This window comes from Sciurus carolinensis, chromosome 10 (genome assembly GCF_902686445.1).
Source record: "Sciurus carolinensis chromosome 10, mSciCar1.2, whole genome shotgun sequence".
Lineage (NCBI taxonomy): Eukaryota > Metazoa > Chordata > Mammalia > Rodentia > Sciuridae > Sciurus > Sciurus carolinensis.
The window spans coordinates 98,180,512-98,324,690 of record NC_062222.1 but is presented as its reverse complement, the minus strand read 5'-3'; the positions used below and the strand labels follow the sequence as shown (position 1 = coordinate 98,324,690).

General features: G+C 41.8%; 1 protein-coding gene and 1 non-coding gene across 5 annotated transcripts; one reads left to right on the top strand and one right to left on the bottom strand.

Annotated features, from left to right (window-relative positions):
* The first annotated feature begins 48,502 nt into the window (after nt 1-48,502).
* Kit (KIT proto-oncogene, receptor tyrosine kinase) lies at nt 48,503-129,291 on the top strand. Of its 4 annotated transcripts, none has more exons than XM_047567106.1 (21): nt 48,503-48,626; nt 84,392-84,661; nt 87,468-87,749; nt 88,835-88,971; nt 93,396-93,564; nt 97,712-97,901; nt 99,946-100,061; nt 112,241-112,355; nt 114,024-114,205; nt 115,367-115,473; nt 115,565-115,691; nt 115,965-116,069; nt 116,154-116,264; nt 118,240-118,390; nt 120,278-120,369; nt 120,784-120,911; nt 121,977-122,099; nt 125,070-125,181; nt 125,300-125,399; nt 125,732-125,837; nt 126,985-129,291. In XM_047567106.1, the coding sequence occupies exons 1-21, from the start codon at nt 48,563-48,565 to the stop codon at nt 127,111-127,113; spliced, it is 2,916 nt and encodes a 971-aa protein (XP_047423062.1). In that variant the 5' UTR covers nt 48,503-48,562; the 3' UTR covers nt 127,114-129,291. The 4 variants fall into 4 exon arrangements, with proteins under 4 accessions (XP_047423062.1, XP_047423060.1, XP_047423061.1 ...); XM_047567104.1 differs by having other exon boundaries at nt 114,024-114,217; XM_047567105.1 differs by having other exon boundaries at nt 93,393-93,564.
* Trnam-cau (transfer RNA methionine (anticodon CAU)) lies at nt 83,098-83,173 on the bottom strand. The gene has a single exon. It is a non-coding gene; the product is annotated as a tRNA-Met (tRNA).
* Nucleotides 129,292-144,179: the final 14,888 nt, after the last annotated feature.

Sequence of the window (144,179 nt, the reverse complement as noted above, 5' to 3'; positions counted from 1 at the left end):
CCAGCATGTCGCACAACAGGAAAAATATCATTCATGGCAGGCTCATGAGTCCTATCTGCATAAAACTGATGAGCCCAAAAGCACACACTTTCCAGGCAGTGAAAATCATAAAGGCTTCTCCCGGTTTTTGTTTTCTCTGGATGTGGCAACCTTTCAGGTGAATAGTCTTCATGATGAGATATTTCTGGAAAGCCAAAGGAGGCTACTTAAAATGGATTCCTAAATACATAAATGCAATCATTCAGACTTTGACTTTATTGCTATGTTATAGAAGACGAAGTCTTTTGACTTAAACTGTTTCACAACCCTTAAATACCTGAGAACTCACTAATACACATTCCACACCCCTACTTCTTGTCTACCCACCCAGGTACAAAGTGTGTGCATGCACACGTGGACCAGTGTATTGGTGCACATCTGCAGAGGCCTTGCTACAGTGCTACAAGTTTTCTAAAGCTTGCATCCTCTCTGGCTGATCTTTAAGCTCACAAGGGCATGCTTTGCAGTTCATTTACAGAGGAAAACACCCCTGCCAGAAAGGAAGGCTTTGCCTAAGTAAATAAAGGAAATTAAATTATCTGAAGTTTGAAGTCCCTCTAACATTTTAGACTGCTTGATTTCCTCCTATCTTCTCTTATCTCAATACTTCTTACCAGACAAAATGACATCGAACTGAGCACAGGTTCAGGATTTATGGTGGAAGAGCCTTCCCGAGCTAGAGGGGACACACACCTTCTTCCAGCACCTTCCGGGCTTTGGTGTTCATGGGTACCACTCCTCGATGCATTCATGAAGTTGAATAAATATGAATTGAATTGAAGCCCTGCTCCAAACTCTTTGAATGAAGGCTTTGGTGAGTGTTTCTAGAAGCATCTGTTATCAAGGCTCCTTTTGACTGACTCATGGTGAGGGCTAGAGGCATCCAGTTGGAAGGTAGGGCAACATTTGTGGACATCGGCAACATGCAGGCTTCTTGTGGAAAAATGAAGAAGATGAAGGTGGGTGATCCTGCAGAAGGTAAAGGGGCCTGCAAAGAGCCAAGGACAGAGCCAAAAAGCTGATAATAGAGCAGAGAGGAGCATAAGAGTGTGAACATGATGGGTTCCTCCTATTCCAGGGTGGCACATGCCTCCTGCCCCAGGACGGAGCATGGTTTAAAACTCCTTAACCTGTCGGGGACCAGAGCAAGGGTTGCAGATCCCCAAGCCTACAAAGAACAGTGGCATCATTGGGTGAAACATTGTTTCTCAGTGTTGGAAAGAGAGCAAGGAAGGAAGGCGATTGCTTGGAGAGCAGGTACCCAACCCTAGTCCACGGTAAATTGTCAAGTCCAGGGACTCAGTTTTGATAGATCTGAAATTTTATGTGAAACACGCACATTTTAAGTATTAGGTATTTAATCAAATTGAGAATATTGCATTCCAAGCAAAGCACCTGGGTGGGCTAAATTTAGATCTCCCATGGGATTAGTGCACAGTGCTGGGGTGAGCAAAGACATTCCCCAGAGAGGGGACTTGAGAACCTGCCATGGGGAAGGATGTCTTTCTCAACCCAGAGAGACTGAGCCTATTTGGAATAATGGAAAGACTTGGTTTCTTGAGGACAATTGTGTGATCAGGGTCAGGGGACACATGTGGCAGGGTATATATGCCTATGGTTGAGACTGGTACACCCCTGGCCACTTAAGATAAAAAAAAAAAAAATTCCTTCCTCAGAAATGCATGAAGCTTAAGAGAAATTGCTTCTGGCTTGTACCAGAAGAGGGAAATGAGGTCAGAAAAAGGTGAGAATAAATAAAAATTCTGGGTTATAGAAAGCAGGTTAAACCCACCTGCTTCAGGACTGCAAGATGTTAAGCAATGCTTTCAGGAGGCCAGGCTGAAAAATGCCAGCCTGGTTAGCCTCAGCCTGATTACATGCAATTCATGCTCCAAGATCTGTCTCGCTGTCATTGAAAACTTGTCATTTCTATGGTGGCCTGATGTTGGTGTTTTCCCATGAATAGGGATGGGAATATTATGAATGGAGTCGAATTAGAGGATCAATGTATTTTGAGTGCCTACTATGTGTCAGGCCCTGTGTGGATACACATGTGATGACTGCTTTTGCTACTCTCAGCATCCTTATGAGACAAGTTTTTCTTTTCATTCTCATTTTGCAGCAAGGAAATGGAGGCCAAGAGTGTTCGCAAGACGTGCAATGTCAGAGCACAAATAAGGGAAAGAACTGAAATTTAAACTGATTAAGTAGAAAAATAATAGCAGTAAGCATTTCTTCTTCCAGGGATCATTGTGTGACCTCTGGGCTGTGACTTTCCATTATTAAGTCCAGCCTGTTTTTGGAAGATTGTGAGGATTAAATGAGATAGTGCATGCAAGCTTAACACACTGACCTTCCCAAGCAATGCAATTAATTTTTATTAACACTAGTAGCTGGATCTGACATTCAGAAAGTTCTGGTGACTACCAGGCTAACAGACAGGAAGGATAGGCACAAAATGAGAAGTGACTGACAGATGTAAAAGAGGGAACAGAGAGAGTATAGACTAATCTTCAGAAAAGTTTGGTGTTTGAAGTTCGTTTCTTTTTTTTTTGGTACCAGGGATTGAACTCAGGGGCACTCAACCACTGAGCCATCTCCCTAGTCCTATTTAATATTTTATTTAGAGACAGGGTCTCACTGAGTTGCTTAGCACCTCGCTGTTGCTGAGGCTGACTGAACTCGCAATCCTCCTGCCTCAGCCTCCCGAGCCACTGGGATTACAGCTGATCACCCCACCCAGTTCAAGTTTATTTTTTCAAAGATGGTTTACTATGACTGCTGTGAACACAATTTTATCCTCTTCCAAATTATGTCAAAGCACTGACCCCTAATGTTACTAGGAGGCAGGATCTTTGAGAGTTGATTAAGTCCTTAGAGTTCTCTTGGGATGGGATGAGTACTCTTGTAAGTGACATCAGACAGCTCTCTCTTCCCACCACATGCAGACACAGCCAGAAAACAGTCCATCTGCAAGCTAAGAAGTGAGCCCTCACTGGACGCCAAATTTGCTGGCACCTCAGTCTTGGTGTTCCCAGCCTCCAGAACCAGAAGAGACAAATGTCACGTGTTTAAGTCACTCGGTGTATGCATTTTGCTATATGCAGCAGCTTGAGCTAAGACAACGACCGTAAGTGGAAGAGAAGAGGCTGAAGGTGAATAGAAGAGTTGCTACTGAGTGAACAGTCCCCCCGGCCAGGAGAGGAAGGTGTCAGGAGCCCAGACAAGAAACTCATCCCTGCAAAGGGATAAGGAGATTTTTTTTTCCCATGAAAGGAGGGAAACAAGAGAAGGGCAAGAGGAAAACCTCCGTATGTTCTAATGTAAAGGAAGAAAATTGAGGACTACAGATTTGACATCATCTAGGCTGGGTGCGTAACTCACTGCCCAAGCATGTGCTTAGCATGCCCGAGGCCCTGGGTTGTGGACCACCAGCACCACGCAGAAAAAACGACATCATCCCAGTAAAAATGGAGAAAACGTTGCTTCTGACAGTAAAGAAAGAAGGAGAAGTGGTACCAGAGGTAGAGGAGACGAAGGTGGGCCAAGGCTTGGGGATCTATGATGTGACAAGCAGTTATCCCAGATTTTCTAGTACAGTCTTGATTTCTCTTCCATAAAAACACATATATGACTGAATATTTGACCATACGAACAATTTGGTGTTAAACAAAAATAGTTTAATCGATGTCATGATTACTGAGTCAATGTAGTTATGAGTAGCCTAAAACAGAGGTGAGATTGGGCCAAGTGGATGTGTGCTAAATTCTATCAACAACTCTAGTTCCCCAGAACTGCCAAGAGAAGCAGACCAGGCAAAGTTTGGGAAGGAGGCCGTGGTGGGAGACCGAGCGATGGAAGTTGGAAGGCAGATGGGGCGGGGGCGGTCGGAAGCATCTCTACTTCCTTCCCTGATCCAAAGCAAAGAAAGTTAACTTATACCCAGTATTTCTCAAGATGTATTCCAAAGAACATTCATTCTCCATGGCCGGATAAACTTAGGAATATTGCATGCTGTATTCTCCATTGAGGATTTAGATTTCAAGTCAGCATCTTAGAGACTCTGAGAAGTCCTATAGTAAAGAATCTTTCCATCAGATAAAGAAAAATGCAGTTTAATATAACTACTCTGAAAAAATAAACAGGTAACTGAAATGACTACATCCATCATCTACTGATTACTGAGATGGTGTTGAATGTGCATGATGCCTGCGTGAGAAATAACAGATGGTTCCTGAACGTCCTCTATGAAGAGGGGGTCAGCTGACTGCTGGGTATTCAACCGACTGACCACACTGTACAAGTTGGGGGTCAACCTGAAAATTTTCTGGACAATAAACAAGCTGGATGTGAATAAAGAAAGGATAGTGAAAGAAAGAAATTAAAGAAAACCTTAGAAGATGGAAAGATCTCCCATGTTCTTGGATAGGAAGAATTAATATTGTCAAAATGGCCATACTACCAAAAGTGCTATACAGATTCAATGCAATTCCAATTAAAATCCCAATGATGTACCTTACAGAAATAGAGCAAGCAATTATGAAATTCATCTGGAAGAATAAAAAACCCAGAATAGCAAAAGCAATCCTTGGCAGAAAGAGTGAAGCAGGGGGTATTGCAATACCAGATCTTCAACTCCACTACAAAGCAATAGTAACAAAACCGGCATGGTATTGGTACCAAAATAGAAAGGTGGATCAATGGTACAGAATAGAGGACACGGACACAAACCCAAATAAATACAATTTTCTCATACTAGACAAAGGGGCCAAAAATATGCAATGGAGAAAAGATAGCCTCTTCAACAAATGGTGCTGGGAAAATTGGAAATCCATATGCAACAGAATGAAATTAAACCCATAACTCTCACCATGCACGAAACTAAACTCAAAATGGATAAAGGACCTTGGAATCAGACCAGAGACCTTGCATCTTATAGAAGAAAAAGTAGGTCCAGAGCTTCAACATGTCGGCTTAGGACCAGACTTCCTCAACAGGACTCCCATAGCACAAGAAATAAGAGCAAGAATCAATAACTGGGATAGATTCAAACTAAAAAGCTTTCTCTCAGCAAAGGAAACTATCAGCAATGCAAAGAAAGAGCCTACAGAGTGGGAGAAAATCTTTGCCAATCATACTTCAGGTAGAGCACTAATCTCCAGAATCTATAAAGAACTCAAAAAACTCTACACCAAGAATGCAAATAATCCAATCAACAAATGGACTAAGGAAATGAATAGACACTTCACAGAAGAAGATCTACAAGCAATCAACAAACATATGGAAAAATGTTCAACATCTCTAGTAATAAGAGAAATGCAAATCAAAACCACCCTAAGATTCCATCTCACCCCAATTAGAATGGCTATTATAAAGAATACAAGCAACAACAGGTGTTGGCGAGGATGTGGGGAGAAAGGTACATCATATATTGCTGGTGGGGCTACAAATTAGTGCAGCCACTCTGGAAAGCAGTGTGGAGACTCCTCAGAAAACTTGGAATGGAACCACCATTTGACCCAGCTATCCCACTCCTTGGCCTATACCCAAAGGACTTAAAATCAGCATATTACAGAGATACAGCCACATCAATGTTCATAGCTGCTCAGTTCACAATAGCCAGATTGTGGAACCAACCTAGATGTCCTTCAATTGATGAATGGATAAAGAAAATGTGGTATATATATATACAATGGAATATTACTCATCCATAAAGAATGATAAAATTATGGCATTTGCAGGCAAATGGATGAAATTGGAGAATATCATGCTAAGTGAGATAAGCCAATCTCAAAAAACCAAAGGACGAATGATATCGCTAATAAGTGGATGATGACACATAATGGGGGGTGGGAGGGGTTAGTGTTAGGGTTAGAGTTAGGGTTAGGGAGGGGGGCAAGAATGGAGGAAGGAAGGACTGTATAGAGGGAAAAGAGGGGTGGGAGGGGTGGGAGGGGTGGGGGGGGGAGGGAAAAAATAACAGAATGAATCAAACAATATTACCCTATGTAAATTTATGATTACACAAATGGTATGCCTTTACGCCATGTACAAACAGAGAAACAACATGTATCCCATTTGTTTACAATTAAAAAAAAAAAAGGATAGTGAAAAAGAACTTCCATGTGAACCAGGAAAGAGGGATCTTGGATAAGCCATATACCTAATGAGAATAGGTAAGAATCTGTCTTCATTTTTTAGCAAGAAAATTTTAGCAAACACAAAAAAAAATTACAAAATGATTGTAATTGATATTTCTTTTTCTTTCTGTGCTCCCAAACACACACAGATATTCTATACATTATTTTTATGTGACAAATTCTTATAATATTTTGTAAATGACAAAAATGCTAGTTTCACAAAATAGAAATAAACACTTGCAAAGATGAAGTTTAAGGAAAAAAATTACCAGCCACAAGCCCCCGAACCAACGGAGAGCCTCCATCCGCAAACAGCCTCTGGGATCAGGGCAGGGCAGCCAGACACCTCTTCAGGCGGCTCTGCCCACTCCGGCTGCAGGCTCTCTTCTCGGGACGATCCAAGATGGCGGCCTAGAGGGAGACTGCACCCCCTGTCGCTCCAGAACCCAGGAGTTAAGAAGGGGAGGCATTGAGAGACTCGGACTGAAATAGAGCCACGGGTGAGTCTGCCCACTGGGTAAAGCTCGGCCCGGGGGGCAGTCCCAGACAGAGGTGGCTTATCGGAGCCGGGCAGGGCAGCTAGAGTCTTCCCAAGGTAGCCTTCCACACTCGGCAGTGAGCTCCTCCCACACGGCCAGCTGCACGGTGCAGGCCCACAGTGAGAGCATTTCAGCACAGAGCCAGTTCCAAATCGTGGAACCAGTAGGGGGCTAGGGGCAGTTTTCTTCGGATACGCTGCTATATCAGATTCCTGCAAGACATCAGGCTACTGAAGGCTGGGAGGTGATACACTGGAAATCTACGGGACACTATAAGCCAATAGCGGAAAACTGCAATATCTCAGGGTCCCACTGACAACTGACCAATATGAGAAAACAAGGGAAGAAAATGTCCCAAACAAACCTAGATACTACATCAATAAAACCCAATGACAGCACAGCAGAAGAAATGTCAGAAAGGGAGTTCAGAATGTACGTAATTAAAACGATCAGGGAAGCAAATGAGGAGATGAAAGAGCAAATGCAGGCATTGAAGGAGGAGATGAAAGAGCAAATGCAGGCATTAAATGATTGCACCAATCAACAGTTAAAAGAGCAAATACGGGAAGCAAGAGATCATTTCAATAAAGAGTTAGAGATACTGAAAAAAAAACCAAACTGAAATACTTGAAATGAAGGAAACAATAAACCAAGTTAAAAACTCCATAGAAAGCATAACCAATAGAATGGAGCACCTGGAAGACAGAACCTCAGACATTGAAGACAAATTATTTAATCTCGAAAGCAAAGTTGGCCAAACAGAAAAGATGGTAAGAAATCATGAACAGAATCTACAAGAATTATAGGATATCATGAAAAGGCCAAATTTAAGAATTATTGGGATTGAGGAAGGCTTAGAGAAACAAACCAAAGGAATGAACAATCTATTCAATGAAATAATATCAGAAAATTTCCCAAATCTGAAGAATGAAATGGAAAACCAAATACAAGAGGCTTATAGAACTCCAAACATACAAAATTACAACAGACCCACACCAAGACACATTATTATGAAAATACCTAACATACAAAATAAAGACAGAATTTTAAAGGCCGCGAGAGAAAGAATCAAATTACATTCAGAGGGAAACCAATAAGAATATCAGCAGATTTTTCAATCCAGACCCTAAAAGCCAGAAGGGCCTGGAACAACATTTACCAAGCCCTGAAAGAAAACGGATGCCAACTAAGAATCTTATACCCAGCAAAACTTACCTTCAAATTTGACGATGAAATAAGATCCTTCCATGATAAACAAAAGCTAAAGGAATTTACAAAAAGAAAGCCAGCATTACAGAACATTCTCAGCAAAATATTCCATGAGGAAGAGATGAAAAACAACGATGCAAATCAGCAACAGGAGGCGCTAGCCTAAAGGAATAGCCAAATAAAGGAGAAACCAAATCATGTCAAAAACAAATATGAGTCAATTGACTGGGAATACAAATCATATCACAATAATAACCCTGAATGTTAATGGCCTGAATTCATCAATCAAAAGACACAGACTGGCAGATTGGATTAAAAAGAAAAATCCAACAATATGCTGCCTGCAAGAGACTCACCTCATAGAAAGAGACACCCATAGACTAAAGGTGAAAGGATGGGGAAAAACATACCATGCACACGGACACAGCAAAAAAGCTGGAGTATCCATCCTCATCTCAGATAATGTGGACTTCAAACCAAAACTAGTCAGAAGGGATAAAGAAGGACATTACATGCTGCTTAAGGGAAGCATAAATCAGCAAGACATAACAATCATAAATATCTATGCCCCGAACATTGGCTCATCCACGTACGTCAAACAAATCCTTCTCAATTACAGAATTCAAATAGACCACAACACAATCATACTAGGCGATTTTAACACACCTCTCTCACCACTGGATAGATCGTCCAAACAAAAATTGAATAAAGAAACTATAGATCTCAACAACACAATCAGCAATTTAGACTTAACAGACATATATAGAATATACCATCCAACAAAGAACGAATACACTTTCTTCTCAACAGCACATGGATCCTTCTCTAAAATAGACCATATTTTATGCCACAAAGCTACTGTTAGCAATACAAGAAGATAGAGATACTACCTTGTACTCTATCAGATCATAATGGATTGAAATTAGAAATAAATGACAGAATAAAAAACAGAAACTTCTCCAATACTTGGAGACTAAATAATACATTATTATACGATGAATGGATAACAGAAGACATCAGGAGGGAAATAAAAAAATTCTTAGAAGTAAACGAGAACAAAGGCACATCATATCAAAATCTCTGGGACACTATGAAAGCAGTACTTAGAGGAAGATTTATTTCATGGGGTGCATTCAAAAAAAGAAGTAGAAATCAACAAATAAACGACTTAACACTACAGCTCAAAGCGCTAGAAAAAGAAGAGCAGACCAATACCAAAAGTAGTAGAAGACAGGAAATAGTTAAAATCAGAGCCGAAATCAACGAAATCGAAACAAAAGAAACAATTGGAAAAATTAACAAAATAAATAGTTGGTTCTTTGAAAAAATAAATAAAATTGATAAACCCTTAGCCACACTAACAAAGAGAAAGAGGGAGAAAACTCAAATTACTAAAATTCCGAATGAACAAGGAAACATCACAACAGACACGAGTGAAATACAAAACATAATTAGAAACTATTTCGAAAATCTATACTCCAACAAAACAGAAAACCTCGAAGACATCAACAAATTTCTAGAGACATATGAATTACCTAAACTGAACGAGGAGGACATACACAACCTAAATAAACCAATTTCAAGCAATGAAATAGAAGAGGTCATCAAAAGCCTACCAACAAAGAAAAGTCCAGGACCAGATGGGTTCTCAGCCGAGTTCTACAAAACCTTTAAAGAAGAGCTCATTCCAATACTCCTCAAACTATTCCATGAAATAGAAGAGGAGGGAACCCTCCCAAACTCGTTCTATGAAGCCAATATCACCCTGATACCTAAACCAGACAGAGACACATCGAGGAAGGAAAATTTCAGACCAATATCCTTAATGAAAATTCTCAACAAAAATTTTAGCAAATCGCATACAAATATATGTTAAAAAGATAGTGCACCACGATCAAGTGGGTTTTATCCCAGGGATGCAAGGTTGGTTCAACATTCGGAAATCAATAAATGTCATTCACCATATCAACAGACTTAAAGTTAAGAATCACATGATTATTTCAATAGATGCAGAAAAAGCATTCGATAAAATACAGCATCCCTTCATGCTCAAAACACTAGAAAAAATTGGGGTAGTGGGAACATTCCTAAACATTATAAAGGTAATCTACGCTAAGCCCATGGCTAATATCATTCTAAATGGTGAAAAACTGAAAGCATTCCCCCTAAAAACTGGAACAAGGCAGGGATGCCCTCTTTCACCACTTCTATTCAACATCGTCCTTGAGACTCTAGCCAGAGCAATCAGACAAACCAAAGAAATTAAAGGGATACGAATAGGAAAAGAAGAACTCAAACTATCCCTGTTCGCTGATGACATGATTATATATTTAGAGGAACCTGGAAATTCCACCAGAAAACTTTTAGAACTCATAAGTGAATTCAGTAAAGTAGCAGGTTACAAGATCAATGCTCATAAATCCAATGCATTTTTATACATTAGTGATGAATCTTCAGAAAGAGAAATTAGGAAAACTACCCCATTCACAATAGCATCGAAAAAAATAAAATACTTGGGAATCAATCTCACAAAAGAGGTGAAAGACCTCTACAATGAGAACTAAAGAACACTAAAGAAAGAAATTCAAGAAAACCTTAGAAGATGGAAAGATCTCCCATGTTCCTGGATAGGCAGAATTAATATCGTCAAAATGGCTATACTACCTAAAGTGCTATACAGATTCAATGCAATTCCAATTAAAATCCCAATGATGTACCTTGCAGAAATAGAGCAAGCAATTATGAAATTCATCTGGAAGAATAAAAAACCTAGAATAGCTAAAGCAATCCTCAGTAGCAAGAGCGAAGCAGGGGGTATTGCAATACCAGATCTTCAACTCTACTACAAAGCAATAGTAACAAAAACGGCATGGTATTGGTACCAAAATAGACAGGTAGATCAATGGTACAGAATAGAGGACATGGACACAAACCCAAATAAATACAATTTTCTCATACTAGACAAAGGTTCCAAAAATATGCAATGGAGAAAAGATAGCCTCTTCAACAAATGGTGCTGGGAAAACTGGAAAACCATATGCAATAGAATGAAATTAAACCCCTATCTCTCACCCTACACAAAACTCAACTCAAAATGGATCAAGGACCTTGGAATCAGACCAGAGACCCTGCATCTTATAGAAGAAAAAGTAGGTACAAATCTTCAACTTGTTGGCTTAGGATCAGACTTCCTTAACAGGACTCCCATAGCACAAGAAATAAAAGCAAGAATCAACAACTGGGATAGATTCAAACTAAAAAGCTTTCTCTCAGCAAAGGAAACTATCAGAGCCTACAGAGTGGGAGAAAATCTTTGCCAATCATACTTCAGATAGAGCACTAATCTCCAGAATCTATAAAGAACTCAAAAAACTCTACACCAAGAATGCAAATAATCCAATCAACAAATGGACTAAGGAAATGAATAGACACTTCACAGAAGAAGATCTACAAGCAATCAACAAACATATGGAAAAATGTTCAACATCTCTAGTAATAAGAGAAATGCAAATCAAAACCACCCTAAGATTCCATCTCACCCCAATTAGAATGGCGATTATCAAGAACACAAGCAACAATCGGTGTTGGCGAGGATGTGGTGAAAAAGGAACACTCATACATTGCTGGTGGGGTTGCAAATTAGTGCAGCCACTCTGGAAAGCAGTGTGGAGATTCCTCAGAAAGCTTGGAATGGAAACACCATTTGACCCAGCTATCCCACTCCTTGGTCTATACCCAAAGGACTTAAAATCAGCATACTACAGAGATACAGCCACATCAATGTTCATTGCTGCTCAATTCACCATAGCCAGATTGTGGAACCAACCTAGATGCCCTTCAGTTGATGAATGGATAAAGAAACTGTGGCATATTTATACAATGGAATATTACTCCGCAATGAAGAATGATAAAATTATGGCATTTGTAGGCAAATGGTCGAAATTGGAGAATATCATGCTAAGTGAGATAAGCCAATCTCAAAAAACTAAAGGACGAATGATCTCGCTGATAAGCGGATGAGGACATATAATGGGGGTGGGAGGGGTTAGCATTAGGTTTAGGGTTAGGTTTAGAGTTAGGCTAAGGAGAGCGGTAAGAATGAAGGAAAGAAGGACTGTATAAAGGGAAAAGGGTGGGAGGGGTGGGGGGGGAAGGGGAAAAAAAAGAAACATCATTACCCTATGTAAACGTAAAAAAATAAATAAAAAAAAAAAAGGAAAAAAATTAAATTTTGGATTTGTAACATTAACTGAGTATTCATTTTGGAACCAAAGCAAACCTCTGAATACTCCACAAGAAAACTACCCAGTAGCCAGGACAGTGATACATGCTGTAATCCCAGCAACTTGAGAGACTGAGGTAGGAGGATCTCAAGTTTGAGGTCAGCCTCCGCAACTTAGCAAGACCATGTCTCAAAATTTAAAAAAGGCTGGGATGTAGCTCAGTAGAAGAGGGCCCCTGGGTTCAATCTCCTGTAATTGATATTTCTTATAGGAAATATCAATTGAAAATCACTGGGTATGGACATGGGGTGGGCTGAATATCTGTCCAACTGGGTTATGTCTGTTCAACTATTTCCCAGACTTATTGGTCCAAGAAACTTTTTTTTTTAACCCAGAGGCACTTAACCATTGAGTCACCTCCCCAGCCCTTTTTAATATTTTATTTAGAGACAGGGTCTCACTGAGTTGCTTAGCACCTCACTTTTTGCTAAGGCTGGCCCATTTTATAACCATAAAATAGTATTCCTCCTATCTAAATTTTTGGGGTCATATTTATCCCCTTTTGCATAGTCTGACTAAAGTGAGGAGCTAGAGAAATATTTAAACTTGACAACCGTTAGCAGTATCCAAGGATGATAGTCAAAATGCCTAATAAGAAGTCTGGCAAAAGTTCCAGGAGATGGGAGTGCAAAATTGTCAACATGGAGCCACGTTCAAAGCAAATTGTTAGCCCTGCAAAATCCTACTCTCTTCTACATTTAATTCTAATGCTGAAACTTAGATTCATACTTAGAATGGGAAGTGACCTTGGACAACTTATTCTTCACCTTCCTCTTTGAATAAACTTGGTGGCCATTCACTAAAACATCTTTCTTCACCTTCCCTAAGATACAACTGAACTATGTTTCCCATCTCACTTGGGGTGGAGCACACCAACATTTACTCTGTGAAATTCAGTGAATAAATCACTAGATATCCAAGACCAAAATCCTCAAGTGCTGCCCTCTTACTCCTTGCTCCCCCAACCTATCTACCATCTGTTTGGGGTCTCTAGTTGTGCATAAACACTATGCTTAGGAACAAGACCATATTGCTTGGGTATGGGAGAAGGAACTCTCTGGACTCGTATTAGTTAGGATAGGCTAGGATGGGCTGCAATAATGAATAGACTCAAATGGGTTATGGCTCAACACCACAGAAGGTTATTTCTTGCTTGCATGACATATGGAGTGGTTCTAGGTCTTGGAAGCGTGGGGTAGGGAAACCTTCAGTTATTCAGGAGCTAGGAGGATGGCAGTTCTGCTACCTCAGCATCTAGCTTCCAAGGTTATAAACTAGACCAGAAGAAACAACATCACTTCCACTTCTCTCATCGTCTAGAACTCAGTTATATGGTCACAAGTGAGAATGGAAAATGTAGTCAGTTGTGTCTTAGGGAAGGTGAAGAAAGACACTTGTGAACAACTAGTTGTCTCTGCCACAGATACTTTGTCCCCATTTCCCTATTAAATATGAAGCAAGATGATTTTTTTTTACCTCAGTTTCCTCATCTGGCTGTGTGAATAAATAGAAAGAATGGCAATTGGGTACATTGGCATCTTTTTTCTTTTTCTATTTCACTTCTGGTGGCCTGATTTGTATGTAGGATAAAAATTGGTAAATGCAAAGAATAAATGAAGAGGTCTTCTAAAAACCTTTGTAGGCTCGAATAACCTACAAAACGCCTCCAATTCGCTCCTTAAATGAAAGACAAGGGCTAGACAGTGGAGACCCCACTGGTCTCACAGATGGAGGACTGGGGCTCAGACACATCCACTTACTGGCTGTATGACCTAGGGCAAGTCAATTAACCTCTGGACCTCCAGTGTCCCTTAATTATGAGTTAAAAATGCATGTACCAGTTCCACGAGGACACCTGGTCCCAGATAACTTAAGGGTCTCCTTCTCGGTTTCCCACGTGCATTCATGCTAGGATCTGTCCTGGAGGGTTCATTGCAGGGATGGATTGCCATTGCTCAGACAGAGTGAAGGGGTCTGTGTTTGGGGACTGGAGTCGACAGGGAAGAAGACCTAACTCAAACACTCCATCAAAGCTTCACACTTGAATGAAGCATTTCAGTGAGTCATCTATCTCTTTTGAAAGTTAACAGAAAGAGAAATTTTTCTACAAACTTAGTATTTTTTGTCATGTTCAAAACACTTTAGACAGTCTACCTAAATTTATACTCATTTTTGTCTTTGAGTCAGTTGTTAAACCAAAGTACAATGTAAGGCATCGACTTGGAGAATTATATTAAGCACCAAAAATCAGTGAAATTAGTGATATGTCATGAGCCCCGGCTTTATTTTTATTGTCCAAGATATTTTCAAGGTTCAGTATCATATACTTACACTTGTTTAGAATAGGTGATTATTGTTTGCATTAGGATATAATACTAAATAAAAAATAATTAAATTTTTAAATATTATTTCCATGTCCTCACCATGGGTATGGTAAAATTATTGCATTTACTACAGTTCTTCTCTCCTGAGAAATTCTAAGCATACTGATAATAATGCAATTTGTTGTGGACAAAGTGAAATGACCTAAAATGTTTCAAATTAATAAATGGAAAAAAGACCAGAGGTGTATTCACCACTTGTTAAATATGATGTCCAGAAAAGCCATTGTATAGACTCAGATTTTCTGACTTCCATCCTGTAGTTTTCTGCACACTTTCATTCATTCATTTGCTTAATCAATCATTTATCCAATGGGGTGCACACAGCAGTAATAGGAACTGTGAAGGAGACCAAAGAAATAAGAGAGTCCTGGGAGTCAAAGATTATAATCTAGTTGAAGAGATAAGAACAACACAGCAAACAGCAACAAAACAGCTGGCGTGGTGGCACACGCCTGTAATCCCAGCAGCTTGGGAGGCTGAGGCAGGAGGATCTCAAATTCAAAGCCAACTTCAGCAAAGACAAGGTGCTAAGCAACTCAATGAGACCCTGTCTCTAAATAAAATACAAAATAGGGTTGGGGATGTGGTTCAGTGGTTGAGTGCCCCTGAGTTCAATCCCCAGTACAAAAAAAAAAAAAAAAAAAAAAAAAAAAAAGCCAGAATGATTACCCAGCCGGATGGAGGTGTGTTTTTCCAGTTCTGGGAGGGGCTGCTACAGTGTGAGTCACTGTCAAGGTTCTGAAAAGATCTTTTTGGAAATCGGTCTCAGAAGTGATGACAAGAGCGGTTATTTTTTGAGGAAGGAATGAGGGAGCAGACTTAGACTTGCAAAGAGGATGCTATGGTCTGAATGTTTGTGTCCCCCGAAATTCACTGGTTGAAACCTGCACCCCCCAGGGGATAGTGTTAGAAGATGAGACCTTTGGAAGGTGATTAAGTCTTGAGGAATTAATGCCCTTTTTCAAAAGACCCCAAAGAGATCTTCGTCCTTTCTGCCAAGAGGGTTTCAGTGAGAAGAGAACTTCTCTGAGGAGCAAGTCCACGCCAGCCCCCAAGGCTGCTGGCTCCTCCCTGTTGAACTTGGCAGCTTCCAGAATGGTGAGAAGCAGACCTCTGTTGTTTATAGGTCACACAGCCTGTGGTATTTTGTGATAGCAGCCTGAACGGAACGAGGCAGAGGCACCTTATGAGCAAACAGGTAGAAGGCAGAAAGGAATGTGGTTTATCAAAAGAGCGCCGTGATTGGTTTGAAATGAACATTCCTTTTGGAAAGAGCTCATGAGAGGAGGAAAGAAGGTCAAGAGAGAAACCTAGAAGGGGAAAGGAAAGGAAGTGAGGATCCGCTGCATATTTAGATCACCATTCAAAATCGACGTCGGTCACCTCCTAGTTTCCACATGTCCTGAAGAAGCTAGAAAGCAAAACAAAAACAAAAATTTCCAGGCCCTCTTGACGTTGGGATGCTGGGTGTTAATGAGGCTCCTCCAGCAGGGACAGCTTCTGAACAAGCACTGGTGCGGTCGCTCAGGTCCCCTTGCTCAGAAGGGCCTCAGGTGTGGTTTAGTGTTTGGATGCTACAGTCTAGAAATCCTGAATAATTTTAGCTTTGAATTAGTATTTTAAGTGAAGTCCAAGGGAACAACAGTGCTTGGCAAGAGCAGAGGTGATGTATACACCAGGCCTGTCCTCGGCTGTTCCCTGCGGCCAAACCCACATGGTGCCCCTACAAGCACGGAATCTGGTAGATCCATGAGGCACCAGTGGTGAGTGAGGCTCAGGAGGACAGAGTTAAGCGTATCATACATAGAACTGCATAGGCAGGCTGTGGACTGCCCGAGAGGCCACACTCTCCATGGAGACAGAGGCTACCTGGAACACAAAAAGGAGGCAAAGACATTCTGGGAAACCCAGTGCCCAGGTCCCTTTATCACATCTCCTTCCTTGCATATTGCTGACCCCGTTAGCCACCAGTCACTGGTACTGAAAATGAAGGCATGAAATGAAATGAACGAGAAAAATGGGGTGAGCCACCTTTTCGTTTTTGTTCTTCCTTCCTGTCAGTAAAACCAAAGGTAGAGAACACGGGTGGGAAGTGTGCACATTAAAAAATAAATAAGAATAGCTGGGTGCGGTGGTGCACACCTGTAATCTCAGTGGCTCCGGAGGCCGAGGCAGGAGGACTGCAAGTCCCAGGCCAGCCTCAGCAACTTAGCAAGTCCCTAGGCAACTGTACTACATGTCCCAAAATAAATAAAAAGAGCAGACTACTTTTGAGTAGCATTTCCACTGTTCTGTAAGGACAAACTACGTGGGCACACATACGTGCTACGAAATACAAATTGTAAGGTGTGGGTGACTCTGCAAGGTAGCTAAATGATGCTCCTTGGTTTATGATGGGATGTTCGGAGTCGAACACACCCTAAGTGGAAACTGCATTTAATACACCTGGTCTACCAAGACTGTCGCTGAGTGTCACCGCGTGCCATGAAGCACTGGCTGTTTTCCTCATGCTCTCGAGACCGACTGGGGGAGCTGCGGTGCCCTGTGCATAGTGTTGCCTGGAAAAAGATCAGAATTCAAACTTCCCTGAAGTATGGTTTCTACGAATGCAGATCACTTTTGCACCACCACAAAGTCAAAAGGTAAGTCCAATCCTCCAAAGTCAGGGATGGCTCCTCTCCTGGCATTTACCTCTGTTTTTCTAGGTACATCTTTATACTTCTATTTTATTGATAAGTTTTAGATTTTATATTCCTATTTGACAGACGATCATGTGTCAATTTTATTCCCTCACACATACCTGTTCTTCCTTCTTCCTTTCGCTTAATAGGATAACACAGACAATTTTTGGTTAAATCACCATTTTGCAAGTTAGACGATTGTGACCATGGAAAATAGTACTCACCCACGGCTGAGCCCAGCATCCTGTTGCTATGCTTTTGCCTTTTGGAACCAGGAGAATCGAGTCTCCTCTTGATCACCACGTGCTGGCAGGTCACAGACCCAGGCTTGGGCCACCTCTTTTGCCAGCTCTACTTACAGCCTGGCCATCCCCATGACATTGCACATTAACCTACGTCCGTCATTGCTCAGCGTGCGCTGCCAGCCTGGTCTCACCTGATCTCCCCTCGGGTGGTGTCGTGTGCTGCTGGCTTGACATTTGCACTTGGATGTCAAGCAGGCACCACATACTTAACTTGTCCAGAACAGAGTCCCTACTTCCCTCCTCCGGGGCCACAGCCTTCCCCAGCTCAGGAAATAGCGCTTCCTTTCTTCCGGTTGGTTAGGACCTGAGACTGGGAGTTCAGACGCTCTCATTCCCTCCCCCACTCCCTCCCTCCTTCCATAACCTAGATCCAATCCACAGAAAATTTTGCCAATTTAATCATCAAAATAAATCCAAACTCCCGTGGCTCCATCACCCCACCCCTCTCTCCCAAGCCCAGGACGTCCCTCGCCACAATACTGGCAAGACCTCCTCACTGGTCTGGCTCCTGCCGTCCTTTCCCCCCAATAGTTAATTCTCTACCCAGCAGCCAGAGTTGTCTTTTGAAAACATGAGTCATATCCTGCCACTCCCCTGCTCAAATATCTCCAGTGGTTTTTCCATCTCCTCCATATAAAAGGTACTGGAAGGCCTGGTTCTACTGTGTCATTGACCTCATTCTCTTTCACTCTCACCCTTTCAACTCTGATCTGCCAACGGTGGCTTCCTTGCCATACCAGAAACACTCTCGGTGCACTCAACCTCGGGGCCTTTGCACTTGCTAGTCCCTCTTGGGGAGTGTTCACTCCCATAGGGCAGCATGACCAGCTTCTGACTTCTCAAATGTCTTACCTGCTCAAATGTCACCTGATTGTGCTGACTGTCCCTGATCAGTCTGTATAAATCAATACCCTATTATCACTCTCTGTATATCACTTATCCTACTTTATTTCTCCCCACAAAACTTACCACCACCTGACCCATTACATACTTATTTTGTCTGCTTTCTTCCCAAGAAAGGCAGGGAGTGTGTCGTTGTATGGACTATCACATCCTAGAACATGCCTGGATATAGCAAGCAATCAATAAATATTTGATGACCAAATGAATTAATAAGAGTGTCAATAAATGCATGTAGTCAATCTACAGATAGAATTTGGAAACTGAATTCATACTCTCCATTAATTCTATATAGCTTCCCCTCCTAAATGCCTCCTTAGTCAGTAGGACTCCGTGTTTAAGTATTTTTCTCTTCCACTAACCTGGAGCTCCTCAGAGGAATTCTCAGTGCCTGGCACAGTGGCCACTCTCAATAAAATATTTGTCAGATTGTAACCCTTTAGGGATCTCAAGAATTAATGAGCATAACTGCTCATTCAGGTCACATGTCATCGGGATATGTTTGGGGGTGAACTTAACTAAGACAGAAGATTCCACAACCTCAAGCATCCACCCATCGATCTGAGCATTTATTGATGTGATAGGTACTGAGTATCTTCACCAAGTTTCTAGGCCCTCAATGCTTCCTATTCTTAGATCTAAATTAGCACTCTGCCCACCCCATCCCACGGATAGAACACATTTTTCTTGTTCTGACCTCAGTGGAATCCGAGAACAGCTGGGTACCAGCATCTGTCTAATCACCCTTCATCCCTTGGCAACTGTTAAGACATGCCAGGATGCTCTTTGCTGATGTCTCTTAAATTTTAAATGGGAACACTGGGTATTCAAATAAAGGGCCTTGATATTTAGAATACCTGCTGCTCTGCTTTTGGCCTGAGAAATACCTGGTTGTTGCGGGTCAGTGTCCAGCACAAGCAGACCATCCTTTCTTTTTGTGTGTGCACGCGCCAGGGATTGAACCCAGGGCACTTAACCACTGAGCCACATCCCCACCCCTACTTTGTATTTTATTTAGAGACAGGGTCTCACTGAGTTGCTTAATGCCTCACTTTTGCTGAGGCTGGCTTTGAACTCGTGATCCTCCTGCCTCAGCCTCTTGAGCCGCTGGGATTACAGGCATGTGCCACCGTACCCAATTAGGCCATCCTTTCTTAGGACTGGTGTTGAGTTTGGTGGGTTGAGTCTGTGGACAAGGAGCCCATTTTCCTAAGTAATTCCAGTAAAAGGAAGTCATGTTCTTGGAAACGTGGTAAAAGGGGGACAATGTTTTATGTATGGGACTTGAATCCTATTCAGTTGGTATGGAGCAATTTCATTCATGGAAGGAAAGAAATGAGGTCAAATTGGTTTCAAATCTCCAGAGTCATACAGGAGGGCTATTTCATAATCAGGTCTTTGCAATTTCTCTGCAAAATCCTGGGGCCCCTTGTACTTCCTTCCAAATTCCTTGCTTTCGTTGGTATGAAAGGTGTCCTTGGAGTGAGTTTCCTGAAACTCTGCTCACTATGTTATGTAAATAAATCTGTTTAATAAAAAAGTCCCATGGGGTCTACACCAGTAGGGCCTTGCTTTTAGGTCAGAAGCCAATAGGAGGGCCTTTACCAATTGATACTGTTTTGCAACAATTATTCACTGTTTTTGTTAGAAGCATTTTAAAAAGCTGAACACTTGCAGGTTAAATTTTACTTCAAGAAACAAGAGGCAAATTTCTTTCTTTCCAAATAAAACAACAGCAACAACAAAACCCTCAGAACCTAACTCATTTGCCCCAGGAGGGGAGTTTTTGTAAAAGCCAGATCCCCCATTACATTCAAAGCAACGGAGTTTGCTTCTACTTTGCAAACACATATTCAGACGAATTTATACCTAGCTGTCTATCTGGGTTTTTTGGTACAGAACAATTGTATTCAAGGAAGTTCTAGCCAGCTTTTTGTCTGTGGGACCTTCATTAGTGGGGGAAATGGACTCATCTGCTGGAAAGGCGAGCAGGGATTTCAGGCTATAAGTGGTTGCACCTGATTCCTATTGACTGCACTTACCTGTGCAGTGACCCCTCCAGCGCTAATGAGGTGGTGTTATTCAGGGGGCTGGATTGCTGGGCCACCCTGAAGTCCCTCAGGGACCTGCAAGTGAGGTGGGTGTTGGTTAGAGTGTCTTTTGTTTTCTCCTGCTGCTTGGCTTCCAGAAACTTCCCTGTGGCTGGCTACCCTTGCCAGGTGACTATCCTTGGGAAGGTGTGGGCTTGGAGCACAGGCACAGAGCAATTAGGACACACAGCTTGTAATTTGGAGGCTAATACTGTGTTTCTCCAGATAGGTACAGTCTTTTGTCAAAGTCATCAACTCTCTTTGACCTCTTCTCCCGGGGTAACTGTCTTTTGCAATTTTAGAAGCATTTTCAGATTCCTGTCCTTTATCCTAACTTTCTGCGTTTTACCCTGCTGCTCATCTTGTCCTTCAGTTGCAGATCAGAACATCCAACCCACCTTAAGCTCCCAGTTTCTACTTGAACCAAATTCTCCTCTTAGTAAGGAGGCAAGCGGGTTTGGGGACTTTTGGACTGAGCCTCGCAAAGAACTTGTGAGGTGAATTCATGCACCATTCATGCATTTCATGCACAAGCACTGTTTATTTGTAATGGTGAAAAGTAATCAAGAATGGACAAAAAAGAAGAAGGCTCAGGGGATTAAGCAACAGAAATGGGTGACTGCAAATTTCTGTTTTAAATTTCTATCATCAACTCCCTGTGTGACCTTGAGTTTTCAAGACTTATCATAAATACAGAGAACCTCAGATAACTCAGATAACTTCCTAGGGCTATTTTGAACAATACATATTAATTGCTTAAATCATGCAGCGATTGCAAATCATTCTGTAAATGCAGAGCTGTATATATACTAAGTGGTTCTGCGTGACTTACTAAATAAATGGAGAGCAAATTATTTTTTCTGTATAAGAACTAATAAATACTAAGCCTTCGTTGTATACCAAATGCTTCACTTAGATTATGTCACTTCATTTCCCCAATGATTCTGAGCTGTTAATACTCTCATTTCCCCCATTTTAGAGATGAGGACGCTGAAACACAAAGAAGTGAAATAACTTCCAAAGTCTTAAAGCTGGAAGGAGCCAGAACGTGACTCTGCTCATCCAGTTTAGTGCTGCTCTTATTCCCTCTGCCACAAAGCCTACCTATGTCTGGTAGTTTCTCAAGCCACATTAGAAAAGTTTTGGTAAGCCAGGTGCAGTGGCACACACCTCTAATCAGGAGCCTGAGGCAGGAGGATCACAAGTTCAATCACAAGTTCAAGGTCAGCCTGGGCAACTTTGCAAGATACTGTCTCAAAATGAAAAAATAAAAAGGATGGGGGATGTAGCTCAGTGGTAGAGCACCCGGTACTGCCAAAAAAAAAAAAAAGTTTTGGTAATTCTCTTCCATTAAAATTCAGTCCATTGGATGAAATAATAATGTATAGCTAAACACATGTCAACCTACGTGTAATTACACCTATTAAACCATTTAATTCTGAAATTGCCCTTAAGTTGGTGGCTCTATTATTCCCAGTTTACGGATAAGCCATAGAGATGTTAGGAGACTTGTATAAGGTGTGCAGCTAGCAGGTAGCAGAAGCCAGCTTTGAGCCCTAGGCAGTCTGGGCCCAGAGTTCATGATCTTTATCAATAGATATGCCCTATCAGTACAGGTGCTCCGCAGGTTAGGGTGGTATTACATCCTGATAAGATCATCATAAATTGAAAATATCACTTAAGGGCTGGGGTTGTGGCTCAGTGGTATAGCTCTTGCCTGGCATGCATGAGGCAGTGGGTTCAATCCTCAGCACCACATAAAGATGAATAAACAAAATAAAGGTATTATATCCATCTACAACTTAAAAAAAATTTTTAAGTGCACTTAATATACCTAACCTACTGAGCATTCTAGCTTAGCCCAGCCTACCTGGAGCATGCTCAGAACACTAGTATTAACCTACAGTCAGGCAAAATTGTCTAATGCAAAGCCTACTTTATAATAAGGTGTTGACTATATCATAATTTATTGGAAATAGTAACTTTCAGTACAAAGCAGAATGGGTCCTCACCATTAGCATATGATTAATGCACATCAAAGTACAGTTGCTATTGAATGCATATCACTTCTGTACCATCATAAAGTAAAAAAATCATTAGTCAAACCATCATAAGTAACGGAAATGACTTGTTACTGAAAATGTAGAACCATATATGGAGTTCTCTGGCAGACTCAAGTATACTTAGCCACTGAATGAACTGTGTAACCTTGGGCCTCAGTTTTTTCATCTGTTAAATGGGACTTCTCCATTGACACCAACAGCTGTATAATTCTGTAATTTAACGTATCGGCATTTCTTGGGAGAACAGTCATTGTTGTTTTAGAAACAAATGAGAAGAAAAGACCATGGTTTTAGGAGTTTGAGAAGAAGCAGGATGGCTGCACAGGTTTGGAATGTCATTCAGTGTCTGGGGATGCTTGAATCTGGAAGTGCTCCTGAGACTTCAGGAGACAGAGCCACTTGGCAGGAGAAGAGAAGGGTTAGGTTCTAGGGAAGTGAGAACTGATGGCAGTACAGGGAGGCCTAAGTGTAGAGGGCCCTGCAGGGTCCGTCTAGAGCAGAAGGTGAGTCTGGAGCAGGGAGAGCACAGATTAACAGACCACACTGGCATGGCGATTTGTGAGTTTGGACCTCTTGCTGGGAAAAGAGTAGTCACAACTCCATCATTCTCAAAACCTCTGTTTTCTACTAAGGCCAGTCTGTAGACCACATAGGTGTTTTAATCTGAGACTCTCATGGGTATGAATATCACCTCTGCCACTTTTAACCTTGTGTCAAGGCCTTAATTTTTCTCTCTGGTAAAATAGGGCTCACATAGACACCAAATATGGAATCAGTAAATGCTGTTTCCTCCCTACAGGCCTGGATTGCTTCTCTTTTCACCCATATCCCAAACCTAAGAAAATCAAAACCTAATTAACTCAGCAGTGATGAAAGTCTTTGACCTCGAAAGGAATGATGGCCCCTGTTGCCCTTAAAGAAGATTGTGAGCAGGGTATGGTGGCACACGCCTGGAATCCTAGCAACTTGGGAGGCTGAGGCAAGAGGATCTTAGGTTCAAGGCCAACCTGGGAAACTTAGAGAGACCCTGTCTCAAAATAAAAAATAAAAAGTACTGGGGAAGTAGCTCAGTTGTAGAATGTCCCTGGGTTCAACCCATAGTGACAAAAACTTTTTTAAAAATGTAAGGGAGATTGTGGTCTCTTCCTCTCTTTTTTGCATCTAGTCATGAGGTTAATGGACTCCTGCCATGCTGAGCTGCCTCACCACAGGCCCAAAAACCAGTGGGGCCAACTGACTAGAAACACCAAGTAGGGACTTGGGAAATGCTATTTTCCATTCTGACAGGCCTGAATTGCTTCTGTTTCCACCATGCCTCCAAACTGAGACAAAATAAACCTTTCCTCTTTTTAAATTGGTTTATCTCTGATATTGGTTATAGAAATGGAAAGTTGTCTAACACAGAAGAGTTCCCCTCCTGTTTCCTCAACTCTGCCCTGAGCAAGGTCAAGTGTTCAAAATGCTGGGCAGAGGCTGGCTAACTTCACTGGAGAGAGGGCAGTGCAGGGGAGGAGTCTCTACTACAAAGCTCCCGGGGTCCCACAGACGGAAGAAGAGCAACTCACATATTACTCCACAGGGATGAGGGAAGAGTGTCACACACAGATGCAAAAGGATAAGTCACAGAGATTGGAAAGAGAGGACCTGTATTAGTTTCCTCTTTTGTTTTAACAAATGGAGACCAACAATGGCTTAAAACAACATGGACTGAAGATTTCACAACTCTGGAGGTTAGAAATCTGAATGGATTAGCAGAGCACCATTCCTTCTGGATGCTCTAGTGGAGAATCTCTTTCTTTGCCTTTTCTAGCTTCCAGAGGTTGCCTTTGTCCCCTGGCTGATGGCTGTCAATCACTCCTACCTCCACTTCTGTCTTCTCCTCTCCCCTGACCAACTCTCCTGCTCCCTCTTAGAAAGCCCTTGTTTGCACTGGGCCCTTGTGAACAATCCAGGCTGTCTCCCCGTCTCAATACCTTTAACTATGACACACAGGTAATTTGTCACATTCACACATTCACAGTTTCCGAGGAAAAGGACATAGACCTCTTCAAGGGATCGTTATTTAACCTACCACACCATCTACATTTTGGTATTCAGAAACCAGGCTCATCTTCTTATTGACTTTGTGACATCAAACAACTCACTTCTGTCAGCTTTGCCCTCGACACCTGGGAGGCGGCACAGCAATATTCTACGTGCTTAGAGGCTTCACCGGAGAACCTCTACCAAACATGTACCACTGTGCACACGATGAACAGGTGCTTGGTGGGGTGGGTGTGGAAGAGGACGCTGGGACTCCAAGCAGCTGTTGAATGCTGAGTTCCTGAAGAAAGAGACTTGGGGGTGGACAGATGTGCACAGGACAATCATTACGCATGCTCTAGGATAGACACCTTTGGGAGCAAAAGGCACGCAGGATTGGGTAGAAGGACCAGTTGATGGTCCATGGAAAGGCAGCAAGGCCCAGAGACCCTCAGAGTTGGCTCAAGTTAGGGTGAGAGGCGAGGTTTCCATACCCCCACATCAGCTAGTCCTTATATGTGAGTTTCCCAGGGGAGAGGTAGGAGGTGGGTCAAGGTGGCTGTCTCATCATGAGACCATCGCTTGGAGATGATGTGACCCACACTCCCAGAAGTTGGGGGAGTGCATGACCCAGTCATGCAGCAGGGATTGGGAGAATCCCATGACATCCCCTATAGCAGCTTGCCATCCTGACTTATTAAGTAAAGACCAGAGAGAAAATAGATGGCAAGCATCCTCCTGGGTGACATACCTCAGAGGCTCAGAGCCTGCACAGGTAAGCTTGACCTCAAATCCCTCTCCCCGTGTGGTGGGGCAGGCCACTCAACTTGGCATCTCTCAACACCTTCATCTCTTGACTAGGGGAAATAATCGTATTTATTTCTTAGCATTCTAGTAAAGTCTAAAAGTGTAGCATGGAGCATGGGGTTGGTTCTTCATCTCATGAATTTGGAGAATAAAATCCACGGATACAAGACTGAGAGCAAAGTAATAGGATTTATTAGAGTAATAGAAAGCAGAGCTCCCAAAGAGGAAGGAGTCCCAAGAGAGGGCTCCCGAAGAGTGGCTCTTGTCTGGGGGTTTATATAGATCTATAGGTTTCAGGGAGTCAGCTCCCTGCCCAACTAGGTAAGGCATTCAGTGTCTGCAGGGTATTCATGCAGGCGTTGGTCCAATCAAACATCAGTCAGGCATTTTTCCTTCTTTGAGAGGCATGGACCCCCGTCATGTAGGTCCTTGTTTTAAAATAACCATTTTATAAGTTTCTTAGCAAAAATCTGCAGGTGCTGTTTGTGCTCTACTGCCTAGGAAGTTACCCAGGGGTCCGTCTCCCTGTCCTTCCAACCTGACTCTTCTGCCTGATGTCAAAAAGATAGTCAATGTAGAATTCTCAGCATAGAATTACCATGTGTGGCAAGTCCAAAAGTGGTTAACACTATTTTCCAATCCCTTGCCTTCTCATCCTTTTGACCCAAACCCAGATGTTTATGATGTGCGCTGGAAAGGAAAGGGAAGAACCTCACAGGAACACGCACCATGGTATAAGACCAAGAACCACGCCAGAGACGGGCATTCAGGGTTGGGATGTGAGAGGAGATGCTAAAGAGCACTCAACCTGGAGCAACACTGCCTAGGTGAGACACCCAGGTACACGCCGACGTGTGGTGACCTCACAGGGACACAGGGAGAACTAAATAGCACAATGAAGCAAATCCCTCAGGACACCATGTAACACCTCCTAGGTGTTCTACAAGTTATTGTATTACTCTTACACCCCATAATATCCACCAGGCAACATCAAGGCAAGAGGTCTGTGCGTCAGACCTCACAGGGTCCCCAAGACAACAAACTGAATGCCTGAAGTTGTACAAAAACCGTTTCATCTGTTTCTAGGTTAATGCTTTGCTAGTACCGATTCCCTGGATTAAGAATTTAATCATTTACAATTATAACCGGGTAGTCAAAGAGGATGGTGTTTCCTTTAGTTTGAGGTAGGACTGGATGAAGGAGACATTTGAGAAAAATGGTTCCGGGATCAGCTGAGGGATCTGGTGTTGAAGCCTGGACTTCCCTTCAAGGTGAAATGAAGGGCGCTGAGGGAGCCTGGTCTTGCCACACTCTGGATGAATTTTTCATCAATCTTCTTCCACATGGCAAGTTTAGAACTTGGACAACTTCTAAACACCCCAACCCTTATAGATCTGCTGCTTTGTCCCCATGTCTCCAGGGTCTTTTTCCTGCCTGTCCCAGTGGCAAACCACGCTGGGAAGGGTTGCAGAAGATATGAGTCATCAGAGTCAGGTTGGGCCTACCCTGTTTGTGTGGGAGGCGTGCAGAGGATTTAGGAGGACATTCTGCCTGCAGAGGCCAGCCTCCAGGAGGAGGGCTTTCACCGCAGTCTCCTCTCTCCTCGTCTTGCTCCTCCCTCTCCAGCAAGTTGAAAAAGCATCTGAGAATGTTTCCTTTGGTTTTCCGTTTCAAAGGTGCATAATTTTCAGGCCCAGCCTGTTAGGGACACTGCTGCACAGGGCCCAGGCTGGCTTCACTGGTGTCCCTACCACAGAGAGTGAAAACATAACCAATCCACAGGAATCCCAAGTCACAGAGCAAGTCAGTCTTTGGACTCAAACTTTCTCCAAGACTAACTCCTCACTAGGTTTTGGAGGGTTAAGGGTCACAGTCAAATTTCCTCGGCAACTACACTGTCAGATTTTCTTTCTTCTTTTTTTTTTTTTTTTTCTTAATTTTCCAATAAGCAATAGAACAAATGTTCAAAATATTTTGATAAGAAGGACCATCGCACTCTTCATATCTTTAAGAATGCAAAGCAGTCCCGGTGACTCAAGTTTCTGGCATTAAGGGAGATACTTAAACAGACAAGATCAGGCCCGACTTTTATCTTTGTGGACTCAAGCTCAGTGAAAGTCAGTTCACAGAGACGTTATTACTAGGCTGGAGTTGATGGTCCATTTCCTGCACTGACTTTTCATATCAGAAGGCAGAGTTGACTTTCAACCTTGTGATTTTTATTTCCCAGAAAAAAGCAAATGAAGAACAAGCAAACGGAGAGTCATGGGACTTGAGGGGAAACCCCCTGAACAAAATGTGTCTGAAATATATCTATGCCCTTCTCACCATCTCCAATGCCACCACCCTAGGGCGGTCAACCACATCGCGGCCTACGCTTGCCTGACTCTTGTATGCGTTCAGTACACATAACGTCCAGGTGATTTTCAAAAAGTGTGAATTAGCCCAAGTCAATTCCCTGATTAAAACTCCACAGTAACTTCCCTTGTGCTTAGGGTAAACCCCAGTGTACTGTTCATGCAGCCCTGCATGGCTGGCCCCTGCATGTCCCTCCAGACTCAACACATTATCCTTTAACCTCACTAGGTTTCTCATCCTTAAGAAAACTCTTTCAGGCCTGAGGGTCCTTGCACATGCTATTGTATCTAGAAATCTCTCACCTTCCCATTCCTTTCTCTCCAGTGATTTCTCTCCTTGCACTTTACACCTCAACTTAAATATCACTTCCCCAGGGAGAACTTTCCTGATAATCCTACTTACAGGAGACTTCTTTCTAGGCATGATGGTGCACTCCTGTAATCCTAGCAACTCAGGAGGCTGAGGCTAGAGGATCACAAATTTGAGGTCAGCCTCAGCAACTTAGTGAGACCCTGTCTCAAAATACAACTAAAATGGGCTGGGGCTATAGTTCAGTGATAGAATGTCCTTGGGTTCAATCCCTAATACCAGGAGGAAAAAACTCAAAAATGAGATTTCTTGTTCTTATCATTAATCTCCATTTCAGTCTTTCTCATAGCATTTTCATTTGCTGTTGTTTTTATTTATCTTTCTCTTTTTCTGATTTATTATCTGCTTTCCACACGGGAGTGCTGCAGGCTGAAATCAGTGTTTCTAGTTTACAGTTGTATCCTTTCTGTCTAGCAAGGCATTTGGCACAAAGTTAGGGACTCAACAAATATTTGTTGAATGAACCAACACTTTCTTCTGATGGGGGTTTTAAACATGGCTGCGCTTTCTGTGAAGTCATCTGCTTTTCAAGTTTTAATTTTATCAAACTCGGTATGACATGCTCAAGAGTCAAAATCATCTACTTGTAAATTTCTTTGAGGTTTTTCCCCATCGGATTCCTCGGGTTTCTTGTCTCGTCCTTTGTGAATTCCATGCATACAAATGGGAGTTTCATTTTGTGTGTTGTGATCGCTGCTGTATCTCCGTATCTACGCGGTGCTCGGCATATAGCAGGCATTATGTATGTATTGTGGTTACATAAAGGCTACCCGGGGTGAAAGCTCTAAATTGATTTATTGCTGTGACTGTAAACCCACAGAGCCGTGGTTCTCAGAGTTTGCAGCCCGTCAGCTGAAAGTGTCCCACAGAAGTATATTGTTTAACCTGATTCATGTTATAAACTGCTTAAATCATTTGCCAATATTTAAAAATTGGGAGATTTCAAATAAAAATCCCAATGCTAACTTTTCCTGAAAAGTCAGAAGTTGTAGCCATATCCGGCCTTCATGCTACCTGGCGCAGTGAGCTGAGCCCGGGTCCAGCTACCCTGTTGCAAGGATACGTTCTTCCATTTGCTTTTTCTCTTTCTTTCCTTTCCTCTCCTTCCCTTCCTTTCCCTCCCTGCCCCTTCTCTTCTTTTTTCCTTCTTCTCCCTTCCTCTTTCCTCCCTTCCTTCCTTTTTTCTGCCTTTTGTGCTGAGATCTAACCCAGAGCTTTAGGCATGCTGAGCACACACCCCACCACTGAATTGCACCCCAGTCTCCATTTGCTTTTTCTGACAGATTGTGTTGATGGAATCCTACTCCATTACAATCATCCCAAAAATAATAGATGGGGGATTTTAAGCTAAGTAAATACAGAATTCCATCCAAAATCCATCAGAAATGAAGAACTCAGAAAACATTTGTGCAAGACTGAGATGGCACAAGGCCTGATGAGTCTTTCAGAAATTTGTTTAAAGTTCTTGCAAGTGATGCAGTAGGTAGTGGCTGGAATAGAAATTACTTGCCATTGAGATCTTCTCTGTTGTTCAATTCTGGACCTGGAGTAAGAAGCTAAATTGATTTCTCCCTCTCAGGATCAAGCTAACTCAATTCATAATTATTCAAAATCATCACACCTCCAATTTAAAAACAAGAAAAGAGGAAACTATGTAAAGGCAATCCTTAAATCTATTCCTAGACCATATGCCTTGAAAATTGGCAACTAGTGCATAGCAAGACAAGTCAAAGTACACATTCCAACGGTTGAGGAAGAGTTGGCAGCAGCACCATATCTCCATCATTACCATCATCACCATCATCGCCACCAACACCACCATCACCACCAACACCAACACCACCACCCTTACCATCATCACCAACCATCATCACCAACACCACCATCACCACCAACACCATCATCACCACCAACACCAACATCACCAACACCACCATCATTACCAACACCACCAAATCACCACCACCACTACCAACACCACCATCACCAAAACCATCACCACCATCATCACCACTACCATCACCACTACCGTCACTACTATCACCACCATCACCACCAACAGCACCATCATCACCACCAACAACATCACTACCATCACTACCAACACTATCACCAACACCATCACCACCAACACCATCACCACTATCATCACTACCATCACCAACACCAACACCACCATCACCACCAACACCAACTTCATCATCACCAACACTATCATCATCTTCACCATCATCACCTGTTTTAATATGGACATTTGAAAACAAGTGAAGCTCCCAAACAGTAAAAGCAACAGTTTGTGACTGCTTGCTCTGAAGTGGGTCAGCCTACATTTGATCTGAAAATACTCTGGCCATGTGGGTAATAGGGTCAAAATAAGAAGTGACTTATGAGACCTAGAAATGAATTTGGCTCAAGTAAATCTGGGCCAATTTCAAAGTGATAATTAAGTTTATTGTAAGCATTTTGTTTCTAGAATTTTATTTTTTTGCCTCTATTCGTTTGTTTTGGTCACCATGGGGAAAAAATAGGCTTGATGAGGGTAAAAACATCCAGAACTGCTGAGTTTGATTTAGACTAGCAATTAGATACATTTTTATAAGTGCTACTAATTGTCCCTTAAAATAAACTGGAATGCTATGAAAATGGATGTCATAGTCTAAAATTACTCATCTATTTTCAAATCTAATTCATAGCTTCCACTTAAATGTTTACAGATTATAGTAAAAACCAAGAACTACGAAAATTATAAAATGTTTAAGTGTAATTTATGAGGAATTTATCATTCATGATTTAATTAAGTAGTTCTTTGCAGCTGTTCAGTTCATTCCTGAATAAAAATATCTAGCTCCAGCAGTATTATTGAAAACCAGAAGTTTTACCACAGTAGTTTGATCCTGTTTTATTTTTCCTTGAAAGCTTGAGAAAATAATACTATAGGAAATAGGAAAAGGATAGTTTTTAAAATGTGAAAAAATTAGGGCCGGAGCTGTAGCTCAGTGGTAGAGCGCTTGCATAGCACATGTGAGGCACGGGGTTTGATCCTTGGCACCACATAAAAATAAATAGGTTAAATAAAAGACCATCTACAACTAAAAAATATTTTTAAAAAACGTGGAAAAGTTGACATATAGTTGCTTGCTGGAACAGTAGCTGTATTCCACATTGAAGGACCACTACCTTGGATTGGCATTTGGAATTTTTGGTCCACACTGACTCCCTAGAGCTTCAGAATCATTGCTGAGTGTTTGCTTGTCTATTTGTTTGTTTTGAAACGGGATCTCACTACATTGCTTGGGCTAGTCCTCAACTCCAGGGCTCCTTCCTCATCCTTCCAAGTAGCTGGGACTGCAGGTATACACCACCCTGCCCAGTTACTGGGAACTTATTTCAAATATACATGTCTCTGGAGTTTCCAGTAGTTTAGCTCTAGGCTGGAACCTGGATATCTATTGCCTATAAAGCTCCTTGGGTGTATCTGATGATCATCCATATTAAGGAAGTACTGGTCCAGTTCCAGAGGGTTGTAGGAACACCATGGATACCTGAAATGGATCTGTTATCCTGTTGGCTTCAAACTCAAGTGAGTCTGGGACCTATGATCGGAACAAGGCAAAAGTCCTCCAGGCTGATACGGTGGTTATATTCCAATTGTCATGGATTGGAATGTCTAATCTGGGGTATATGATTGTAAAGGATTGGCAATCAGAGGACTTGGCTTCTAGTCATCTTGCTTCCATCCAGCTGTATGAAATCAGTCTCATCTTGGGTGTTGCCATCTGTAAAATAAAGGAAGTGGGGGACTGGGAATGAGGCTCAGTGGGAGAGCACTTGCCTAGTATAGATGGGGTAAACAACTAGGATTGCAAACTGGTGACCCCAAGACACATTCAACCAAGAGACTGATTTTACCTGAGTCCATCCACATGGTGTATGAAAACAAATTTCTAATAAGTTCCAGATTGGGAGATTTCACACACACAGAAATCTTCCCTTGAAAAGTTGGAAATTCTGGGCGATACTGGGCTTCTCATTTTTACCCAGTAAGTGTTACCTGGCATTCGTTCCTTTCAGAAGGGCCACAAGTCTTCATATCCCTACAGGAGTCTCCCTCTCACCTACCAGTCTGCTCAACCACTGATGTTTCCAGCGTGGCGCCTGCAGATGGTGGAGCTGTTGACTCTTGTCCCCAGGTCACCTCCTGCTCTCAGGTTGCTTGGTTCTTTAGATTGCATCTAAGAGCCCGGCTCTTTATGGAGGCCCGTGTTTGACTGGCATCCTTGGGGGCTGCTGGTCTCTTCTTCATTTTTGATTCAGGAAAGCCATTTCTGTTCTTCCTTTCTCAAGTCATAGGGTCCTTAAGGAGGAGACAAAAGAACACAGGAATGTGGTGGCTGCTTCTTCAGAAAGGACCCAAAGAACTGAAATTTCTATGTTTACAAATTCCAAAGTGAATTTACCCAAGTGGGTCTTATTTAGGCTGAATGTTTGTCCCACTGGTTCTGTGAAGTTTCAGCAAGAGCAATGACATTACTAAATTGCCAGGTTTATGCAAGTTACAATGAAAATTGTATGGCATGGAGTCCCAAATCCTTGTACCAATATAATAATTATTGTCTGGCTGGAATTCCTGAAAGGAAGTGGCTTTTGGGAGAAAACAGAAAGTGGGAAAATGTTTTCATATTTTTCAGAAGCATCTTAAGGCTCAGGTGGGGCATTAAGGTTGAAGGACCTGTGTTTGGGATGCTCTTGCACTGACACAGATCTGTTTGTGCATTAATCCAGTGTCACAGTTATTGGAGGGACTGACCTAGACAGATGTACCTTTCACACCACTTCCACCTAACTTTCTTCAATATGTGCCAGATGCCAAGAGTGGCCGTGTCCCTATTATTCTCAGCTTCCCAAGGTAGGTAAAAGCACACTCCTCTCCTGGGACCACTAGTTGCAAATCAAGTGTTCTTTTTAAAATTTTGTTCTTTTTAGGTATACATGACAGCAGAGTGTATTTTGACATATTATACATACATAGAGTGCAACTTATTCTATTAGGATCCTTTTCTTGTGATTGAACATGATGTGGAGTTATACTGCTTGTGTATTCATATATGAACATAGGAAAGTTATGTCCAACCCAATTAAATCAAATATTCTTTTTCTTGGGGGTGGAGACTGGGGATTGAACTCAGGGGCACTCAGTCACTGAGCCACTTCCCCAGCCCTATTTTGTATTTTGTTTAGAGGCGGGATCTCACTGAGTTGCTTAGCATCTCACACTTGATCCTCAGTGATAGGCATGATCCTGTTATAAAAGATAAAAATTGATCCCAGAACTACAGCATGTGACAGGTACCTATACCAGTGACTAAAATACCCTTTGGGTGTTTTTAAGGAGACTGTTTAGAGAAAGAAACAATGTGGTATGGAAACAGGGGGAGGATATGGGCCTGGAAGGTTGGGTGGGTTGATAAAGCTACTGGGAGCACTTGGGAAAGGGGTCTAACAATAGCAGCCCCTGTCTGGGGCCTGCTGTGACAGCAGTTACAGCTTCCTGGGTGACGAGAGAAATAAAAAGGAGGGAGAACTGGCAAGAAATGAGGTTAGAAAGCCAAGTTACAGTCCAGTATGGAGGGTCTGAGGCCCTGCTAAAGGCACTGGAACATTCATTTTAGGTCATAGTGAGTCACTGAAGATTTTTTGTTTTGTTTTGTTTTGTTTTGTTGGGTGCTGGGGATCAAACCCAGGGCCTTGTGCTTGCAAGGCAATCACTCTACGGACTGAGCTATCTCCCCAGCCCCAATTGAAGGTTTTTGACGGAGGCATCAGAATTGTCATTTAGAAAAATAACTCCCAGCAGTATGCAGCATGGGGCTGGGAAGGAGGGTATGACGGGAACGGGGAGGGAAGGGAGGGGCAAAGTTATGTTGAGGTTTCTTACTTGGATTCGTCATTATCTTCTACCTTAAAAGTGAAATATCTATTAATTTATATTTTGTTCAGTCATGATTTAATGTTCATTTAAGTTTAGATTTAAGTAACAGCACTCTAAGTACATCAAATTATTTTTTTAAAATAAGTAATAGGTATTATTTTATTCGAATATGCTCCTTCATTAAAAAGTAAAACTAAAACAATAACCACAGTTCAATTACTTAAGGACTTCCCCCACCACCAATTTTATGAATTTATAGGGCCTCCTCTTTTTCTTTTCTTTCTCTTTCACTGTAGTCTAAGTAGTTTTGCAGTACTTCATGAGCCATGCAGCAAAGTTTGGACGTTGAAGAGGAAACAGCAGTTTTATGTACAGTTTGGGGGTGCTGAACGATTCTCTACATGGCCGTTGTCTTTTGCTGCAGAAAGCTGAGCGTATCTTGAGACACATGGAATGGAAACTATTAAGTCAAACGTGGTAACAAGTCAATAAGCAAGAATTCTGATTATAACCAAGAAGTAGAAATACAAAAGAAGCATAACCCAGTGGGAAGGAGACACACACACACACACACACACACACACACACACACACACGAGTATTTCTGGTATGTTTTACATTGGTCTGTTATATATGGTTCCTATTTTGGACTCATGGAAAATGGATGATTTTCAGTAAAGTCTACCAATGACAGTCCTTTGGGGACTTTGAAGGGAAAAGGGAGACCTTCTGCATAAAATACAATTATAGCCATGTGGAATGTCTCATTGCTGGGTCTGCTATTACTGCCCTGCACTGGTAGAAACATACTTAAATGTTCAATTCCTATAAATATGGAAAATGACAGCCGATAAGGACTATAAGGCTATTTCATGAATTTCACATAACTTAGGACACATTCTGCCACAAATATACGTGGCTGCAGAAAAATTCAAAGATGAGAAAAGGCTGAATTCAGCATTTCGTTATTTTGCTAATATTTTTATTATTCTGGAGAACTACTCACAAACTCCTTTATGAATATTTTTATTAAATATTACTATTCCTAATTATATAGCAATATTATATTAATAAAAATACAGTTGCAGAATGTTTTACTTGGAATGATGGCAAAGAGCAGTTGTTACACTCACAGAGTGACATTCTTATTTTAAAAAAGAGAATACTTACTTGTGGGGAATCCACAAATCAGTGATTCAAGAAATATGTGATGTAGTGGGTAATAATACTCATGCTATGACTTTAAAGTGGGAAGTGCCCAGTTCATTTAAATGGTGCACACCTGTGATCCCAGTGACTTGGTAGTCTGAAGCAGGAGGATCATGTTTTATTTTAATGTACAACTTCCATTTTATTATTTATTCCCCAAAGCACTCACATTTTTTGCCTTTTTTTTTTTTTTTTTTTTTTTTTGGTGCTGGGGATTGAACCCAGGGCCTTGTGCTCCACAGGCAAGCACTCCACAAACTGAGGTATTCCCCAGCCCAAGAACTCACATTTTGAATGAAGGTAGTCACACCCCATTTGCCTACAGCCACATCTATACCCATCTCTACCCACAGCCCACCTGCCTACCGCTACCACCCAGTTAGTCAATTCAAACTAGGATGGATTGATTAAGTTACAGCTCTCACAATTCAATAATTCTACTTTTGATTTTTCTTGCATTAATATGGGAGCTGAAGTCATCTGCCTTCAAGTTCCTGAAGGTGACAGTGACGGACACTAGGACCCTATAGCAATGATTCTCTGTTATTTAATCATAAAATTCACAGCTTACTCCACAATTATCTGTCCTTACCCACCAATATACCAAAGTCAAGGCTAAGACCTCCAGAGGACTGGAAAACTCATCTGCTATTTACTAGAGATCTGAGGTATCCATGCCTCAGTTTCCTAAACTAAACCTAAAATGGAGACAATAATCTTTAGTTCTAAGTGAGATAATTCATCAAAACCAGGATTTATCAACTTCAGCACTATTGATATTTTGGGCTGGATAATTCTTTGTTTTGGGAGTGTATTACTCAGCTTTTTGTCTCTGAGACCAAAATATCTGACAAGGACAACTTAGAAGAGAAAAAAAATTATTTTGTCTCATGGTTTCAAAGGTTCAGTCCATGGTGATCTGACTCCCTTTGCTCTGGGACCAAGTTGAGACAGAAGATCATGGTGGAAGGGTGAGGTGGAGAAGAGCTGCTTTGTTCATGTTCATGGTGGCCAGGAAAGAGAGAGAGAAGATAAACTCTTCCAGGGTACCTCCCCAATGACCTACCTCCGCCAGCCATACCCCACCTGCATATAGTTACCACCCATTATGCATTCAAACTAGGATGAACTGATGAGGTTACAGCTCTCATAATCCAATCATTTAACCTCTGATTATTTCTGCATTGACACAGGAGCTTTTGAGGGGCACCTCGTAGTTAAACAATAACAGGGAGGTTGTCCAGTGCATTGTTGGATATTTAACACTCAATGCCAGTATCTCCTCCCCACACTCCCTTCTTCCTGGTTAAAATGTCCAGGCATTGCCAAATGTCCTCTGGGGGACAAAATACCCCCCTGCCTCAACCAATGACTAAGAATGTACCTGGCACATAATAAGTGCTCAGAAAAGATAGGCTATCATTTTTATTTTGTACCGTTGGTAAAAAAGCAGCAATTTTGTGCTCACAAAATCTTTGTTCTTTTTCTTGGCCTTTGTGAGAATGTACAGAAAAATGGTCAAATGCAAGGAGTAGGGAGAGCATGATTCAAAAAACTATAATCAACTCCCAAACAGTTTCATTAAATGTAGTGATTTTCTTTTTTTCTTTCACTAAGGAGAGGAAGGCGACCCAATACCAACACTTTGATACTTCCCAGTATTTCCCAAATTTTACCAGGCTCCACAGATGGCTGAGCAAAGAGACTGTTGTCCCTGTACCAGGCTTGTTGTATGAGCAAAAGGAAAAAGATAACGTGGGTGAAATCACTTGCATGCTATTATATGAGTTGCGCTCTGGTGATCCAAGCCATCCCTGAATGTAATTTCCGTGTATTTCTTCACCTCTCACCTTCTACCACAGCTATTACTTAACCCACTGACCCAGAGAGCTGCTTATTAACATTTAATACATGTTGAAGTGTTAGTGGGCTTTGAACAAAACATGAAGAAGTTTCTGATTTGCTTTTAGCTCATTGCCCTTGAACCATTACATGAGTAATTCTTTAAAGCTTTGTTCGGTCGTTGCTCTAACCATGGCATGTATTTTTTTAAGATAAAATGAACAATTTATGAAAAAGATCCCCCTCCCCCAAGCATGGAGGCTTTCTTTCATTTAATGAATGTTGATGAGCTCTATTATGCTGGACAGTGCCCGCCAGCCAGATCATATGTAGAGACACTGTGTTTATTTTCCGGTTGTTTGTCATGGCAGAAGGCAGGAGGCTGAGAGATCTAAACAAGTCAATAGGAGATTCCAAATCAGTGGGAGAGGTGTTCAGACCCAGAAGGTGTATCAGTGGGTATACAGGGGACAACTGAAACACATCTGAGGGCCTATAGCCCAGTCTTTAGGGGTTAGCAATATCGCAGCACCATTCACATTAACAGATGTGGAGTCAGCCTCAGTGTCCATCAACAGACAAATGGATAAAGACGGTGCATATATACCCAATGGAATATTATTCAACCATAAAGAGGAATGAAATCCTGTCATTTGCAACAAAAGGAACAAAATTGAAGGATAGTGTGTCAAGTTAAATAAATCAGACACAGAAAGACAAGTACCAACTGTCCTTCCTCATATGTGGAAATATAAAAATGTTGACCTGAAAGTAAAATAGTGATTACTAGGGACAATGAAGGTAAGGGGACAACGGGAAGAGGGGTGAAAAGATGCGGAGTTGGAAGAGGGGTGGATGAATTGATGGATGTATGCCAAGTGCATGAATGGAGATATTCCATTGCTATGTACAATTAATATCCACTAAGAAAGTAAGAAAAACCCTGATGAACCATCCCGCCCAAAAAAAAAAAAAAAAATGGAGTTACCCCTTCTACTCTCCCCTTCTCAATAGTCATACTGAGAAAAATACAGGTGGGAACCTGAAAGCCGGTGACATCTGAAGTGCAGAGTCCTCATACATGCAAGAACACTTGAGGATGGGACATTGAATATGACCTAAATTGCTAAGTTCATTCCAGAAAACTCGATGTAGCCAAATTTGGCAAATGGCATCTTATTTTATTTTTAAAATATAAGTGTTTTTTTTAAATGATAAAAGTAAGTTTTAAATGATATAAGCAATGACATATTTGAATATAAGTTCAAACAGCACAGAAACAGAGAAGTGAGCTTCCCTACACAACCCCCATTCCCAATTTTACTCTCCTAGCCAAAGATGAACAATTAATAGTTTGGTGCATGTCCTTTTAGAGTTGTTGTTGTTGTTGTTTTTAATTTACTAGGTAGAGTCATAAAATTGCTTTCTTTTCTTTTTTTTCTTCTTCTTCTTCTTCTTTTTTTTTTTTTTTTTTTTTTTTTTTTTTGTAAAACAGTCAAATTATCCACAACTTTGTAGGATTTAGCCTAACATCTAACCTAATTTGAATCATCCTACACCTTATTCTGTGACCCCCTCCTCTGTGCCTTTAACAACACATCTTTAAATTTTATGTGAACCAACAGAGATCACTCTTATTTCTCTGACAGCTAGCATTTCAAAAAGTATTCATAAAAATAATCTTGAGGGGATGGATTAAGGCTGCAGAGAAGAGATGCTGACGGCAGTAGAGATGCTGGAAAGATTACTCAACATAAGCTATGTTTTGAAAAATAATTCCTGGTCACCTGAGGTCACCTTGCTTGGAAAAGCCAGTTCTTCCTAAGGGGCCTAGAGTGCATGGTTAGGAAGCTTCTCAGTGTGCAAACAAAAGAACACTGGAGTCCCATCCCCTTCTCTGGGCTGGCCTGGCTCTTGCTGGCTAGCGTAATTTACCTTCCGGCCACCCAGCACTCTCCAACGGCTCAGTGCCGGGCTCCAGGCTGTCTGGGAGAGAGGCTGGCTGGCTCCGAGACCCAGGGGCAGTAGTCTGCAACTAAGACTAAGTTTTTGTGTTAATAACAAATGTTAACTTATTTTCTGATGACTGCTGGAGTCTTCGGCTACTACCTGCCCCTCCTAGATTGTTGTCTAGTATAATCTTTCATCATTTGCTATTTTTCATAATAATGCCCTTAGAGGGCAATTTGAGTGGAAGCAGTGCTGGATTTATGGTCAGAAACTTGTGCTTAAATGTCTCCTCCACTGTTTATTAAAACAGATAGATTGGGGCTAAATCACTTCTCCTCACTGAGTCACTATTAGTTTTAATAGCTCTCAAATGGGGATGGTAAAAGATGTGTCTGTCATCTATTGTGTGCTCGGTGTGTGCCGGGCACAGGTCTCACACTTGAGGAACTCACATACTTTGTCATTACAGTCCAAGGAGGTGCGTTTGACCTTATCCTCACCCCATTTTACAGATGAGGAAATGGAGGTGCAGAGATGTTAAATTAAGTGCCCAAGGTCAGGTAGCAAGGGAGGGAGAGGAGTGAAAACCAGATGTGCTGTGCACAAAGAGGGATAAAGACAGAAGCAGGGCTGGGCATGGTGGGGCACACCTGTAATCCCAGCAACTCAGAAGCAGGAGGGTGGCAAGTTCAAGGCCAGCCTCAATAACTTAGTGAAGCCCCAAGCAACTTAGTAAGACCCTGTATCAAAATAAAATATACAAAGGGCTGGGGATGTAGCTCAATAGTAAAGAACTCTTGGGTTCAATCCCTCGTACCAGGAAAAAAAAGAAAGAAAGAAAAAAAAGACAGTAGTAGGAGTGGCTTTGTGTTTGATGACTTTGACAGCTCCTCTCCTGACCAGAGCAAAGAGTTGGTGGACGTTTCTTTCTCCTTTAACTATTGCCCCAGATCAGAGATCATAAAGTTTTACAGCTGGATGGAACCTCGGAGACTATTAGGATCAAACTTCATTTTCAGACAGGAAGACACTGGGCCCAGAGCATCTGAGGGACGTGGGCCAGGTTCGAGCTTGTCAAAGACAGAGCCGGCCATAGATTGTGCTGCCTATGACCCTGTCAATCCTATGGTTTTCTGTCAAATACACAGAAACCACAAACAATTTTTTAAATACCACAAACAATTTTTTAAAACTGTTTCTCATAGAAAAAGTTAAACATCTACAATAGTGTAATAGACCTCTCTGTTTCACCACCCAGCTTCAACACCCACCCCACCCTTAGTTCATCTATATGGCTCCACCCCTCCCTTTTCCATCTCCTCCACCTCCCACTGGAATGTTTTGAAGTGAATCTCAGACACCATAACATCTCATCATAAATACAGTACATCCCTAAACTGTAAGGACTATTGTTCATACTAACACAATGCTATTATCACATCTTAAAAAGAGAACTTGTTACTTAAAAATGATCGAATATTCTGTCCGGGTTCAAATCCTCCCATTTCCTTCACCATTTTTTAAAATGGTTTGTAGTAAGTTTTGAACTTTTATCTAGCATAAGAGACTGGAGATTACAGGGACAGGTAAAAATAATTTCTACTCTTTTGTTCTGAACATTTGGTTAAGTTGGAAACTTAGTACAGTATTGAAATGCAACCAAAGTGTTCATTTGGGGTGCCCGGCTCTACGCCTGCCTCCACCCCTTGCTAACCAGCTGACCTGAAGTGAATGATCTGACCTATCCTTGCCTTCCTTTCCTTATCTGCAAGATGGGCCTAATAATAGACTCACCTCAAAGGGTTGTTTGAAGGAGAAATGCCATAATACAGGCTCTTGGATCAGTACATGAAATCTCATAATTACTCAAAAAACACTCACTAGTATTATATCCTGACATGGTTATGATCCATAAATAAGCCCTAAAGGCATGTACAATAGACAGGTGGGTAGTTATGGCAATTATGCCACAAATAATAATATATAATGATTATTATTATAATGACGATGATGATACTTTGGGCCAGAGATTATTTTATTTTTAATGTGCAACACTATTGATGTCTTTGTATGCTCTGGGGTTCTCACATACACTTTCCCTCCAAGTCCTCCTCCAAGCTGAGGTCAGGAGCACTCAGCCCTACAACCCCATCTCTAAAGTGGTTCTTTCCTAAGGGTCCCAAGGATAGAAAAGAGCTCATTCCTAATTGCAATGGGTAGCAGGAGAGGGGTCACTATTCCCCCATATGCTCAGGAAGCCCATTCATCCTGGAAAGCTGAGTTTCTGCCTACTGTCCCTTTTCACTTCCAGAAGTGTCAGTGTGGATGATAAATCATACAATCACCAGCCTACACCCAACTCACAACATCAGATGTGTTTTTAAAAAGCAAACATTTGAGAGTTCTTCCTCCATTTATTTCCTTCTCTTGCTCTCCCCTCCCCAGGGCCACAAATGCCATGGCCAAAGGCATTTAAACCACTGGAGGCCTGGGAGACAAGCAAGGACCAGGGTCTCTTCTGTGGCTGGAAATGGTTTATGGCCCAGCACAGGTGTAACTAAGTTGGTGGTCCTGTTACCAGCTTTCCATTCTGGAAATACTGTTTATCAGTCAAGGATAAAGGGTGGGCCCTAATCTGAGATCATTTAGTTGCAAATTTTTAAGAACCACACAAAGATTACAAACTTGGTCCCACCAATCAGGAAACCTGACTTATCTCTACTCTTTCTTGTGCTAAACATATATTTACTCCTGGTATTTGCTCAAACGGAGACTTATAGTCTTTCTTACTCCTCCAGCGATACAATGTGACTTCTTTATCAGACCCAAAAGAAAATGAAAAAGATGAAAAGGTCATGGAGTTCACTATGAGATTACCACAAATATGAATTGTAAGAATTTATAGTAATAATAACAACAAAAAAAGACATTGGATTTCCTGGGGCCAAAACAACTCCTGATGAAATTAAAAAAAAAAAAAAATCTAAAAATAAAGCACCCAGACGCATAATTTTTTCAGTAATTCAGTTTTGCAAACATGTGGTGCCTACTGGGTGCATGACTTTTTTGGGCTCAAGACCTGCAGAGAGACCCTTGGTTGAGTTATAGTGTAGTTTCTTCAAAGAATTTATTATTCAGTGGAGAGATTCTGACAAGGTTACAAATAATTCTGATATGAGTCCAAGAAAGATGTATGACTGAAGAGGTGTCTGAACCATGTGCTGGGGGGATTTATGGAACTCCGAACGCGACTCTGAAAGTTTAGAAAGACTTCTAATTCTGGGAGGCGACATGGGTTTAGACTGGAGGGCCTGCTCTTATTTTTCACAGTGCCCTGCTGTAGGACATTCTCGGGAAGCATCCCCCAATGATGCCTGTGACAAAGCAATCTTTCAGTACCATATTTTAAGTGTCCATGAGTGACTGTAGAGCTTGTAAATGGACCCTACACATTTTCCCCATTTCTCACTAGACTTGTCCCCTCTGTTTTCTAACATTCTTTGCTTTAGATGTCTCCTTTTTAAACCTCCTCTCCCTCCAGGTCTTCAAGGTCTCCCTCTTCTGGTGCCTCCATCTCAGGGTGGCTCAGGACTCCTTGATTTCCCCTCTGGCCTCCGGGCCTCCTTCCCCATAACACTGAACAGTTTTTCAAGGAATAAATCCTTGGGTCCATTTTTAAAATTTTATTTCTAATGTAGTCTAAATTCTGGTCCCACAGACTCTGAGTGTGGGGTAGGAAAGCCCATGTTTAAATTCACCAAAGACCTCTAAGTTCAACTAGGGAAGTGAGAGGTCATGATAACTAAGCACAGGGACTTCGAAGTCAGCCTGCTAAGTGTTCTAATCCTGTTTTAAATTTTGTGAAAGCTATGTAATTTCTGTGTGCCTCTGTTTCCTCTGCAATATGGAGAGAACAAGGACGCCTACCTGGTAGAGATATGGTAAGGATCAAATGAATGAATGTACATAAAGAGTCTGGAGTAGTGGCAAGCCTTCACATTGTTGGGGTTTTTTTTTGTTTGTTTGATCCTAGGGATCAAACCCTGGGCCTAGTGCCTATTTATTTATTTATTTATTTATTTTTGTACTGGTGATTGAACCCAGCTCTCTACCATTGAGCTACATCTCCTGCTCATTTTTCATTTTTTTCTTTTTTATTTTGAGACAGGGTCTCACTAAGTTGCCCGGGCTAGTCTCAAACTTGTGGTCCTGCTGCCTCAGCCTCCTGAGTTGTTGCAATTATTGGTATGCCACTATTCTGTGCCAACTTATAGATCTTACTTGGTTTACTTTCTGTTACCGTATCAGGCAACATTTAAGTCCATAAAATAGAATAAGTGTTCCAATAAGCCAAGGAAGAGGAGGTTTGGTTTTACAAACAGAAAAGGGATGAAGTAAACAAAAGCAAAACAAACAAAATAATATAAAAAAATCCCAGAGTGGTCATTTCAGAGTTTCTTTCCTTGCAAGGTAAAACAGGAAGACAGAATGCAGAAAAATAACTGACTGGTTAATATCAGATTAGTTCGTTATTTTTCTGTGCTAAGGATTAAGACAGAGGGAATTTCATTATCACCCTGATTGAAACTGGTCTGTATGGGAAATTTGGCAGTCATGTCTCTACTCTTTTTCTAGATAGATCACATGAGCACCTTAGTTTCAACTTGGGGACATGGAACTTTACCACGAGTAACTCCATTTTGATTTTTAGTCTGGTCTGTTTGGCCCCATACAGGAGCCTGGCCCAAAAATGACTTTCTGTAAATCTTATTTAACTGCCTGACCCCCACATGTGGTGATTCCCCAAGGAGGTGACATCTGTAATACACTTTCCTTGAAATGAGGCTGTAGCCACCTCTCTATGGCTGACCCTGTGCAGATCCATGAGCATCTCAACTCCAAGTCCTTGGCCTCCCACTCCCAACCTACCTCCACATCTTGTGGGGGGTGTGAGGGTTGTGGATCACTGCTTTGGCCTCCTTACCATTTTCTGCCTCCCTCAAGTTTTGCCCCTTTCAACTTCTCCTTCAGTGAGCTTTTCCACCATCTTTCCAAAATATAAATCTTACACCATTCGGCATCAGCTTATTGGGATTGTCGTTAGTGATTCTTCACTGTCCAAGGATGAAGTTCACATTTCTTGGCACATAAAGGTTCTTGCCTCTGTGGTCTCAACCTTCTTCCCCAAGTCCCTGTCCCTACCTTTGACACACTCCTCCTCCTCAGGTTCCTCAGGGGGTCTCTTGCCCCTAGCCATTTCCATGGGTACCTCCACTGCTCTGCTTTCCCTTCCCTTCCACCTGATGCTTCAGAATCCAGTTGCCACCTCTTTGCGGAAGCCTCATGAGACCACTGCACATTGTCTGGTACTGCTTTAGGTTCAAAAAGTACCCCGTGCATAGCTGTTAGAGAACTTGGAACAATGCAATCTTTGCTCTTTCATGTGTCCCTCCTCTTTCTCTGTAAATTCTACAAGGGTAGCATTCCAGGCACTTAATGTAGTACATCTGGCCCATAGAAGATGTTCAATAAAAAACAAATAAAAGCTGGAATGGAGACCATACATTATCTCCTTTCATGCTCACAAACCAAGAAGTGGTTATCATGAGGTCTTACAATGAGAATCATATATTCATTTTAACTTCATGAACAGAAGACTTTCAGATGATTACTGACAAAACAAGGACTACTAAATAGCAAAGTAAGATGGAAAGGATGTGGAAATTTCACCTTCAGTGTAGGAATTTCACCTCTAGCAATCCATTCTAAGTAAATAAGCAGGCAAGTTTTATTCAACCAGGATGCTCATCACCAAATAATTTATGATAGTGAAAAAAAAAAAAAGAAATCAACAGAGAAATGAGTAGACATCCAGAAATATGGTACATCCATACAATTGAACATTATACTGCCATTGTAACTCATGCTTCATAGACATGGGACAATGCTCATGTCATTAGTAAAAAATATGGGTTGAAAACTAGCAAATAGAGTAAGCTCTTACGTTATATAGAGCAAAAATTTCTTACATTTATGTGGAGAAAAGATATTGGAAAGAACATTTCAGTATTTATATCTCAGGTGCTTTCTGTTTTGTTCTTAATAATCTTTGATATTTTCCAAAGTCCTATAATTAGCATCTTAATTTTTACAGTCAGAAATATAATAAATGTTTTTTCAAGCTGAGATTTTGAATGTGTGAGACTATAGTAAACATCACCTTCTCTATTTGTGTAGCATCTTTGCTGCTTCTTCTGGTGAAAGGACCTCTATTTTTCTTTCTCCCCATCTTAGGCCACATGGTATGGATGAAGTGAACCTTTAACCTGGACTCGCCTGGGGTGGGCATATGGCCCAGACCTGGCTTACTATATTCATCACTCAGTGAGTAGTTCTGCATGGGCACATGACTTCAGTCAAGCCAGTAAGACTCAGTTTCAGTACTTTAATTGAAGATGTTTCTAGGGGTAGGAGAGCTTTGCTTCCGTTGTTACTCTGAGCCATAAGCCTGGAGCTGCCTGAATGCACACAAGGACAGCAAAGCAACACAGGAAAGTTAGGTGAAGGATGGAGATAGAGACACACACACACACACACACACACACACACACACATACGCACACGCACGCACGCACCCCACTCTTCAACTCCTGATGTCTTTGAATTCTTGGGTCTAGGAAAGTCTGAAACATGATCATTCCTGGGCTTTCCAGGTATAGGAGCCAATAAATTCTAGGTTTCTTTGCTTGACAAGATGCAGTCAAGAGTCTTCACTAAAACGATTATGAAAACAATAGAATGTATAAGGTACAATGCATGGGTCAAGAGGAGTATCACAGAATACAGTGTAGGACTGATCAATATATCCTACCTAGATAGAAAACATTTCCACCATTGCAAATGCTCTGTTGGACAGCGCTGATCTATAACAAGGTTCTTTCCCATAGCACTGCACTAATAGCACCTTATACACAACTTCTTTAATACAAACTAGGCAGGGGGTATTATTAAAATAGCTAACAACCCTAAAAGTACAGGTACTGGAGGCTGTCTGCTGTGCTCAGCATTAAACCTGTAATTGTTGGATCTAAACGAGACTTGAGGTATCTCAAGAGTGGGCTGGGGTTGGGCAGCACCTAGGAGCGGCTTGGGGATAGTTTTTTAGATATCAGTACAAAAGGATTTCAATATTCTTCTAGCCAATATGGTCAATTTGGTGTGTACTGACTGAACACATGCTCTGTTAGCAGATATTATAGTTTCTTATTTGGGTGTCTGTTTTCCCCACCAGAATGTGAATTTCCCTATGCTGGGACTTAGTCTTATTCATTTTGGTAGGTCTTGGTGCCCACCTGGGTGCTCAATAAATGTTGCAGCATGATAAATAGGAATGACAGCCCAGCATTCTACAATTCCCTATTCTGCTTTTTTATTTTTCCTGATAGAAGTTTCTTGCCTAGAATTAAATTGCAATATGGTTTCTTTTCACCCACTCTTCTGAAGATGTTATCCTCTCCAATATCAGTTGATTGAAGAAGAAAATTGGGATTTCTTTCTCTCTCTGGTATAATGTTGATATTTTAACTCATAGTGATTTTTTTTCTTACTACAAAATGGATTTTAGAAATAAATCAAGATTCCTGAAACTTACAATTTCTTTGATATCTTTAACCCTGTCATCCTAAGAAACAGGTATGGTCTGAGGATCCCCCACAGCTGTATGACTTGAACCATTTTGTAGAGCATTTGGGTGTGGGTTTCCATCTTGGACTCAGGACTGTGAGGGCAGGGCCCATATCTGTCTATTAATAATAGTCCCCAGGTGCCTACCTCCTCCTTGCTGCACAGTACTTGAAAATGCTTGTTGAATGAATAAAATCAACACATTTAAGGAGAGACAATGATACACATTGATCATTCAATCATTCTTTAGTACTGAAAAAGTTTAAGTGATTAGCTTTAAAAATCATTTTTCTTAATCCAGCTTAGATCCTATCAATATCTAAAAGGTCCGTTTTTTAATATTGAACAGAGTGGAAGAGCTAGGAAATTATACATTTTGGACGATACTTTTAGGAAACTAAGTTATTCCATTTTTTTCTGATGAGCATCTCCCTTTTTATTTTTCTTTTCTTAACTCTCTCGGGGGATGTTTTATTGTTTTATCAGAATGTACAGGCAAAACTTAACATACCCTGAATAGATCTTAAAATGAGGGCTCCAACTTGGGATCCTCCCCTTGTTAGCTATGTGACCTTGGGCCTCCTTTAGGCTAATAAACATATTTGCTCTACCTATTCCACAAAACTGTTGTTGGAAGCATTAATAAGAGGGTAAGGAAGAACTATAAACTCCTATACAGATACTGTTATTCCCTTCAACTTGAGGGGTGCCAGCATGAGCAAGTGTGTAAAGCACCTCCTAGGCGGTAAAGCTTGGCTTGAAAGAGTCACTTTACTTCTGTTTCTGAACTAAAGCAGCCAAAAGGAACGCAGCATTCAGGTCTGTAACTGTCTTCTGATACGGAGTCAGAGAAACTGTACAGGAGAGAATGGAAAAAATAAAAATTAAAAATAAAGAAAAGAAAAAGAAAGGCGCCCAGAAGTAAACTGACTTAAAAACCAGGGCTTTCAGTGGAAACTTCACAAGACGCCCCTCCCAACTCCACCGCCCCAGTCTCCAGAAGTCTGGGCAGGAGCTTGTTGGGCGGAGGCCATCCCGACCAATAGAAATCAACTGTGTTCTTACAGGTTACGGAGCAGGTGGAGAAACTGAGCATAAAGAATTACCTAAACCCCGGCTCAGCCTTTTACCGCGGTGCCAGGTGCCACGCTTGGACCACCTCGACTAACTGGAACGGAGGAGAATGTTGGAACCCCATTTCCTAAACCCTCGTTCCCTAATTCCCGTCCTCGCGCCACCTCCACCACCAACAGCGTCCAGCCTCCTCCCTCCCCAGAGTACTCGAGGGGCGGGTGGCCAACCTTTATTGTCTAGGGAGCACCTGCCAGGTGGCGGGCCCTCGCCCTAATGCGCGCGTGGTGCCGGGCTTCACAAAGCGCGCAGGCAACACCGCCCTTGACCCGAGCCACCTCTGGCGGGCGAACCACTTCACAGGGGATGATAGGTAGAGAAGACGCAGGGACGTAGGGGTCGTGAGCGCGCGGGCCCTCCCCACCCGGGAGGGCACAGCCCCTCGGGATTAGCACATCAAAAGAGCAGAGGGCAGACGCCGCCTGGAGGGAGCAGGACCCAGGCGGGGAGGGAGGGGAGCCGAGGAGGGGAGCCGAGGAGGGGCGTGGCCGGCGCGCAGGGGGAGGGCGCTGGAGGAGGGGCTGCTGCTCCGCGCTCGCGGCTCTGGGGGCTCGGCTTTGCCGCGCTTGGTGCACTTGGGCTCGAGCTGGAACGTGGAACAGAGCTCCGATCCCAGCGCAACCACCGCGATGAGAGGCGCTGGCGGCGCCTGGGATTTTCTCTGTGTCCTGCTTCTCCTCCACATCCAGACAGGTGGGAGAGCTCGGGGACATCTGGGCCGCGACCCCCCGGAGGGCACCTCTGTGTCTCGGAGGGATTGAACACGCCGGGGTGCGTCCAGAGAGGTGGCTGCCGGCCTTTCAGTACCCGTGCGTTCTTGTCTCCAGGAAGATTCTAGGTGGACCCTGGACTCTCCTGCGCCTTACCTCGCTCACCTGGGCGAGGAGTCCCCTGCTGCCTGCTGGTTGTGGGGCGCTGAGCTGGGGCTCTTAACCGAGTGGGAGCAACGGAGGGGCTTAGGCGTGAGCGAGGCTGCAGGCTGCGGACGAGTTTGGGGTTGCTTTTGTGCCGACGGTGCGCGGGTGGCAGAGGGGGGCGGTTCAGGGGTTCGCACCGAGCGCGTTATCTTGCCGTGCAAGGCGCGGCCGCAGCTTCCTTTTGTTAAAAGTTGCGTGTGTTTGACCAGCGCACGGTAGGACCGGCCCGCAGCTCCTCCCGCGCACCGAGGGCAAAGTTGGAGAGCCTTTTCTTTGCTATGCGGTTGCTGCTTTCCAACCGCCGGCGCTCTTTGTGCACAGAGCAGGGGACTGACCCGCTGCCGCCCCTGCTTGCGCACGGCGCCACCCGTGGAGACAAGTCGAAGGCTGCGGCGCTTCCCGGCGCCCGGCTATAAATTTACCAGGGAAGAGCGGCGTGCTGCTCTGGGGCGGGACCCGCGAGCCTGGAGGTGGCGGGGAATGGGACAACTTGGGCTGGGCGTGTGGCGAGCAGCCGCTAGGTTGCAGACTTTTTGCTTTTATAAACCCTGCTCTGGAGGCTGGTCCCTTTCTGCAGCGGTGTCGTTTTGTTTCTGCCACGCGCCGAGGAGCGGCTGGAGGCAGCGTTAGCCGACTACTCCTCCGAGGAGGCAGGCACAGAGCGCGGGGACTCTCGAGTCCCCAGACCCCAGCTCCGTGGCGCGCCCGCCAGAGCGCGGTACTAGCCCGACGGATCTGAAAGCCCCTGGTCTCGGTGTGCGCTCACTGTAAACGCAGGTGCCTGATTTCTTCGGAAATTCTGAGATTCACGACACCCCCTCCCACGTGATTGCTGTACTCCGGGCTGCCTGAGGTGGGGGGTGGGAGATGGAGTGGAACTTCCTGCATATTTCACTTGGTTCTTCAAACTGTTAGGAAAATCCAGTTATATCCGCGCGGGAACTTGGATCTGAAGGTGGAGGAGGATCTGCAGGCTCCGAAAGCCCCTTAGTCAGATTCCTGCCTCCCTTCCCATTTTTCCAGGTGTCGCTGGTGGCACGCGCGTGTGCGGGTTGCTTGACTAGTCCCTGAAGCCCTGTTATCTCCCAGGTCATTTAAAAACAAATAAAATAAAAACGTTTAATGTTATCCCGATGATATTAAAGGATAGAAAGTCAGTCTACACTGCAATCAACCCCTGTCGCAATGACCTGTTGTGAGTAGAATACCGGTCAGTTTCTCCCTCAAGTCTCCAAGACCCACTTCCCGCCCTGCTCTCTCGCAAGGCAAGGAGAGGGCTTCCCTGTGGGGGAAGAGAGGCCTTGCATCTGGACCCCTGCGCCTTAAGAGGGATCACCAAGGGTCACCAGTGAGTGTATGAATTCCTTGGTGAATTTGATTGTTTACCTTAAAATGACCCCCTATGGTCTATTTTTTGCCTTGTCCTTTTAATTTCATTAAAGGAATGTGAACTAGACCCTAGTGGTAGTGGGACATCAGAAAAATCATACTGAATGGTTACCTTTTAAAACATTTAGTGGATCTTTGGTTTTCTTCCTCGGCTAAACATAGCCTACTCTATCCAATAGCTTTTTGGCAAAGTGATTTTTTTTTTTTTTTTTTTTTTTTGATACCCTGGATTGAACTCGGGGGCATTTAACCTCTGAGCCACATCACCAGCCCTTTTCTTATTTTTGATGTTAAGACAGGGTCTCACTGAGTTGCTTAGGGGCTCGCTAAGTTGCTGAGGTTGACTTTGAACCCGAGATCCTCCTGCCTCAGCCTCCGGAGCCATTGGGATTACCCGCCTGGGCCACCCTGCCCGATTGGCAAAGGGAATTTTAAGGTCCATCTCCTTGGGCGCAGCAGTGGCATAGCTAAGGGGCTTGCGCTGCCCCTCCAGTTCTTGTCTCCTTTTCTCTGCCTTTCACTGGTCTTGTGCCCTTGGGCAAGTCATTTAAATTCAGGCAAGTTCAGTATCCTCAAGAATACTACTGCAAGGTTTCCTGTCATGAAGGCGCTTTCCCGTCCAGAATGCTCTTCCACTGTTATGAGTATAGACTTGGCATTCTTTCTCAACTGGTTCCCTGATCGCTTCCTGCTTCTGTGAAAGTCCCTGCCTCTCTTGGTCACAGGGACCACTTGGCCCTATGGGGGCATCCTAGGGCTCTGTCTCTGGCTAAGCAGAGAATTGAGATTTTATACTGCCTGCTTTCAATTCCCACAAACTCTCCTACATTGTTCTTTTTTTCTAAAATTATTTTTTTAGTTGTAGGTGAACATAATACCTTTATTTTATTTACTTATTTTTTTTAAATGTGTTGAGGATTGAACCCAGTGCTTCACACGTGCTAGGCAAGCGCTTTACTGAGCTATAACCCCAACCCTCCTACATTGTCCTTAGAGGGCTTGGAGGTGCCAACTCGGTAGTAACCTCCCTTCCTCCCCACCCCCATCAAATTTACAGCTCTCAGCGCCTAACAGGATGAACCTGCAGGCACTAGTGAATCAGGCCTCCCCCTGTTCCTGCAGGTGTGAGCTGGATTCATTCTCCCACCTGGGCGTAAGGCATTCTGGATTATTTTCCTGCTAGCCATAATGTCATTTTGTAAAGGGACCCAGACAATTTACTTCTCCCTGTTTTTGTCTTTCCCATCGATCCACATGATTTTTTTTTTCTTTATAAATCATCGATGCTGTGTTTTTGCAGCATGCTTTCTGATGTGCTTTAAATGTTATATTACCCATGCATTGTACCTAGTTGTTGCTCTGTGATTGGAAACTGCCCCGTGCCCTGTGCAGACAGCTTTGCCTGCTGTTTCTGGTCTGCTCAAGCCCAGGAGGTAGTACCATTACTGGCCCTACTATTTTACAACTGGAGAAACTGACTGAGGATAAGTCAGTTTGCCTAAAATAATCCATCGGTGGAGGAGCCTGAGATCAGCTCCATATGCCAGACTGCATATCCATTTACACGGCTTGCCAGAATCTGTTGTAAACTGAGACTCATGCCAACATATTTAATGAGTGCTTACTATATACCAGGTGTTGTTAGACGTTCTGGGAATACAGGATGACCAGTTCTGCTGAAGAAAGCCTGGGATTACCTGCCCTGTAGCGTTTGAGTTAGTGTTCTCATTTTAAGGGAAATATTTACTCAGGGAGGATTCATTTATAGCTCCCAGCAGGGAAGGTGTTTGACCCTGTGATTTGAGAGCTTTAGGTGTTAACTGATCCATTTTAGTTAGGGTCCCTCAGAATGGAAAATATGCTATCTCTAAAAGGATTTAGTCAGTTGAAATCCATCCCCCACTCCCAAAATAAAAATGCTTGTAGTGTTATATACTCGTGCATACTTGTGAAAGAAAAAGCCCCCAATAATGGCTGATACCACTGTTGTTTACCCTGAATGAGCATGATGAGATAAAATGACAATTTACCACTCGTTGCCTTTCTTCTTCTCCCAGAAGAAGTTCTCACCAGGAGTGTGCCAGGTATTTTCTGGGCTTCCCTTGCAGCACGTTTATGTACAGATGTTGTTGTGGTGATGAATTTTGCTGCTGTTGTTGACAGCCGTTAGAAGTTACCCTTAGGATTTTGACTCATTTCCTCAAGTCTCCTCCAGCTGATTAAAGAAGGACCGGAGGAAATGAGGCAAATGAGCCATGGTGTCCTGAGCGGAATTCGCAGAGCTGGACCGCGGTGCTGGACCCCTTAGAAGTAGCGGTCGGCGCTGCAGCAGAATTTTCTGCAGAATGAATTTAGTTTAAGAGTTGGCAGGCTAGGATGTGGGAAGTGCTTTATTTTGCTGCATTCATGTGTGGTAACTTTTCAAAAGTGGGATTAAAAGACATTTGCAGGAATCCAAATATGCTAAATTTCATATGCAGTTTCAGTAACTCGAATAGATATTTTCACGGCTGCAAATCCAGAGTGAGGAGGGACTCGGAAGGGAATTAGCAGAGGTAAAAGTTTGAATTGAAAGCAAATCCATTGCAAATCTTTGTTGAAAGTAGAGAGGACTTGTAGTGAGCTTGGACTAGCGGCTTTGATTTCTGACATTTTGGGACATGATCATACAGCTCATTTTTTGACTTAAGACTCCACTAAGTAAAGAGCAATTTTAAGCCACAGCCTGTGGGTATATTTGTTTAGCTCACAGGATGTTTTCTAGAAAACATTGAGGTAGCCAGGTGCGGTGGTACATGCCTGTAATTCCATCAATTTAGGAGGCTAAGATAGGAGGATCTCGAGTTTGAGGCCAGCTTCAGCAACTTAGTGAGACACTATCTCAAAATAAAAAGGACTGAGATGTAGCTCAATAGTAAGATGCCCCTGGTCCAATACCCAGTACAAAAACAAAAAACAAAAACCAACATTGAGGCAATATTACCAATCTAGAGAATTTCTTTCAAGGTTTCCATTTCTCTCTCTTTTTGAGGAATGATGAGTGGCCCCTTAGAGTAGGACCTGTACTCTTCTGGTTGCCAACCCTTGGACATTTTGCACTGGGGCTTGGGGAATGTAAGCAGGACCAGGCAGATGCCAGTAGACGAAGGCGCAGGGGCAGCCTGTCTTGCATTAGTCTGGTGACTCAGGGCTGGAGCCTTGGAGCAAGTTGCTTAGCCTTTCTAAATTTCATTGTTTTATCCTAGTTTTGCTACTTATTTGCTGTGTAACTTGAATAAATTACTTAACCTCTCTGTGCCAGTAAGTGTGTTGCTATATATAAAACTTTTAGAGTGGTGGCTCACAGTACATACTAAATATATCTTAGCCATAATAATTATCTGTGAAGAAGCACTTCTTATCTCCAAGATGGCAACAGTGCCTTCTCTTAATATGGCTGCCCTAAAGATGAGAAGGATTCTTATAAAGGTGCCTGGCACTAAATTCTGGAATGGGAGCTGCATCTAATGAATGAATTCCTCCAGTAGATAGAGTTTGATTATTTCCCTTTATGATCCTCCCATATTGGTGTTAATAAGTACTAACCTGACAGCTTTTAAAACGGAATAAACTTTTAATTTTTGTCTTGCATTTTATATAATTTTGATATAACAGTTGAGTTTTATATATATAGCTTTTGATGTTAACAGTTGGCAGTTACTGGTCTCTTAGAGATTGAACAGATCTTAGACTCCCTGCCCCCGTCACCCCCCCCCCCACGCCCCCAGGAAAAATCCCCACAACATCTCAGAAGATTTCACCAACAAAAATACTTGTACCTGATAATTTTCCCATTCATCTTAGGCTTTGTCCTTCAAACTTGCATTTTGGTCTTGACGTACTTTTCATAGATATCTTCTAGTGCATACTTTGACAGCTAGGTTTTCAACAGTTTTGCAAAATCTAAGGTTTAAGATAAATTATTATTCACGGTATGTGGCATCAGAATTAAGAGCTTGGTTTCTGAAATCGGTTTCTGAAATCGACCGCCTGGGTTTTCGATCCCGTTTCTGCCACTTGCCAGCTGGGTAATCTGGGACCAGATGCTTAAACCCCTCCCCCCTTTAGGCTTCATTTTCTCAGCTGTGAAATGGGGATGGTGGCTCCTGCAGGGACTCTGAGATTCTGCAGGTGACATGCTTGGCCTGGAGCTCATTGTAGAGGAAGCGGGTAGACTCCACAGTCAGGCTGATGATCTTAGGTTCCTCTTTCAGCTTTGTCTCTTAGAAAACGTTTGGAAATGGCGTAAAATCAGGTTGCATAGGGCGTTGTTTATTTTTTGATGTTATGATGGAATTTACACCTAGCTTTTCCAGAGTTCAGAGTTAGCAATAATGTGTACTAACTTTATATTTTTAGCTAACTTTCCACCAAAGGGGATAGAGAGCGTGGGAATAAAATTTGGGGGAGGGTGAATCTGTAAATACCATTTTCTCCAGATGGGTTCTGAACCCTGTTCCCTTATGTACAGTGGCTTTGAAGATGTTAGGAGAGTGAGGTGCTTTTCCTCGGCTACTCTCCCAGGAGAGCAGAGACTGAGCTGAACTGGCCCAGGCACACATTGGTGCCCGGTAAATATTGCTTTAATGACTGTCCTGTTCATCAGCAGTTGAACCGCGTATGAGCCTAATAAATGCTCAGTAAACATTTTGAATTCATTTCAATGAAACTTTATCACTCTTGAGCCTGGATCTTTTCCAGGGACTGCAGGTGTGGTCTGGAGTTAGGGGGGCAGGTGCACACGGGCTTGGTGGCATAGGTGGCAAGGGCTTTGGATGGGATTTTAAAGAGAGGTGCTTAAGTCTTGGCAGGTGTTAATAGAGACCATGCATCTGTATAAGTGTCTATGTGGGAGAAAATATTGGAGATTAATTTCTGCACCTTAGAGAAGGAGTAAAGTGTCCATCGTGGAAACTTCAACTGGAAAAAGTCACGGAAACATAGAGCAAATCACATCAAGGTCTTCCTTAAGCGTTTTCATACCTTTGATTTGGTGAGATGGCTGGGGTTCAGGAATTGGAGGGGAAGAGGCTGGAAAGGTCGACTCCTGATTGGCCCGTGGGAGTGGTGGAGTGGGGTATATTTAGTATTGAATTTGGTCCAGATTATGAAGAAGGCTTTGAAGTCCATGCCAAGGTGAACTTGACCCAGGAGCCAGGGTCACTGGTTCATGGCCACCTGCTCTGCTGTTCTGTGTAGTCAAGAACACTCTAGCTGGGGAGTGCAATGCCAAGTACTATCCCCAAACTTGGGACACTCCCTTGCTGCAGGCAGTCAAGACAAAGGATGATTCTTTTTCTTTTTTTAAATTTTAGAAATTTTGGTAAAAGGCACATAACCCCAAATTTGATCTTTCAGCCATTTTAAAGTGTAGAGTTCTGTATCATTAAGTGTAGAGTTCTGTATCATTAGGTACATTTGCACACTTGTGCAACCTGTCTCAGAAAGCTTTTTCTTGCAAAACTGAAACTCTGTTCCCATTAAAGAACAGCTCCTCCTCCCCCGCTACCCCCTGCTGTTACGCTCTGTCTCTGAATTTGGCTCTCCTATGAACCCTAGTGCAAGTGAAATCATACAGTAGTTATCTTTTTCTGACTGGTTTATTTAACTTAGTGTAAGCTCTTCAAGGTTCTCAAGATTCATCCGGATGTGAGGTCAGAATTCCTTCTTTTTAAAGGCTGAGTAGTATTCCACTATAAGTTCATACCACATTTTGCTTCTGTGTTCATCCATTGATAGACACAGGTTAGTTCCACCTACTAGATTGTGAATAATGCTGCAGTGAGCATTGGCATACATGTGTCTAAGAGAGAGTTCTGGAGGGGGCTCTTTTAGGATGGGTACATCAAGGCTGATCGCTTTGTATTGGTGGGGACCTGGGCAAGATGACAGTCAGGCTCTGCAGACTGTTTGATGGAGGGTCTGGGTGTTAAGTACATGCTCTGGAAAAGAAGGGAGATTGCCTAAGAAACTCAAGGGAAATAATGGACTCCTTTGCTGGGTGTATTTCAGTGTGTCAGGCTCTGGTGAGACTGAGGGGAAGGAGCAGAGTTATGGGTGGGAAAGTAATGGGGAGCTGTGGAATAGGTGGAAATAAAGCCAAGAAACTGGCAGCCTGTTCTTGGGAGGAAATGAACTGTTGGACTCTGCTGGGTTTGTTCATTGAACGTTTATGGACTCCACTGATGTAATTTCATCAGACAATATGGGAGATCCAGGTGAAACTCTTAGGGTCAGGTCCATGTGAGAAACAAAACCCCAAAGTCACAGAACCTGGCGCTCTGTAAGATCTGGGGATTATAAATAATGACACATTAAGTGTGTACCAGTCATTTGAAGGCAAGAACCATATTCATGGAAAGAAACGCACGGTGGGAAGGCGATCTTGTATTTTTCTCTCTGCATGAGACATTTTTTGAAAAGGTATTTTGCTTTTCTTAGAAAATAAAGTGGACATTTGGGTGTCAAGGAGGACATAGAGTTGATGAAAGCTTTGGAAAGTAGGTCTTTTGGAGACAACACAAAGGAATGGAATTTATTAAGCGTGGAGAAGAGAAGGTGCAGGAAGGTTTAGGGAATGACAATCTTCAAGTAGTTCTAGTGACTGACGGAAGAGTGGGGCAGAGGCAAGTAAACTGTCCCTGAAGGAAGTCTTGTTTTTTCTCTTCCTCCTAAGAAAAAATTCTTTAATTGGAAGGGTTGGAAATGATTTTGTTGCATTACATTACTAGAGCTGGTTATAGGGTCTTCACTGAGAGATGAGGAAAGCCAAATAATTGTCATTTTGAAACCATGAGGTCCTGCCCAACTCAATTGGTTTGGTGACCTTTCAAGGGCCTGAGATCCTTTCTAAATAATTTGGAAATGAGAAAATAACCAGCTGTTTTTCTTCCCTCACTTCCGTGGCTCATAAATGCTAGGTCGACTCTCACAATTTTTGGCTATATTGAAAATGGCCAAGAAAGAACCTAGGGCCTAAAAATAGGTTATTGATCTTTTGGGGTGGGGAATCTAACCACAGAATAAATTGTGCACTGTAGTAGCTTCAACTGAGTGTCAAAATAGTAGAAGTAAAAGGAAGTTTGAGGCCTAGAGAAATCTATGATCAATTGGTCAGCGCTAACTGGAGAATGGTGTGAATACCACGTGATAACCCAAGGCTGTGTCCAGGTGGGACGGTCTTTAAGGATGAGGAGGATGAAGTATGTGCCATTGTGTCTTTTCCCTTGATTGCTCAGGGCTGGGTCATTCCCTCTGTGGTTTGCCTACCATTCTCTCTTCCTTCCCATCTGTCCTTTTCCTTTGGTCATTTCATGGTCACAGTTCAATGACTTGCATTAGATCAGCCAGCATCCAGTGGGGGAAGATGGTAGAAATGAAATTGCAATTCAGCAGCCTCTGGTTGATGACATGGTTGTACCTGTCTCATCAAAACACAGGGGGATGTCTAAGATGGGCTAGGATCTAGGGGAGGATTAATGCTTGATAGATGCTAATGTGACACCATGGGTAATAAGATTTGGCCAACAGTCTGGTCCTGTTTGTTACCATTGCCCTGGAATGGCTGATTCAAAGGAGGTTGTGGGACCTGAGATAAATCTTGAAGGGTGGAATGGGATTGGGGCAAGGCGATGCTCGAAGACAGGGTGAGAATTAGCAGGAAGGCTCCCAGAGAAGGACTTTGTGGAGAGTGTTATGCAAGGTGAGATGGAATTTTTAGAGCACCTGGATTTTTATTTTTCAATAACTGAGGTATTTCCTGCAGTGCCTTTATGTGATGAGATTTTCGTAAATGTAATCTGGTGGAGAAGTTGCTTATTCAGAGACATAACTTTAAAAAATGGAAAAGCATGCATCTCACTTTTGCATGGGATTTCATATGTTGTATATACAATGCAAATTCTGAATGGATGTGTTCCAACTCGTTCTTAAGTCCAAGACTAATTACGCTCCACCTTCTATCCCCAGCCCTAGCCAAGATTAGAAAATTTCTGTACTTGATACATGATAGTGGTGATAGATCACCTCTGATTCTGTGTTTTATTAATAGATTTTTAAATCTTTAATAAAATGATAAATGTAATATGTAGCAGGCTTTAAAAGTCTTATTTATATCAATTCATTTGTTCAAGCATAGTGACAGGAAAGCACCCAAGCCTTGATGAGGGTCCTGTGTGGACTGGGATACTTTGCATGTCATCCTTGGTTCCCAGTCTCTGCTGCATCAGGGGGTGGTGCTGGGGTCCTAGAGGTTGTCCTCCCCAGAACAGAGTGTTGGGAGGAGAGTTTGTGGCAGGCAGAGAGTTCTGTCCCCTAAGGAAGGGTATAATCAATGACAGTGTCTGGGAATGCCTTATTCTTGACCAAACAGGGGGAAAAAAAGATGGAAATAGAGGAGAGGAGAAACCTGATTCCTTTACTTTTGTTTTTAAATTATTTAGTGAGACTAAAGATCGAGCTTCATTTGGAGTTGTCCCAGGTGACTCAGGTTATTTCAAAGGATGTTAAAAAAAATTCCTAAACAAACTGGGACTTCCAGTAATTTGCATAGAATAGCCCATGGATACTCTTAGGCACGGGAATTGCTTGACAGAGCTGAGAACAAAGAGTGTCATCACAACCAACTTCCAAAGTAAATGTCTCTTTATTGGAAGGAAGTATATATAGACAGGATGCCATCGTAGATACTGGCTTCTGAAAATAGTATTTACTGGAGATTTTAGAGGTGTGACAGGTAGCTGGTGGCGTTGGCTGTTATTCTGTGTGACCAGTAATGTTTGAAAAGAAAATGAGACTGTTAAAAAAAAAATTTGAGAATTTTAGTTGGAATAAAGGCAATATGGGCACTTGTAAAGCAATACAATTTTTAGCTTGTAAGTAATTTTAAATGCATTTCCATCCAAATTTTCACAATGTAGATTCCCCCCCTAATGGCTGATGTACCTTGGAAAGATCTTCCATTTAAGAAATGGGTGATATTTAGTTGGCTGGTAAAACGCTGCGTGACTTGGTTTTCCAGGATTTCTTTTTTGTCATTGTTAAATTAAACCAGTATTTTAAATCCAAAATAGGTCATTAAGATAGCCAATGAGAATGCCTAATTGAGATAACTCAAATGTTTCTCTATTTTGGTAAAGTCTGTATCTATTACGGGGAAATAGTAGATGAGTTTTTAGCTGAATCAAAAGCTTCACTTTGATAAAAGAGAACTCCTCCACCCTCTTTTTTTTTTTTTTTTTAAATAAACTAGCATATGTGGAAGGATTTGTGAGTTTTTTTTTTTTTTTTTTTTTTTTTTGGTAGATCTGAATGTGTTGCCTAATTTACATTCTAGCATTTTAAGGGGATATTATTTAAAATGATCATTCCAGTTTTAGAGCCACTACCTTTCAAAGAGGGAGGCCGACTTTGGGGGTGGATACAGGCTGCTCCCTCCACATAGCACAGGACTCCTGCAATGGCAGATGTAACCCGCGGACAGCTTCATTCTGTGGTGTCTTTAGCTGGACCCCGTGAGGAGCCCGTAGGTGGATCCACACATAATTGTTGACATGTATTGGTGGGGATACAACAGGGAACAGGCCAGGCTCAAATCCTTCTTCCTCCTGGGGCTTATGCTTTAGTGATTTTTTTTTTTTTTTTTCTTTCTTTCTTTCAAGACCTTAGAGCCAAGAAAGGAAAAAGGGGAAAAAACAGAGAAATTTGAGAGTCCCTTAGAGAAGGCAGTTTGATTCCGATTTATTTCAGCTCCCATATTGTGGTCAGTGAAGGGAGAAAGCTGAGGAAGGAGAGGTCCTCAGAAGGGTTGAGGGGCTGGGTGGTGGGGGAGGAGAAGGCAGCCAGAGAGGCAACCAGGAGATCCACTTGGGCATGAGGGGAGACAGGGAGGGGCCAGGCAGTGGGAGCTTTCTTTTTTGCGGTGCTGGGGATTGAACCCAGGGCCTTGTGCTTACAAGGCAAGCACTCTACCAACTGAGCTATATCCCCAGTCCACAGTGGGAACTTTCGGAGTGCTTGTCACTAGTGCCACAGGCCCTGCCCTCGCTGGAGAGCTGAGCATTGACTGATGGCTGTCCCAGCCTTGCACCACTCAGCTTTAGTGACTTCAGAGCGCATCTTGCTCCACAGGTGTTCCTGGTGAAAGGCCTTAGACTGAAGCAGTAGGAAAGTCCCCCCTTTCAGGACTTGGGGGAGCCTCACTGTGCTGAGGTGCATTGCCAGTCTGAGGTTTGGAAACTTTTTCCATGTTTCCAGAAGGTACCTGAATTCTATTTGGCAGCTGAGAGAGATGTGTCAGGGGTCTGAGCTGGGTGCTTTTGTAATCTCTTGAAGGACAGAAAGTTCTTTTCTCTTTATCTTGTTAAGTGAATAAATTGGTTTCAGTAGGCACTGTGGTATGCTGATGGCACTTGGCTTTTGACAGAGCACCGTTTAGCCACCTGCAGTCCTATCTGCACCGAGTTTTAACTCTCCCAGTGCTGTCATTGGTCTGGGTGAGATGCCTGCTGAAAAGGGGACATTAGACAACATCTGGGTTTTACATCTTATGCTTAGGATGTCCTTTAAGAGGCCCATGAAGTGGTAAGCTCTCTAGTTTCCAAAGACGGATTCCCAGGATAAGAACTGACACTGTTGAAGGGCTCAGGACTGGAAGTTTTCCCTGTCAGTTCTTGGGCACAGAGCTCTTGCTGTTCTGGTGGTATTAGTTCAGTCCTTAGGAAGGAATCCAAGATAGAAGCTGTCTAGGGACAGAAAGTGGTAGCACCTTGAGTTAGGGCAAGACAGCATCCTGGGGACCATAATTTTGGTTGCGAGCATACACAAGGAGTCCTAAGGGACTTTGGCAGGTGTCACTTAAACATTTTGATGAAGCTACCAGCTTCAGAGGTGCACAGATGGGAACTTAAGTAATTAATGCGGTCTGGTACTTGCTCCAGGTTTGACAATCCCTTTTATCTAGTGTAATCATCACTGGTCAGTACCTGTTGTTTTGGGTGAGAATTTCAGGACCTACATTTAAATGGTTGATGTTTAAATTTGCTACCAGTTGAGTATGTGAGCGTAAGCAAATTTTAAGAAGCGGTAGGGAGCCTATGATTTAATTTTTTTTTTTTTTTTTTTAGTTGTCACGGACCTTTATTTTATTTATTTATATGCAGTGCTGAGAATCAAACCTAGTGCCTCATACATACATACCACCTGAGCCACAATCCCAGCCCGAGCCTGTGATTTCTAAGCCACTCTCGGGGTAATTTGCAAACCTATTACCAGTCATCGTGTTTCAACACAGAGGAGCTGAACCTCATGTTAACTTTTCTAAAATCACTATTTTGGGAGAGGTGTGAGTACCAGGGATTGAACTCAGGGGCACTTGACCACTGAACCACATTCCCAGCCCTATTTTATATTTTATTTTATTTTATTTTTTGTGGTGTGGGGGATTGAACCCAGGGCCTTGTGCATGCGAGATGAGCACATTACCAACTGAGCCACATCCTCATCCCTATTTTGTATTTTATTTGGAGACAGTGTCTCCCTGAGTTGCTTAGTGCCTCACTTTTGCTGAGGCTGGCTTTGAACTTGCCATCCTCCTGTCTCAGCCTCCCGAACTGCTGGGATTATAGATGTGTGCCACCATGCCCAGATCAAAATCAGTATTTTTATTAGGGGAGCATTTCAAGCAGAGTAGTGCCGTGAACCCTCGTGGCCACAACTCCAGCTTCAACACTGCCAACATGGTGACCTTTCTGCTTTGCCTTGACCCACCACCCTCCCATTGCCTGGCTGCATGTCATCTGTAAATGTTTTCAGCATGTAGTTCTAAAATACTCCCTTTTCTAAACTTAATGATGCTGTCAGATCGCATTCTTCCATATCAATGTAATTCTACTGTCATTGAGGATCTGGGATTCACATTTCCTTTAGGGAAAATAAATACAAAACTGTAAACAAATACATTAATAAAAGAAACCAAGAAAGACGGATGCATTACACTTGATTGGTATGTCCTTGATGCCATTACTTGTCTGTAGGCTTTAGCCCATATTTTTGTTGAAGAAACCATGGATGTATTCTCTGTGGTTTTTCAGTCTGAATTATGCTGATTGCATTCCTGTGGTGATTAACATGTTCTATTCCCTGCATTTCCTGTAAATTGTTGATTTAGAAGTTTGATCATATTGAGTTTTTTTTTAAACAAGAGTCCTGAATAGATGGTATGTTCTAGTATCTCTCTCCGCGCCCCCCCGCCCCCCACATACCTATGGACATTTGCAAAAATTTGTATTTTTGTTCTAAAACTTGTGCTTTTTTTTTTCTTTATAATGATACCTTAATACAATACTCTCGTCAATTGACTTTCTACTGTAATATTTAAATTAGTTGGTGGCCTGATCTTTTCTCCCGAGCTGGGGATTTCAAGAACTGTCTACTTGATTCCAGCTTAAATCTATGAATAGGTGAACACAGCTGTTTTCAGAACTTCACTGCTTTCCCATTTTTGTGGTAGCCCCGTCAAAACTGCTCTGTTGTTGCATGTATCATGTAGTCTTAGTTCTCAGGTAAATATGTACTTAGTGCTGCTCGACAGTTCTGTCTGCCCTTCCTTTCCGAAGGTCTTCCTTTAGCAGATGCCTCAGGAGGCGCCCATAGCTAGTGTTTCCTGAATTACACGTTCACAGCTGCCTGCCTGTCGTCCTTCTGCTCAAAGGTCAGGGTGACTGATATAGAAAGAAAAAAAAAAAGTCCTTCATCCATCTTAACTTTGCTCAGTTATTCTAGTATTTTACTCTAATGTCTTTTGTTGTAAAGTGCCCTCAAAGTCTCATGCTAATCAGTTTTCATGCGTATTTGACTTGGTATGTGTGCCTGGATACCCAAAGGAATCCTTTCTCCCTGAAATTCAGTAGTTTTATAGTACTGGCAGCTCTGGGTTGATCCCCTGCTCCTCCGCCACCTGGGACATGATATGTTGCTTTATTAGGAAATCTCAAGTGTTCTTTTTATTCTCCCTTTTCCACAGTAAGGATATGTCTTAAATAGCATATACTGTTCTTTCTATGTTGGTTTAGGAACTCCCATTATGTGTGTGTTAGATCTTCTTTGCCTGTCTTCTTTATCTGTCACTTTCTCTTAAATTCTTTTAGTCCCTTTATAATTTGTTTGAATTTAAAAATAATCTTTCCCATCTTCTAGTCCACTTAAGGCACTGTTCATTTTTATTCTTATGTTCTGTTTATCCTTCCTTTCTGAAATTATTTTCATTTCCCTTTAATTCGTAATCTTTTGCCTCCATTTTGAAATGTCCATATTTCTTTAGTCAACTTCTTTGAGTTTTTAAAATTCTGATATTTGTTATTTTTTATAGTCTCTTTCATTTGCTTAATTTCTTTTTGCCTGTCTTGAACTATTTAGTCGGAGTTTTATTTTGCATCCTTCTGGTATGATTGTATTGTCCCAATTGGGGATATCATTTGGCTTCTTAGTTTTTATAAATGAACGGAACTGGAGAATATCATGCTAAGTGAAATAAGCCAATCCCAAAACCCAAAGGCTGAATGTTTTCTCTGATAAGTGGATGATGATATATAATGAGGGAGAGGAGTTTGGGGTGAGAGAAGAATGGAGGAACTTTGGATTACATAGAGGGAAATGAGAGGGAGGGGCTATGAAAAATGGTAGAATGAGACAGACATCATTACCCTATGTACATGTATGATTACACGAATGGTGTGAATCTACATCATGCACAACTATAGAAATGAAATGATGTACCCCATCTGTGTATAATGAATCGAAATGCAGTCTGTAAAAATTAAAAAAAAAAAAAAATAACTATTTGGAATTCAACTGTGATTCTTTTCTGTTTTTCACTGAGTTTTCCTATACTTTTGGGAGGGTTGGGCCCGTGTGGCTTTTCTAGCACCATGGTGATCCACTGATATTATTTTCATAAAGCAGTAAAATATGGACTCTGCTTCCTAATCCTACGACCTTACTGTCTTTTGTTCCTACCCTAACTTCCCACCCAGCCAGACCTTTCTTTTCTTCCTTTTGCCCCTGTTGCACTTTTCTTAGATTTCATCCCTGCATTTCTTCTCAGGGAGGGGCTCTGTGTTGGGTTGTTAGTTTGTAGGACCCAGACCTTCCCCACTCCAGAATGTTCCAGCACATTAGACATAAATGCGTCCCAGTGCCCTCTGTACTCACTAGTGAGATTGGAACCTGCAAAGTCCTTTCCCAGTTTCTGGGCATTCTCAGAAGGATCTCTGAGCTTTCCAGGGAATAGCTGATGGTAATCCTTGTAGCTGCAGGTAATTTGTTTCTACCTTCATGCGTGGGGTTCCTGGGATACCTTATCACTTCCTGTCGTCACAGATGTTTTCTCTCAATTTTGATTCTGCTCTATTTGCCCATTTTTTTATGGTTGAGGAGATTCAACAAGTGTGCTCCCATCCCTGCAGACGCTCCCACCTTCCCAGAGTCTATACTGACAGTTTAACCTTTGGGTCTATCAAAGCTTGACCAAAGTGAAATATTAAGATACTGGTAGCTGCTTTAAAAATGATTTTCTTTCAAAATTGAGTTATTAAAAATGTGTTGCATTGACAACAGCTAGTGGTTGTAAACTATCTGGAAACTGATTAGTATGGAAATGAATACTATGCATCTTGACATTGGCTTCCTAAACTTACTGTTTATGCAAACATAAGGTTGAAACAATACAATCACCAGGAAGCTCATTGCTAAGCCGTTGTTTCTGAGCAAAATTTATAAGAAGTTACACCCTTTTGCCATTATTTGTTTGGTATAAGATTCCTTGAGTTCTGAAGGAGGTAGTGCTCTTTTTTTTTTTTAAAGCATTAAACCACATGTATTCTTTTAATACCACCTAATAAAGATAACATCATTACTTAATTAGGTGCATTTTCCTCTCAGCTTTTTTTTCCCCAGTGAAAAATTTGCATATCTCTAATTATAGTCAATGGAAAAAAAAGTACTACCAGGACTTGACATAATATTAATTTAGATTTCCAAAAATATTAAATTCCCTTCTTCCAACTTGAGTTTTTTCCAGTTTTCCACTGATTTTAATTACTATAATGAAAGGTTATAATTTTAGTATCCCCCCACACTTTTAGGGATGCCCATTATTCTAAAACCATGTAAAGAAGCAGTAAACTTTCTCAATGGACATATTTGAAACGTCATCTTCATTTTTTTTTAATTCTGGAAAACACAAAAAGATCATTTTCAAATGTTTCCTCTTGTTTTCTACAAATGGATTGAGAAGATATCATTTTGCGCATGGGGCTGCTCATTAAGAATTCTTTGCAAAAGGGAAGCAGGCTTAATGTATTGCTCTAAGTGAATGTCACCCCAGAAAAATTAAGAGAAAAGTGAGCAGTCATTAAGCAAATTGACCAGCAAGCGTTCTGATGAATGTTGAAACAAATTTGAATAAACCAATTTTGTCCATTAGTGTGCTTTTAAACCAGTGCGATTGTTTTGGTCTAATTATTTTCTATTTTGTTTATTCAAATGTAGAATGGCTTCAGAATTAACTATTGCAGCAATTATCTGATTAGCAATTTAGGAAATTGGTGAATGGTATCTGCCCACGCACCAAGAAATGCCTGGTATTTGACAGGGCCCTGTGCAAGATCATGGCCTGTGCAAGGACACGCCTGTGCTCTTGGCTGTTTTTCACCCACTGTGGGGGGCTCAGAGGCCCCCCATGGATGAACCTGGGTTGTGGATGTGGGTGCTGGGCCCTCAGGCCTGGTGCAGCAGATTGCAGTCTGATGTGCTGCAGAAGTTGTCTTTGCCACCCAGTGTCACTATTCTGGAGTCCTGTAGCTGTGACTGGTGCATTCTGCAACATTTCCCACTTTGAAAGCTTGGGGATTCGAGAAATCTGTGCCCGACTGGCTGCCAAGGCTCGTCAGGGGGACCCAGCGCGAGGCCGATTTCTAGGTGTAAAAGCCAAGCAGATTCGCTCACTCAAGAAAATCTGTTTTTGCAGGTTTGCTTTGAGTTCCAAGATACAGATCCTGGTACAGTTTCTTGCTTAATGCCCTGGCTTTGGGTTTCTTCTGCTAGCTGACTGCCTTGTGGGGCAAGGGGTCACCAGTTCTCAGGAGGGGCCTGGACCAGCCTTGTCAGCAACTCCTGGCCCCTGCTAGAGAAACCCCTTGCCCTGGCCTGCTGCATTGCTGGGAGCAAGCCCAGCAATCTCCTTTAAGAAGCCCCCTGGCAGAAGTCAGCTTCAGCCTGATGTTTGAGAACCACCGGTCTAGGGTGTCACAATTACTGGACTTTGTCACAGCGCCAGACTCGTGGCCTCTTGAATTCCTTTAAGGTCAGAGGAGGGTGCAATTCTCAGTTCTCTTTCTGTCGGACTAAGAAAGATAGATAGGAGTTTCGGTTAGTCCAGACAGGAAAACAGACAATTGCAGTACCATAGGCCAGCGCTGAGGCTTCCAGTGCATGTGGAGTTGGGGAGGGGGTGGGAAGGCCCCTCTGGAGGTGATATTTTACAAGGACGTATGTGATCGTCACCCACCCTGACCAAAACCTTTCAGAGTCTGCCCAGGAATAAATTGTGCCCTCTCAAGTCTACCGGTTTTCATTTTGCACACACCACCACCTGCCTCATCCTTTGCTCTCAGAGCATCTTTGCCTCCTTAAAGAAGCTCCAGCTTCTTCTGCACGGCCCTTCTCCCTAGCCTCCCGTGTGCCTCAGTTCTAGCTCCTGAGTGACCTTAGCAGTCCTCCTGGACTAGGGCAGGTCGGCTCTGACGGTGCTGCTGACTTATTGACACTTATCACATTGTAATTATATAATTGTATAATTATTGGTTTATGGCTCCCCCTGGAGCTAAATATAAACTCCATGCATGGGGGGTGGGGAAGGCCTTGCTTTGTTCACTGTTGTGGGGCCCAGCACAGAGCAGGCCTTCCGTGTGTGTTTTGGGATGCATGAATAGTAGGGGTCGTCCTCGCCTTTATTTTAAGAATATGGGGCCTGGTCAATGTCTAGTTTTGATAGAGGTGTCACCTAATGAGTTTTAGGAAGGCTCATGGAATCCTTCACTGGAAAGGTGGGTCCCTGGCAGGGGGACAGTGGTCTGGCTGTGGAGCACCCCAGAAAGGAAGCTGTTGAGTATTAGTATTCCAGAGCCATGACAGAAGGACAAATCCTTCACTCTTGGAGAGATGGTCATAAGGTCCAAACACCTGGCTCAGAAACCAGCAAGCAGCCTGAATAGTAAAGATGGCATTGGGACGTTTTCAGGGGTGTGACAGTTGTCCATCTCTCCTGGGACTTTCAAGAACCACTGCCTCCTTTCCTCAAAGAAGGGAGTGTTGGGGTGCTGTGCTTATTCCCACACACTTCCAAATCCAGTGAAGAATAGAGATGTAACTAGACACGCACCCCATGCCCCTGTAATCCTAGTGGCTCAGGAGGCTGAGACAGAAGGATCGTGAGTTCAAAGCCAGCCTCGCCAACTTAGTGAGGCCCTAAGCAACTCAGCACGACCCTATCTCTAAATAAAATATGAAAAAGGGCTGGAGATGTGGCTCGGTGGTTAAGCACCCCTGGGTTCCATTCCCAGTACCATACACGCACACAGAAGCTTTAATAGAGATGGACCCCTTCACCTGTGTTAGCCCGGTTTGCCTTGGCCTGGCTAAAGCAAGGCTTCCCTTCCTATCTAGAAGATGAAAGTTTGGGAGTTGCCTCCATAGGCAGCATCTCCAAAGCGGGCATCTCTAAAGTAAGGAATTTATATTTAATGTAAATATTGGCAATAACATGCTTTTGTGTCATTTATAAAAAATACTGTCATAGAGTGCAGACTCAAAAATTTTTCTTAAGATAGGCATCTCAAGACCTAGAGGGTAAAGATGTTCATGTGCTTTGGGAATCTTGATTTTGCTAGAGGAACTGGTTGGTGGTCTGTTGATTTTTGCAAATTCTTTGGGATGCACATGTGTTTACATTGGGGGCTCAACATACTCTATATGAGTATGAGTATATGAGAGTTTGTACCTATATAAACTCTCGCTTGATTCAGTGTAATGGAACTCTGTAAATATGGGAACAAATGTCATGCACACGATTTTGTAAGAATTGTCAGAATAGATACAACCTGCTAAGCTGGCCAGGAGTGTCGGTAGCATAAAGCTGTAGAATTTTGTGTTTCGCTATCTGTGTCCATTATTTTATTATCAGATGCCATTTTTCCATCACTTCAGTTCATTCCACACACCCTCTTCCTCTCCTCTGCCTTCCTGCCCCTTACACCTCCCAGAGGCTGCTTCTCTGATGCTTTCACTGGTACTTCACATGGCCTTACCCTCTGGCCTCTTTTGCTGCTACGTGCAGTAATCTCAGTGGTACTGGTAACAACAGGGACGTTTATGGAGTGTAAAGTACTTAAAGGATTTAGAAATGATGAATTGAACTATTCAGAGATGATCCTGAACCATTTTACTCCCAATTTATAGATGTCACAATGAACTTGGAGAGGTCAAGTTCACTTCCCCAAAGCCTCACAGTTGCTTGGATTGGAATCCCAGCATGTCTGGCTCCAAAACCCACACCTGTTTCATTATATTCCAATTGCTTCAGTTGCTCATCCAAGCTCAAGAAGCAGGATCATTTCCAGCCTCTGCACTTAGCTGAATTAAGTTACCAAGCTGGATCTGCTTTATTCATCAAAGATTTTGTTTTGGAGATAATTTCAAACTTAAAAGTTACAAGATATACAAAGGACTCCACACAATTGTTGACATTTTGATACATTTGCTTTGTCTGTTTATATACATATTATTCTTTCTGAGCCATTTGAGAGTCAGTTGCTAGGAGGGCTCCTAGGGTGGGGAAGCTCCTTTTAAGACCCTTTGTACAACTCTCAGCCTTGGGTTTTCTGAGAGCACTGCACCTGAGAGCCATCTTCACTGCTTCCCGCTGGGGTCACGGAGGGATGCTCTGAGTTTCTCCCATGTGAGCCCCTCAGCTCTTTAAGTTCAACTCAGACCCTAAAACATACGCAGTGTCTTCCGGGAAATCTCTCTCTAGCACCTAGAAAACAGATTCTCTTCTTTGGCAAGATAACACCAATGCAAGTCGAAAGGGGCTCCCTGAATGTTTCTGTGTATTCTGAAATGAAGAGAGGGGATTCGCTGCTTCTGTTACCCAGAGCCGCAGGTGAACTGTTCTTCCCCTACCAATTCAGGTTGGCCTGAAGTCAGTTATCAGTGCCAGCAACTGGCCCAGATAAAATTCCTTTCTGAAAAATTATGGGTATTTTTGTTTTTACTGGCCTAAACCAACCCTGTGGCTCTATGATGACAATTTTGAAAGTGGAAGCAGAAGGAAAAATATTGACTCAATGTGTGATAGAGGGAAGGTCTGACGAGCCCATTAAAAGTGGAATTTTATAAAATTAGGAAAAGAGACCCGGTACATTGGTATACACCTGTAGTCTCAGCTATTTGGAAGCCTGGTACAGGAGGATCTCTTGAGCCCAGGGGTTCAAGGCCAGCCTGGGCGACATAGCGAGACCCCATCTCAATAACAAAAATAAAACAGAAAGAACAAAAGATGCGAATAGATAACTTTACAAAAGAAGACATAGAATGATCAGTAAAGATATGAAGAAATAATCAGTCATTGGGGAAATATAAATTAAAACAAAAGAGAGATACCACTATGCATTCCTTAGAGTGCCTAGGATTAAAAGTACTGGTACTCTCACACATTGCTGTTAAGAATGTAAAATGGTACAACCCTTCCTAAAGGGTTTGGAGTTATCTTGAAGGGTTTAACATATGCTGAGCATAAGACCCAAGGATTTCACCCCGAGGTATTTATCCAGAGATAAATGAAAACATATCACACAAAGACTTACACAAAAATATTTAAGGCACCTTTATTTATAATAGCTCCAACCTGGAAAGAATCCATATATTCATCAGTCAGTGAATAGATAAGTAACTTGTGACATATCATGGAATGCTACTCCGCAAATAAAAAATAGTACACTACATTATGTTGAGTAGAAAAAGCTAAAACACAATACAGTATATATTATGTTTCCACTTGTATGAAAATTCTAGAAAAGACTAATCTATAATCATAGAAATCACAAGTATGTTAGCTAAAGAGGAGATTTGTTGACTGCAAAGAAACCCATGGGAACTTCGCTAATTATGGAAATGTTCTGTGCCTTGCTTGTGGTGGTGGTTACCTGCATCAAACTCTTCACCTAAAATAGGTACATTTTTTTATATGTAGATGACTTCTCAGTAAAGTTTATTTCTGAAGACAAAGCGGAATTTTAGAGGGTATGCAGGAGAAAAATATATTGATTTACCTGTTATGATGAAAATGAGTGTGATTCCCAGCATTTTTCAGAGAGAGAAAATCTGAGAGGCTGTTCCAAAGTGTAGATCATAGCTGAAGAGGGGGTTTAAAAAATTGCCTCAGGGCCAGGCATGGTGGCCCACACCTGTAATCCCAGTGGCTAAGGCAGCTGAGGCAGGAGGATTACAAGTTCAAAGCGAGCCTCAGCAACTTAGTGAGGCCCTAAGTAACTCATTGAGAACCTGTCTCTAAATAAAATACAAAATAGGGTTGGGGATGTGGTTAAGTGCCCCTGGATTCACTCCCCAGTACCAAAAATACAAAATGATCTAGTTGTCAGGATGAATGCAATGGAATATTATTCAGCCTTCAATAGGAAGAAAGTTCTGACACATGATACAACATGGAGAAACCTTGATCACATTATCTGAATTAAATAAGTGAGATGCACAGCAACAAATGGCAAAATGATTCCATTTATATGAGGTACCAAGAGAAATTGAATTCATGGGGACAAATGGTAACCCAGGGGTAAGAGGGAGGAATTACAGAATGGGCATAGTGTTTCTGATTGGGATGATAAAAAGTTGTGGAAATGGATAATAACGATGGGCACACAACAGTGTGACTGTACTTATTGCCACTCAACTGCACAATTAACAAATGGTTAAAATAGTTTGCCATAATAAATTTATCAAATGCCCCATTGCCATATGTGTGTATAAATGCATTTTATATGTACACACTTATACATAACTGAATTAGTTCCTCAGTTAGTTGTTGCCTTTGATACCGTTAGAATTAGATGCCAAAGAATTAGAAAAGTTCAGGGTGTTCACTTTTTAATTTCCTAGAGTTTTCCCCTCCAAGCCCAGAGGGATTGGCATTTTGCAGAATTCTAGACTTCCTGATAGGAGGGAAGGGTTGGTGGATTAGTCTGTCAGCATCGGAGTGCCCTACACCTGCCTGGTCCCCAAGGACAGTGCTAACACGCAGTGCAGGTAGTGGGCTCTGGACAGGGCCTACCACAGAATCTCGCGAGAGTTGGCAGCACCCAGTTGTCCGGAGCATGTATCCATGAGGATGTGCTTGGGGCCAGCCCCTCCTTTGTCCTTGCTGCAGCTCGGAGGGCAAGCTGGCCTGTTACTAGTGTGGCTGACCTTTGCCACGCTCTTTGTGTACTGTTCCCTTTTGCTTTGTTCTTAGTTGTTCTTTAAGTTAAGGAAGTTAATGTTGAAAGGAGTGAGTGCCCCACCCCCACCCCACCGTGAGCGTCACAGATGGTAAGGGCCTTCCTTGCTCTGGTGTTTATTGGATTCTAGCCTTAGTGCGTCTTATCTGGTGCACATTTCAACAAGTGCTTTCCAGAACTCAAAACATGGAAGTCTACATATTTACAACAGGAGCTGTCCTGGACTATCAGGAAAAACCCACTGGAAATGAGAAAGTTCCTCCTTTCAGCTCAAGGATGTATCCTCACACACTATGCTTGTCAAATCCAGACCTTATCTAACTCCCCAAAGACCAACTTGGTAATGGCCTAGGGAGGTTTCCTCTCGAGGTATTTTTATCTAAGATCAGGAAGGGAAGTCTGCTTCCTCAAACCCTGGGTTGTATTTTTCTTAGGATGAGTGAGCAGGGAATATATTAAGTAGTCTTATGAAAGCCTTCAGTGCTGGTAATGTGAGCATATCTAGAAGAAATTACACAAAGTAATTAGCTAAGAAGAACCCTTTTTTGAGACTGGAATGATATGGGCATCTCCCTGGATATTACTGACTTTATAAATTATAAGTGCCAAGGTCCAAATTCCATATAGAGGTCCTTATTCTATGTCCAAACAGTAATTTAAAAACAAAGTAGGTGATCAGTTACTTACCTCATAGAAGAATCACTGCTATTTACTCTTGCCACAAAATTTGAGTACTTCCCTTGTCCTGCCCTGGATCTTTTTAAGGAATTTCTTTATCTTAACTCTTCTATGACCTAACTATCTGGTGGCAGGTCTTTCAGTTTTAGAACTTTTGGTGTCTATTGACTGCCTCTTTAATTTTTCAGATGAGGAAATGGAAGCCTGGAAAACCAGGCTGACTTGCCCAAGACTTTAGAACCCAGAACTTTTATTTGTCTCACTGGTAACATTTTTTTCCCTATTTGCATCCTTCATCAAGAATGTGAAAGCAAAAACAGGCAGTTACACATTTTTTCTAAAATGTACAGATACAGCCTAGTGAACACCAAACTTAATCATTTCGCTCATGTCCTCCAACCTGAGAAAAGCTTTGACAGATGCCATCACTTAAAAGGCACTCAGTGGAAGCTTGAATCCCTGCAGCCTGGTCCTCCTGGTGAGTTTCCTTAGAAGCAGCAGAACATCTGACATCTCTTTGATCTTGGTTATGTTTTTCAAGAAGCAGAAGCAGCTCAAGGGCATCTTCTTGGGGCCACCAGATGGCACGCTTATGAGTTGGGACCCAGTGGAAGGAAGGAGTTGGGCGTTCCATTAGGAGAGCTCCTAGCTAGGCCATGTTGAGGAACCCAAGTGGGGACATACTTTGTAGTAGAGAATGAGGTCGCCTGATTGCCATGAACCAGAAAAGCAGAAAATGCAAATGCTACAGGAAAGGTATGATCGGCACAGGTGATTTATTAGTTCTGGGTTTGTTCATGTGGTTAAGGCAGAAAATAGAGGAGCTCTGTGACCCTGAGGAGGAAGCGGCTCTCAGTAGCAGAGGCAGGAAGGGCCCAAACCACAGGTGGATCCACCCGCTGAATGCCACAGAGGAGAGGGTCAGAAGGTGGGATGGGGCACCCTTACCTTGCCTCATCAGAGCAGGCACCTCTCTTTGCAGTGGTGCATCCCTTCTGGCATTGAGGAGCCTGGGAACCCCACTTCCTCAAATACCCTTGGGAATGTGAGATGCACATGGTCCTTCGCGCTGCAGTTCTGAAATACTATGGGAAGGGACTCGTATAATAGTGTTTTCTCCCTACCTTTGGTGACTTCCAGCACAAAATGAACACATGCATCTCACAGCCCCTGGGGTCAGGCGCAGCCCAGGAGCCTCAGGTCAGCTCAGGAACCCTTCTGTTTGAGTCACTTCTGTCTCTGATCCTGCCCCCCCATTCCTTCTTTCTTCTCCCAAGCCACCTGCCTCTCTGAATACTCGTTCTCCCAACTCTTTCTGAACCCAATGGGAGCACCCAGTGTCTTCCATTCTCCCACTGGCCACTGTCCCTCATAGTCGTTGACTCCCAAGAATTCTCCCTTCCCCTCTCCACCTCCCCAGACACTGGCCCTTGAAGCTCCCGCCTCCCCAGCCTGTGGCTGCAGGGTCCGGCTCACCTCCCTTCTCCCAAGCCTGGTGCCTAGAGATCCTGGTTTGCTCAGCACAGTCGGGCTAGGATGCCAGCATTTGTAGCTAGGCTTTGCTGGCGATTGCAGCGTGCACCTGGGGTTGGGAATGAGAGGTGTCAGTGGAATGACGACCCCTGCTCCTTTCCGTCAGTGGCCACTGCTGCACCTTGAAGACTTGGGGGCTGGTTCTCCGTCCTTGCCTGCTTTCTCACTTGTTGCCATGTCCTCTAAGGTTCCATTGGCCATCTCGAAGGCCCTCTACACCATCTTCTGAGGACCGTACTTGATCGTCGTTACCAGCTGAATTGTCATTTTCTCCCTACTGTAGCCACCTTGGACTCTGCCACTTCCTTCTGTGCCACCTCCGTCCCTTCTACTTCATTCCTTCCCTGGGTGACTCTGGACACCATAGGTTACTACCCACTGTGTGCTAGAAGATTCCATAGTATATGCGTGGCTCTGGGCTCTCCCTACCCCAGATTTTCAGGAACTTTTAGCTGCCACTCGCACATCCAGATGCCCGTACATCCATTTTTCCGGGGCTGATCTCTTGGCCCCATCTCCCATCGTGGAAGCTCCAAACTGGAGTGCCTTCCTGCTCCTTGCTCTTCACTGCCCAAGACTGGCCTCTGGAGGCCCCTACTCACCTGTAAATACCGCCTACCTTGCTGTCCCTGCAATTACTCATTTATGCTCTTGTCCTTGTCTTCTGGAAGACCTTGTCTCCCTCCAGTCCTGCTTCCCCAGAACTCAGCTCTGTACCACAACCCAGGAGGCCCCACAATGGTCCTGTCCTCCCTTGCTCCCTCCGCGCTGCTGAAATTCTCTATGGTTTTGTGACTGCTCTGTATTCACTTCACTGGTTCTCCTGTGACATTCACTCTTGTGTCCCTCCTGGTCTAATAAACCTCTTTCCTACCGCTCAGTCTGACAGGCCACACGTATTCTTCAGTTAGAGTTCTAGGAATTCTTTCCCAGCCTTTCTTCCCCTGCCCACCCACTTGGATTCCCAGCTCAGTTCACCTGAGGGTGGATGCTTTTTTGACTTATGATGGGGCTGTGTCCTGACAAATCCATCCCAAGTTGAAAATATTGGAAGTCACAAGTGCATTTAATACACTGAACCTACTAAACATCCTGGCTTAGCCTCTTAAGTGTGCTCAGAAAACTGCATGAGGTTATAAGTGGGGAAGTCATCTAACACAAAGCCTATTTGATAATAAAGTGTAGTATGGGAGACCTTCTGTGACTGAGTCAAAGCGAGAGAATATCCAGAGACTGGCGAGCCTGGGGAAAGATCAAAATTCAAAATCTGAAGCATGGTTTTTACTGCACCATCTTAAAAGTTAAAAAATTTGGAAGCTGTACCAACCTGAGTCTGAATGTCTGCACTCTGTCCTGTTTTTGCCTACAATGGCTTCATTGTATGGTAATTATCCAGTGGTCTGTCTCCCCCTTTGGGCTATGTATTCTTAACCCCCAGCCCCACCCAGGCCACAAGGCAGGGCGTAGTTACCACTTCTTCAACCTAGATGTTTCAGAAGTGTTGGGTTTGTTACTGATCCACCTTTGTTTGCCATTATTTACTCACATCAGAACTTTGCTTTATTTAGTTTTATTTTTCTGCCCTTGAGTTCCCTTCTGTGAATTGGTTCATCATCTTTAGACCAACCTTGAAATATACTTAAGGAGCTGCTTTCTTAAAAATCATGCTGCAAAGAAGCCTTTTGTGAATTTCAAACCTACTTTCAAAGGACTGATCATTTTACAAAAGAATGTCTCGCTATTACTTGAAATCTTAAACTGACTCAAATATGGAAATGGATTTTGTACAATCACTAAATATCCTGGACCTGATAGATAGAGTACTACAACCTAGCATGCAGATAGAAAAATTCTTTAATTTTTAAAAGCTAACCAGAAATTTGCATTGTACAAAGTAATTGTGTTTTCAGGTCCCAGAGTGCAGTGAAACATTTAAAAGATAGATTATATCAATTACTTGTTATTTATCTCATGTCTAAACCTACAAAGATTCAATGATGATCTCTACCTAGGTAAGTATATATTAGTCTCTGTGTTACTGGATTAAAGATAGACTTGAACACTCTCTTATCCAGAAAATCCTTTGGAAATGGCAGAATAGTGAATCCATGCGTGAGGCACGGGGGGGGGGGTATTTTCAAACTTGTGTGGAGGTCCTAGAAGTTCGTAGTAGTAAGGTAGTTTTACATTTTTTTTTTTTTTTAAGCGCACGTTTCCCCACCTGGAAAGTGCATTTGATTTCACTTACTTTGTATGATCTGTAAAACAATATAGGCGATTACTTAACATGATCTGCCACCAAGTGGAATTGGCCTTCCAGAGAAGGCGTGAGCTCACAGCCTAGATTGGAGAAGCGCTGCTGAGCAGGATAAGTATTTCTATTTCATTCGCATTGTCTGTCTCCGGCATAGGCTGTGGGTTCCCCATCAGCAATCGTTCCAATTATGCACCTGGTGTGTGTTGCAGGAAAAACTTGAGCGGGTAAGGGACAGACCTCTCCCCACTAGAACGGGGACTGTTCTGGGGCCCTGGGATGAATGCTTTCCTTCAGTTGGCGTGGATGATCCCGTGCAAGGGCGTTAGTCAGCCCTCCTTCCCGGCTGTGCAGTCACGTTCCCTACCGCAGTCCTTCTTCGGCTCAGCACTTACTGAGCACCTTCTGTGTGCCTGGCACTCTTGAGGCATCATGCTTCAGACGCAGACCTTACTTTGGATTCTGGAAGTTCATCGATGGGGGCTGGGGCTAGGGGTCTTCGGGACCGGCTTCTCCTGGATCGCTGCGCCCTTCATTCTGCCTTGGCCGCTCCGCTTGAATACACACGCAAGCACACCTGCAAAGTGCCCCTGCCTCAGCTCTCCTGGCCTCACCCCTGGAGCCTTCCACGGTCCTTCCGGCAGCAGGATGGCTGCTTCCCTTGAGTCCTGTGACATGTTCGTCACCTCTTAATATTTCTATTTCATTCGCATTGTCTGTCTCCGGCATAGGCTGTGGGTTCCCCATCAGCAATCGTTCCAATTATGCACCTGGTGTGTGTTGCAGGAAAAACTTGAGCGGGTAAGGGACAGACCTCTCCCCACTAGGACGGGGACTGTTCTGGGGCCCTGGGATGAATGCTTTCCTTCAGTTGGCGTGGATGATCCCGTGCAAGGGCGTTTTTGAGGACTGGGGTGGATTTCACTGAGTTCCTATTCCCCCTTCCCATCTTTATTCTATTTCCAGTATCATCTCTTTGTTTTTAAAGCCTCCAGGGTGTTGTGGGCAATTACTAGAATCCTTCCATCTTGGTTTTCATCCACTGTATTCCTATGGGGATACAAAAGTATGTCAGAAACAATATGACATACACATCATTAGCTTTTTTTTATTTATTATTATTGTGAATTGTGGTTAAACAGTACATGAACTGAGGAGTAGTTGAACTCCAACTTCTCTACCTTGGTCAACAGTAGTTCCTGCTCTACTTCCCTAAAACCAGAATAGGCCTCTCCACGTGGGTTTTCTTCCTCGCCCTTGTTTTGCCTGGTTCCTTATATTTGTGTCCAAAGGAGGAAAGGTTTTGAAATGACTTCCTTACTTTTAGCCCCAGCTATAAATCCAGACCTCACAGCTGTAGACATTTGTGAAGGATGTAAAGACCTGGCTGCGATCGTTAGCTCTACAGGTGGCTCTACAGGTGGCTCAGTCCAGAACTACAGTTTGGACTTTTCAGTTAGTCCGTTAATTGACACATTGTAAAAAAATTCAGGTATGCCTTGAATATTTTATTTTTGCTTAAAAAATGAAAGCTGGACAGCTGGCGTTTCTTTAGATAGAGGGCCAAAGCCTTCTTTGAGCTTTGGTTGATTGATAGGTCCCAAGAGAGTTCCCAGCTGCCATGTTTGCCATACACCACACCCAAGATGCAAGATCTGCAATTTCTAATTCTGATTTCTTTAAATGTTGTCCTTGTGTAAACTTCTGGATGCAGAGTCCCCCTAGGTTTCTGTGAATCGGAAACCCTCCTCTACGAGGGTTTCATCCACTGAATTCAACAGATCTTTTTTCATGGAACCCCTCTTACAGTCATTCTTCGTTATCAAGGAATCATTAGCTCTTCGCCCACATATGCATACACTTATCTTGCATCAGTTTTCATAATATGATGAACTTTGTACATATCATTTCTTCATAATACATCATCAAGCACAACTTCCATAAACAGATTTGGGATTAAAACCAAGTGACTCAGATGGTGTGAGTAGCAGAGCAGAGATAAGGTTAATCGGTTTGAGCTCTAAGTGCTTTGGGCCCTCATCAGTCTGGCTTAAAAACAAGAGCCACCGGGTCATTCGGCTCAGAGTTAAAAGAGCTTCACTCTTGCTGCTCCGCCAAAGGTGTGCGAGGTGGGAGAGGTGTGGCCATGCACAATGATGAGATTTGACATAACCATTAGGGGGACTTGCAGGCTGTACTGGAGGTCAGAGTGAAGAGATAAGAAAGAGGCAGGGCAGCTGGTGAAGTTTAGGCCCTAGCTGGGCCTTGAATTGTTGAATTTTTTAAAATTGTAGTTTTTTAAAAAATTGAGATAAAATATACATAACATAAAATGTGCCATTTTAAATGTTCGGTAACATCGGTTCTATTCACAGTGTTGTGCAGCTATCATCTCTAGCTGCTTCTAGAACTTTCTCATCATTCCAGACAGAAATGCCACTCATTAAACTAACTTGGCATCCTCTTGCTCCTGGTGGCCTCAATTCTGCTTCCTGTCTCTGTGAGTTATCCTAGTCTAGGTGCCACGTGTGTGCAGAATCATGTTCTTTTAGGCCTGGCTTAGTCAACTTGGCATAATGGTTTCAGTCCTTCTGTGTTATAATATGTATCACATTTCATTCCTTTTTATGGCTCAGTAGTATTCCATTGCAGGGATATGCCACATTTTGTTTATTCATTCATCTGTTGAACAACAGTTGGATTGTTTTCCCCTTTTGACTATCGTGAATAATACTGTTATGAACATTGATTTACAAGTATCTCTCTGAGTCCCTGTTTTCAATTCTTTTTGATGTGGTTAAATTTTATACCAGTAGCAGTGTAGACAGCCAGAATACCTTATGAAGCTTTGAGCAGAAGATGTGGTGGTGTTTCTTCTACTTTGTACTGTTGTTAAAATCTGATACTGTTGACGGCTCATAAGTACTTCCTTTGTGGATGGACTGTCTTTTTGGCTCAGCACTTAGCAAGGTACCCAGGATGAGTACTTAGGAATAGCACCTGGATTTCCTAGCCTAGTATTCATGAAAGGAGTTGTTCCCCAGAATGCTGAGTTTTGTCATCTATCATTTTCTTTTTGGTTCATTAATTAACATATGTTGAGGGAACAGAAAACGGTTCTTAATATCAACTTTAGCCAAACATAATTAAGGAAGTACATTTACTACTGCAAAAAGTCCCGATGTAGATAAAACACAATTCAACAAACATTTGTTGAGAACTTACTGTATACCAGACACACTTCAAAATGTGTCATTTCAGAGCAGTTTCAAAGCTCAGTCGTAATACCTTTTTGAAAGATGTTCCTTTAATGTGAATCTGTATTTTTTTTTTTTTTTTTTTTTTTGGTGAAGCCATTATAACAACATTCAAGATAGTTTGGAAACAAGAGAATAAACATTACCCACAGTCCCACCCTAATAAGGGTTGAACTTAAAAATCAGCTATTTTGAAAATAAAATCCCAAATGCCTTTGTTGGTTATTAATTTTTAAATCATTTTATAAAATGAAGTAAAGCAAGGCACTGGTCTCATTTGTAGGCCTGTGTTTTGCACTTGTCTGTAGCTACTTAATCAATGAAATGAGCTGCTCTTTTCTTGGTGGTGCATAGAATTGACATATGACATCTTTTGGGGACAGGGCAGCAGACCGCTGGAATCTGTGAAAGGGACGGGTGTTCAGGAACCTGTCCTCCCTTCAGTCTTTTATATGATCAGGAATTGAAGTGGGGGAAGCTTTTGAGACTGTGCCAGGGGAGAGTACGGTTTGGATGCTCACCTGCCGACTTGGAGACCTGGCATCGGGCGCAGGGGTAAGATATGGACACAGCCCATTGGTGAGCAAGCCCTGTAGGTCATGGGGCCGAGCACGCAGTGGAATTGAGTCAGGGCAGGTTATCCTGAGCAGGAGGGGTCAGGGAAGGACCTGACCTTCAGCTGTCAAGAGCCTGACCTTCAGCTGGGCTTTCCATGTGACCAGAAGCCGGCTGGTAGAGGCGTGTCCTGGGGGAGAGAGGGTCAGAAGAGGGCGAAGGAGTGAAGAGCGCTGTCAGAATCCTTGGCCGGTCAGCCTGGGGGCAGGCCAGCGGGGTTGAGGAAAACAGCTGGAAAGGAACCCCGGAAAGCGCTCCAAGTTACAGGAGGCCAGTCAACTTTGAGGCTGGGCACAGTGGTTAAGAAGGGAGCGTGTGGGGCTGGCAGGACTCGGGCTCTGAGGTGGGTGGAGGTGGAGTCGGTGGCGGGAAGGTGACTGAGGATGGGTGTTCTCCCTGTGAGGTGGCACATGGCTTGTCTGGGCCGGGACAGCAAGTATGGAAAGGGGCCCAGGATGTGTGACGGACACTCCAGAGGAAGGAAGGCTGGGATGTGCTGCTGCAGAGGGAAGTCGGACAGGAGCCCCTCTGGGCCACCGTAGGAGCTGTGCACCTAAACAGGAAGTGGGCAAGATGGGGCCGCCGTGGAGGGGCGATAAGAAGTTCTCTTTCCACAATAAGTGCGCCTGACATTTGTTGTTTCCTGAGTGCCCAAGACAGATCCAAGTGCTCTGCACTATAACCTCACAAATGCTGTCCCCGCTTGGCAGGTGAGGAGCCTGAGGCAGAATTGAGTGACTTGCCTGCAGGTCACGCACTTAGTAGGTGGCACCACCAGGGTGCCCTCCTTGACGTGCTTTTATTTAGTCTGCTAAAATGTTCCACGTGTTGCTGGTACTTACTGAAAACTTGCTGACCCTGTTCAGGCTCCTGGCACATCTCGTCGATTCTCAGAAACCTCTGTGAAATGAGAGTGTTTTTATCCTCGTTTTCTATGTGCACCAGGTGTGAAAACTTGGACAGAGTTCAAATGACTCGCCCTAGGTCCCACAGCCAGGACTCAGACCTTGCCGGGGAAAGTCTAGAGAAGCCAGCCGTCTTAATTTAAGTTGTATTTCTGTAAGCCCTTAACATGGACTCATGAAAAGTTCAAACTGATTGAAGTGTATGGTAGTGTAGATTCTTTTGGAGTTGTTGGATCGAATTTACTACCGATATTATGAGTGTATTGACTTAGAGCTCCTCCTTTTTAACAAGGGATAATTGATTGAAGTAATAGCATCTGCATTTATTGCTGCCCCCATTTTCTTTTTTTTTGTGGGGGGGTTGGTACCAGGGATTGAAGTTGGAGCACTCGGCCAGTGAGCCACATCCCCAGCCCTATTTTGTATTTTATTTATAGAGACAGGGTCTCAGTTACTTAGGGCCTTGCTAAATTGCTGAGGCTGGCTTTGATCTCTCGATCCTCCTGCCTCAGCCTCCCGAGTCACTGGGATTACAGGCGTGCAGCACCGTGTCCACTCCATTTTCATTCTTCTCTGCTCTGTACAACTCTGAAAATCATCCCAGACACCCCGCATCCTTAGCCTGGCTGCTCTGTTTAGACATAGGCCCTGTGCACTCAGGTGGTGTCCCCTGTGGCACCTCTCACATTGTTTGTGCTTAATAACATTTAATGATTATAATCGACCTTACTGTTACCTTCAGCAAACCACGGTGGCTTGGGAGCCTTTTGATCTGGGGTGTCCTCTGCTTGACACAATGGGGCTGCGGTTGTACCTCTGGGTAAAGTATTTGTCAGGATAACAAACAGGAGGGGAGACTGGTCACCTGTACACACACCTGCGGGGACAGTTCGGCCTTTCTGTGGAGCACCTTTGGTGTGTCCCTGTCCCTGCTCTTTTCACATGTGAGTAGGTCTCCTGCTCTCTTTACCTTCTTGCTTTCTTTGGCCACAGCCTGGTCTACTTTTGCAACTTCAGCCCTGGAGCCAAGAGAAATTCCCACTCAGCTGCAGGGTACTCTTGTATTTCCTGTGGTCTCTTTGTAACCAAATCAGGGGACTTTTTTCCCATTTCCTGTAACCTTGCTGTGGCATCTGCCTGGGAGGAGCCCCCAGCCCTAAAACTTTCTGATGCCACTTCTCTCCTTCCTTTGCCGTGGTTCCTTTTGAAAAATCTCTTATGGTTCTTTCCTACTCTCTCTTGGTTGGTAGAGATTGATGCTTGGGTTTTTGTTTGTTTGTTTCCTTTGATAATCTGATAACTTTTTTTTTTTTTTTTTTAACTCCACAACTCCTCTCTATGCCACAACCATCTGAGCTTCAGGTCAGAAGCCACCTTCTGCAGTGAAGTCCATATATGCACCTGTTAGCAGGTGCAGGTGGCTTCTGTTCTCCCGTCCCAGTCCCCATCTGATCATGTGCCTGTCTCCCCACTCCTGCCGTTGTGGGAAGGAGATGCAAGCCCCCAGGGAGTTCTGACTTGTATTTCCCTAGCCCACTCACCCAGGGACCTTTGCTTCTGCACCTGTCAGCAGATGATCGTGATAAGCTGTGACCTCATGTTCTTCTCCTGGTTGCTTCTCCTCCTCTTATTTTTCATTTGTCAGTAGGTTCTTGTCACTTTCGCTCCTTTCTTGGATCTAGTATCTCGCTGCACGTGCCACTTTCCAGTGAAAAACCGACAGTGAGTCATTCCAAGTACTCACACCCAGATGTGCAGGGCTCTCGATGATCTGGTTCCATCCTGCTTATCCTCACCTCTCACCCTTTCCACAGAAACCATGTTTTCCAGCCAGGCCAGTTTCCTTATAGCCTGAAAGGCCTCAGGTGCCAACCTCAGTGCCAGCCAACTCTTCCTCCTCCTCTGCCCCTCCTCTGATATGGTCAGGGCCCAGTCTACTTTTTGGTACCATGGATTGAATCCAGGGTTGCTTAACCACTGAGCCACATCCTCAGTCCTTTTTTTTTTTTTTTGGGGTGGTGCTGGGGATTTGAACCCAGGACCTTGTGCTTATGAGGCAAACACTCTACCAACTGAGCTATCTCCCCAGCCCCCCCCCCTTTTTTTTTCTTTTTGTGTATTCTATTTAGACACAGGGTCATTGAGTTGCTTGGGGCCTCGCTAAGTTGCTGAGGCTGACGTTGAACCCACAATCCTCCTGCCTCAGCCTCTGGAGCTGCTGGGATTACAGGTGTCTACCACCACGCCCGGCCTTTGTCTTCATCTTAAAGCTTAAACTTGTAGCTGTATTTTACTTACTCTGGCACTTAAGCAGTTTGTTCTTTAAGCTCTGAAGTGTGTGTGAAGACCACGTGTCACACTGACGTGTACTTTTCCCCAACCTTAGCATGTCGCTTTTGCAGATCCTAATTAATAGACATACGAATACATAGATGCATGCATGCATGCGTGAATGAATGAATTGTCTATTGTAAATTTTCTAAGATTCAGGTTTCATATTCAGACTAAGGTTTGTGTCTTTATTAAACTAGATAGGTTTCCTCTCGAGGAAACCTAAAGCCAGGAAATAAAGTCCTGGGTCTGGTCCTGGGCATATCAAGACTGGGACTGTCATTTAAAGCAGACCTGAGGGACAAGGCCTTATCCATGATATTGTGGATAAAGAGTGGATACATTTGTCATTAGGTTGGAGAGTGGCTATCTAGTCATTAGGCTGATCAGGTTCAAACCCAATACCTCCCACAACCTTCCCATGGTCTGACTTTAAAAAATGGGATTCTCATTTTTTGCCTTGTTTGGAGATTCTGAATAGTTCTCCTTTTAGTGAATGTTGCCATCTAAGGAGGATTATATAGAAATAAGTGAATTCACAAAGCCTGAAGAGCTAAAGATGTCATTGTCATGTACATTCTGCCAAAAGAGTGATCTGCTGATGGCTTCTCATTACCATAGTGTGAGACTTTGTTTTTGTTGTCTCTAACCCAACTGTCAGCACCATGGCAATGGCCACTAATCAGAATGGAAACCTGACCCAGTCGCGTATTTAACCCAAAGAAGTCTGTGGCATCCAGCAAGCTGGAACACCAAATGTGACCCTTAGGATTAATTGAGGGTTGCAGAAAATAACTTTCTAGATGAACTTAAGAAACCCTCTAGACAGAACTCCCTTTCTAGCCATAAATAGCAGGGCAGCTTTGTCCTATTTTTATTGTGGAGAGCACAGAAGATGGAACTCGGCATAGGAAGAGATGTTTTATTTCGCCAAGGAAGATCATACTCAACATGATTCTTATTTTTCTTGGCAGGCTCTTCCCAACCATCTGTGAGTCCAGAGGAACTGTCTCCACCATCTATCGATCCAGCACAATCAGAGTTAATAGTCAGTGTTGGCGACAGGATCAGGCTGTTATGCACCGATCCAGAGTTTGTCAAATGGACCTTCGAGACCCTGGATAAGAGGAGTGAGAATAAGAACAATGAATGGGTCAGAGAGAAGGCCGAGGCCACCAACACCGGCAAATACACCTGCATCAACAGAGGCGGCCTGAGCAGCTCCATTTATGTGTTTGTTAAAGGTAAATGCCTGGCTCTCTCTGATGCTCCATTTTAGGGAACTTAACATCCTGTTCTTAATTTCAGATGACATCAATGACTAAGCCATACTTAAAAAAATAGATATATTTTTTCCTAGTACTAGGGATTGAATCCAGGTATCCTCTACCATTGAGCTACATTTTTAGCTCCCCCAACCTTTTTTTTATTTTTAATTTTGAGACAAGGTCTTGCTAAGGTCCCAGAGTGGCCTGGAATTTGCAAACCTCCTGCCTCAGGTTCCCGAGTTGGGAGTGAGAGTATAGGCATGAGCCACTGCACCTAGGTATATGTCAGATTATGCTGGCTGGGTCTCAAAAACCTAAAACAAAGATTTTTTTTTCCCCTGGTTCCTCCCTTTTCTTGATACGTGGTGGCTTTGAATGTGACCCCAGCTGGAGATCTGCAAAGCTTGATACTCTTCCTAATGAGATTGTTTAGCCCATTTGTCCCCATGCTCTAAGTAAACCCTGAAAAATAAATTACACCCTTTGGGAAAGCTACATTTTAATGCCTTCAGATACTAGATACTCTCATTTAGTAAAAGCACTTTGGGGAATCAAAGGCCTCTAAGGGCTGATACAGACCAGCCCTTCAAAAGATTTGGCCCACTCCTAGAGAATAAGTGTTGGAAAAACAACTCAGTCAACTAAGCATCCCTTGTCTGTCACAGGTTCTTTGTAAAGTTGTTCCTTTAAAAAATTATAATGTCTTAGCAAAAGGAAAAGAAAGGTGACAGTTGGGTTTCTGTACCTCCTTTCCTGTGAAGAATTCAGTGATGCATCTATTTTACTTTTACTATCTTATTAAGAGTAGGTTTGCTGGGTGGGGCTGTATCTTTTGATTGGTATAAAAACAGATTTATGGGCAGGTTGAGACAAACTCAAGTTACAGGAGGGGAAATAAAGTCCTGGGTCTGATCCTGGGCATACCAAGACTGGGACTGTCATTTAAAACAGGCCTGAAGGACAAGGTCTTATCCATGATATTGTGGATAAAGAGTGGATACATTTGTCATGGATGGGAAATCTGATCTACCTGAAGAGTCTATTTCTCACTGCAGTATTTGGGTAAGATTATCAGTTCTGTCTTCCTTGGGGAATTGTTAGACAGAATTACACAAATGCTGGCATGCTCTATCAAGAGATAATAAAGCTGACTTGGAATATTGCTGGGAAATTGACCGTGTCTCAGCTTAGTTTATCTGCTCTCCTTTCATGAGTGGGGAGCTGAGAAGAAATGTCCACTGAGAAGCCACAGCTAAGCTTCAGGATACGGATCCATAATTGTTGAGCCAATCCATGTACTCTTCTGTGATGTTCGAGAAGGTGCTCATAAGTTCCAACTGGTAATGAAGTATTCTACTTATTAATAGGACCAGTAGACAACTGGATATGAGGAAATGCTGACTTAGTCAAATCACTCACCACACGGCTCACACACTTTCTTTACAGGAAGGTCATTCTCCATAACTTAGAACTACCTTTAATTACAGATTGAAGATGATTGGATCCTTCAGTAATCTATGTCACAGCAGTGGAGAAAAGTGGGGCATCGTTGAGGAGCTAGATGCTGATGACTGAGAGAGAGTAGTCAGAAAAATAACCGGCTGCAGTTCAGGTCATAGTTGTGACCATGACATTTTTTGAAAAATTTTTTTCTTCAAAATTAAATGATAAAATAGATGTCAAATTCATTTTTGTGGGACACCTGGTGTGCAGATGTAAAGGACATCTTGAAAACCTATTTTTAATGTGATCTGTTGATGTACCCATTTATCTGCAGAGTACAGGGTGGCCAGGATTGTGTCCACAGAATACACAGACTTGTTTCTGCTTATGTGAGGTCCCTGGCTGCTGGAGCCCTTCCCCGACTGTCCCCTGTGTCCTGGCAGAATGATTAACAGTGTCCCCTTCTGCTCACAAATGTCCTGGCCTGGGCAGTAAAATATCTCAATGACAGTAATGAAACTTGTAAGCTCTACTTGTGCATTTGAAATTATTTACCTTCCAGAAGTTATGTTTACACACTTCTTTTGAGAAGTACGAATATTGAGGCCCATGTGTTATTTGGACTGCATAGCCTGCCCGGAGTTCTAGATCCTTTTTGGGAGCTAGACCATTCTGAAACCTGGCAGCTCAGGAGAACCTGCCCCTGCCCTATCAGGACTGATTTATTGGCTGCTGCTCCTCGGGCTATTACCTGTTGAAGGAAAGGAATAGCTCTTGTAATGGAATATTCTCAGGCTTTTAAGAACTCAGATTTTGGCAACTTGGTTTTTGCACAGCAGTTTCCTGGGTGGTTCACTTGAGGAGAGTTGCTATCTAGAGACCTGAGTTTTCTTATCCATAAAATGCAGATAATGGTACAAGTTGAGTCAATGCTTATCTGGAAATTTGAAATCCTAAATGCTGTGAAATCTGAACCTTTTTGATCATCAACGGGACACTCAAAATTTTTTGTATTTTGTTTTGGGGATGCTCAACTGGTAATGTCTTTTGCTCGTATTCCAAAATCTAAAAAACTCTGAAATCGGAAACACTCCTGGTCCGAAGCAAGGGATGCTCGATCTGTTGTGCTAATCATAGACATTTTGAAGATTGATGAAGTATGTCATGGTCCAACCTTAGTGCCTCTTACTTGTTAGTGCTGTTTGAATAAATTTTGCTTTTGTTTGCACAGAAAAAGGGGTCACTAAGAATTGCTGTCACAAAAACCAACATCTTAGATCTTGTAAGAATGTTTTCAGTCTGTGACCAGCAATTCATACTAATTTTTATATGTTTATAGATCCTGACAAGCTTTTCCTCGTTGGCCTTCCCCTGTATGGGAAAGAAGACAATGATACGCTGGTCCGCTGTCCAGTGACGGACCCCGAGGTGACCGATTATTCCCTCAAGGAGTGTGAAGGGAAACCTCTCCCCAAGGACCTGATATTTGTCCCTGACCCCAAGGCTGGTATCACAATCAGGAATGTGAAGCGCGCCTACCATCGACTCTGTTTCCGCTGCACAGCCACCTGGAAGGGCAAGTTGGTGCAGTCGGATAGATTGATCCTGAAAGTGAGGGCAGGTATAGCGCCTTCCTTCATTTTTCTAGGCACTTGAGAATCTGTTCACCTAAGGATGGCTTGTCTTTTCACTGTTCCACCATAGTGTAGGTGATCAGGACATGGGCCCTTCATTAGATCCCCCAGCTTCCAATTAATGTCAGCTGTGACTACCTCACTTCACAGTGGCAGCCCTAAGTGACTCATCCGTGACATTTTCTAGTTAAGATGGTGTGTCTGCCATAGATTGGCACTTAGACCACATTGGGATGGTCATTAAACCTACGGGCTTAGGTCATCCCAAAGCTATATAATTGCACTGAGTGTTCACACCAAGAGAAACCTAGTGGGAAACTTTAGTTATACTGTTTGAAAAGATTAACCTCCAAATGATTCATGCTTTTTCTATTGTGAATTGACTTTCTCTTTAGCCAATTAATTTTACTGCCTTCCCAAACTACTCCAGATCTGAGAAGGAAGGTATCAGTTGACTCTGGACCTTGTTATTATTATGGCATTCTGTAGAATATTTGAGAAGCTGGAAGATATTCTAGGTTTTGTATGTGAGATTACCTAATTCAACACTAGTTGGGATTCAGCTGTTGAGTTGTTGTTATTAATGCTTTTTAAAAAGTATGCTCTTTGAAATGAAGGAAACTTTGATTATTTAAAATGTGATTTTTTTTTTTAGAAGCAAGCAGGGTATTATTTGTATAATATGTGGGAAAGATGTTGATTGGTTAAAAGAATATAATTACTTGTAAGTCACATCCCATGAAATCGTGAAGATTGTCAGAAGCCAAGATTAAAAGTGCTGTATGATGCTCAGGGGGCTCCTCTTTTGAAAAACCATTTTCCACTTGCATTAGAATCTCATAGTAGACATTCCTGTGTTTTTCACTCAATAGTAATGAATTTATTTGAAGGATGTATGATGTAATTGTTGATATCCTCAGATATGCATGTAATATAGGTAGGTCAGTGCCATATTTTTCAATTTAAATTATGACCAAAAAAAGCTGTGCACATTTGAGAAAAAAAAGGCAAGTTAAAATTTCATGCTAAAATAGAAAGGCTGATTTGAGGGCCATATTTCTTTTTATTACAGCCATCAAAGCTATACCACTTGTGTCTGTGTCCAAAACAAACTATCTTCTTAGGGAAGGGGAAGAGTTTTCAGTGACATGCACAATAAAAGATGTGTCCACTTCTGTGGGCTCGATGTGGATGAAGGACAACAGTCAGGTGAGTGAATTGTTTCATTCGTTCGTCTCAATATAGTGTTCTGTGTGGGAGATGTTAAAGGTTTTCTTTTTTTAAAAAAAAAAAGTGTCCTGGGCGTGACTCCACCAGCATGCAGTGGCATGGAATTGTCTGGGAGTTTGTTCAGATGCTTATCTGCCCTTTATGTACTGCTGTATATACATTTATTATTAGTGACAATTAACAGTCATATTCTAAATTTATTTGGAGAGAACGTCAGTATCATATTATTAATGTTGTTTCTTTGACTTGAATTTTTTTTTTTTTTTTTAAGAAAAGGAGTGGTTAGCTTCATAAATACCTTGATTTAAAGCTATTGTACTATGCAGGACTGATTACTTAAAATAGAAGGAGTTGCTAATGTTTCCCTTCCATAGTTTCAAAGAGTAAATGGTCTCAAATATGAACTAGAAAGCTCGCCCACAAAATGGCCTAATTAGAGAGCCAGGTTTCTTTTTGTGTGGGTCTGATTTTCTCCTTTGAGGCTGATTACCTGAGTTTAAGTTGCTAATGGTTTTCTATTTGTTTTAGTTGCTATTAATAAAATGGTTCCCTTTAATCTGAAACATTTGGACATGTTTAGGTTCTCATTCATTAAACAGATGCATATTGAATGCCTGCTATATGTCAGATATTGTGTTAGGTATGTCATAAATTTTAGCCAGGTTTTTGTTTGTTTCATTGCTTTTTTGTGGTGCTGGGATTGAACCCAGGTCCTCATGCATGCTAGGCAAGGTCTCTCCCACTGAGCCACATCTCCAGACATATATTTAAAGTTGTTTTCCTCTAATCCCTAATCACTCATATTACTAATAAGGTTTTCAACTGTCTTAATTTCCCGAATATTTTGCTTTAAAATTCTCATTGACCAAGTTGTCAGTAGCTTTTTCTTTCCTTTCTGTTTTTTGAGTGATCGTGGCCATCTAGTTAACTAACCATCACAGTGGTTTCTCCTCATTACACATGTGTGCATTAGATTGGAAAAAAGAAACACCATATTTTATTCCTCTCTCCTCCCCCTCCTCCTCATGCCTTATTTTCAACATTGGCAATTTCATGCCTGTTTAAAGAATTCTTTGCCAAAAACATAACCATGGTAATTAGCATAATGCAGACTTTCTGATGGTATTCATGTAGACCTGTGATAGATATCTTGCTCAATGAAGCCTACCATTGACCTGGACAATGGATTATATTAGAGACTTGTTCTTTCAAACCAGTGGCTCAGAGAAACAAGTTTTAGTTTTCATATCACATAATGTAATAAAAATAATAGCTTATGTATGGATTTTTGGCTAACTTTACAGAACCCGATCCTGTATTAATTGGCTTTCTACAATCCTTGATGTCAGATGAGAGAACAATTTAGACTGTGTGTGTGTGCATTTGAGCCTCTGTAACTTGAAAATTAGCCTTTTTGAGATGAGAAATTAAATTGCCCCAGGTGGTTTTGTTCAGAACCATTTTTCCCAGGAGCCCTGCATGCCATTCCCAATTAATCCACTGGCGTTGGTAGATAAGCCTTCAGTGTTGGGAGCTCCTTGGGGAAATCCCAGGGTGTACCTCCAAGGGTTAAAGAAAACCAAATCACATGCAAACAATATGTAATGTGTGACTTGCAGATGGGGCTCCTGGCTGTCTGCCAAGGTTCACCCATGAATCTTTGATTGATATCCTTTGGCTTGATTTGGAATGCTGTTAGCACTATCAAATTATTCCAAAAATCTATAATATTTGATCCTGACCTTTTAGAATTAAGTTTATCTCAATGAAATTTAGGACAAATAGTTTAAAGTTGCTGAAATTATTTGTTTAAGCATAAGAGAGTCTTGGAGTTTATTCAACACTTGTTAATCTTGGTAACCTTCCAAACTCTAGCATGTTTGCTTGCTTTCAATTCTGAGTTTGACTGTATCCTAAATTATGATTTCTGGATATTGCAAGTTTTCCATCCAGCACCTACCCATTCAGTGTTGCTGCTTGGCTTCCTACTGTGAACTCTGAAGCCCTTGAAAGAAAGAGGTAGAAGATTCTTTGAATCTAGAACTTAGTGTGTTCAACCTAGAACTCTGTGTCACCCTGCCTTTGGAGGAGGGAAATCTGAGAAACAATGACTTGAGAAAGGCATTTGCAAATGTGACTTCACTTTGCTGTGGCATCTTTTTAGTTATTGATCTGATGGAGTGAAATGGCCAAACTCTGCCAATTCGTAGAAGAAATTCTTAGAAGGGGCGATTTCAAATCTATACGGTGTTCTAAACTGCAAAGACCTTTAAAGATGAATTTGTCTCTTCATGCCTCTTTGGAACAAATGCTAGGACTAGTGGTGTCTTTGCCTTGCTGAGGAGTTCACGCTTAGTTAAGAGCAAAGCACATTTCTCTTCTTTCCATTTACCGTCAGCAGTCAACTTTTATGTGTGCTAAATATTAATGTAAAACAAATTTCCAAATTGGGCTGGAGGTATGGTCCTGCCTAGTATATGCAAGGCTCTGGGTTCAATATCCAGCACTAAAAGAGAAAGTTCAAAAGTATAATTAAAAAAGAAAAAAGAAATAGGCACAACCCCATGCTAGTAGAGTATAGTGCTGTGTAATAAAAATGTATTATGAGCCTCAAGTAATTCCAAATTTTCAAGTAGGTATATTATAAAAAGAAATAAAAGAGTTAAAATTCATTTTAATCAAATGTCTTATTTGACCCAGTGTATCTAAAATGTTATCATTTAACAGAAGAGTTATTAATAATATATTGCATTATTTTTTCATACTCAGTTCTCAAAATCTGGAACAAGTTTTACACATACACAAAACATAATTCAGTTTTGTCTACCATGTTACAAGTACACAGTAGTCACAGGTGGCTAGTCCTTAAAATGCAATATAGCCCATATATTTTCTTCGTATTACTTTTGTCTCTTCCTGCATGCATATGTACCAACATATGGCTGCAGTTTTAAAGTATATTCAAATTGTGCTTTTTAAGTAATACAAACATTTGTCTTTTAGAAAAATTTTTAAAAACTATTCATTTTATAAACACACAAAGTTCATCTAACAAACACCTCATACCCACTTCTCAGATTGAATAAACATCACATTTTCCTTTGGATCCTCATTTCTACATAGTCATAATTTTTATTGTTACCCGTATTTGTTAGGTCATTTAGGTTCTTTTGAGTTTTAACTGCAGTCAGCATCTTGGAGCTTTTGACATCTGTTATTTCCTTGAGATAAATTTGCTGAAGTTTTCCAAGGGGTACTGCCAGGCTATTTTCTGGAAGGATCCTTCTGACTTACAGCACTGTCCAGTGTTCTATTACGGTTGCCATAACCTGGCCAGGGAACCACCCTTGATTTCATTTCATGTCAATATCATCTCCTGTTTACTTTCTTTTTTCAGTTCAAATTTTCATTGTAAGAGGAATATGTGTGCACATGACATAAAATTTGGAAAATACAGAAAGCTGTAATTGACACTTTTTTTTTGGTACCAGGAATTGAATCCAAGGGTGCTTAACCACTGAGCAACATCCCCAACCTTTTTTTATATTTTATCTAGAGACAAGGTCTCACCGAGTTGCTTAGAGCCTCGCTAAGTTGCCAAGAGTGACTTTGAATCCTCCTTCTTTAGCCTCCTGAGCTCCTGGGATTACAGGTGTGCGCAGCCGCACCTGGCGATAGTTGACTATTTTTAATTTTTTCAAGGAGCTGCTGTAGTTTCTACTATGGTTTTTCCATGATATTTTAAATCCATTTAGTGTCTCCTTGTCTGTAGACAAATAAGAGTGAGATAATAACCCCACAAGGGTAAATTCACAGCCCTTTCTCTTCAGTTCATGCTTCAAGACTCTCGCTTGGTCTTCATGTCTTGTGTTTCTCAGAACTGTCTTCTGTACCTGCCAGTATTCTTTTGGGTAAGAACTGCAGGATGAATTTCCAAGTTAGTTGTACACGTTTTGATTTTTTTTTTCCTGCAGATAATAAATGTTAATAAACTAGAACATTATTAATGCCAGTGTTTTTTCTTTCAATCATTGGAATATAGAACAGAAAAAGATAACAGGAAATGTTAATATGACATAAGTATGCTGACTCATTATAAAATATCAGTATTCTGTAATAGTTCTTATATAGTCACTTTTAAAATCTAATACTGCAGGGAATTTGAAATGAATTTTCATGTTTCTTCATAATCATTAATAATGAGTATCTTTCAATATAACCCTGTAAGATGTGAAGAGTTCCAATGACAGTCTTGTCATGATGCTTTATTATTCCTACTTAAGTAGTGTATAATGAATGCTAATATGAAGAAGTTAATTGCTGCTATTTTTAATTTAGGAAAGATCCTGAATATAAATTATATGGTAATCTTTGATTTTTTTTTCCCCCTCTGAAACCAGCAGACTAAAGCACAGGTAAAACGTAATAGCTGGCATCAGGGTGACTTCAATTATGAACGTCAGGAAACGTTGACGATCAGCTCAGCAAGAGTTAATGATTCTGGAATGTTCATGTGTTATGCCAATAATACTTTTGGATCAGCAAATGTCACAACAACCTTGAAAGTAGTAGGTAAATATCTCTATGGGAATGTATAAATTACTGGCAATAGTGAAAGAAGAAATTACTAGATAGTTTCCTTTTTATGTAAATGGAATTCTAAGAACAGATTCTTAGAATTTTATTATCACTGAATGAATGAATGAATGAATAATCTCCCTGTAGCCTCTTACAACTACAACACAAGTGAATTCCACCAGTTTCACAGAAGAAAAGTCTGTCTCTGAAGTTTAAACCTGTCATTCCCTGTGCCACCCACCCTCTCTTCCCCGGCAAAGGATAAGTTGAGCTTTTTCTAAAATTCTAGTCTTTGCTGAATGACTCGAGTTTGGAAATGGCTGTAGATTTTATTTTTATCAGAAAGTACAAATGCTTAGAGGCTGGAGTATTTCTGAGTCTTTCGGTAACGTTCCTCTGCCCGTCATTTGATCATTTGTGGTACAGCCTGAGTTGGGCACCACCTGCCCGGAGCTCCCCTTCACCTCAGCCTGTCAGCAACCTTGAAGGTGATGGATGGCATAAGCCTCCAGGAAGGAGGCCCACTGGGTCATGGGGCATTGGTTCTAGAGAATCAACTAGAAGAGGGTCATCTGCCCTGACCCTGTCTTATCTGGTATGCGCAGTTGGTTTAGCTTTGTCCTCTCTGCTCTAGAAATCCCACTAAACTTGTTTCCCAAGCATCTCCTTAAAGAGAGCAGAACGTAATAAGTTGTTTGAAGTTGCTTGATGTTTTAGGGGCTGGGGATGTAGGTCAGTGGTAGAGCGCTTGCCCAGCATCCTGAAGACCCTGAGTTCCATCCTAGCACATACCCCACCCCCAGAGTTATTTGGTGATTTTGATTTACTGAGAACAATAATAATTATCTTAATGCAATCATATTCTTAGTGCTTGGCTTTAATTAAATACTTGTGGGGTGGTGGAATTCATCATCATGAGCAATATTGAAATAATGCAATATTTGTTTCCATCTCTCTCCCCCTCCCCAAATTTTCTTCAATAATTCATGTAGCAGTGATAGAGCTCTGATTCACCCCATCATAATCTCTTAAAATTTTGGTGTTTCTGCCCATGTTCTAATGGAAAGTATCTCACCAGAATGAATACAGAAAAGACACTTCTTGCAATTATAGAGTTAGCACACAGAAAGTATACCAGTTTGTCCCTAAATGTGACTGTGAACCATTTATTAATTTGAATAGAAAGCTATGCTTTTAAAATATTAAACTCCATAAGCACTAATTTGCTAAGTTGATTAGGGAGCATGTTGATATATCAGCTTCAGCTCCAGAAAGCAATTAGTAAGGATGTTTTGAGCATATTGTTATATGTAATCGGATTTTAAAAATCCATTCATCAATTTCCAAGAATTATAAATGTGTGACTGGAAGGACTTGTGGCTGTGAAATTTGAATCTGGTTTTATATTGTGTCAGGAGGGGATCATGGTGGAAGGGGAACAGGAAGAGACAGAGAAAAGTAATTTTTTAGGCATTGGGAATAGAATTGGGATCCAATGTGGAATGGTAGAGAGAAGGTGGCTTTGGGACCATCCTGATCCAGGTGTTTTTTGTTTTTGTTTTTGTTTTTTAAGTAATTTTCTTAAATTATATATAGTAAATCATACATGATGTTACAGGGATATATATAATGTAGATATAATATAGATACATATAAAATAGATGCAGATAATAAAAAGGTTACTATTGTGTAAGCGTATCAACATACCCATAATCCCACATGGTTATGGGTTTTTTGTTTTCGTTTTGTGGCTAGAGAAGCTTGAATCTGACCTGGTTTTGAGTTGAGGGCTATACTAGTTAACTTTCTAGTGCACCCTAACTTCAGTTCCACCTACATTTTCTCTTCTAAGAAACACAGCCGTGAACTCCCACACTGCACAGGAGAAGCAGCAGTCGGTTTCATGGGAGTATCAGGCATAGAGTTTGCACTTGATTAAATGTTAAAGCATCACCAATTTCTTAATGCATAAGTATTTGCAAACGATTATACTTGATGTTCTAACAATTTGAGTGAAGTTCTTTGATTGTTTTTGTGACAGCAACCAAGGTAAAGTTTTAATCATTCTTAACATTTTGTGGATATTTGAAGCTGTTTCACTTTATGACATAACCCTATATTGAACATTGAAAGCTCAGGAGGACAAAGTATGTTATATATGGTCATCGTGATAGAAATAATTTTGGTGCAAATATTGTCTGAAATAATCTGAATATTTTGCATTGTGTACTGTTTTTGAATTTATGACCTTGAGAACCTGAAAATTTAATGTAGCATGCAGATGAATCTTTTAGTCCGATAAAATTAACCTTAATTGGCTTAAAGAATAGCAAGGTATGTCATTTATAATTCAATAATTGAATGACGTCGGGGTTCCCATCTTTCTCCAGTTTTTATTTGGATAATTTTCCATTCTCACCTGAAAGACCCTTTATAAATTGGTACAATGGACAAAGAAGAGTTTGTGTTTTTTTATTCTGAACTTGTAGGAAACTAAAGAGCAGTAAAAATGACAATGACAACCTCTTGCATATCTCAGTGTATTTACCCAGATAGCACTAAAGTTAATGAATAATTTCAAATTTTATAATTAAATTTTAAAAAGTAAATAGAAGAATAAAATGAAATCTCTTACATTGTCCTATTAACTTGATAGCAGTTTAACAAAATCTTTTAAGTAGTTCTAATATTTTGGTATGTAAAGTTTAATAGTACATACAATTTTATTTATATTCTCACACTTAAAATAAGAGTGGATATGCTGTAGTAAGGAGAGACTGGCCTCGACTTCTTTCAAACCTGTGTTCAAATCTAGTCTCTGCTGCATAGCTCCTGAGCCAAAAATAAATCATCTATTTCATCTATAAGTTAGAGATTGTCATCAACTCTGTCTATAAATTAGAAGTTACCAAATCTATATTTTTTTATTTATAAATTAGAGGTTACAGTTCTTGAATTATTTTCAGATTGAACATCACGATTGTTAAGTAAAATGTCTGCTAAAGTACTTAGGGTAGCTCTTGGCACATAATAAACAGTCCATAAATAGTGACTATAAAAATAACATGGACAATTATTTTATTGCTCTTTTTCAAGTTCTTTTTTCTTATGTAACCATTTCTAAGGCTGCATTATTTAACCAGTTCTCTATTTTGTCATTTCAAAAATTATTATAACTAGTGTCAACAGCACTTCTTTTGTGTCTGTCTATCTACCCCACTTTAAGAAGAATTCTCAAATGGAAATTACAGGATTAGATTTAAAAATAGATAATTTTAAAAGATCTATATTGCTGAATGCTTTCTAAAAGAGCTGTGCCAGTTTACAGTGTGTGAGTCAGTGTGCTACTTTTGCCACACTCGCAAGATTCTTGAGTTTATTTTAAATTAGTTTTGCTATTTTTAATAAGGGAAAAGTGCTATGGTATTTTAATTACTAGTTTGGCCAAGCATTTTTCCTTCTGTATTTTAATGTCGTCTTTTCCCTGTTACCTTAATTAACTTTACTACATAGACATTTAAAAATGTTTATGTGTTCAAATTTGTCTTTTAGGATGTTTTTCTTTTATTGTTTCCCAAAAGTCTAGAACCTGCCACACCCTCCTAAGTCTGAGAGGAATCATTACTGTGGTTTAGTTAAAAGGATGCTTTGATTCTTCATTAAAATGTTCTTTATCAGTGATGTATGATATATGAGGAGACCTAAGTTTATTTTTCTTCAAATACAAAATGACATTCTTTCATCATCTTTCTTAGACATTAGGGCTTTTTTCTTTCTTCACTCATGGTATTTTTTATCATATGTACAAATTTATAGGGTCTGGGTCTGGGCTAAGTATTTAGCCCCAATACCTACTGACCTAATAATCATTGAGACTAGTGGAATGAGAAGCCTTTGGAGATGGTGACAGATCTTTTAAAGAACTGCTTTGGGAAGTCAGGATTTCCAGTGTATGTTTCTTCTTACCCTGAGACAACAAACAGTTTCACAGGAGTAAAGTAAAATGGACCAAGGCTAGTTAAAATTGTCTCTCTTATTGCTAGTTAATTCCAGAAGCCAGTCTTTTTAATTCTATGATGGCTTGTGTTTTCTTCTTAGACAGTGGTGGATAACAATTTCTGTCTCATTCTGTCATAATTAGATAGAGGCTTCATTAATATCTTCTCCATGATGAATTCTACGATATTTGTAAATGATGGAGAAAATGTAGATCTGGTTGTTGAATATGAGGCCTTCCCCAAACCAGAACACCAGCAGTGGATATACATGAACCGGACCACCGCTAACAAGTGGGAAGATTACCCCAAGTCTGAGAACGAAAGCAATATCAGGTAAGAAAAGGACCTGGACTGGGGCTCACCCACTTCCACTGTCCTTCCCAGCTCCTGTTTCTGTGACCTGTCAATGTATGAAGAGACCCCAGGACTAAGGTTGGAGGGACAAGGGGGGTTTGGAGGTGTCCAAGGGAAGGAAGTCCAGGGCGGCCTCCTGAGTCCTCTGGTATTCCACTTTGCTTATGTCTGGAGCATGCACTGCAGGGCCTCTGCCCTGGTCTTCTCATTTGTAAAAGGGGAGAGGTATCTCTCATAGCGTAGCTCTCTTCTGAGCGAAGCCCAGCAAAGCCCAAAACAGTGACCAGAATATTTTCAGGATATAATAAATAAATACTCTTCAGAGGAAGAGGAAAGTTAATGCCTTTACTCAACTCCTTCAAATTCTAAGGAAACTAAGAATCTTTAAGTAGCTTTGGGTCAGGTGAGCTCAAGTGCTTTTACATCAAAACCTCTTGTTTGATCTTCAAAACATTATAATGAAAATAGTAGCAACGATAATGCTTCACGTTGTATGTGCCTGTTGTGTTTTTTTCTTTTGGTCAGGCAAGGTTCTAAGTACCTTACATTTATTAACTTGATAATTTTAGTCTTCACAAACCTTATAAGTAGACACTCTCATTTCCCCCATTTTTATGGAAGAGGAAGCTGGGGTACAAAGAGGTGGAGTAATTTGACAAAGATCAAATGACTAATAAAGAGTGCCTGGGTAGAGTTGTTGTGTTTTCCTAGACGTAAGAGTGTCCTGGGCTGTGGACTGAGGGTTGGAGGGAAGAAGATAGATTTGGGAGGTGTCCAGAAGATGGCATGGGAAGAAAATGAAGGGAGGGCCTGAAGATACTCTTAGGTTGGCTGATGAGAGGCCACACTATGCAAGGAGAGGAGGATGAAGGTCAATTTTCTGGGGAAAAAGCCAGGTCAGTTTGGGTTTATTAAATTTGAGGTTGACAGTCGAATCTTGGCAACACCCAGGTAGGAAGTATCTTAGGACAGGTTCTCTAGAAACAGAACTAGATACAGGGGTCTCATGCAAGGAACAAAAGACCTGCTGAGGACTTGGAGGAGGAGCCAAGTAAGGATGTGGGTCAGGTGACCTCAGGGAGCTCTATGCTGGACAGTTGTATATCCCCAGCCTGTTGGCCTCCCAGTGGGTTCAAGAGCTTGAGACTGGCTCCAGGAAGAGGTTGCAGGCCCTGGGCATCGTTGGGTGCACCCACAGAAAGGGGATGTAGGGACCTGGAAGTAGTTCTGTGCGGAAGATGCAGGACAGAGAAGTCTGCCTTGGAGGTAGAGACTGGAAAGTTGTGAGCAGCAGCAAGTGGTTCTGGGTAGGTCACCCTTTGTGTGAGAGGAGAGTCTAATTAAGGCCACTGCAGATGGCCTGTTGGTCCAGGGCAGCCCAGGGTGATATGTCCACATGGTAGCCCATGCCAGTTAATTAGCCCGAGGATTGTATAGTGTTCAGTCTACACAACCATATCTAGTGTCCCCATAGTAAAGCAGAAGCTGGAACAGCAAATATCACAGTAGATTCTGGAAATGAGGTCTGGCGGGGCAGGAGGAGCATCAGGAGATGACAGTGTGGCAAGAGTCAAGGTTGGGCAATAGAGTGGATGGTGCCTGGAAGGCTCAGCCACATCTGCATAAAGATGGTAGGTGCCAGCCATCTGAGGTTTCGCCAGGTGTGTGGGGGTGGGGTTAATGCCAAACAGGGCAGGTGAGTTGAGAACACCCATGGGAGGCTGGAGAAAGCACCATGGGCAGAGATGGCTGGGAGAGTAGCCAGGGACAGAAAGAGAGGCCACAGGCTCTGAGGTTGCTTGGGTGCTCAGACGGCCTTTCCAGTGCTGTGTTATCATACAGCAGGCATTTGTCCCAAGTCAAGTATACATGTTCATTAATGTGGATTTTGTTAATACTGAACTAAGTGAGTTGTATTTTACCCCAAACAGGCATCTGTTCTCAGGTAGACCCGAAAAAGATATGCGCTCTGAGGTGGAGGTGGGCATCCAACCAGGAACTGATTTATTGTCCTTCCTTGTAGATATGTAAGTGAACTTCACCTGACCAGATTAAAAGGGACGGAAGGAGGCACGTACACATTTCTTGTGTCCAACTCTGATGTCAACGCTTCCATGACATTTAATGTTTACGTGAACAGTAAGTCCAAGAAGGGGGCTCCTTATCTTTTTATTTTTTATTGCATGTTGTGGCTCGTGTTTGTAACAGCTGCAGAACTGAGCTCATTGTGTACTATGTAAATAATGTTTCATGATAATTTTGACCTTAACAAAGACCTCGTGGTTTGGTGGTTAGGAGAGAAAACCAATTCCTTGTCCTACTTTTCACTGACCACATGACCTTGTTCAAGTGGCACAAATTCTGGGGGCTGCCTTTGAAGTAAACAGGAGCCATACAAGTTGAAAATAGCAAGTCGAGGGAAAACGTGTTATTATTGATTGTTGGAATAGCAGCCAGATGTTGAATGGGAGCTGGGTTGTGGTGTCAGGTGGGAGAGAGACGCCGTCAAGCCCTGACATGATTTCTTTGTTGCAGAGCTTTCTCTTTCCAGGCTCTGATGTGATTTGTGTTTAGACGGTCCTCCCTTAAGACCAATGCAGTATTGATTGATCCAGCTCCGGGGTCTTCCTGAGTAATATGTGGGTCCTGTGGGAGCAGGTAGCAAGCAGGTGGTCTCTGAGGGAGGGTGACTGTGTTCATGGGAACCTCAACACTGCCTTGCTGGGGCACCACCCCCTCCTACCTGTCACATCTTCTTCAAGAATTGTCTGAACAGGGGTTCAGGCCAAGGGAGCGTGCGCCCCAGATGGAGCCTCTACCAGGTGCATGGCTTCCTCCTGACTCTACATGGGATTCAATTTGCATTCCCAGGGGAGAGTGAACTGGTGCCTACCATACCATACCCACCAGAGTCAGGGAGTAGCCCAGGAAAAGGAATGTCAGAATTGGCCCTCCTGGGGTCTGAGGGATTGCCAGACCACAGAACATTCCCTATAGACAATTTAGCAACTGGACTGAGTGCTTCCTGTGTGTTGGGCTGTAGGAGGGGTTGTGGAAACAAAGGCTTCCAGCCCTTTCCTTGCCCTGAAGGAGCTTACCTGCTGTGTTTTGTATAATTAAGTCAAGTGGTGCTGCAGTTTAGCCAGGGCGATGGGGTGGGTAGCTTGATTCATTTAAAAATGTCGGAACAAAACAGCTACTGAGTGACACTCTGGACAGGTTTTTGATTGCTAATCTAGAGATTTTCTTACTATATCAGCATTTCCAAAATTTTGTTTCCTTAATACTATGTTAATCTGGGTTTAGGTAAAGAAGGTCACATGCATATAATTAACAATGTTTAAAAAAAAATTACAGGGCCTCTCCAGAATCCTTAATGTGCAGATGTGTATTCTGCCTCCCCTGGAGGGGTTCTGGAATGGAGTGTATTATCCCAAACTTGTTTGACCACAGAACTCGCCCTTTTCAAGGGAAACATGTTAATTATTATTTCAGTTCCTCAGAACAGTTTTGATTATGTGGTATCTCATTGCCCTCAGTTCAAATGTTTCTAGATTAATTCAAATGTTAATCAAAGGAGCTTAGTATATCACACAGGGGCAAAATTATCTGCTGAAAAATCTTAATATTCAACTAACCTAAGAGGTGACTGTAGGCAAATCAGTATTCTCACAAGCATACTGTTCATTCAAAACTTTTTTTGGGGGGAGCACTCTAGTGCAGTAGAGCTTCTCAACCATCTATGGCAAGTGACTCATTGCTGTGCACCCCCAAATTCCCAATTCACTTCTTCCAAAATACAGTAAAAATAGTGACTAGAAAAGTGAAATAAAACAGCAGAGATACATAAAATACAAGCATAAGCTTTTTTATTCATTAGATTCCACAGATAAAAAAAAATTTCTTTGCCTAATCACTCCTTCTAAATGTTCTCGGTCTTCCTCTTTCTCCTTGTGGTAACCAGAGACAGCAGACCATGGGTGTGGCATGCCCCACAGAACTCTCATGGAGAAGCTCAGCAGTTGGGAGTTTTGTTTTGTGTTCTTTCTCCTTTCCCTGGCACCAAGGCCAGAGGGACATTGAGATGGATCCCTTTCTGTGTTCTTCATGCTTCCATCTGCTAGAGAGCAATCTGTCATTTGGTCTTGAGATATTAACCCCAGAACATTTCTGACTTTTTTCTGGAGGACAGAATTGCTACCACTTTACTTACAAGGCTGACTTGCCACCTGACTAGATCAGTTTTAATCACTTTCTCTGATGAACTTGTACCTCTCTGAAACTAGATCAGATATGCCCTGAGCCTTCCAGAGAATCCCTCCCTGGTCATAGGAGACCTTTCCTCTTCTGGGGCCTGGGTGTCCAATACCCTGCTGTATCACCCTGGGGATACAGATGAGAATAAAGGAGGCTCTGGCCTCTCTGGTTAAGTTCTTCAGGAAGTCTCTTCATTCCTGTCAGCTTGTTACAGACACCAAACTGACTAAAGGCATTCACTTGCTAGCACATTGGACTTCCAAATGTGAACTCCCTCTGGTGGGGTGTTTCCAAATACTCTACATTTAGGGTTGGCTGATTTGTGAATTTTTTTGATAAAAAAAAAAAAAAATATATATATATATATATATATATAGAGAGAGAGAGAGAGAGAGAGAGAGAGAGAGAGAGAGAGAGAGAAAGAGAGAGAGAAAACAGTGTTATGAGATAGGACTTTTTATTTGAAATCAAAAGCTAAATTTGTTTTAAAATTTAGAACTTGGAACAGTTTTATCATTTATAAAATGATGCATTTGGGCATCATTTTAGATGAGACGTTACATAGGTAGGTCTACTGCATGGTTTATTCTGTAAATAAGTTTAGCCTCCAGGGTACAAGGAATTGCATTCTGCAAACATTAGAATTAATAAAAACCAAGATAACACATGCAGAAATTCAGGCTGTTCAGTGACACTGATGCATAATTGCTTAATAGATTCACTGTTGAGAAATGTTAGTGGAAATCCTTGATTTGAAATGAATAAATGTTTGTTGGTGGGAAAAAAACCATTTGTTTTGAAATTTTCATATGTAGATTTCAATATATTAAATATATATGAGGTGGGGGGAGGGCTTTTAAATTACTGAACTCAAATCATTCATGTTAAGAAAATGATTAAATGTGTAACATGTTAAACTTGAGAATGTTTTAATTCTGTTTTAAATTTCTGTAACCAAGCCATGATATACATAAGTCTGGTAAACTCTCTCAGTGTCACTCGTGGTGGTTTTGAGGGCCAAGAGCTAGGATGTATTTGCTATCTTTGAGTAGAACTTGCAATGGAAGATTAACTGATGGGAGTTTTCATTAAAAAACAAAGCAAACTGGGTGTGGTGGTTCATGCCTGTAATCCCAGGGACTGGACAGGTTGAGGCAGGAGGATCACAAGTTCAAAGCCAGTCTAAGCAATTTAGTGAGACCCTGTCTCAAAAAGTAAGAAGGATTAGGGATGTAGCTCAGTGGTAAAGTACCCCTGGGTTCAGTCCCCAATACAAAAAGCAAAGTAAAACAAAAGTCAGTTATTCTTTGCATTGAATTTGCATTGCTGTAATTACTCTTAGAATCACTTGTCCAAGATGAATATAGGAACCAAATTCCTAGTTCTAAAATATATGATATCTTTTTGTGAAAGTGTGATCTGTTTCCCTTGCAAATGAAAATTAGGAGGAATATGGAATGCTAAAAACTTTAAATCTTTACCTCAAAGCACTTAATAGACTTTACTCTTTCTCAAATTCCTGTAGATGTTAGAAAAAATTACTTCAAGATTTTATAGTTAGCCTGTGCTACTTATTAAAAATCCAGTCTCTTTGGTTACAAGAAATATCATACAGTAAGATTTTTTAAATCAGATCCAGGGCAAATAAAAGGCCAGGTTTGTACTTCAATCTTAATTTATATTAAAGTCAACTTAATTGACTCCTCTGCATCAAATTTCTTGGATAAATAACAAGCTTTATAGTGGACTCAAGTGGTAGAAAGTGAAGCAAATGTTTTGTAAGTTTATTTTGGCTTCTAACCTCAAATACTCATAAGAGTCCTAAAGTAGTATATGTAATTATAAAAAAAAAAGTTAGGATTATACATCAATTTTTTTTAAACTTCTGGAGTGATTTTTTTTAAAAAAGAGATCCTATAACTTTAAAACTTCAAAGCATTATCTGATAGCATTTCCAAATTGGTATTTTGAATTTAAAATATGTGGCATTTAAATGGTATCTCGGGGTCACAAAGAGATCTCTCCCCAAGCTTGAAGGAACACTGGTCAGTGCTAAACCCCAGTCAGCTGAGGAGACCGCGAACTCAGATGGTGATGACTGCAGGCCGACATTGAGAACCGAAGGTCTGCTTTCATCCGGGGCTTACGAGAGCGCCTTTAACAGTCAGCTAAACTGGAAACCCAAAGGACCGCCTGACTGCATCACATTAAGTCTCAGAAGTCGCTGATGTCATTCCACTTATGGAGAGGTTTAAAGGGGGATTGAGATACAGTTTAAGGACATGCTAAATAATGTATTATTTCTAAATCACTGTGTCATATAATTAACATCCTGCCTGGTGTTAGGTGATTATTTATAGATCCTACAGTATACCAAAATCAGCCAAAGCAATCAGTCACCCAGAATGAAGTCTCACTCTCGATGAGAGAGTTCCCCTTGGACCTCACTTCCAGGGTTTATGTATTTTTGGTCATGGTTGAATCTGGTCCCAGATGGCGGAACCAATTCTAGGTAGAAGCCACTGCAGCGCAATGACCTGCAAGTAAAGCACATGGCCAGGGCGCCATTTGCCAAAAGAGAAGGTGGGCCTGTCAAGCCAGCCATGTAGATTCCTGGGACTGCCTGCCAGCCTTCAGCCATCTGGGTCACCCACCTGGCTGGAATCTCAGGGACTGCTTCCCAAGCCGAAACGTTAATGGCCAGCTCGCCTTCAAGGACTGCTGGTTTGGGGCCTTTGGACCACTATGCCCTTCAAGAAGATCCTCATAAAACAGAGCAAAGTTACTAGAACTTGACCTCTTTTGGAAACTGGGTATCTCTTCCTACCTCATAACCCTTTTTAACTTTCTATTTCTTTCTTTTATTTATTTTTTTGGTGCTAGGGATCAAACCCAGGCCCCTCCACCACTGAACTGTACCCTAATCCCTCTATTTTTATTTTTATAAAATAGTAGATCTTCCAAACACATGAATGTCCAAGCCATACTTGTGTTAGAGACTAAAATTTTAAAATGTAAACACATTCTCTCTGGGTTTCTCCTTGAGAGATTTTACCTTTTAGTGTTTACCCCCATTAGGTAGATTCTATTAGAATCCTATATTAAATTATTAGAACTCTTAACCTTTAAGTAAGACTGGTGCTAGTAGAACTCCTCTCTGGCTTACTTTCTTGCTTTTGTGAACAGATTGTGGGGCTACCACGGAACCATAGCGTAGCTTGGTTTGAGTGAACATTGGTATATGTTTTTAAATCAAAATGATTTTTTCATATTAGAAAAGTATTATGAAGCATAAAAAACCAAAAATGTATTGAAGCAAACAAAAATAAAGCAAGTTTTAAGCTTAACTTCTAATTAATGTACATCTTATTCTTTAATATCCCTTGTGACGTATTTTTTCAGTGCATCTAAATTTTATTATCTTTTTGGTAAAAATGAGCTCATACTGCTTCACAACCTGAATTTTGGTGTTGAACAACAGATAGGTTTTGAATATCTTTCCATGACACAAAATGCCCTTCTACCGCATTCTTTTTGGTGTCAGTGTGAGGATTTTTTGTGGTTCTTGTGTGTGTCTGATGCAATTTGGAGACATCATGGAGTGAGGCGGACTTCTGAAATGATGTGACTGACTTTTAAAAGAAACCTGTCAGACGATTGCTTAAAGTTTATAATTATCTCGTTTAATCTTGAAGGAGTGACCTGCTAAGTGCCTGGAAGTTAGTGAGGTCACCATCTGTCATTATCTTTGATGCTCTTGTGTCTTCCACATATGTACAAAAGCTGCACAGTTAGGACCATTTTAACTTAAACAATAATTCTCAGATCTTCTTAGTGTGATAGCTAATTTATGGAAAAGTCGTTACGTGTCTTTTCACAGTGATCTCTTTGTAGGTAATGTGTGTTTATATGAGATGTCAGACAGTGTTTGAACTCTGTTTTTATTTTCTCTTTTTGAACTTGCAGTGAATTTTTGTTCTCTAATCAGGTATTATGAACATTGTTTCTGATGTGACTAATTTCTGTTTATAAAAAAAATTTGTGGGGCTGGGGAGATAGCTCAGCTGGTAGAGTGCTTGCCTTGCAAGCACAAGGCACTGAGTTCGATCCCCAGTACCTAAAAAAAAAAAAAAAAAAAAAAAAAATCTCTGTGGATACAAGAATGATTTTAGACATTCAAATTGGGGAAGAAAAAAGACATGGCAACTCCTTTTTTTTTTTTTTTTTTTTTTTTAAGTTGTAGATGGACACAATACCTTTATTTGTTTATATGTGGTGCTGGGATCAAACCCAGTGCCTCACACGTGCTAAGCAAGTGCTCCACCACTGAGCTTCAGCCCCACGACAACTACTTTTAATGGAAGACTTCATTCTTTCCTATCGTGAAGAAATTCAACACCGGTAGCTACAAACTAAATGTTTTGCCCTACTCAAGCACTGATCTCATTCCTTTTCCTTCATATCCTAAGAAAATTGGTCTTGTTGGGTTGCTGATTGGGGGAGGGGGTATCTGTTTAAAAGCTAACCTCTTAGAGAAGAAAGTAGCCCCCCCGAATTCTCAGGCCCTTTGCTGTCCAGTTTGTGGCTTTACTTATTTATTTGTTTTTTAATGTATATGGTAGAAGAGTGGAGAAACAGGCTTAGGTTTGTCACTGCATAGAGTTTGCTGAGATTGTCCTTGGACTTTCCTCATGAGAGCACGAGGAGCCACTTTCATATTGTGGGACTTCCGCTCTGTAGAAATTTCCTTTTCAGTGGAGCCAGGTGTGCTTTTATATCAAATTAGCCTCCTTCATTTATAAATGTGTGCAGGGTCACCTGTAATTTAGTGGAAATTTAAATTAATCCAAGAATAGATACATAATTTTTCCATGGGCATTGTGTCAATACCCTTCTCCTCCACTTCTGAATTATGTGGCAAAATGAATTAGCTACTTTTACAGAGTAGAAAAATAGCATTGATCCCATGCCCACGCTCCTTGGCAGCACAAGGGGTTGTGTTATGATGGGTACCTGGGTGTATCTGGGTTACACGGCAGTGGGATCCCATGATTCTGGCTCAGGAGGGCTTTCTCCGAGTAGAGAGTCATCATTTTTCAACTTCATTTTGAGATGGGGAGATTTTTTTGATGACTGTTTAGAACAGGGATTGGCAGACTAAGCCTGCAGGCCAGATTCAGCCTGATGCCTGGTATCGGATGACTACTCAGTAATTTTTTTTTTAAGAAATGGGAAAAACTCACAAGCTTTCATGAGACCTGAATAAAATTCATCCTTCAATGTCCATAAGTAAAGTTTCATTGGAACATGGCCATGCCTGTTTGTTCAGACGGTGTCTGTAGCTACTTTTATATTCCAGCCACAGGGCTAAGTTGGTGCAAGAGAGAGCTGACCTGAACACACTCACCTCACCCTTAATGGTGGAAGTTGGCTGACTCCTATTTGAGATCACTGCTTCTTTTCTTTTTCTCTTACTTTTTTTTTTTTTTTTTTTTTGGTACTAGAGATTAAACCCAGGGGCACCTAATCACTGAGCCATATTCCTAGCACTTTTAAAATTTTTATTCTGACACAGCGTCATGCTAAGTTACTTAGCCCTCGCTCATTTGCTGAAGCTGACTTTGAACTCGCAATCCTCCAAGAGTGACTCTCTCAAAAACAGCTGGGTACAGGAGACCATAGTTGAATTGTTTTGTTTGTTAAATGGACTTTTGTTAAAGTGCCCACACACCAATTTCTGAATATCCTTAAAAATGTATGAAATGCAGTGAAATGCAGTCTATTCTGGGGACTTTCTCTAAACAGTTTAATATTTCCTTTAGTATGTAAAAAAGTTAGCTTGAGTTATTTTTGTACTCCTAGTTTAGCTGATTTAAATTCCTCTATTATAACAGTGTTGTGGCAGGAATGTAGGTTTCAGCCAGACCAAAATCAGGATAGTGACAAATTTCTGAAAAGCACTGCAGCATTGCCATTAAACACCAGCAGCCCTAGAATTGTAGAAGCAGAAATTCATCCTTCGGCTCGCTCTTCATTTAGTCTTTTATTATTTGGAGACTTGAGTCTGTGTTCTTTGTCCTGCTGATGATCTGGTGAGAGCAAATGTGCATGTATAATAGGAGATGGTTAAGGTGGAACTGGACAAGAGAAGAGCTGTACTTAAAGTGCTTCCCCACACGGAAGTGAATGAAGAAGAGACCCCCCCACACCCCACTTCCCAGGGTGAGCATCCCTGCCCAGCCCTCAGCTGCCAGCTCCTGGTATCTGTGCTATGTTCTTAAAATTCATTTTGTTCTTGCCTTCCACATGGACCTGATGGTAGGAAAAAGGAATATTTTTCAAGATCACAAAGTCTGTGTGGTAAACCAGTGAATGTTTAGGATTTTTAATTGCATAAGCAAAGAACTCTCAGTAGTTAACTGCCTACAAGCTGATCGCTGTTGTCGAAGATACCAGAATGACTCAAGTCCACAATGCTCTGAAAAAGAGAAAAGGCTATTTTTTAAATCTCCACTGGAAATACGTAACTTATACTCCTCTCAGGCTTATCTAAACCTCCAACTCGGGAGGAATTAGGGAATGTGTCATTTGGAACACTGTGTATTGCAGAATAGCTAAGAAACCACAGCTCGGATTTAACATGGAGAATTGCAGAGAGATGTATCTTTAACAGCAAAATATATATTTAATGGTTTACACGGTGCATTGAGGCATTTACAAAATGCAGATGAGCCCAGATTTTCATTTTTAGGAATCAAATTTCTACCTTGCTCATTCTTTATGCACTAGACGTTTTCCTAATGCAACTTGCCGTTTACAGCCTACACTGGACCAGTTTGTAATTAAGCTTTTTCAGAATGAGATGTCACACCACCAACACTCACGATAGGGCTACGGTTAGGGTGAGATGAGAGGTGTAGAATTTAAGGAGCCACTTACTGGCTGTTGCCAACTTGGGAGACCTTTGGGATCCATGCCTTCTCAATTCCTCACTGGGCGTTCTCCTCTTGCCTCACCCTGTTCCTGGCCCTGGTTAGGGTTCCTTGAAGATGCTCTTAAAAAAAAAAAAACCGTTGCTGGGTCAGAGCCTTAGCCTAGTGAAGCTCTGGAGGCGGCACCCAAGAATCTGCATTTAACCTCTTTTAGTAAATCTAATGCACATTGAAGATTTAGCACTGTCTGAGGCCTAACAGGACAAAAGCTGCTCAACTAGCCTCAGGTCATGATCCACCTGGGATAGGAGCTTTAAAAAACCACCTAATTAACCAGCATACAGGAGCAAGTAGGCCAGCCAGACCGCACTATCACCTGCCATGGCCCTTCTATAACTGCTACCAGGTGTCATGCTACAAGGCTTGGATCTTAGAGCACTTGTCACCAAAGCTAAATGTAATTGATTATGTAATTTTGAGCTGTTCCAATTTTTTAATTAAAAAATGTTTTATAGGTTCATTTTTGGCTACATGTTCACTATAGAATAAAATTAGAAAATAAGTCAAAAGAATAGAAACTGTCTATATCCTGCTACCCAGAGATAATCATTGTCAACATCTTAAGGTATCCTTTCAGACTTTTAAAGCTTTTTTTTCTATTGAGTTAATATTTAATTCCACTGAAAGTCTATCCTGTGGCGTTGTAGGCATTAGGTAGGATGAGTGACAAAATGAATGTAGGTGGAAGTAGATCTGTATTATGAACTGGATTCCCATTTGAGTCCTATCCAGTTACCTCTGCCATCTGTGTGTGGGCTTCCTGTACATCATTAATCTCAGTGTGTTTGTTTTTTATTTTTTAATTCACATGACTAGGCATATGTGAGGAGTTCTTATGTTTTAGCAGTCTGTTGTAAGAATAGTAGAAATAATCCCCTTGCCCAGAAGAGTTCACCATTAGTCTCTTCTTCCAGGTCCCTTCTCGTGACTACAGTTGAATGCCTTTGGGTGGTTTCCAGCGATTGCTCTTACTGTGTGTCTCTGGGAGGTCAGTCCCTGGGCCGGGAATCAGAGGTGTAACGAGTAAGATGTGGTTCCTGCCCCTGAGAATGTGGGAGTCTGATGGAGGAGGCAGACCAAGATCTTGTGCAAGTGTTAGGTGCAGGAATGGGAGAGAGACCATCCAACTTGGCTTTGGCGAGTTGGAGGTTGTTTCAAAAAGGAGGTGACCCTTAAACCAAGTCCAGAAGAGACCCCACCGCATGGTGCCTCCAGTCTCCAGCAAAGTCGCATTCTCCTAAGAGCCCCCTGGTTTTTTTGTGTTATGTCCTACTTTTCAGCCTGATCACACAGTTGCCCATGATAATTAAATGAAACTTGCCAGATGGATGCTTTTGCAAGATGATGGCTCGTCTTCTTGCTCTATTTGTGAAAGCTGGCATTGGATCCAAACTCTCAAGGATGCTCCTACCTTGAGATCGCTTTGGAGAGTAGTTCTTTTGTGTGTATTTGCCAAATGGCCTGCCCATCAGCAGGACCAGGCTGAGTGACAGGTGGGTGTGTCATGCATGTGGACACTCCAATCCTTGCCAACTCATTTTGCCTCCAAGGAGATGAGCTACTGAGAGGTTGTTCTACAAAGCTGTCTTTTATCAGTATTACCTTCTTTTGGGGAGATAGACTTGCTAAGCTTCTGATCTGTCAGTCTTCTCAGCACATTTATTGCTCTTATCAGTTGCAATATAATTAATATTGAATTCCCAATACACCTAGTTAAAACACATACACATTATCTCACCATCTTAAAGAAGCAATTTTCAGATCATTGAAGGGAGCGTTAAGAGTGGCAGACACAGTTAACTTACTCTGTAGAAAACTTGATTAGCCAAGGAGGGGAGGTGCTTTGATTAGAAAAGGATGGATTAGTAATAATGATTAATAATGAATGCATCATCTCCTTTCTGTGAGTCATTCTTTGTTCTTTGTATGCACAGTCTCATTTGTCTTGTCTCAACATCCCTGTGAGGTGGGTACCCCTATTATTCCCATTTTACACATGAGGAAACAGAAATAGGAAGGGAGATTCAGAAACTTAATAGGGAGCAGAGAACCGGTGGTAGTGAGGGCTGACATTCAGATTGCCCACCACACACTTGGCCTTCATGGTTCTGTGTTCAGATCTGGCCTAGTCAGTGCTACCCTTTTAAGGGTGCAGATGGGCACCGTCCGTGTCCTCAAGACGAACACAGTCGAGTTGCCTTGTTTTCAAAGGGTTAGGTGCCTTCAAGCATATTGCCTTTAGAACCAATAAGCATAAGTTCATTTTCCTTTCACTTCAGAAATAATTTCAAGAATTTGAAATTGTTGAATATCCATTGATTCTTGTAGTTACACAGAAGTGTCAAATTAGAGCCTTCCTGCTGGTACAATTTATGTTTTTGCTGATTATACCCAGACTCTAGATATGTGTTTGAATAAAATTCTTGGGCTAGCTTTCTCTTCTAATTTTCTCTCTGTATTTTGCATTCGAAATAAAGATTTGGAGTTAAAAGTACACTTTATCTTTCTGTGCTTTTGCTTCCTTATAAATAGGGCGTTTCCACTCTTTGTCAGCACCACCTTTCTTGCCCCCTTAAAGGAAAGTAGGGTTATCCTGTATCTGTTAACAACTCCTAATCTCATCCATCCCAGTTCCCATAATAACTTGAAATCCTGTGGCAGGTACAGTAATTTGAAATCCCACTGTCAAGAATCCTTTAAGCAGGATTTCTGCATTTAAAACAGTTGGGACTCCTAGAGTCCTGCCCAGAAGCCATCTTTCAGATTGTCCCTGGCTGGAAGCAGAGACCTGCCAGGTGGTCCTGCAAACTCTGCTTCAGAGATTTCATGGAGACTGCCATGTCTGCAGGGCGGGTGGGAATGGTCCTCACTGGGCCTGGGCACAGTCGTGGCTGGACCCTCCTGTCCACTTCTCTGTAGCTTCCACTCACTGATTCAGATTCTCCCTTTGAACATGTTCCCTTCGGCTCCTCGCAGCCCCCCAAAGGGTTGAAGGATTAGAAAGAGTGGGGCATATCTTGCTGGTTTTTTTCAGCAGTCTGACATATGGCCACTTCTCTTTTCCTGCAGCAAAACCAGAAATCCTGACTTACGACAGGCTCATGAATGGCATGCTCCAGTGTGTGGCAGCAGGGTTCCCAGAGCCCACAATAGATTGGTATTTTTGTCCAGGAACGGAGCAGAGGTGAGATGATTATTTTGGGCACTGATTAAAATGCAGAAGGGAAGGACTACAATTCAGTTGAATATCAAATGTGGGTTCAGATTTTTATTTTAAGAAAAAATGCTTTGTTTTTGATTATTTTTCCCCCCTATCCAAGTGGCTGTTTAGAGGGGATAATGGCTATATTTTTCCTTGTAGACATTAATTTTGTTTGTTGAAAAATGATTGCTGAATGACTTCTCTATTTTGGTGGTTATCTTTTTGGATTTATCATGCAATTTCTAGCCTGCAGGTAGATAAAGCAATTTTCCAGGACAGAGTAATTAGATTTCCATTCTATACACAGGAGGTAATGTGTGTGGAAAATGTGGCTGTAGTTATCATGAAAAAATTACCTCAGAAGTTAATTGCCAAGTTACCAAAAAGTAATGATCGCGCAATTACAATATACATATGGCATTTGTAGGCGACGGGTTTTATAAAGGTTTTCTCCTTGATTAGGTGCCCAGCCCCTGAAAGGGGAACATCTGGCAATGTGCTGCTTCTCCCTCTCAGTCCACACTTAAGCCTTAAATTGTCCCTTCACACTACCTGAAGACGAAAATGGGGTCAACATTGCTGTTTTTATCCTTCAAATGCTATTTTATGCTCTGGTTCTAAAAGCCTGGTTTAACATCACAACTGAATAAGTTAGGATGCGAGGGGAAATTTTATTTTTCCTGGAATAGACCACTTTATGACAACATGTCAGAAGAGGTTACCTAGGCTTATCATTTGGGGATGAGCTTTAGTGGAATATTTTCTTTGGGACGATAATAAGAGAGGTGCAGGGCCCCTGGAAGGCATCCCCACAGTGGAAACAGCCCCAGTCATTGCAGCCTTCAATTCAGCAAATATTTACGGAGAGCCAACTGTGTGCCAGGTGGTGCCAATCTAGTGCACAGAACTTACTGGGGTCCCTTGGTTTATGAGTCTATATTCTAGTGGGTGGAGAGAGATAATCGACAAGATAAACACCTAACATAGGTAAGTGTTAAGAAAGGAATGGGAAATGTCCGGGCATTTTAAATAGTGTAGTCAGGGTCTGGCTGTGAGCAGGCTCCCGCCCAGTGGTGGTGGAATAGCACCAGAGGGTGGATGGTGTTTCTCCACCTAAAACCCTGACCTCAGGTCCTTGCTTCTGCAGTTCTGAGGGCTTCCCTATCCTTGTCTTTCTAGATATTTCTTGCTTTCCTCTTCTCTGTTCCTCCTTTCCAGCCACTCATACACCCTTTCAATATTTGTTTCTTTCTAAGGATCTGTTGTTGTTTGCCAGGATCTATGGCAGTTGCTCTAATTCATTTCTAACCTTGTAGTAACCCTCCAGGATGGGGTGTTATCATCTTTACAGCTGCAGAAACTGAGTCCTGGAGAATAAATATTCCTCATGGGAAGCCAGCAGAATAGGCGTTTTTAAGGCAGGATTTGAACCCACATCTAACTCCAAAACTACTCCCTCTTTCTTCCCTTCCACAGTACTTTCCATCTCCCTAGGCCACAAAAGTGCTCATCCCTCCTCAGACTGAAGACTATGAAAGGGAGTTTTACCGATGATGAATCCTTTTGTTATAAACATAAGGCAGATGCAAGGTGTCTGACGTGTCCGTGTGTTCTCCCAGCGTAAGCCTGTGTTGTTTTTCTTGCCTGTAGATGTTCTGTTCCTGTGCCGCCAGTAGATGTGCAGATTCACAACTCATCTGTGCCGCCATTTGGAAAACTCGTGGTTCAGAGCTCTATAGATTCTAGTGCGTTCCGGCACAACGGCACAGTGGAGTGTAAGGCTCACAACGATGTGGGCAAGAGTTCTGCCTATTTTAACTTTGCATTTAAAGGTAACAACAAAGGTATATTTCTTTTTAATCCAATTTAAGGGGATATTTAGGCTCGGTCTACCATATCAAGCATGATTTTTAAGTCCATTCCAACATTGACCGTGTCATTTCTGATAATACCTGCATCACACCATACTGTCATCAAACCTGACAAATTTCATCCCATAGTAGCTTGTTAATAAAGGTTATGCTTGTACTAGAGTTATTTTAACCACCTTATCATATATATTTTATGTGTGTGCATGTGTACACACTCATGCGTGTGAATACCTGTCTCTTACTAATTGTATATTTATAATTGTCTCCATTAGAAGGGGGTATAAAGTAAATAGGGGAATATATTTATGCTCAAACCTAATTCGAGCAATTTAAATTTTGAATTTCATTTAAAATAAATCAACACTTTGCCAGACACTATATCATGTTTACTTGATCCTTCGTATAATCATGTGAGCCAGCCATTTCTTCAAAATTGCCTCATAATGACCAGCTCTTCTAACATAAATTAAATGATGCTTGAAGACAAATTGATGAATTCATATAAAGTTAGAAGAAGACAAAGAAACTGGAAACCTCAGATTTTAGGATTTGGTTTTTGGAGTGGTATTTTTTTTTTTTTTTTTTTTTTTTTTGAGTTGGCAAAGAGTAGTGCCAAAAATGTATGTTTCCTCCGGTTTGAGTAATGAGGGAAAGAGTCTTACATTGTTCTCCATTATTGATTTCTTTCAGACAGAGAACTGAAAAGGACACTTTGTAAAACACTTTATCTTGGTCACAAAAAACATTTATGCACAGTTTAGAAAATTTGGAGAACACAAGAAAGCAAAAAGTTGAAAATATAAGCCACCTATAAAGGAAGTTTCATTTTAAAGTGGTCCAAGGCAGGAATGGGAAGTAGAGAGTCCACTTACATATTGCTTTTCATGGAAAAAACAACATCAAATTATTCATGGGATACAGAAATCTCAACTTCTTAGTAAACTGGCTAAACCTGTATTTTTATTGATTCATTTGAATAGCGAGAGTCAGATGTGGCCAGGGTGAGGATCTGAAACTCATGACTGTGTCCCCTGCATGGGCTGTAAGGAGGTGGGTAGCTGGGAAGGTGAGGTGCTCCTCTCTGGCTAATAGTTTATGATCCCCATTTCTCTTCCACCTTAGAGCAAACCCATCCCCACACGTTGTTCACGCCCTTGCTGATTGGTTTCGTGATCACAGCTGGTATGATGTGCATCATTGTGATGATTCTAACCTACAAATATTTACAGGTAACCATTGATTTGTTCTCTCCCCTGAGTGCTATAATAACTGAGGCATTGATCATTAAAAGGTGATATGTCTTTCCCTTTCTCCCCGCAGAAACCCATGTATGAAGTACAGTGGAAGGTTGTCGAGGAGATAAATGGAAACAATTATGTGTACATAGACCCAACACAACTTCCTTATGATCACAAATGGGAGTTTCCCAGAAACAGGCTGAGTTTTGGTCAGTATGAAGCAGGGGCTTTCCATGCAGCCCTTTTGTGTACATGTAACAGTTATTTTAGGGAACTCAATGGCTTCCTTTGTTTTATTTCACCTGAAACCAGAAGCGTCTCTGTGATATTTCACAGAAACTGAGTAGGTGTGGCACAGAGAACTCTGTGGGGACCCGTGTGTGGGCACACTTGTCTTTGAATTCCTGTGTCCATTTTGCAAATTTGCAAATGTCCCTTTCGTCCCACTGCCACCGCTTACCTTGTCGTCCTCCTTTCTGAAGGGAAGACCTTGGGTGCTGGCGCCTTCGGGAAGGTGGTGGAGGCCACGGCCTACGGCCTAATTAAGTCAGATGCGGCCATGACGGTGGCTGTGAAGATGCTTAAACGTAAGTTCCCACGGGGCACTGCCAGCGCCCGACGCCAGTTTGCCAAATTTGTTGTTTACTGAAGCGAGATGTTTCCGATTTTAGCAAGCGCCCACCTCACGGAACGGGAAGCCCTCATGTCCGAACTCAAGGTCCTGAGCTACCTCGGGAACCACATGAACATCGTGAACCTCCTGGGAGCGTGCACCATCGGAGGTGAGCCCGAGTCCCAGTCGCCTTTTATGGTCTGTCAGGTTATCGAGTGAGAGATATTTTAACATGATTTTGATGATACTTGATCGTAAACTGTTTGCAGGATTTTTACCTAGATTTTTATTTTTCTCTTGCTACATTTTGTTTTGTTTTATTCTTAGGACATGGATTTTATCATTTATATGTGTTGAAACCTTCAGACTTCCCCTAGTTACACTCTGTGGACTATAGTTGCCCCACTGTATTATTTTTTTCAATTTATTTTTTTAAGTTTTTTTACAGACTGCGTTTTGATTCGTTGTGCACAAATGGGGTGCATCATTTCATTTCTATGGTTGTGCATGATGTAGATTCGTACCATTCGTGTAATCATGCATGTACATAGGGTAATGATGTCTGTCTCATTCCACCATTTTTCATACCCCCCTCCCCCTCATCTCCCTCTATGTAATCTAAGGTTCCTCCATTTTTCTCTCACTCCCCACCCCCCCTCCCCCATTATATATCATCATCCACTTATCAGGGAAAATATTCAGCCTTTGGTTTTTTGGGGGTTGGCTTGTTTCTCTTAGCATGAAATTCTCCAATTCCATTCATTTATTTGAAAATGCCATAATATTATTCTTACTGACCATTAGAACCACTTCTCCCTCCATCTGCATTTGGTTGCCCATTTTCTACTCTCCCCTCTCCTCCCTACCCCTAATGACCTATGTCCTGCTCTCTGTTTTTAAACCATCAACTTCTTTAGCTTCCACAAATGAGTGAGAACATGTGGTGTTTACTTTCCCATGTCTGGCTTATAATTACCCTGATCTGATCACTACATGTTGTATTCATGTATCAAATTATAACACACTCCATAAATTAGTGCAAATATTATATGTGAGTGAAAAAAGGAAATATTTGGGAATTTGTTTCACAAGGATAAATGAGTACCCAAATTGATAAATGAATAAATGAATTTTTTTAAAAAAGATTTGTTTTATCAGCCTGAGGAGGAATAGCCCAGGACATATACCAGTTATTGTCATGTATGTTACATTGATAGTGACCCTTTGAGTATCTCATGTTGACCAGAAGGCTTTTCTTATCTTGCCAGCTTTATATATTGCTGGATCATGCTTAGTCAATGAAGGGTTAATGCTCACTTGCATACCGAAATTTAAAATAGACCCTCAAGCCTCCCATTTCTCAAATATACACCAAAAGAAGCAAGCTTTCCACTTCTTTAAAATTAAAATTCCAATTCTGAAGTCTTCATTGAGGTGCCTCTGAGAAGTCTATGATGTTTGCAGAAGGCATTTTGGTCTAAAGGAACACAAGTGTAGGATGAGCTGTTCTCTGGACAGATCCACAGGAAGGTTGATAGCTTTAGATACTGTCTTAAAACAGCCCCCAAATGGTGCTTCTCCACATCTTGAATTGTTCTTGAGACAATTTCCACATGAGTAATTAGTTGCCTTTGAACTTCAGAACAACTGCAGTTTTAAGCATCCATAACACCAAAACTCTATCCTACTAGTGGTGCTCAGAACTCAGGTCAGGTTTTCACCCACTTTCCAGTCTGGCTGGTCCTTGTGGTTGATTTTCCTACTGTGCTGCAGTTTGGGCTCTTCATTTCCATAATAACGTATCAGAGGGTAAGTGAAGCCCTGCCGTAGATAGAAATGAATCAAAGGCTTCACATAGGAAGCTCCATGATAGCAGTAACTTCTATCTGCAAAAGCAGCAGTCCTGCTTGGCTCCTGACTCTCATGTCACTTAGAAATTCAGGTAGGAAGGGGCTTACTTGTTTCATTTCAGTCCATGTATCCTGCTTTCCTGATAAGTCGTGTTAATAGATAGAATTTTATTGGGACTAAGAAGGCTCAGCCACGGAAGTTGGGTGTTCATAGCCATGGTCAGACTCTGACAGGAGGCAGGATTATCTAAATTATATATCACCTGTTTCTAATCTTTTCTTATATCCTTGTAGGACCCACCCTGGTCATTACAGAATATTGTTGCTATGGTGATCTTTTGAATTTTTTGAGAAGAAAACGTGATTCATTTATTTGTTCAAAGCAGGAAGATCAGGTAGACGCAGCACTTTATAAGAATCTTCTACATTCAAAGGAGTCTTCCTGGTAAGACTGATTTGCATAAGTAGTCAGCTATGGACAGGCAGTTTGGGGGGTCATTAGGGTTTGCAATCAAGGCTGATTCTTTAAAAAACAAACCAAGTACTCGGAGGTGCAAAATCAGAATTATTAAATTATTTAAATGCGATGAACTGTTTAGGAAGTTCAAATAGTGTATCTGAGGATTCAAATCATGGTAAACAGGTGTTTGCTGATTTTTTTTTTTTTTAATGCGTTTTTAGGTTTTTCCTAAGCCTAAATTCTACACAAGTGAGTGGATTCTGTACCTGTTTCTTTTATTCATGGTTCTGTTCCTGCCTGTGTATTTCCATTTGTACTGTTGAGCTTGGTACTGTATGCATCTTTACAGTGTAAGGTTGTTTATAGGGAAAATGCTAGACCCTGTCAAGTTGTCACAGTAAAGTCCTTTAAAACTTCTAACAGAAAGGCAAAGAGCACTGAGTGCATCTCTACGTGAAGGCTTTTTGCCATCAACCACTGAATTACCCCTATCTGACTGACTCCCCACTTAATTCATCATGCTATAAGAAGCATAACTGCTTGAGCACATTTATAAAAGTTCTGGACCTCATTCTCTTCCCTTTCCTCAGCAGCACCATTCTGAAGTTGAATGATGTGCCAACAACCTCAGGATCTGTTGACAACCAGCGTAGAAGCGTGCAATGCCACCGCTCCCCACCCCAATTCTTCCTTTCTGAATACTATTAAGACCCACCCCTCAAGACATCTATATTCACTGGGCCCAATGACAATCCTAGTCATGCCCAGTCCCTTTCCTTGTATTGCTGCAGCAAAGTGTGGATTTCACCTCTCCTTTTAAAGTTCACTCCAGGGTCTAGGGGTACAGCTCAGTGACAGAGCACATCCTTAGAGGCCCTGGGTTCAATCCCAAAGAAAATAAAATATTTTATCTCATGTGTTTTGAGATGGTAAGACTTCACCTCCTGAACCTGGTACCAGGCTTTGGTAAATATTTTCATTGATGAGTTGCCCTTCAAAGCCATTTTTTCATACCTATGGCTAGAGTTGAAAAGGTGAAGCTTTTTATTTTGTGTGTGCCGTCCTGTAAACTTAAGTGATAGAAAAATACCGTAAGACTACCTTTCGTTGGTTTTTTCTGAGCACGCTCTCTTTATTTGAAGATATGAGCCACTGCACCTTATTTCTAAAAGATTGATCCTTTATGTGTTTTTTAACTTTCTGAAATAATGACCTGAATTGTTCAGTCCTGTGTGATGTTCTTTGTGCTTTGGGATCCCATATGGGTTTGGAGCCACCAGCACACTCTGAAGGAGGTTGTTGTCATGGTGTTTCTATGCTAATCAGAAGCAGGAAGTACTAGAAATCTTGAAGACTCTCCAGCCAAATGTTGCAGATTCAAGAGGTCCAGATGGTTCAGAAAATCATCCAAATTATTGGTGTTTATCTGAACCAAACTTGGTTTTTTTAAACCTTCTCCTATCAGTCGCTATATGTTAACCATCTCCCCGCTAACACGTCTCCAAAGCTCTTGTTCTTTATCTTGTCCCTGGGGGGTGGGGGTGCTAATTTAGAGAGTTTGAAGTAATATAAGATCATATTTTTGGCTCTCTGCTTCCTGTTAAATCCAGCAGGTCTAGAGATGGAACACTTCTAAGTCAAGTCCCCACAAAAGGACATCTAATTCCTGGGGATTGTACCCTTGTATTGATGATTAAAAACTTAGGTCTTGGAGAACATGATTTTTACTCCTCAAGTGTTGTGTTGCTTTCCTCCAGTAAAATCAGCCCATTATGTAACAAAATGAATGAGGAATCCTGCCCACTATGGCTCCCCTAGAAAAGCTCCCCCCTCTATTCAGTCATGACCTGACGGGTGCTTTGTCTCTCCTAGCAATGACAGTAGTAATGAGTACATGGACATGAAGCCTGGAGTTTCTTATGTTGTCCCAACCAAAGCAGACAAAAGGAGATCTGCAAGAATAGGTGGGTACCTATCACAAAAGCAAACAACTTTATTTGCAGAGGGTAGGTCATACTTCTGTGGAGTATAACATCATGGCCAGTAGTGGCAAAACCAGCGGGCAGCGCTGTTCTAGTTCATAAGTGGGTATCTGGGGACAGAACATGCATTTCCATATCTGAGCATCTTACTCTATATACAAGATTTTTTAAATGATTTCACCATCTTCTATCCTAAGGATTTTGTAACCCAGTCCAGGGTTGTTGAACATTGGCTTTGTAATTCACTATCTATCTTTCCTCCATACTGGGGAGGTGATTTGCCTACAAGTTCACATCCACTCACTGATGGCCCCAGACTTTGGTATTGTCATTGCCACTATCTGTTCTCAACCTTTAAGTCTCTAATTGCTGAGAAAATCCTTGTCTTCCTAACAGGCTCATACATAGAAAGAGAGGCGACTCCTGCCATCATGGAAGATGATGAGCTTGCCCTCGACCTGGAAGACTTGCTGAGCTTTTCTTACCAGGTGGCAAAGGGCATGGCTTTCCTTGCCTCAAAGAACGTAAGTGGGAATGATTCTCGGAAGCGTCAGTCTTTTTTTTTCTCTTTCTGTCTTTCTTTTGAGAAGAGAGCATTTTAGAGCCCTAGTTAGAATGCAGAGTGTCATTTTGAAGTGTGGTAACCAAATGCAGAGGAAATTTAGTTTCTTCATGTTCCAACTGCTGTCTCTTTGGAATTCCTGTTCTAATTCATAAGCTTTAAAGTGCAAACCTGTCTAAATGAGCTTTCCATGAATATTCTTTTATATGCAGTGAATTCATTTAAAACTTTTGGCTTTAGGATATAGGATTTGCTCCTAGAAAATAGTAGGATAATATTATATCAGCAAAAGCAGGGGGCGGTACCTCATAGTTGCTATGCTCCGTGAAGCATATAATTGGGTTTCATTGAAGGTAGACCACAATGTTATATATGTGGCTTAGGAGGTATCAGGAATAAGAGGTCAGAGAGAATAGTAAATTTGGAAAAGATGGATATGGGAAGAGAATGATGGAACCAAAGAAGGAACATGGATTCTGGAAGGGTGAGAATCATTCTCTTAAGAAATAAGAATGATCAATGAGAATTAGGTCATGACTCCTACCCTTAAGTATCACAGGTAACATTTCCAAACAATTACCAAACTCAAAGAGGATATAGAATAGCTGAAACAAAGACCCTATTCCTTACATCTTTGAGAGATGTCAAATTGAACTTTCAAAGACACTTTAGGAGGTTGTTGAAAGGACATTCAAAAAGGTGCATGCAAAATGAATTTTCAGTTTAAAAAAGATACAGCTTGACTACTTACCATATATTTTCCTATGAATGAAAGCAGTACTGGGGGGACATTGGTTAGAATTAGTTTTGAAAGTGATTATAGTAATTAGGGTGCTGATAATGTGAACCAAAAATGTGAACATTCAAGGCATAATTTTGATTTTTATTTTTGGTGCACTAAATACTTTACAACAAAAGTTTTGGATGTTTTATAATGTAAGCAGCATTCTAGTATCAAAAATAGTTTTCACTCTTTGAAAGTTAAAATGAATTTTAATGGTTTTTCTTTTCTCCCCCAACCTAATAGTGTATTCACAGAGACTTGGCAGCCAGAAATATCCTCCTTACTCATGGTCGAATCACAAAGATTTGTGATTTTGGACTAGCCAGAGACATCAAGAATGATTCTAATTATGTGGTAAAAGGAAATGTGAGTACCCATTCTCTGCCTGATGGTCCTGCAAAGGATTTTTAGTTTCAAGTTTTAATAAAAATTGTTTTCTAAGATTTTCATAATGCAAATTCTACCTTGAAATATCATCCATTTTAGCAGTTAAATTAAGTGTACTTCAGCAAAATTTGCATGGAATGTTGAACATTACACTACTAACATTTGATAATAGAATTCCTAATTCTAATTGTGTAATTATGGGGCATGTGAAGGAAACAGAAATAACCTTAATTTTCATTACAGTCTGAGAATAGCAATGAACTTGATTTTGCTCAAGTGTAGCAAATGTAGACCTGAAGGTCACAGCAGCAGAATTTTTTTAGAGATTGACATGCTATGTGAAAATGATTACAATCTGAAATCCTGTTCAGAATTAGCTGTGTAGAATGTTGGATCTTATAATCAATAGAGGGCTATTAAGTAGGTTCATAAATAATAATTGGTTTATAGAACATAGTAAATTTTTTCAAAGTACTTTATTTCATTGCCAGTTTTCATTATATCTTCAGAATGAACCCATGCCCTTAGAATGTGGTGTGTTTCCATTTTTAATAGTTGGAGGAACTAAGGCACAGTATATAGTAGTGATTTTTTTTTTTTTAATCTGAGATGACACTGGTCAGTAGAGGCTGAAATCAAAGCTCCTGATTTTCAGAGCAGTCTCCCATTGGTATGGAAAGCGTACCCTCCTTTATATATATTCTTCTATGCTTATTTTCCCAGGCCCGTTTCCAAAGTCCAGATTTATTCCTGGAGGTAAATTTTTGTGTCCCTTACCATAATGTAACATTTCTCCTTCATTACTGTAGCATCTCTGTTGGTAGGCTGTGCTCGACTTGATTTTTATAAAAGTATGGCTGGGTTTAATTCCCTGACCCAAGCACATCATTCTGACAAAGCTCCCCAGAGGCCAGCCATCATCACTTAGGAAAGCTGAGAAAACCAACTTTTCTTCCTGATTCAATACTAAGTCTAAGTAATTGTGACAGTAGTTATGCCACATCTTCTTAATTGCTGGTTATTATGATTGACAGGGGTGGGTGAGGTCCTACTAGACCTCTTGATTGTACACTTCAGCCCGAGTCAGTTAACTAACCAATAACTGACATTGCTCTCCTCGTGCTACCCGGTGTAGAGAATGTATGAAGTAAGTTAAAAACAAGGAAACACAACATATTACTCCCCTCAAATTTATGTCATTGTCATTTGAGATTTCCTTGCTATATCTAGTTCTCTGAAAATTCTCCCATTACTTTAGAAGTTCTTAGTCATTTTTATGCCATGGACTCCTTCAGAGTCTAGTGAAGTGTACAGCTCCCTTGTTAGAATACGCTTTTAAATACATAAAGTACAGAAAAGAAGATTACCAAAGAAAGCCATTACACTGAATTTCAGTTATCAAATTTTAAAAAGTAAATTTGTGATACGTCAATGAATATGTTTTCTGTTATAGAGCTACGTATTCTAAAACTACTCTAATTTCAAAGTGGTGAATGTTTTGAAGTTCTTGTAAACACTAAAAGGATATGAGAATATCTGTGATTACGCTTGTGGACAAATCACAGGTACTACTAATGCTGCTGGGCTTTACTGCCTTCATTTGTAATTTTTTTAAAAAAATGCTAGACTTCACTTAGAAGTTAGTGAAAATCGGATATAATTTTTTTTTTTTTTTTTTATCTTCTAGGTACATAGGCCCCTGAGTTCAAGATAACTATCCATCTCAGGTTAAGAGCCCCATTCTGTAGCTTTAGCACAAAATCTGGGGAGAGATATTAGAAGTCTTTTATTTTTAAATTTTTTTTAGCCAACTAAAATAACTTTAAGACTAGAAATAACTGTCTTCCCAGTTTTCAATCCTAAACGGATTAAGAGAAGGATTGATTTAGCTTTTTATGGTAGATTAATATCCGGAAATCCAGTCTCTGAGAGGAACAGTCATAGAAAATTTTGCTAGATGTTAGTGGGAGGATTCAGGATGTGAAGTCCAGCTGTTGGATTTAAGCCCTGAACCTGCCTCTCCCCAACTTAGGATAGCCATAATCATCATAAGCCACTATTGAGTGCTCACTCTGTTGGGTAATTTTTTTATTTTTATTTTTAATATTAGTGAGTTAGATAAGGTTATGCATTTTTACCCACATCATCTCTTTATACCATAAGACAATTCATGGAAAAAGTTGGAAGTATTTCTTTTGTTTTATAGAAGATCCTAAGGCTTAATTTTCAATATATAAATAACTTTTCCAATGTATTAGTGAGGGATAGTTTGGGTTGCATATGACAGAAAACAAAAGAAAGCTAAAGATTGCAGGCCAGATGCTCAGGACCGATACTTCTCCCTTTCTACATTTGGCCATTCATGGGTGTAGCCCTCCATCTTCATGGTCCAGGGTAACCACTAGGTAGAAAGCCAACCATTACAGCCAAAAGGCAGGGTGGAGAAAGTGACACTGAAGGAAGAGGGAAGAGGCCCGCTGTAATTTAAGGAGGCTTTTCTAAAATCACCACACAACAGTTGATCATGTAGTGGCCAAAAGGCAGCCTCATGGCTACAAGTCATTGCAAAGCAGTCTGGGATATGTAGTCCTACTTATGGGGAGCCATGTTTCTATTATTGTGAGGGAAATGTTCAAGGGCAACTGAGCAATCCAGTGGTGGAGGCAGGATTTGAACCCATGCCTGTCTGTCTGACTTCTGTGCTCTCACTCACTGTGCTGTACTGACTCAAGGTCCCCATCTTTAAAATGGGGACGATATGATCATGAGCCACCCATTCCACAGGTTGTGGGGATCATCTGAGGTCATGTAGGCCAAAGGGCTTATGCAATGGTACTCAGGTTCTCATCCCCATCTTTCCTCGGGAGAAACGTCCGCAGGAGTATCTCCTGTTCTGCTTTTTTGAGCTTCTTCATTAACATGGCTGAATCTGTTGTGCTTTCCTCCTAGGCCCGACTGCCTGTGAAGTGGATGGCCCCTGAAAGCATCTTCAACTGTGTGTACACATTTGAAAGCGATGTCTGGTCCTATGGGATTTTCCTGTGGGAGCTCTTCTCCTTAGGTAAAACCAGCCTTTGATAATAACACCATCATTAGACTCAGTGCATCTTCTTGAGATTTCATGAGTGTCCTGCTTACTTGTATTGATGATTGTGATTTGCCAACTGTTTGTGCTCCAGGAAGCAGCCCCTACCCTGGAATGCCAGTTGATTCCAAGTTCTACAAGATGATCAAGGAAGGTTTTCGAATGCTCAGCCCTGAGCATGCCCCTGCTGAAATGTAAGGGTCAAGATGTTTTTCCTTTTAGGTGATATTTCCCCTTTTCATTTTCTTTTCAGGGACAGGAATTCAGATGTCGAGGGTTTACACTAGCACAGTTTGAAATGTCACTTGGTTCCTTTTGTGACACCCTGATCAAATGTCACTGCTGTAGTTTCTTTTCATAATCTCTTGTCACCCAAAATATGGGAACTTTTGACAATATCTCACACAGACAGTGTTTGCATATGTCATCTTGTGTCCAGGGGGTTAGCTCTGGGATTTTCACAGTGGTCATACCCTGGAAGACAGGTAAAGGGCATCCAGGAGTGATAGTGTCCCTTGTTTTGCAGGTATGACATAATGAAGACTTGTTGGGATGCTGATCCCCTGAAAAGGCCAACATTCAAGCAGATCGTTCAGCTCATTGAAAAGCAGATTTCAGAGAGCACCAATCATGTGAGTCCCCTGGCCAGGTGCAGAGTCCCTGTTCTCCCAGTTCCAGCTATGTCATCCTGGGGTTCAGGGGTGAGGCCCAGCCTCCCCACAACCTCTCCTTGACTTGAGTTGGAAACTGGACTTCATGCAATATGAGGAAAACAATGGAAACCAGTTCTTTCTGCCCAGTCCCCCTGATCTGAGCCAGGGAAGGTTGAGAGACCAGGAGGGGCAGGGCCGGGGGCTGGGGTGGGGGCAGGGGCAGAGGACTCTGTACTCAGAACTGTGGAAGTAGAAGTTCCTTTAAAGATTTGCCGTGCTTCCTTCTCCAGCCGAATGTTGATCATGAGATCAGCATGGTTTCCCTCTCATGTTGGACCATTCATCCGTGGGGAGGGTTGGGGTGATGTCAACTAGAATAAAGGCATAGAAGCAGCAGCTTGTGATTGCAGACATAGCCCACAGTGGCGGAGGGCTGTCATGCCACAAGCCATTTTGAAGGAAGGAAGAGCTGTTTGAAGTTGGGAGCTCCCTCCCTGTGACTTTGGGAGAGGGGGTGAAAACTCAAATCCATTATTTCCTCTCCTCCTTTTAAGGAGAATTAGCGATTCTTATTTGACTCAGGTTTTTTTGAAGCTGCTTTTTTTTCCCCTGAGCTCTGTGCTTGGAGCTATCTTTTCTAATAGCATGCCACTGATACTTCTGGGTTAAAGCTTGCTCTGCAGGGTGTCAAAAGCATATTTCAAATTAAACAGCATTTTCCACCCAAGTGCTTTGATTCCTGACAGAAGATCCCTGGTAGAGCTATGGGCTTCTCAGCAAATTACATCTGCAGTCGGGTCACAGTTGGCTATGGGGATTTGTAAACCTTTTTAATAGGTTAGATAGTGCTTGTTCCCAGATGTTTCCCATCAGAAGAGCTAGACTTGCTTATGTTCTTCCACTACTTCTTGTGTAAAATGATTTCCTTGGGAAAGAGGAGGGGAAATCGAAGCCCCTATTTGTTTTGTTAATATGATTTGGGTATTAGCCACCAAGTTCTTGGAAACCATCTCCTTTAAATAGTCTTGGTCTATTACTGGTGACTTTGAAGTCATAGATGCCCTTGGTTGCTTTGTTCATGGCAGGGACTGCTGTATTGACTGCTGTATTGCCTTGTTTTCCTCAGATTTACTCCAATTTGGCAAACTTCAACCCCAACCCAGAGCACCCCGTGGTGGACCATTCCGTGAGGGTCAATTCTGTCGGTAGCAGTGCTTCTTCCACCCAGCCCCTGCTTGTGCACGAAGATGTCTGAGCAGAGCAAGCATAGGGGGTCTGCCCTGCAGGAGCGAGCCCCATTCTTTTGGCTTCCATGATGGTTATTTTATTCTCCTTCGACTTGCATCCTATTCCAGGGTAGTGGGCCCCCACTGTAATCCTGTCTTTATGAGCACACTTTAGTGGCTGATGATTTTTTTTCTTTCTTTTTTTTGGGTCATCAGCCACCATCCTTTGCAAAGGTTCGAACTGTATATATTCCCAATAGCAAAGTAGCTCCTACTATAAACAAAGAAAATCTGATTTAAAGAAAGGTAGGGTGAAATGGGCTAGATGCCCAGAGTTCTTCCCAATGCTTCTCTAATTCTGGTCAAAAATCTGGTTGATAGTTTGTTAAATACAGAGAAATAGTCACACTTGGCTTATGGAACCATCCATAACGATAAGATGCAGGATCAGAAACTGCAGCCTAAACCATTTAGGTAGAAAATAGAACATCATTAGAACAAAGGCCACAAGCAGGAACATCTGGGCTTGAGAAATCTAGTATTTCATGCTGAGAATAAGACCTGGGCCATGGAAAAATGCCCCCCGCCCCCCAAACAGGAATAAAGGCACTGCTGTGGACCACCGCATGCGCTTTTGTATGACTGACCTGATTTTGAAATAGAGTTTGCTATTAGGGAGTTGAATTGGAGACAAGGCCTCCTCCCCAGCCAGCGTTTGTATATATTCATCTATAGGCTGTACACATTCACACGTTGGAGAGGGAACCCACGAGTTTAGGTGTCTGTATACGACCCTGGTGTGGTGTGGTGTCCACTGTGCATAGAAATAGATTAAGAGCCATATAAGCTCGAAGGAAACAGTTAATACTGGCTTGATTGTTAGTTAAGGGGGGGAAAAATGTAGCTTCCAAGCACAGTCTTAACAAAACCTCTTTTTAGCCGATGAACTTGCTCTGCAGATTCTCCAGAACAAGCCTCCTAGCTGCAGAATGGCATTGTACTCAATGGATTTGATGCTGTTTGAAAAGTGATTTGCCATAGCATGATTCCTGCAGGAGGGAGAGAGCAGTGCTGTCTTAGTGTGGCTTCTGAGGTAGCAGGAAGTAAAAGATTCAGCCTCCTCTACAGACACGTCCTGGACATCGGGCCAGTATCTACATACCTGTGTATGCGTGTGCTTGTGTGTCTGCGTGTAGACAAGAGGGCATTTTTGCCCTGAGTCCAAGAGGGTCCTTCAGTACCCGAGGAATGACTTGCCTTCCTTCATCGGTCCTGTTTCTCTGCACAACGTTGTCTAGAGAAGCTTGCCAGAAGCTGGCATAGAGGTTGATCAGAAGCAGGGTGCTTAAGGACCTATTTATTTGCAATCCACCCCGACGTAAGGCACTCTGCTGTTTATACGCGACATACTGTACCCGTCGCTTAGACATTATGTAATGCTACTGTTTCACTGAAACGTATTTAAATTTTACCCTCTAGGCTATAACCTGGATACTATTCTTTTTTTTTTTTTTTTTTTTTTTGGGATACTATTCTTGTAGTTGACCTTTCCCCCTCTCATAGAAGAGCTAAATGCATACGTGGCAAGATGGGTATGTTGTCTTGCAAGGTTCAGGTCTTCACGTTCACGGTTCCCCTCGTCCAGCCTTCAGACTACATTCAGAGAAGTGTGGCCATCAAGCTGGAAGTGACCATTTGCACTGGAGTTCTATGCTCTCGCACCTTTCCAAAGTTAACAGGTTTTGGGGTTGTGTTGTCACGTAAGAGATTGTCGCCATTTGCCATATTTTGTCTGGACATTTCCTTTGTGTTCCCATTGACTTTGATTATAGTAAGAAAAGTAGTTGTTAATTGTAGATGTCTAGGTACTTCAGGGCACTTCATTAAGAGTTTTGTCTTGGATATTCTTGAAAGTTTATATTTTTATAATTTTTTTTTTACATCAGATGTTTCTTTGCAGTTGCTTAATGTTTGAAATTATTTTGTGGCTTTTTTTTTTGTAAATATGGAAATGTAGCAATAATGTCTTGAATATTCCCAAGCCCATGAGTCCTTGAAAATATTTTTTATATATACAGTAACTTTATGTGTAAATATATAAGCGGTGCAAGTTTAATGGATGTTGGTGTTTCGTGTGTTTTATTTCCTGATATGTTGTCCAATTGTTGACAGTTCTGAAAAATTCTAATAAAAATGTAAATATATGAATCAAATGATTTCTTTCTTTAATTTCTTAAAGTGCATTCAGCCTGACAGAGAATTTAAACACATGCAGGATGGTCAGATCACACTAGGACTTATGTGATTGAAAATTGAATAAGCATTTATTAAGAATTTTGGTATGTGCTACCTTTTTTCATTTTATTCCTACAGCCTAGGGCCTGTATTTAAATTGAAAAGCAAATGTAGAAAACATCTTGAATTTTTCACATAGCCATGATTATTAGGTTGATTCATGGGAAATAACCACATTTGTCAGTAAAGTAACAGTCAAATAACAGCAATTTCACATCCAACCTAATGCACCCGGCAAGTTTCCTCCAAAGAGATGGTCTAAGAATTAACTCAGTCAAGTAACATACAGGTTGACATCAGGAATCCTGAGAAAGCCGTTCATATGCTGCTTGCCTTGGGTTTTGAAGACAAGTTATGACATCATGAGATATTCATGTTCAAACCTCAGTCCTTATTGGCTTCTGGAACAGAGTTAAGTTATATCACTGTGTTAGCTTTTCATCACTGTGACCAAAATACATGGCAAGAAAATTTAGAGGAGGAAAGGTTTATTCAGGGCTCACAGTTTTAGAAGTTCAATAGTGAGCAGCTCCATTGCTCTGGGCCCAAGGAGAGGCAGAACATCATGGCAGAGGAGAAGTATTCAGCTCACGGCAAATGGAAAGCAGAGAGGGAGAAAGGAACCAGAGCGAAAACAGAATTCCCCAAGGCCATGTCTCCCCAGTGACCTATTCCTCCAGCCATGCCCCACCTGCCTACAGTTACCAACCAATAGCCCATTTAAATTATTAATCCATCGATGAGGTTATGGCTCTCATAATCAATCCTCTGAACTTTCCTGCATTACCTCACACATGAGCTTTTTGGGGGATACCTTATATCCAAATCTTAATCATCATTTACTTGGAGGGGGGTGCCTTGAGTTGGCCATTGTCATGTGACTGGACCATTCTGTGGGACCAGATGGTACTGTTGAGACCATTGGAACCTGTAAGAATTCTCCCAGTTTAAGCTTAAAAGACCACCCTGGACCATGTAATCCTGTAAGAACGGGTTGCAGGCACCTGAACACCATCAGTCTTGACTTCTTTTATGATTGTGACATCTACAGCTGCTAAAGTACCTCCTGAAGGGAAGGGGTAAAAGGTGACTAATGAGCACCACTTTTCAAATCAGGAGGGGATTGTGGAGCCAGGAACACATCAATAATCGGTGGAAAACTGACCCACATGTCAGTCAAACGATTGTCATTCTATTGCAGACAGGAATGAATGATAATTGCTCACAAAATGAAGTTCTTTCCAGATGTTTACACTGTCATTCAGTCTTTTTCTTGTGCATGAAATCTTGAGTCAGAAGCACACAACGAGCCCATAAGTTTAATGAGTCTGGGACTATTCCCTCACTGACCCAGCTTTTCATTGCAAAGTACTATCAGACTCTTGATGTCCAGGCTCAAACTGTATTCAAATCCTGGTTCCAGCCATCTGTACCGTTACTGCTGTGTGATGTCAGACAGATTAGCTCTTGAAATCTCAGTTCCATAATAGTATGTCTACTGTGAGGTGCTAATATGAAACTGTCAAGATCACTTTGTTCGTGTGCCTAGTATATAAATAGTGCTTTAGACAAATGAAAATTAAGACAACTCTAAGATTTCATCTTACTCCAATTAGAATGGCTATTATCAAGAACACAATAATAAATGTTGGCATGGATGTGGGGGAAAAGTCACACTTGTACATTGCTGGTGGAGTTGCAAATTGGTGCAACCATTCTGGAAAGCCGTGGGGAGAATCCTCAGAGAACTTGGAATGGACCCATCTTTTGACCCAGTTATCCTGCTCCTTGGTTTATACCCAAAGGACTTAAAATTAGCATACTACAGTAACACAGCCACATCAATGTTTATAGCAGCTCAATTCACAATAGCTAGATTGTGGAACTAACCTAGATGTCCTTCAACAGATGAATGGATAAAGAAACTGTGGTGTATATACATAATGGAATATTATTCAGTCATAAAGAAGACTAATACGGCATTTGCCGATAAATGGAAGAATTGGAGAATATCATGCTGAGTGAAATAAGCCAGTCCCCAAAAAACCAAAGATAGAATGCTTTTCCTGATAAGTGGATGATGATATATAATGGGGGAAGTAGAATGGGGAGGGTGAGAGAAGAATAGAGGAAATTTAGATTACACAGAGGGAAATGAGAGGGAGAGGTATGAAAAATGGTGGAATGAGACAGACATCATTACCCTATGTACATGTATGATTACACGAATGGTGTGAATCTACATCGTGCACAACCCTAGAAATGCAATGATATACCCCATTTGTGTACGAGTCAAAATGCAGACTGTAAAAAATTTTAAAAATGGTAACTTTGATCACGGCAAATTAGGCTTATTAAATTGGAAAGAGAAAGCACAGTACTCCCTTACTGGCATAACCAAGTAGAATTCTACAATTGACTATTTGATTTAGTAATTGTCTTTTTCCTACGTGCAAACAACATTGCACTAGAATGCTATGAATCTTGATTTTTGCTGTAGTTTTTTCTATGCTCTTACTAAAATTCTGCATTTTAGCTAGTAATCAAAGACTGCGTTCTTGCTCCAACCTTCCTTCTGGGTTTCCCTTGTTGACCGGCAAGTATGCCTCACACTCTTCTGCTTCCATTCTGACTTCTGCTGTCTTAAATAACTGTCTTTCAAAGCTAGCGAAATTCTCTCAATTGGAAGTTGCCTCTGAATTCCCACAATACTTGGTGGTTCCTTTGCTCTTACAATTGATTTTGCCTTGTACTGTAGTTATTTTGGCTCTTTCCCACCCCCACTATATCCAGACTTAATTAACAAAATACCCAGATGCTCTTGGGTCACTGGCTTCATTGGTATCATTTACTTGCTCAAATATTGAATTATCCAGACACGCTGAGATTAAATTGCCCAAGAGGTTGCAAGAGTTCATTAAGACTTAGCAGTACACAGAGCCAGAATTTGTATCCAGATCCAAGTCTGCATTTCAGTGATGTCAAATACCTGGCCTTCTCATGCTGCCACCTCCCACGGCCCTGTCCATGTGAGACATCACTCGTCCATCCCAGCTGGCCTCCCAGAGTGCCTTAGGAGTTTGAGCCCTCTCAGAAGCCCATACACATCAACCAGAGGTCTGAGGACAGACTTCCCTGTCACCCTTAAAAGATGACCAAGTTCCCATGTCCTTAACGAGCAGATTTCCATTCCGGATGCCAGTGACACTGCTAGCCCAGTGCTTCATGAATGGTTAATTAATATTTGTTGAACAAATAACATTCCATCCTTGGGAGTAAAGGAGAGCCATCTGGGAGGAAATGGCTCCAGGAAAAACAGAAAAGATATAACAAAACTATTTGTCTAGAGTGGGACCTCATTTCACACGGGGGTGGGAGGCCTAGCTTTAGGGAATCGGGGATCTGGGGAAGTCCTTGGGCAGCCTCACCAAAGCCTACACAACTGCTCTGTGGAAATTTTAGGGAAGGAGAAGGGAATAAACAGAGTGCTTGGGTAGATGGGAAAGGGTAGAGGGGAAGCTCTCTTTCTATTCAGAAGTGGGTAGTGGGGCTAAAGCGGCCAAGCAGAAGCCCCTGGCTTGAGTTATAGAAGCAGAAGACTGCTACCCCAGACTTGACCTTGAAGAGGGTCAGCAGAGACAGCACATGCCAGGAGAAATGCCCTGCAGGAGCATTCTGAACCAGCTGGGTTTCGGGAAGTACCGGCTGCGCAGCCTTCCGGTGAATCGTATAAAGGAAATGGTATTGATTTGCTAGGGCCGCCATACAAGGGACTTCAACTGGCTGAGCTCAACAGCAGAGACTGATTGCCTCACAGTTTTGAAGACAGAGTTTGTTCCTTTCAATGGTTGAGAAAGCCTCCCACACCTCCCTGCTATCTTCTGGGTGATTACTGGCCATCCTTGGTATTTCTTGGCTCGTAGATCACTGCCTTCATCTTCTTTTACGTGGTGCTGTCCCTGTATTGTGTGTCTTGAATTCCTCCTTTTTACAAGGATACCAGTCTGTTTGGATTAGGGGTCCTTTCTACTCCAGCACAATCTTGTCTTAACTAAATAATCTGCAAATTTGTTTCCAAATCCTGAAGTACTAGGGTTAGGGTTATGACTTGAACATGTGTTCTTATGGGGAACACACAATTTAACCCATAATGGAAGGTCTCAAAAACCCCTCTGTGTTGTAGCAGGTGGCCTGGTCCTCACTAGAGTACTGAAATCAACTCTCCCAAAACTCTTAAATGATTTCCAAAATGTTCATTAGAGAGCACCTTGATTATTTATTGTTTATTTGAAGTTCCGATTTAATTTAGGGCCTTGCAGTGTGTTTGTGAAATCTCATAGCACTGGTCTAGATTTTGAGTCTCTAGATTTTTATTTAGGACTGCACTTAATGAATCTTTGGATAGTCAAGGTCCAGCACTCAGAGGAAAGGCAAAGTCCCATTAGTAGTGAGATACAAAGGAGGAACTTTATTTTAGTGAGGGTCTGTAGGTGGAAAAGCCCCTTAGTTTTTATTGTCTGTATTATTTCACCCTCATTCTTGAAAAATATTCTCCCTAGTTATAGAATCAAGAATGGTTTTTATATTTTTCAGCATATTTACTTCCACTCTCATCTCGATTTCACTGCTCCTACTGAGAACAGCCCAGTCTGTTGTTCTTCTATGGTTACCTTCTTTCTTTATTGTTTCTTACATTTTCCCTTTGCCCTTGGGGATTGAAGTTTCACTATGATATATCTAAGCTTGAATTTTTAAAAAAGTCTTTGTATTTCTCAAATGTATGAATTATTCTCTTTCATCAATACTGGAAAATTCTCAGTCCTTTTTAAATTGCCTCTACCCCATCCTGTTTCTCTCTCTCTTCTGGGACTCTGATTCAATGCATCTTAGACCCTCTCATTCTTTCCTCCTTATCTTTCTTATTTACTTTCTTTTTGACATTCTGTGCCGCATGCTGTGCCTGTTATCTGAATCCCCCTTCAGCTCCTGGCCATGGAGAATTTCCTTTTAGCACTTTTATCCAGCCATGTAGTCTCAATAACATACCATAAAATACCAATAACATACCATAAAACATTTTAACATACCATAAAATCTACCTGTTGCAAGTGCACATTCAATGATTTTATCATGCAACTATCTCCACAGTCCAATTTTAAAGCATTGCTTTCACTTCAAATATTTCCCTCCTGCTAACCAGGCCTGGCAGCACATGCCTGTAATCCCAGTGACTCAGGAGGCTGGGGCAGGAGGATCTCAAGTTCAAGGTCAACCTCAGCAAGTTAGTGAGGCTCTAAGCAACTTAGTGAGACTCCATCTCAAAATAGAAAGTGAAACGGGCTGGGGATGGGGCTCAGTGGTTAATCACCCCTAGAATCTATCCCCGGCACACACACACAAAAAAATTCCCTCATGCTAGTATACAAATAATTAATTTTTCCATTATTCTTGCCCTCTGATCTTTTAGCTATTTTATGTCACCATGAAAAATAAGAAAATGTGAAAGAAATCAAATCAACTGCTGTGCTACTTATTGCTGACTCCTCTAAGATGCTGGTTAAGAGTGGTTGAAGCTAACATGAGGCCCCAAAATTAGCTGCTGATTTCACAGGTGTATGATCTGCTCACTCACTCTCTTCCATGCCACATGTCCCTTGTCCCCTGGGAACACCTCTTCTGCTTCTGAGCCATTTCCATTTGAGGCTTATGAGAAAGTGTGCCGGATTTAGAGAAGGGCGTGGGATCTGGGGTGCAGAGATTGGCATAGAGAGGGTGAAGCAAGGGTTGTAGACCCACGTGAACGTGAGAGAAAACACCGCCTTCCCCTCACTTCAACAGTTGTTGCTGTTGGTTATAAATTAACAAGCTGTTACCCATATGTCCCTCTGCCATTGAGTCCGCTTCCCTTGGTTAACTGCAGCTTTTAGGATGTGGGTTCTGCTGTGGAGGGTTTAACCTCACAAGGGCTGGGGCTCAGGGTCAACGCTCCTGTTGAAATAAATGTTCTCCAGTGGCTCGCCTGTGTGTCTCCGCCATCCATGACTGGCTTTGAAGTGTGCGTGCTTTTTCAAGCACATCAGCAGGACTGTGGTGTATTTTACCAGACTGACCTTTTTCTTTGTGGTCTGTGGCTTCGCAGTCATTCTTGAGCTGTAGCAAATGAAGAATGAGGACAGGCAAATGGACTTTCTTCATGGTTGTTTCTCTCAAGATATGAATAAGTGTTCACAGGCAACTGCAAACCCTCACATCCACACAGTAGGATACCAGGGCTGGGTGCTAGACCTCCCTCTATGGTATCATTTGTGTTGAATCAGGGAGTGTTGTGCTTCTCTGGGGTATTTGGTAGAGAGAACAGATATGGGTGAACTTTCTATACAGCAACCACCAGATATTGCAGTTGACATGGTGTGAAAATAGTTTTCATTTGAGGAACTACTCAACTAGTAACTATATGGAGTTGCTTTGCTAAGAAGGATGCAGATTTTAAGCAGGTTCAGGGAGAAAGAATTCTACAGTTGATTAGTTAAGTCTGCCTGGTCATGGGGAACTGCATCATGTGCCAACTCTTCCATACCACCTTTATATAGCTCTCATCATGTTCTAAGTGCTTTATATGCATTAATCTTCCCAATAACTATGTGTAATATTGTCTCATAGCTGACAAAATTAAGGCATAGAAAGGTCAAGTGTGTTAGCTTGTCATGGCTGTGACCAAAATATCTGACAAGAACAACTTAGTGGGGAAAAGTTTAATTTGGGACTCTGGCTTCAGAAGTCTCAGTCCATGGTCAGTTGACTCCATTGCTCTAGGCCTGAGGTAAATCAGAACATCAGGGCAGAAGAGCATAGTAGAGGAAAATTGCTGAGCTCATGGTAACCAGGTAGCAGAGAGAGCACATGAAGCCAGGAACAAGATACATAGTCCCAGGGGCACACCCACAGTGACCTACTTTCCCCAACCATGCCCCACCTGCCTAGAGTTACACTGTAGTCCATTCAAATTATTAATCTATTAAATGATGAGGTTACAGCTCTCATAGTTGGATCAGTTTGCCTCTAACCATTTCTACATTGTCTCACATGAGCTTTGGAGGTGAGGGTGTGCCTCACATCCAAACCAGAACATCAAGTTAATTTGCTCAAGGTCACTTAGCTAGTATGGGGCCAAGGCAGGATTTGAATTCAAGGAGTCCACCTTCACAGTCTGGGTTCTGAACCACTGTATGTGTCAAATTGTCAAAGTGGGCAGTAGCAATAGGGGTCCTGGAAGGCCACCTGCCCGACTCCTGCTCCTTCTCACAGCAACTCGCAGACCCCCTGACTCTTCACAGACCACCTTCCGATAAGTCCCCTGCAGTTTAGCAACTTCAACTCCCATCCTGCCAGGAGGTGGTTGACTGTAGTGGATGTCCTCTTTTACTAGAAGACTTCCTGCCAAACTGTCTTGTCATTTCGGTCAAGACAAATGACTTAGGTCAGTCTGGTTCAGAAAAGGCTTCACATTTGTTTCTGGCCTAAGATACAAGAGGGGGTCTTCACCATGATGCTTACCAGACAAGAGCTTCACAGGACTCTATTGCCCTTCTTTCCTCCCAGACTGACAAGGCTTGAGATTCCCGGCCTTGCAAACTGTGATGGCTTTTTCAAACTGATGAAGATTAAGTCCCAAGGATGAAGAAGTGCTCAAGGCACATGTCCCTGACAGTTTAACCCAGGTCTCTGTAACGCATGAGATCCATTGGTGACAGGGAAGTTGAAGATACAACAAGGACTTCTTAGCCCATCACCCTGCTTCAACTGTGCCACTATTTACCACTAAAGTGATCCTTTGTTTGTTGGTTTTAAAGCAAACATTTATTAAGCACTAAGCACTACATTGCAATATTCACAACAGCCCTAGGAGATACAAAGACGAGGACCCTGAGACTCAGAGATTAAGTAAATTTTGTTGGACTCCAAAGTCCCTCTCAGTGGAATCAGAAAAGTTCAGCCTTGTGTTTTTATTGTTACTGCTGAATCCCAATCAGTGAAAATACCAATAAACAAAACAGATGTAGCAATAGGGCTCCCGGAAGTCCACTTGCCCCTTCCCACAGCTACCCCTCATTCTCTAGCCCTTCACAGAACACCTTTGGGAAACAGAGAATGTGCCCTGCAGTCTAGCAGCTCAAAATCCTATCCTGCCAAAAGGTGGCTGACTGGCAGATGTGTCCTTTTACTGGGTGACTTCCTGTCCTGGGGCATTTGGGGCTCTTCCCCAGCCACTTACACACAGACTCCTCTATTTACTCAAACAAACATGAAAGAAGTATAGCTGTGTCTACAGGTTTCCCAACTTGCCCAGCACTAAGGCCCTTATTTTCAAATTTCTTTGAAATTTTTATTCACACAGGCATTCCTCTGTATCTGCAGGGAATTGGTTCTCAGACCCCCTGCAAAATAATGAAATCTGAGGGTGCTCACGCCCTTTATATAAAATGATGCGGTATTTGCCTATAACCTGTGTACATCCTCCTGTATATTATATGTAAATGCTATGCAAACAGTTGTTATCCTGTGTTGTTTAAGGAATGACAAGAAAAAATCTGTACATGTTCAATACAGATGCAGTTTTTAAAAATATTTTCTATCCTTGGTTGGTTGAATTCTTGGATATGGAATCTGCAGATATGGGGGTGCTGATTTCCTATTATTTTGAAACAAATTTGCTCAACTCAAATTCTTCTATAGATACTCAGTGTTTACTTTGATATGATTTCTTCCATGCCTTTCTATTTTTGTATGCATGTATCTGTTACTTAAAAAATGGGATCATACTACATATATTCTGCAACTTACATTTTGAACTCACAATATATCATGATTAAACTCCAGATCATCACTTATAAATTAAATTTATAATTTCCTTTAGTATGGATATACCCAAAACCTAGTATTTTCAGATAAGAACTTGTCATATTGGTTTTTGGAAGCCTAAGAGCTTATATTTTTTAATCCACACCTACCAAATGTAGATACATGTTTGTTGTTGTTGATCTGGTTAAAAGCTAAGTCAAGGGAATTATGTGAAATTTGATTTTTGTTAGTTTATTAAATAAACATAACCCACGTGAGAGGGCCTAGTGCAGTATGCTGGGAGAGGCGCATGTGCTCATTAAAAGCTCATTAAATCTGAAAATATAATATACTTTAGTAAGTAAAAATGGACTGAGAAAATAGAGGGAATATTAGTGTGCCTGGATTGATTTTTATTGAATGTATTTTAAAAGTAAGATTATTAACTTTTCTTAGGTGTCTAAAGGAAATTGGAAGAAAAGGAGTTATTTTCCAATCACACACATGCTTCTACAGTTCAGCTACCCATGATTAAAATAAAGCCAAACCACACCAGGGTTACATTAGATATTCACTGTTCTGATAACAATAGGTTATCACGTTCTTTTCGAATTGCTCTCCAATGAATGCAACCCCCCTCCTTCCAAGAATGTCAATCAATCCTTACCCCTGTTTGGGCTGATTGGTAAAGCATTAGCCTGCTCTTAACAGACAATGAAAATAGCTGCACTCCAGGTACTTGTCAGGCAGTATAACCTCTAGCTCCCTGACATTCAGAATCCATCGAAAGCTTAGTTGATAGAAACAATACTTTTGCACAATTGTCTAAAGAATAGTCAGTTCATCCGTCCTTTCTTTGAAATTTGAGTTCTATCCATGCATGTAAGAAAGCTGTGTGCATGAATTAGGTTGTGGGATCATGGTACTGTAATTCCAGAAATGCCTTAGCTAAATTATACTTTGGGGTAATCCATCATTGTTGTGATTAACGTTTGATGCTTGGAGACAAGATGACTTGAGTTTTAAATCCAACCGTGCCATGTATTAGCTATACGACTTTAGGGGAGTTATATAAATTCTCTAAACCTCAGTTGTCTCATCTGTTAAATAGAAATAAGAACAACTGCTTCTTCATAGGCTATTTGTAGAATTAAATGAGATAATCCATGTTAAGTACTGGCAATGCAGTACTCACTACCTGGACTTACAGGAGTAGTCATTGTTTTAACTAGCACCGTCTAGGTCTTCTGTGCATCCTAAAGATGATATCCAGACTCAGGGCATGTTTGGACCAATAGGTTATTCTCTAGTTTGTCCACCCACTTAAGCCCATACCTGCCAAACTGTGGGCTCATCAAAGTCCATTGTGTTCCGGAACATATTTAAGTCAGTCAAACTTGCTACTATAATAATATATTTTAACATTCATATTAAAATATTCCAAGAAGTATGACTAGAGTTGTTATTTCAGTAAAAATCAAGGGAACTGTTTGAAAAGACTTCATAAAGGTGAACAGTCAAGAAAAATTGTCATTAATGTAGATGTGCATATAACAACTATTAAAAAATGGGGAAAGGTCTATAAAAAAACTGGAAGACATACACAGTCAAAATGCTTCATAAATTGTAGGATTTCACACTCCAATTTAAGTAAGCTGAAACTCCAAATTACAGGTGGATGTAATTTATATATGTAAGATGCACTGTAATTTGAATCATAGGACTCTTAATCAGAGAAAGGACATCGCCCTATGCTGGCAGATTGGGGAAGGAAAGTATATCCATAGGATTAATTACAGTAAAAGGTTTAAGGTATGTCTGTATCGTGACTTTGTTTGTAAATACATGTCCCCCTTTAACCAGCATTTTTTGGCTTTGTTTTCGTTTTTCCTCCACCAGGGTGTTGCTGGACACAGATCATTTCTACTGAATTATCATCATTAACAGTACATTTCAGACTCACGAGAGAAAGCTCTCTCTGCTCCCAGAACAAGTAGTACTTTTCCAAGAGTCAAAATGTTTTATCCTAATGGATTTTGTGAATCAAATAATTGTTTTTCCTCTTTGTAGTCACTTCTGGAAAGTTTAGAGCCAACTTAGAGATCTACCCCTTGCAAATGGAGACAGTTGGATAATATGCATTTTGTATTAATCTCATGCCTGGCCCCTTGTTTCTCCCTCACTTCATTTTCTTTTTATTTTAAAAGTTTATATTATTTTATAGAACTTTATGTATCATTCAAGGTACATATACAAAACTCAGGACCATTCTAACTATGTCAGAGAGAGAGGGATCTTTTTTGGGGGGTGGGATTGAAATCAGGGGCACTCGACCACTAAGTCACATCCCCAGCTCTATTTTGTATTTTATTTAGAGACAGGGTCTCACTGAGTTGTTTAGCGCCTCACTAAGTTGCTGATGCTGACTTTGAACTCACGATCCTCCTGCCTCAGCTTCCTGAGCCACTGGTATTACAGGCACCCAACTAGAAAGGGATTTAATGGCAGGAACTGAGTGATTAAAGCATGGTTTAAAGAGCTGGAAGGGTGGGTTCTAGACTGGTCCTCCCAAGAATTTTTCCCTGAGAAACACCGCCAAACAGACCCCAAGGAACCCTGCAGCTGAGGCACGGCTAGGAAATGGAAGTCAGGAGACTGTCACTGGGACAAGGACTTCCAAAGCTCACCTCATGCTACAGCCCAAAGATGGAACTGCTATCCATGAGGTCACTGCCTTGTCTTTTTGTTCCCATGAAGTGAGGGATTGGGCAAGGCAAAACAGAAGCACATATATCTAGGTCCTGGGACAGCAAGAGCAGCAACCAAAGCAGGAGGGGAACACATCACCACCTGGCTTCCACCTTCTGAATGTCATACAAGTACTCCCAACAGGTACCACTGAATTCACAGCAGGTACCTAGCTTCCAGGGTGTCCAGGTGCTTGGCCATGCCGTGCTCAAACTAGAAGAAAGTTACCATGAGTGCTAAGGGACAATCCATGTATACTCAAAGTATTGGGGTGAGTTGTCATAAATTCTTTCTGGTCCAAGATGGGGAGAATCTAATTAGGAAAAATCCTCCCAATCCCTTTAAGTAGCAAATGATTCCATTAAGCCACAGTCAACGTACCTGTCTTTTTGGAGCCACCTATTAGGAGTAACGGTTGGAGGAAAGGGACACTGGAAGTTTGCACTGAGCACTTAGTGGCCACGGCACACTAAGCCACTCCAAGAAGCAGTGTTCTCACTTTTACGATGAGATGGAAGCTTCCCTGATTACGCCACTAACATTGTGGAGACCAAAAATAATCACCTGTGTGTGGCGCAGTTTACTTCATCAAACTTGCCTGTGGTAAGGATCTCATTAGTTTTTAGATCATTCAATTTTCTAAATCCAATTCTATCTGCTCTACACCCCATCCTAACCCAACTGGCAAGAGATTTAACCCAAGTCATTTTGGGGGCTTCTTTTCTCCTCAGAAATATACAGGCAGCTACTGGGACTCAGTGAGGTAGGGTTTCTTAGTTTGGTCTGCTCAGATCACCCAAGACCCCTTAAAGTTGGGGAATTCTGCCTTTTCCCAACCAGTTAGACACCTGGATCTTTGTCTTGGCTGGGATTTGGGCATCTTGGGGTCTGGTAGTCCTTTGCCTTCGGGACTATTCCCCACTGGAGTGTGAGGTACTGCAAAGCATGGGTCCCAGTTACCTGCAGTAGCACAAAAATTCCTATTTGCTGTAAGTCTCAGGGAACCTCCCCAAATATCCCTGTGGCCCCTGCTCAAGTCCCCACCTGCTCACCCACTTCAGGGAAAGCTATCATATGCCTTTCCTGAACCTAGTCTTCAGAAAATGAAGATGCGAAAGGGAGATGTGTTGTTTTCTGGCAACTTCTGCCTGTCACACAATTAATCTCTCAACAAATTATACTGCCACATCTGAAAAAGAGTTTTTAGACCTGTCAAGTGTTACACAAATGCATAGAACATAACTCAGGGCTTCACTTTCATCTAATCTCATCCTAGGCTGGTCCTAACAAACAGCTGCCTTTGAGACCTAGGCTTTGGAAGCTGCCTAGAAAAACCGTACACACTAGAAAATAGAAAGCACTATTTTAATCACTATTTTTAGCAGACATACCTACCAGAAAGGAAGTAGAGAGACATAATGTTCGGGTCTGTGTAATCCCACTAATACGCTGAGCAAAGTAGCCGAGTGACTGTACAGGTCATTTATGCTCTGTAGGGGTTGAATTCATCATATCTGAAATGAGATGGTTATGTTATGTCAGTGGTTTCCTAAATACTCAGTAGGCATGAGGATAGGCATGAAGGGGTCCTTGGGTCTCCACCTCTGTTTAACCACAGCTACATGACATTTATTGCTGTTTATTTATCTAGTTAGAAAAAGGAATTCTGCTACTCAAAGCAAGAAAGAGGTTTTGAAAATCACTGGACTGGTTGATCTCTAGGGTCTGATTCTGTGAATGCAGTTGGATCTGCTGAGAACTGATGATGACCTGTCCCTTGCATGCTGTCCCAATGAGGCCTTCTCTCAGATGTGAGCAAATGATGACTGTGGTCCCAGCCGTGGGCTCAGAACCAAAGATGGAGAGACGGGACTTACACTTCAGGGATGCGCAGGGATGCACTTCTGGGGAAAGGGAAGTAGATGGTACCACTACCCTGCCAAACCCTCTCTCGCTTCTTAAACTTTAAAAACTTTCCCCCAGACTTGCCTTGGGTGTGTAAATTTGAAGTAGATGAGTCAACAGATGGGCAATCTTACACTTTCTCTGTGGCTGCCTCACCTGCCATGTTGGCATCTTCTATACTAGTCAAATGAAGCCCACAGTTGTAGAATCTAAGGTTCACATTCACAGTAGGTAATATTAGTGAATCATTTAATCCCCACAGTACACATTTGACACCTTTTCTGAGTACCTGCTCTGTATGAGGCATGAGACTAGGCACCAGTCTTACAATGACAAATGAAGCATAGACAATGTCCTTAAGGAGTATGTGGGCTCTTGGTGGAGACAGATCAAAAGTACATAACTCTGCAGTGGGATCTGGGGTACACACCATTACTTGGGAGCACAAACAAAGGGACACTTAGGTTTGCCTGGGGAATTGGAAGAGACTTCATGTTGCCTGGATCATAGTAGCTACTCAATAAAATTTTGTTGAATGAGGAAACATTTGAGATGATGGACTTTGGAGCTAGACTACTTGGAACTGAATCCCAGCGCCATCATTGATCAGATATGTGACTTTAGGTCAGTTATTTAACTCTGAGTGTCTCAGGTTTTCTATCTGAAAAATGAGGCTAATAGTACTGACCCTTCCTCATCAGGTAGTTATGAGAATCTAGTTAACAGGGGTAAGGTGATCACAACAGTATTGTGCCACTGGTAAATGCCATCTGGCTTTGCTGATTACTGTGAGCATTGAACCAGAGCCTGCTGGGCATAGAAAAGAGGGCAAGAAAGTGCATGTGATCAAGTTCAAAAACATGGCAGAGTTATCCAGCAACTCACTGAGGAAACTCGCTTCGATTGGTATTTTTAAAAACATATGGGGCTTGATTAGGACATGTCATACTGTACTAAACCGTCACATCATTTTGCACTCTGTAAACACGTACAGCTATAATTTGTCAATGTAGGATTTTTTTTTTTTAATTTGAAAGGGACAGGGACAGTGAGGGAGGCATTGTCCTCTCTGTCCTCCCTTCTCCTGTCTCTCGACACTCCTCCTTGTCCATTCCTCCCTTTTCTTTACTCTTTGTCCTTCTCTTCCTGCCCTCTCCTTTTCCCTAGCTCAGTCTCTCTCCCCGCCCCACCACTCTCTTCTGCTCTCTGCTCCCTCCTCTTCCTCCTTCCACCTCTCTTCCTCCTTCCGAGGCCTGTTATCACCATCCTGTAACCCCTCTTCGTTCCCTTGTGTTCCTGTTCTTCCTCT

Bases quoted from the DNA above. Each gene is read 5' to 3' on its own strand.
- Kit (XM_047567103.1), top strand. From the start codon at position 48,563: ATGAGAGGCGCTGGCGGCGCCTGGGATTTTCTCTGTGTCCTGCTTCTC. The intron at 93,565-97,711 runs GTAAATATCTCT...TGTCATAATTAG, and splicing joins AACAACCTTGAAAGTAGTAG to ATAGAGGCTTCATTAATATC. The intron at 116,070-116,153 runs GTAAGTTCCCAC...TTCCGATTTTAG, and splicing joins GGCTGTGAAGATGCTTAAAC to CAAGCGCCCACCTCACGGAA.